We start from the raw sequence: 109,989 nt of genomic DNA on the forward strand, positions 1-109,989 counted from the left end.
GTGCCCTGCGAGCCACGATGTGCAAGGGCTCCCGGGCACTTTCAAGCTAATCACGTATAGTTTTTAAAAGCCTGGAGTCCTTTCATACCGTTTGAAGGACAAATAGAGCTTATTCATTGTTAAAAAAAATTGGTTGTGGTTTGACCAATGGCCATCTCGAGTAGCGTAGTGTTGCTTCCGCAACAAAAAAACTACTATAGTCGGTGTGCGGTGTGCCTTGTCCACACGGAGATTTCTGGACCTTTCTTTAATCATCCCGAAATTTTAAACGCGTTTTCTTTACACTATTTCAGCAAAACCTCGATAATTCATTATTAAAAGAGTCGCCAGGACGGACCGTTATCGTAACGCGTGAAAACGGAATGCTTCGTCCTGTAGTTAGTTCTGGCCACGTCTAATTTGCTGCCCAGATATGCTACGCGTGGAGGAGTGCCACCGACCTGAATGTGGGCGTGGCCGCCTGCGGCGCAAACTACGACGGAATGGACATCCAATGCGACTCAGCCTGGATCGGGGGAAGACGGTCTCGGCTGCGGTACGTGCGGAGGCTGAACGCTTTCATCACGCACAACTATACACGAAGTCCGAGGACCAGAGCAGATGCCGACGAGTCACTTGATCTCCACCTGGACCTGAATTGTTTTATAAGCTTATAAACGACAGCGCACTTCCCTACGACTGATTGCAAGTGCAGAAAAGAAATAAATTAACCGTTAGCGCAAAAGTTTATTGCCTGTTTATTCCCCTGCCCTCAGTTTCTAGTAGAAACATTTCAAGCGTTACAATGCCACCGCATTTCTTCGCTTTTTGAAATTATTCCGATAGAAGTGAAGGAAGGTTTATTGAGACCTGGGAAGCGCAGGCGACGAATATTCTCGCACAATTGTTCGATCAAGCAGCGGTGCGAGAGGCGAGGTCACAAGGTGCAGTTCTTCAGCAGGAGCGTCAGCCTGCCGCCTCAAGAGCTTCGTCGCCGTTGAGGTCGGCGCATCAGATTCTTCTTCTTCTTCCTCCTCTTTGTAATGGCACATTCCCACGTGGGGGGATTGGCCAAGGTATAGTGGTATAAATAAGGAAATTTACATAGGATTACGACAAAATATTGGAGCCAAACGTGAATTTTGAAAAATCTATTCATGAAAAACGGCAGGAGAATATTTGATTATTCATTCCGGTAGTATTAGTTGTTGAAGACGACGATCTGGAATGTACAACGCGAGAGTGTGTTCTAATTTAACACGAGACGTGCTTTGCTGCGGCTTTAGCATAGTGCTCTCGTGCAGTGCCCACTGAGGTTGATAATTTCGCGCCGCCGTGGCTTCGTGGGTAGAGCACCTGCCTCGGTTTCGGGAGGTCGTGAGTTCGACTCCTGCTTTCGGCCGGGAACCCATCGGTTTTCTCAAAATGGGTTCAGCTATGCCCCGGCCTCCTGCTCGGCTTCCTAGGGTTGCATTGTTTGGGAAAGGAGCCCGCGCCTTCAAATCCCGTCACTGTGGACTCGAAGAGACGAATGGGCCGCCGCATTGGCTCAGTGGCTATGGTGCTCGGCTGCTGACCCGAAAGACGCGGGTTCGATCCCGGCCGCGGCGGCTGGAATTTCTTTGGAGGAGAAATTCTAGAGGCCCGTGTACTGTGCGATGTCAGTGCACGTTAAAGAACCCCAGGTGGTCGAAATTTCCGGAGCCCTTCACTTCGGCGTCTCTCATAGCCTCAGTCGCTTTGAGACGTTAAACCCCATAAAACCATAAAACCAAACCAAGAGACGAATCGAAAAATGAGCCGGAAGTGGGCTTTTACCGCACAAGGCGGATTTAGGGTTGGTTTGACAGCGAAACGAATCACTGGCCCGTCAACGTAGCGGTGTGGTCGAAGACCCTTTTTTCAAGTTTTTCACCCCAGAAAAGCCATGCACGTGGCCGGGGGAAATCATGTACCCATTAGAAAGCCGCTGGGTACCCGGCGGCACTGGGGATCGAACCCAGCACATCCCGAATGCGAGGCGGATGCTCTACCACAAGTAGTAGTAGTGAAAACATTTATTTTTTTTTTCAAAAGGAAGAGTTAGGGTGTAGGGGGATGGGGATAGATAGATGTGGAGCTTCAGTGGTCGGTCTTCCCTAGTCCAGGATCCCGTTGGCCTCCGCCGCTGCCTTGGCCCTCGTCACCAGCATAAGCTGTGTGCTCGGGTCGGAGTCAGCCAGGAGGGCCTCCCACTGCTCTAGACTAGGGCTATTTACCTTTGGTAGTAAAGGGCTTTTTCGCAGCCCCAGGTGGCGTGGTACGTTGTGGCATAGCCCCCACACCACACGTACTCTTTCGCGTATCTGTTCGGCCACATTTTGTGATACATGGCTCTGCTTGGGTGGGTGTCTGTTTGTAGTCGTCTGAGCGTGGTGGCCTGCTCTCTGTCGAGGATATCCGCCGGAGCCGAGTACTTCTTGCGCGCTCCCAACAACGCCTTCATTGCCTCCCCGTAAGATTCTGGCGTGCTGAAGGGTTCGACCGGCAAACCCGCCCTCCGGTTCGTGAACCCTCGGACAACGGTGTCTGCCATGAGATTTCCCTCAACCCCAGTGTCAGGGACCCAAATGATGGTGTGTTGAATGCTTGTGTTGTTTGATCCATGTCTGTGTTGTTCTTGTTCGAAGAGGATACTCGCGGCTTTTCGGCCGATCCTTCCATCTCTGTATGCCCTTGCTGCAGCCTGAGAATCCGTCGCTATCCAGTAACTCAGTCTCTGCCGATTGGCTTCAGTCAGGGCTAGAGCTATGGCGATCTCTTCCGCTGCTTGTGTTGTCCTTGTGCGCACTGATGCACCAGTAACTATATTCCCATTGGCGTTCACTACTGCTACCGCCCTAGCGTTTTCCTTCGTTCTGTACTTGGACGCGTCAACATACAGAACCATCTGTTTCTTCTTTAGGAACCTGTCCAACTCCAATGATCTCGCCGCCCGTCTTCCTTCGTGGTTCTTGGGGTCCATGTTTCTGGGCACTGGTTTAACCAAGAAAGTGCTCCTAATTTGGCTGTCAATATCTGTCTTGTCTTCGCCCTCGTCTTCTGCCGGGTATCCTAGCTTGACCAGTAGTGCGCGGCCAGCGGCTGTTCTTTTAAGTCTTTCCATTTGAAATCTGAGCATGGTTTCGCTGTGCTCCTCATAGGTGCCGTACACCCCCATGTTCATCAGCTTCTCTGTCGAGGCGCAGGTCATGACGCCTAAAGCTTGCTTATACGCCCTTCTGATGCATGTTTCCATTTTGTTCTTTTCCCCTTTGTTAGGTTGTAGGTACGGAAGCGCGTACGTCATCCTCGGTATGATGAGCGCAGAAGTGATCCGTAACGCATCTCGCTCCTTCACCCCTTTTCTCTTGTTCGTAATCCGGCTTAACATCCTGCATATCTGTTTCGTGGAGTGTTCCAAGAGCTGGATGGTATGGTCCCGTTTGCCTTTCTCTTGCAGCCACATTCCCAAGATGCGAAGCTTATTTGTCCTCCTTACGGGTTGCCCATCTATCTCTAATTCTATCGTTCCCCTGTCCTCTTTATTTTTGTGAAGTCTAATAAACTCTGATTTTTCTGGGGAGCACTGCATCCCGCTAAATAAAGCAAATTGACCGATCTCATCCGCCGCTCTTTGCAATATTTCTTGCTTGTTTCCCGTCGATCCTTTTGTCGTCCACACTGTGATGTCGTCCGCATAAATTGAATGTTCTACATCTTTGATGTTTTTCAGTCTCCTAGTTAATCCAATCATTGCTATGTTAAAGAGCAAAGGTGAGATGATGGATCCTTGTGGCGTCCCTCTGTTTGGCGTCGTCTTCTTTTCTGACCTAATGTTGTTGATGCCGATCGTTGCTGTTCTGTTAGACAGGAAGGCCTTTACGTATGCGAAGATCCTCTCCCCACAGTTTGTTGCCGAGAGTTCTGTGAGAATGGCATTGTGGCCGATGTTGTCGAAGGCCCCCTTGAGGTCTACGGCCAAGATTACGCCTTCTCGAGTGCCCGATATTTGTTTTAGTACCGTGTCTCTTAACTGGAGCATCACGTCTTGCGTGGAGAGCCCCGTTCTGAACCCGAACATGGTATCCGGAAACAGACCGTTGTCCTCCATGTAAATGCTCAGTCTAGTCTTGACCACTTTCTCGTATAGTTTACCGAGGCATGAAGTTAGTGAAATGGGCCTAAGGTTCTCTAAACTGGGTGTTTTCCCTGGTTTAGGTATCACGATAATCTCAGCGTGTTTCCACTCCGCCGGGACCGTGCACCTTTCCCAGTGCTCATTGATTAGTCCAGTCAGGCTTTCGATTCGGTCATCACTGAGGTTTCTGATCATTGCATTTGTTACTTGGTCTTTTCCCGGCGTTGTGTTCCTTGTGAATGACCTGGCAGCCGCGTATACCTCGTAGTCTTTTATCGGTTCATCCAGCTTCGAGTTCCTTGTCCCTGAATATACCATGGTGCAGGGTGGCACCTGCGTGCTTCCGACGTACCTGGACCAAAGAAAATCTGTAATCTGGGCGTCCGTTCCCTGAAAATTGTGCGTGATACGTTCTATCGTTTTGCTGTTTTCTCTTTTCGATTTTGTCGGGTCTATGAGGTGCCTGAGCAGCGCCCATGTTTTAGCGCTACCCAAGTTGCCGTTTAGTTCATTGCAAATTTGGTGCCAATTATCTCTAAGTAAGTTTGCAGTGTGGTCTTCTATCTCCTTATTGATTTGAGCTATTCTGAGTCTCAATTTCCTGTTATGTTTTTGTTTCTTCCATCTTTTCGTCAGCCCCCTACGAGCCTCCCAAAGATGTAGCAATCGTTTATCCGCACGTGGAAATTCATCGGTGACCTCTAGCTCCGTAGTATTGTCTCTGTGGACCTCCCGTAGTCGTTTGGTCCACTTTTCGATGTCCGTTATCGCAGTTCTTCCGGCTTCATTCTCCAACTGTTCACGGAATTTTTTCCAATCTGGGATTTTTGTCTTTCTCTGATTGTGCTGAACCTTGTAAGTTTAATTTGCGTTTGAATTACGTAGTGGTCACTTCCGAACTGCTCCCCGGTGTTAGACCATTCGTAGTCTAGGATATTTCCTATGATGGTCAAATCAGGGCTAGTGTCTCTTGAAACGCTGTTTCCGACCCTAGTAGGGTATCTGCTATCGGTAACGATTTCCAGCCCGTGCGTGTCCACTCCATCTAGGATGGTTTTTCCTTTCTTTGTATTTATCTTGTAGCCCCACTCTTTGTGCGGAGCATTGAAATCTCCTACAATCACAAGGTGGTTTTGTTTTACCAGGCCGATCACCGCTCTAATGATTTCTCTGAAGTCATGTCCACCGCTTCATGCTGCTGGCCTTGTGGTATACTATACCCTCTCAGCTGAATAAAAAAGGCTGCGCCAAAGATGGGGACAACTGTACCCCTCCCTCGTGTACACTGGGCGAGGGGTCACCTTCCCGACAGTCCTCATGCTGTACATGTACACAGTGGCGTGTAAGCTCCACGAGATGCGCTGGGAAATACGCGGCCCATTGTCGTATTCATGTGAACGCGGCTTATGCGATCTTAATCATCTGCAGTTGAATCGCGCGCCTCTACATCATCAGGCAAGACAGTAAAGCGTGGTCGGGGACGGCAGGCCACCCCCGATAAGTACGAGACCGTCGCAACGCAGCGAAACGTGCGAAGAAAGCTGCTGCATCGAAAAAACGTCCACACACTGAGTCCACGATAACAACCCAGCGACACATTCAGCGAAAGGTACAAATGTTCTTGGGTTTACACTTGAAAATGGCTTAGGGGCCTCATAATTTTCTATTTTCTTATATATGGTTTGCCCAAGGTCAACCCTAAGGTCAAACTATGCAAAAGCTCGTTGAGCCGGTTTCACCTCGTGAAGAGGTGCTTCAGCCATAAAAATTCAAAATGGCGATTACCACTGTTAAACAAGAGATTTGGTTGGTTGGTTGGTTTATGGGGTTTAACGTCCCAAAGCGACTGAGGCTATGAGAGACGCCGTAGTGGAGGGCTCCGGAAATTTCGACCACCAAGAGATTTGGCGACACACACTAAGTCACAGACCGAAATGTGACCTCCCGCAGAAAGGAAGCTGAATATTTAGAAAAAGAGCGGCTCCAAAGTAGATATCAATGCTATGATTACTATCCGAAACTGCATTTTAACTTGAGCACAAACGATGGCAAAGTGCAATGAAATTATGATGAAAACACTAAATAACTTCAGCCCGCCTAACTTTCTGCTGCCCTCTGCTACGCTTTCATTCTCCTGGAATCCACCGAATTACCCTTAAAGAGCAGCGGTTATCTTGCCCTCGCATTACACGCCGTGTCCAAGCCTATTTCTTCCTCAATTTCGACTAGGATGTTAACACGCGTTGATTCAATCACTCCCTCTGCCCTCTTTTGGTGTTATACATTACGGCTATCGTTTTTCTTTCGATAACTCGCGGTTTCACTCGTTTACGGACCCTCTTTCGCTTTTACAGCGACATCGCCTATTCCAAGCATTTCAGCCCAGAAGATCCCAGCACCAGGCCGAGGGAATTGTACTTCTTATGAAAATGTTTATTGCTTGACGAAGCTCTGCAGCATTTTAGTAGCTTTGGCGGTCTGAGATGCAGCTAGCGGTCTGCACACGCCTTATTCCAAAAAAAAAAAACGCCAAATGTAGGCCCCGTATATGGGCACCACCCGTACTCCTGCCTGCACCGAGCCACACGCTAGAAATGTGGTTTAGGATTTCCACAACAACAAACCACTGCTGAGTCAGTATCGCGTGGCATGTGGCCACCTTACGTGTATTCAAGTACAGCTGACTTTCAAAACCTGCATATAAACACCGATGAGCACCTTTATGTGCAAGCTTGCTTTATGCAACCGCAAATAATCTCGATACAGTCAATATGATTGGCGCTCCGTAAAGAGCATTTGCATGCGTAGCATATTTGCACTGCTTTGCGCACAGACGCCAATTTGCGTGATATGCATGTTTAGAACAGACTAAAGCCACACTCAAGCAGTGCGACTTTCCTTGCCGCCAGGTTTTAATTTCTCTGTCGGGAACTCTGCAGCACCTTGTACTAATCTCAGGCCGTTCAGCAGCTCATCACACGAACAACAGAACAATGCAGAGTTCTCCACTAGAGTACAATTCTCAAGCTTCAGGCTATCAGCATTAAACGCCACGTTGGACTGCAACTCCCGCAGGCCACGTCATATGTAGACCGCGTTCTCGGCATTGGACGCTTTTCAAATGGTCATGTTTCCGCACGATTACGTTCCTGTCGTCCGTCCTTGTCCTTTTCGTCATCGGCGGGATTCCTCGATTCCCGAGCAGTGTTCCCAACACCGTCTGTATCCGCACGTTTGCAGTGCTTAGAGCGCGTCGATACAGCCGTCGATGACTGTGGACGCGTTTCTCTGGGCGCTCCTCCGGGCGCTTCTGTGCCGGAAGCGTGAGAGGCCAACTCTGCTTGGCTTCCGGAAGGCTTCTTATTTCTAGAACTGTCCGGAATAGGAGGCACTGAAGGTTTCTTCTGGTTCTGATGTTCCTGGACTGACCCGACGGCCGAGACCTTCCATTTAGAATCGCCAGCCTTCAACTTCGTTCTTGCTTGTCGTCTGGCGTGTTGCGAGGGTGCATTATCCTTGGCCTGAGGCTCAGCGACCGTCGCTTTCTCGGTATGCAGCGATGCATTGCTGCACCTCATCACTCCAGAAACGCCACTGCCTCCGGAAGTAGCACCCTCTCGTTCAGGAATGCAGAGTCCCTGCCCAGGTCTCGTCTTGACAGCCGTTGTCTCTTGAGGACCGACCCCGGTTGAGGGCGCTGTCCGTCGGCTGTCGAGCGAAAACCAGGGTGAGGACGCTAAGATGCGCCCCTTCGGTGCAGGTTCGCTGGAGGTAACCTTTCCGGTCCGCTGCAACACATTGGCGCGCTCCTCCGGTCTCAAGAGTAGGTTCCGCAGAACAGAGCGGAACGCCGTAGACTTGTCGATGGTGGACACCGAAGGAGCGCGTACGATGACCGTGTGACGGGCTGAGTCGCTCTCCGGGCTGCCTACGGCCGGTACTCTGGCGTCGTCTTGTGATTCAGCGCGGACAGCATGTGGAGCTGAGGCCGCCTTCCTGTGCTTCCGGCGCTTCCGCCGTAGTACGACTCCTTCCTGCACAGGGTACCACGAGGATAGCATTAGCAGCAAACTTTTGTTTGGACAGCATGCCCTGACACATGTTCATTGATTATAAGGACAGCCTTGCGCGGTTTGTACGGCGACAAAAGTTGTAGAAGTAGGTTGTCCAACAGAATCCACGAGAAGACCCACATTGTCTTCAGATCTCAGCATATATAATTAACCCAGTTTCGAGCTACAGAAGTTTGTCTCGGAACAAAATTGTTTTGGCGCAGGGAAAAGATTGTGTTCTGATCGGTCGGCAGTTTTCTATATTCAAGATAAATTACATGAGGACTGCTCACAAAACCTGAATGGACTAAAGTAAAAAACGAAAGAAACACATCTAACATCAGATTACATCCTAAAGAATGAAAAGAAGAAAGTTTACCTTCAGCCGTTTTAACGCTTCCTTGGGCTCCTCCTGTAAACAGCCCGCAGTCTTCCCTGCGTCGGACTTGGGAGCAAGATCTGCTTCAGCGGCAATCCCGTGTTCCACCGGACGCAGTTCCTGCGCACCTGCCACGTTTTTCACAGAAGCGCCGCTGCCTTGTGACACAGTTCCCGGCTTCTGTTCGGGCTTAACTGCAGCATACTCGGCCACGCTAGACTTATTCGACAGCTTACTCTTAGAAGCAGTTTTCTGGACCCGACTCTGCTGAGATTCGCGTTCAGCCTGTTCATCCTGCAATACGACGGCAGCATCTTGCATTTTTCCTGATAGCTTTTCCTCTTGAAGCTTGTAAGCAATGTCTGGAGCAACTGGTGCCAGTTGAGGACCTGGCTCTTGTAAGGTTGCGATGCCCACCTGGTTGTCGGCTTGACCCGGCACTTCGGGTGTGTACGGGACCTCTACTAGCGATGTTCCCCGGTCTGAGCCTGTCTTGTGAGGCTGATGGTCGGGAGGTTCGTTGCCCGATGTTTCCACGGAGGCTGCCACGGGTCGGGAGCTCTTCGTTACCTCCGACGAGACGTCTTCCGCGATGGGCTGCTTGGGGCGCAACATGGATCGCCTGATGGAGCTCAGCCGTCGAGACACGTGGACAGTGCCAGAGTCGGGGACTCCGCTGGGGCCGGCATTGCCCGCCTGAATGCGTGGTGAGCCGAGGCTGCCCGAATCGGGGCTCGGAATCGTGTGGATGGCCACGAACAGATCAGGGTTGCCGAGAACTTCGGTACTCGACGAGGAACTCTCGCTCTTCTTCACTGCCACCCGACGGAGTACCTGCAAGGCATTCTTATGTGATGACCAAACCTCAGTTCAGATGGGTCCAAACAATTTTTGCTTTTCATCACTTAGCGAAACACCCTAAAAGCCATGTTTTAGGCTCTGGAAAAGCGATGTACGAAAAAAAGCCTTGCCAACCTGGACAAACACTTCGTTTGCACGGCTGCCCCCATGTGCCTAGTGGCTGTGAGCGTTGAAAATAAACGCGGTAATTTTGTAATTTTTCGAACGTGCCATTGATATCATATGGCCGTCGGAAATCGTTAATACAAACGCAGGAAGCAATTTAAAGCTCAGAGTTTGCAGCGGAGATGAAGAATTGACCTATGATATTCGCCATGTTCGCGTTGAGTCTCTCGGGATCTCTAGTTTTCTCCAAATTAAAAGTTTAAAATATCCCTGTTGAGTTAAGCGGTGTTCACTGTATGCACATAATAGATGGCGCTAGTTTGTAAGGTCTAGGAAAGCTGGGCAGTGGCTTTTTAGGGTGTTAGCACGAGTTGTTCAGTTGAGATGGAAAGGACACTGAAGACCAACTCAAATCGATCTGCGTCAATAGTCCAGGATTTTTATCCAGGAATGTTTAACATAGAAGAGCTAAACATTGAAACGCGAAGCACCTTCGCCTTCGGCCGTTGTCCATCTGGGGGCTTCTGGCGGGCCTCGGTGTCCATTCCTTCCAGGACCATGAGCTGCCTGTACACCATGACCTGGTCCCAGGCGGCTGGAACCCAGGCGGGCAGAGGGACCAGGCAGTCCCTCATATTCTGTCGACGGGAGAGGGAAGGCACTGTTTATCGCGATTGCTACCGTGGAGCTATTGCTAGCAAAATATTGAGCTGCGATCCCTCCGTACAGAGGAGGTAGTGGGCACTACCCTTTTCCCACCGGATTCATCTTCACTGTTTCTGGATCCTCACTACAAGAAAGCGCCCGGATACGATCCTAAACTTGTTAATGCGCGAGAAAACATGAAACTTTCTTATTGTTTTGCACCTATAGATTGTATTCACTTCTTGACATAAAACTAATACACAATTTATGCAGTCACTTGTACAATCGCAGGAGAAATGGGCCTAGGCGCGTCTGTGTTTCGCGCTTAAGCGTGGCACTTTTTTTTTCGATGAGATAAATATCGCCGCTAGCTGATCGTTGCGGCATTCGGCCACACTGTGTCAACCATGGTTGCAGAAAAGTGATGAGAAAAAGTGTGGAAGACGACAGCAACATGAAAGAGTGACGGTAAGTTCGCAGTTTTCATCGAGAGTAGTTTAGCGGTCTGCTGATGTATGGCCCGTAAAGTCAGCGCCAGGTTTGTGTACAAGTCTTGAGTGGCTGAAATCTGCAAACAAGACATGCTGGTAATACCTACAGAAGCAGCCATGCTGACCAAAAAATTCCAGCTAAGCACTAGCAGCTTTCCTGACAGCCACCCGCTGCTGCCTGTGTTCACTCCTTCTAGACTGCCGTGCATGGATTCAGTATGCTATCCACGAGCATGACGACTGTTGTCGATAGGACGGCCTTGGGGTAGAACGCCTTATAGTGCTCAAAAGTTACCGGTTTCAAATATCTCCAGCGTTTTTTAGGAGCACTTATCACCTCCGGGCAAATGTTGGTCTTTATCAGGTGTGAAATGCTTGAAACTGGGTGCATTAAGAGAGAGCTGGACGTGAGAAAATGCCTCGGCAAAGTTTGTAGCGTGTATTGTTCAGAAATTTAATATGGCTCATTTTTATCTATTTTGCGCGGCAACAATTCTTCACAGCAGTTTGTTATGATGTACGAGGTCTGTTAGAAAAGTATCCGACTTTATTTTTTTTTCGAACACCTGATGGATATGAAACAAGCGCGCTTGCATCACGTGACCTTGAACCTTCGTGCGCATGCACGAATTTTCTCCCGCCTGCCGATAGCGTCAGTCGCTGGGACGCAGCATTTGAGTGAGGCGGTGCGCAGTGCTCTCGTCGGTTTTTTATTGCAAGGAAAATGGCGGAGTGACAGGAGCAGCGCTACTGCATCAAATTTTGCCATAAACTGGGCGACAGCCAAGTGGAAACCATTCGGAATATTCAGACGGCTTTCGCTGACGATGCTATGAGCAGCACACAGATTAAGCAGTGGTACAATTGATTTAAAGATGGCCGCACATCTGTGGAGAGCGAGCCACGCTCCAATCGGTCATCAACATGCCGAAATGACCAGGCAATTGCCGAACTGAACACTGTGGTGATGCGGGACCGTCGCGTGACTATCCGAGAAATTGAGGAAGAGGTGGACATGAGCAATTTTTCCGCACATTCCATTATCACCGAAGATTTGGCCATGGAGAGAGTTGCGGCGAAATTCGTGCCGAAGCTGCTCACGGTGGAGCAAAAGCAGCTTCGTGTTGAAGTCTCACAGGGCATGCTGGATTCCCCAAACAGTGACCCCGACTTTATCAACATCATAATAACTGGTGACGAGTCTTGGGTGTACAGGTACGACCCGGAAACCAGATCCCAGTCGTCACAGTGGAACCATTCCACGTCACCAAGACTTCAGAAGGCCCGCCAAGTGCGCAGCAATGTGAAAGTGATGCTGACTGCTTTCTTTGACACCCTCTGTGTGGCAGACCACGAGTACGCACTCCACAGGGTCAAACAATGACCAAAGAGTGCTACAGGGATGTCCTTTGTTGCCTACGTGATGCTGTGCGGCGCAAGAACCCGGAGTTGAGGTCAACAGGAATGTGGCGCATCCATCACAATGCTCCTGCACATGCCTCGCACTTGATTCAGACTTTTTTGGCAAAAAACCAGACTCCTGTAGTTCAACAGACTCCTTACTCTCCTGATATGGCCCCTGCGATTGCTGGCTGCTTCCCGAAATCAAAAGGCCATTGAAAGGAGCGCGATTTCAGACAAGGAAGAACATTATGGCTGCAACGACAGCTGAGCTAAACTCCATTCCGAAAGGGGCCTTTTCGGAATACTTCCCAAAATGGCAGCACCGCTGGGAGGAGTGTGTGGAGTCCCAAGTATACTTTGAAGGTGACTAGGTTTGGAACGCTCCAGTTATGCAAGTTTTTTTTCTACGGCCAAAGGTCGGATACTTTTCTAACAGACCTCAGTAAATTTCAGGTTGTTGTTGTTCTTCTTTGCACCAGAGGTGCCCCGCCAGAGACGGGTGGTTTCAACTTGAAGACTTGAAGACACAGGGATAACAAAAAGGAATACTTGAAGTTTTATATACAAATATTTACAGCGTATAGAAGTTTAGACACTCGAGACAAATTAACGGCACAAGGACAAACAACAAAAAGGGCGGAACTGGCTAATACTAGGGGAGGCCCCTACCCGGCGTGGCCGAAGATGCGTAGCATCTCACCTTAGCGCAGAACCCCGCTTCCGGCTCAGGGGCCCAGTTTTAAAGACTTAAAGGCCCGGCCCACATTTGGTGGCTTCCAATCATGTTACGATGTTCACATGATTGGTTTATCGAGAGCCTGGCCAGCCCTCCAGCTTCCGTAGGGCAAAACGCCCTTTCCACAAACCCAAAAGCACGGTCGTGTCAAATGAAAATAAACACAAATATACATTCGTGCTCGGTACCGCGTGTCGGGTGCACACCCGTACTTCCCGGCGCGTTCGCGAGCGTCCGCGTTCCAAGAAAGGAGACGCTCCGCTTTGAGTGCCCCCAGCCGCGTTCCGATGACCCCCGCGAACGCTACCGATACCTTACACGCCCTTCCCAAGATTCTACAAAGGGCTCAAATGGCACTTTTAGAATTACAAACAAAAGGGATCGGTGTCTGACACGAAACTACCCTTCGGGTGACATAACATAAACAAAACGTACACATTCAAATGCGCGTTTCACACCTGTAAAACCAGCGCATTCACCGAAGTCCAAGCTGTCGCGCTGCGACCAGTTGCACCAACAAAACCAAAAACAACAAAATGCACACGGGCACCAACACAACATCACGCAAAATGCACACTTAAATACACACAGTGGCATGCCTGCCGTGCGCCGTAACACAGCGTCCAAGTTGGTGCGTTGCACCCAGTTCACCAGCATGCACACCCGCGTCCTGCTCGACACACACACCGACACTCGCAACTAGAGCGTTCAGTAGCACTCGCACGACGTCCGTAAGTGGCCACGTGAGCCTCCTTAGTCGCACCGAGCGTCCTTGTGTGCGTTCCAGCCACTACGCGTCTCAACACAATTAACGCCTAACTGCCACTCGGCTCATTAGGCTGGTGCCACAGCGGGGCAAGAATTCAAAAATGCTGCCCTCCAGGATCGAAAACAACGTCCTGATCCTCGATAAGTCCAAATCTTTGACCATGCGACGCCCCTAAGGGAACGCTCTCTCCGGCGCACCAGTACGACCAGCGTACTGCGTAAGGAACATTAGCCTTGTCCAGTCTAACTATAACAGTGCGGCCGGCTTTGCTACATCTAATTTGACATACCGCAGCCCGGAGCGTACTGTTCCTCGAACTGACTTTCAATTTGAAAGCCACGCCCCTGCCTCCTGTTGCTTCGCCTCGCTTGGAGCTATTTGCCCCGTTCCTGCACGGGCATGCAATGAAATTTACGCTCCCTGTATTATAGGCGCTTGCCGATTTCGTGGCATCAAATAACTCTGAGGCTACCTGCGCTCTTTCGCAGCCACTTAATCCTAATTTGCCTTGTGGCAAGTCGCCACGAATTTCCCTGTCCTCAAATGAAAGGACTTTGCCATCAATAGTGCTACGTGGCGCTTCATGCCACATGCCTGGCACAGTGTGCCGTTGCGGCAACGTTTGACCTCCTCCTATGCCTAGCTCGCCAGTCTGACGTCTGTCGTCGCTGGTCGTTTCACGCTGAACCGACTGCTCTTTTTCGCAGCCCGCTTGAAACCGCGTTTTGGGAATTAGAGTGATTTCCAACAATCCTGAACTCGCGTCCGCGTCCCTGGTGTCATTTGGGGTAGAGCTAACTTGCGCAGCTGGATCGTCGGAGTGCGCGTTCACCGCCTCTAACACCGCGACGCTGCGTTCCGTCAGGATACTTTCTTCACGAGAGATTCCAGTTTCGCGGAAAGCTGGCTCTCTTTTTACTTCTCTCTGGCTGTTTTCTTTTCCTGTGCTTGACAGGCATATGCCTTTGCCTTCCAGCACTGGCGACCTCTCTGCTCGGGACTCGGAGCAGTTCTCCCTGGCTAGTTGGCTAGCTCTCCTAGACTCCTTGATCTTAGAAATCTCGAGCTCTACCTGCTGGCGTCTGGCTTCGATTACCTTCAAGACATACTTAACCTCCTGAGGTTCTTCCTCACGAAGCAGCGCCTTTCCGCCATTCACTTTCGCGAGTTGAGCCTGAAGGTCCGCTAAGCGCGCCTTCGCTAACTCAACCTGGTACCTCACATCGAGTGAGGGCCGGAATGGATAGCCCTCCATACCGCCGTCTGTACTTCTCAACTGTCCTACCGGCTCGAACACATGCACAGGGACGCTAACAATGCGACGAAGGAAACTCACAGTTTCGATGCGTCGATCCGCATTGCCAGCTGCTTGGCGTCGGAGTCCACCGCCACTTTCCCCGGGCGCTGCGATGAGCTGTCGCACGCCGCTGGTCCGCCGCCGGTGACCGTCAAGTTATCGACGCGCTGCTTTTCTGGACCGTATGCAGTCCCGCGTCGCTGGACTACTGCCGTGGTCCTTGCATCCTTGCCGCCGTCTCTCCGCAGGTCCTTTCTCGAGCGCTGCTGTACCGTCGCCTTTCTCCCTGCGTTCAATCTTCTTCCTGCGTCGTCTTCCGACGGCCGCAGGATCCTGTCGGCTGCGCCAGTAAATTTCAGGTTCTTCTACTCTCCTTGCACCAGGGGTGCCCCGTCGGAGACGGTTGGTTCCAACTGGAAGACTGAAGCTCTTCGCACCAGGGGTGCCCCGTCAGAGACGGTCTTGTGTTCAGTTGAGACGCAGGGGTAAGGCGAACACTTCAAATTTTATGTACAGTATTTACAATAGATACAAGTTAAGGCACTAGAGACATATTAAACGGGAAAAAGAGACAAAACATCAAAAAGGCGGAACTGGCTAGTAAATTTCAGGTTCTTCTACTCTTCCTCGCACCAGAGGTGCCCCGCCAGAGACGGGTTGGTTTCAACTCGAAGACTGAAGCTCTTCGCACCAGGGGTGCCCGTCAGAGACGGTCTTGTGTTCAGTTGAGACGCGGGGGTAAGGCGAATACTTAAAGTTTATGTACAGTATTTACAATAGATACAAGTTTAGACACTCGAGACAAATTAAACGGCAAAAGGACAAACAACAAAAAGGGTGGAACTGGCTAATACTAGGGGAGGCCCCTACTCGGCGTTGCCGAAGATGCGTAGCATCTCACCTTAGCGCAGAACCCCGCTTCCAGCTACGGGGCCCGGTTTTAAAGCCCTAAAGGCCCGGCCCACATTTCGTGGCTTCCAATCATGTTACAATGTTCACATGATTGGTTTAGGGAGAGCCTGACCAGCCCTCCAGCTCCCGTAAGGTGAAGAACCCTCTCCACCACCAAATAAAAACAAGCACAAATGCACATTCGTGCCAGCACGTGCGCAAATCGGTACCGCGGGGCGGGGGGACACCCGAATCTCCCGGCGCGTTCGCAAGCGGCCGCGTTCCGAGAAAGGAGACGCTCCGCTTTGAGCGCCCCCAGCCGCGTTCCAATGATCCCCGGGAACGCTACCGATACCTTACACGCCCTTCCCAAGATTCTACAAAGGGCTCAAATGGCACTTTTAGAATTACAAACAACAGGGATCGGTGTCTGACACGAAACTACCCTTCGGGTGACATAACATAAACAAAACGTACACATTCAAATGCGCGTTTCACACCTGTAAAACCAGCACATTCACCGAAGTCCAAGCTGTCGCGCTGCGACCAGTTGCACCAACAAAACCAAAAACAACAAAATGCACACGGGCATCAACACAACATCACGCAAAATGCACACTTAAATACACACAGTGGCATGCCTGCCGTGCGCCGTAACACAGCGTCCAAGTTGGTGCGTTGCACCCAGTTCACCAGCATGCACACCCGCGTCCTGCTCGACACACACACCGACACTCGCAACTAGAGCGTTCAGTAGCACTGATACGGGCCACGTAGCCTCCTTGGTCGCACCGAGCGTCCCTGTGTGCGTTCGAGCCACCACGCGTCTCAACACTAATAACGCCTAAACGGTAACTCACTCATTAGGCTGGCGCCACAACGGGGCGTGAATTGAAAAGATGGTGCCCTCCAGGATCAAAAACGTCCTGGACATCGATAGGTGAAAATCTCTGACCATGCGACGCACTTGAGAGCACTCTCTCTCCGGCGCACCAGTACGACACGCGTGGTGCGTAAAGAGCATGGCCCCTGGCCCGTCCAAATATAGCAGTACAGTCAGTCTTGCTACACTTGATATGCCGACCTCTAGCACGGAACATACTGTTCCTCGCGTCGACTTTCAGCGTGAAAGCCACGCACCTGCCTCATGCCACTCCACCTCGCCCGGGGCCATCTGCACCTTTACTGCACGAGCAAACTTTGAAACCGCCGCTCCGTGCTTGATCAGCGCCCGCTGGCCCCGTGGCATAGTCTGCCTCCGAGGCTCCATGAGCTCCCTGACATTCACTTGACCCGGGCTTGCCTTGCGGCAAGTCGCCACTCATTTCTGAGTCCTCAACTGACCTGGTCGGGCACACACCGGGTACGTTCAACAACTGCGCGGCGTTCTGCCCGGTCGGCCCAACAGGCCCACCTCCGCTCTTTGCCTCGGATGAAGGGCTCTTGCCACCAGAAACGCTACGGGGCACTTCATGCTCCATACCCGACACAGTGTGCGGTTGCGGCAACGCCAGATTTTCACTGGCTGTTACTAGCTCCGCGTCAGAGGTCACTCTTAGTCATAGAGCCTACAGGAATTCCACCGCTGTCCTGTTTGTTATCGGACACCTTGGTCACGATTGGCCCTAGATCACTAGAATTGGGCTGCTCCTGTTCTTTGCTAGCCGCCCGCGGTGGAGGAAAAGCTGTGGTATTTCCGCGTATTTCAGGAATCCTGTTTTCACTTCCTGAACCTTTCGCGGCGTTTCCTAAGAAAGATGCGTTCCCGCATACCGGCTGATTGCTTTCAGCGTCCTCACTCCTTTTTCCCTGACCTGTGCATGACAAGCATAATCCTTTGTCTTCCAGCACAGGCTGCCTCACCTCTCGGGACTCGGAGCAGTTCTCCCTGGTTAGTTCACTAGCTTTCCTAGACGCCTTGAGCTCAGCGAGCTCCAGCGCTAGCTGCTGGCGCTTTGCTTCTAATTCATCCAAGACGCACTTAACATCCTGAGGTTTCTCCTCGCACAGCGGCGCCTTTCCTCTATTCACTTTCGCAAGTTCAGCCTGAAAGTACGCTAAGCGCGCCTTCGCTAATTCCACTTGGTACCTCACATCGAGTGAGGGCCGGCATGGATAGCTTTCCATACCGCCTTCCGTACCCCTCAGCTGTCCTACCGGCTCGAACACAGGGACGTGAACAATGCGACCAAGGAAACTCACGGTTTCGATGCGTCGATCCGCATTGCCCGCTCCTTGGCGTCGGAGTCCACCGCCACTTTCCCCGGACGCTGCGATGAGCTGTCGCACGCCGCTGGTCCGCCGCCGGTGACCGTCAAGTTATCGACGCGCTGCTTTTCTGGACCGTATGCAGTCCCGCGTCGCTGGACTACTGCCGTGGTCCTTGCATCCTTGCCGCCGTCTCTCCGCAGGTCCTTTCTCGAACGCTGCTGTTGCCTGATCGTCGCCTTTCTCCCTGCCGTCAGCCTTCTTCCTGCGCCGTCTTCCGATGGCCGCAGGATCCTATCGACTGCGCCAGTAAATTTCAGGTTCTTCTACTCTTCCTCGCACCAGAGGTGCCCCGCCAGAGACGGGTTGGTTTCAACTCGAAGACTGAAGCTCTTCGCACCAGGGGTACCCGTCAGAGACGGTTTTGTGTTCAGTTGAGACGCAGGGGTAAGGCGAACACTTCAAATTTTATGTACAGCAATTTATAATAGATACAAGTTCAGGCACTGGAGACAAATTAAACGGCACAAAGATACAAAACAACAAAAAGGTGGAACTGGCTAATACTAGGGGAGGCCCCTACTCGGCGTTGCCGCAGATGCGTAGCATCTCACCTTAGCGCAGAACCCCGCTTCCAGCTACGGGGCCCGGTTTTAAAGCCCTAAAGGCCCAGCCCACATTTCGTGGCTTCCAATCATGTTACAATGTTCACATGATTGGTTTAGGGAGAGCCTGACCAGCCCTCCAGCTCCCGTAAGGTGAAGAACCCTCTCCACCACCAAATAAAAACAAACACAAATACACATTCCTGCCAGCACGTGCGCGAATCGGTACCGCGGGGCGGGGGGACACCCGAATCTCCCGGCGCGTTCGCAAGCGGCCGCGTTCCGAGAAAGGAGACGCTCCGCTTTGAGCGCCCCCAGCCGCGTTCCAATGACCCCCGCGAACGCTACCGATACCTTACATGGCTAATATTAGGGGAGGCCTCTACCCGGCGTGGCCGAAGATGCGTAGCATCTCACCTTAGTGCAGAACCCCGCTTCCGGCTCCGGGGCCCAGTTTTAAAGACTTAAAGGCCCGGCCCACATTTGGTGGCTTCCAATCATGTTACGATGTTCACATGATTGGTTTATCGAGAGCCTGGCCAGCCCTCCAGCTTCCGTAGGGCAAAACGCCCTTTCCACAAACCCAAACGCACGGTCGTGTCAAATGAAAATAAACACAAATATACATTCGTGCTCGGTACCGCGTGTCGGGTGGACACCCGTACTTCCCGGCGCGTTCGCGAGCGGCCGCGTTCCAAGAAAGGAGACGCTCCGCTTTGAGTGCCCCCAGCCGCGTTCCGATGACCCCCGCGAACGCTACCGATACCTTACAACCTCGTATATACATTCTTGTATGTCCTAGTCAAGCGGATAGAAAGGTTCAGTTGAGAAGAGAGAGAGAGAGAGAAAACTTTTATTGCTCTTTCAAGAGATTCGCGGAGATGAAGACTTCTTGGTCGTCCTGCTTGGGCGCTGGCGACTTGAGTCTTCGAGCAAGGGTGGGCCCTCAGTCCAGGGCTCCACTGAGTCGTGCCGCTTCAACAGCGTGCTGTACCAAGGCCCTCTGGACCTCGAGCTCGCTGCTGGAGAGACAGCTCTCCCATTGCTCCTCACTCGGTGGTTGATAATTGTGGAATGCTATGTTTCTTTCGCACTCCCAGGTAATGTGATAGAGTGTAGGTTTACCGCCGCACCAGGGACAGTCTGATCTGAATTGCGTTGGTGACATTTTGCTGTATATGTACAGGTTACGAAAAGTGTTCGTCTGTAGCCTACGCCATCCTACAGCCTCTTCCCTAGTCAGTGCTCTGTGTGGTGGTAGATACCTCAATCTAGTTCCCCTATAAAGTTGTAGGGTCTCTGCGTAGCCTCCCTCGCACGTGAGTAGCCGTAACTCCGGGGCGTCCGATAAGCCTGCTCGGTAAGTGAGCCCTCGAGCCAGGCTGTCCGCCCTTTCGTTTCCTGCTACGCCTGCGTGAGCTGGCACCCTGATATGCTGTATAGGCGTTTTTCCAGCGGAAGCTGCCGCCTCGCCGATGATCCTAAGGGCGATGCCGCTAATGTTGCCCTTCGTATAACTCTTGCATGTTTCTTTCGAGTCCGTTAGAATGTTCAGGGAGCGGCCTCTTCTATAGCCTTCGGCTACCGCCAGCGCGACGGCAATCTCTTCGGCCTCCGCTATCCCCGACACTCCCACTGAAGCGCAGGAGGTCATTTCCCCTGTACCATTGACTACCACTACAGCGGCTGTGCGCTTCTCTACGCTTGCGTACATAGAAGCGTCCGTATATAGTGTGTTTTCGGATCGGCCTAGCCTTTTGTCCATCTGCTCGGCCCTAGCCCTCCGCCTCTCCTCGTGTAAGTTGGGATCCATGTTTTTAGGCAATGGCCCTACATTGAAAGTCCTTCTGAGGTCGTCTGGTACTTCTGTGTATCTGTCAGCCAGACCACCGGTGTTCCGACCCAACCTCTTCAGGAGCGCCCTTCCTGTGGGGGAGCCTCTGAGTCTAACCAGTTGTGCACCCGTTTGAGCCTCTGCGAGCTCGTCGAAGGTGTTGCTGACTCCGAGCTGGAGCAGTTTTTCGTTTGATGCGTTCCTGGGTAGGTGCAAAGCGATCTTGTAGGCCTTCCTGAGGACACAGTCGGCCTGCTCCCTCTCCGTTATGATGCATTAAAGAACTCCATTATGATGCATTAAAGAACAAAATCAACAAGTGTCAGGGGGAGCTTTACTTTTCGGCAACAGGAGTTATCGCTGTCTAGGCAAGTGCGGTCATTATAGCGCAGTATGTATTTCGAGCACGAAACGTGTTTTCTCCACTTCCTCTGAGTTAACTTTGTATATCTTCCATTAAATTTGATTTGTTCAGCTCATGAAAATTAGGTACGATAGCTTCCTTGAATTTTAGGTCCTAAATGAAAGTCGCAATAGACCCGAGAAAAAAAAATAGATGGGAGGCGACAAGACCGCATTGCTGTGATCCACTCCATCGTCCTGTGCTCTTTTTGTTTTTTTTTCAGGTATGTTATGCGTTAAGGAGGGCCTACAGCCATGTTCTCCTAAGAGCGTAATGTTTGACTCCTTTCATTACCAGAAAAGAACAAGTGCTCCACTTGATTCGAGAGAGAAGCTGGTGATAAGCAGTGGTCAGGTTTACATAGCTTCAAGCTACTCAAGCACTCAACTCAGTGGCAGATGGCGTTCAAAGGACTCCCTCTAACCAATGACGCCAACAAGTGCCATGACGTCGACAGGTTAATCGCAACCAGTCGGAGGGTACGACTGGTTGAAGAAACTCTTTTAAAGTGCATTTACCGCCTCATTCTTGAATTGTAAACGTCAGTGAAAAGCACAGACACAGCATGTAGGGCTTATTAAAGTGCATTCAGAATTACTCTCTAAAAGCGCCCAATTGCATACATTAGTACGAAATTTGACTTTCTACTTCGGGAGTTTTCTCAGCTAATCGCTTCGTCATTGACTCAGTTACTTCACTCACCAGACCAGTTTCGTTCATGAAGACAATGGCAAACACTGGGATGCAACTGAGCTGCACGAGATACAGCCACGCCGTGACGGCGTAGGTCCACGTGGGGTACTGGAAGCCGGCTCCCTTGTACCCAAAGGTTGCCTCCACGAAAAAGATGCACTGCAAAGGAAGAACAATAACCCTTAAGGAGATGCCAAATTTGACGCAGTAGTAAGCGCTCGGGCCTTAACCCTTGCTGACAACGACCAATTTTTCCTCTAATATTGCAGTCAAAACTGTGATGCTCCACACCATATTCGAATCTTCTATTTGACCCAAGAAGTCCCTATGTCTGTCCTTTTTCCTTACAGTAGCTTTTGAAAATAAAGCAATAAAAAAGGAAGAAAATTTTGAGTCCTAAAATTTTCCGGGAACCCGTGATTTTTCGCCAAATTTCGCTGCTAAACTTCCCTGAAAAAGGGCACAACCTCCGAAGGGAACATCATTGCTATAAATGGCACGCTGCGCCACCGGCCGGGAGTGCAGATTAAACACGAATACGCCTAAATGAGAATAATAATGGAGTAAACTGCCTTCCAGCGCAGGTCACTTGTATAAACCGGAATGCACTAGAAGACAGTTTACTACCTTGTGACTCCTTTCTGCTTGGAGTGTATTATCAGTTGAGTTGCGAATGCGTCCCCAGCACGCACGCCTCTTGAGCATCCAGTGGGTGAAAATGGCTGCTAATGGCAGAAAAACTGGCTTCACGGCCACTCACAATTACGGTGATGGGAATGACCGACGTCCAGCACACCTTCACGAAGAAGCTGCATTCGCGGCCGGTCATCATCTCGGAGATAATATTGAGCCTGTGTAGACCTGCGAGGCAAGAACACAATTCATTGGAGAAGGAAAGGTCTTCGACCATCAATCGCGTGGCATGTGTAGTCGAGAAAAAAATGAATGAAAAGAATAGACCCTTCACTTCTATAATACGCGTCACTTTCTTACAGCCTCAGCATGGCGGGATTTTTATCGATTGAACCTAGTTTATAACATTGTTGCTCGACGAACTGAATAAAGTGGTAAAAGGGGTCGCTTCGTCCGCCTGCAATTCTATGTTAGGAAGGAAATCTTTATATTCAAGACCGACCGGAACGAATGTGTACAGTGCTTTACCCTATAAACCCATCACCTTTCTGCCATGCTTGCCTCCAGCAAACTAGAATACCATAATCGGCGGTCGTTGCTTTCAACTGTGAACGACTTATTTCCTTTTGAGATAAGTTGCCTAAAGTAAGAAAAATTACGCTCGTTGAAATGTCAGTATACGTATGCAAGGCGCCACGTTAAGAACCTGCCCTTCACAAGCCCTTCGTTAAACGTGTGCTCTTTCCATGTTAATAACAGGAAATATATAGGCTGTTCCTAGACAGCAGCAACGCACCGCAGAACTGAAGCACCACGACCGACTCCAGGAGCAGCACCAAGAAGCGCAGGCCCCGGTCCTGGTTGTGGACGAAAATGGACGCCATTGTGGCGCCACCCTGGGCCCGATGCAGGAACAGAAAGGAAACAAGTTACAGGGTATCGCCTACTAGCGTAGACGAAATATGCTGAAAGTGTGCCTGTATAACGTCATGACGCGTGCGACGGCTTCCACGAACAACAATCACCAGCCCCTTCAAGGAACAACGAAGAAAACTTCATCAAAGTGTCGTTCTTAGTAAAAACGCTTCTATAGGTATTTTCGAGTTTATATTTTTCTGACACAAAACGACGAATTCGTTGCGAAGATAATTGCATTTAAGAATTTTCCCGCCACTCGTTTCAAATTCGTGACGTTACAACCGAAAAGGACTCCCCGCCTTCAGGGATCTGTGCTATGTGTAGATGAACCGTAGTTTACTTCCGAAACCAGTCGGGCGTGACGACAGGTGTATTTCAGTTTTTGACCTTAGCTAGGTTATAAAAGCTCAGTTTTCAATAGAAGTACAGCCTTACTTCATTTTTAAGTCCAAAATTTGTTCAAACGATCTTGTCAGGACACCCGGGCATTCAGCATTTCATGGCAGCGCCTGTGGTGTGTTCACTCACGGGGCTGCAGACCACGGTGGTGGCGGTGACGAGCAGGGCGCAGAGGAAGAAGTGCACCAGGGTCCGGTTGGCCAACACCAGAGGGTGCGAGGCGGCCAGCAGCTCCAATAGGATGTCCGGCACCACCAGCTATGTACAATGCGGGGAGACGAAAAAAAAGATTCAAATCGCCCTGGAATGCTAATTTCGATGGAACACATGATAGTTTCGGGCGCATCACGAGGGACCAGAAAAATGGTTTGTACAGTTCTATTAACCTAATCAAGGCTATAAACCTAATAAACCTAATCAAGGCTTTGATCACTGCATTTCGATGTAGGAGAAATCTAATAACGCTTTTCCACGTCAGTGCACGTTAAGGGACCCTAGCTGGCCGAAAGTAATCAAATGCTCTCCACAACACAGTCCATGATAGCCCGCGTACAGCTTTGCGTCTTTAAACCCCACATTCCAAACAAGCTACTTCTACGCCATGGCAACAAAGCAACACGGTCAAAGGAAGCGCGCACTCACAAACTTGGGGAGAACCGTGGAGACGATCCACAGGGAGTGGACGTGTCCCCAAAACTGCTGCCACGGCACCGCACTCATGGCCTGGGGCACGATGCTCGCCGAGGGGTCGTACTCTGCATCGGTGGGTAGGGCGGAATGATCGTTGCAGATTCACATTTTATAGCAGCGTGAGTAGAAGGGCGTTGGGGATCAGCAAGCAAAGCAGGTGTATCTTATTATAAACATTTATTCTGGACGGTATCCATTGAACGCTACGCGGTAAGCTTCCATCCAGCGACGACAAAGCGGATGACAGGTCAATGGACGGGCTTTGTTCTGCTGTGTAGGCTGTACTTTCAAGACATCATTAAGTGCACTGAGGCGCGATGCACATGCTTTGATTAAATCATTACCGGACCAAATGGGCCTTCCGTATTATATCGCACAAAACAGAAGGTAAGAACCACAATTCTTCATTGTCGTTGCCAACGGCCGCTTTTTTATTTTCTGGGAGCTTGAGGGGCTTCTGAGAACCCAAGACTATCGGCAAAAGCCCGAAGGTTGTCTATATAGTAATCTCTAAGCATCACGGTTTAGCAGTAGAAGAAGTGGCTTATTGAACCGCCAGTGAATTGTTTTAGCGCTTCCTAGTACGACGTCTTCCGAGATTACGAAGCCAGGTTGTAAAATACCCTATATACACCGTTATATACGTTAGTGTTTTAGCGACAACACGCATCTGGTGTAGAAAAAGATGCAGACACTTTACCCTACATAAGGCATAAGACACGCATTGTATTATTCTATTTGGACAGACTTGGGTACTTTACTTTCAGTGCAGTATGTACAGAGGACAAAACACATGTCTAGAAAGACCGAATTGAGTTTTCCGCAGCTCCTCAAGCCGCAGCGACAAGGAAGGCAAGAAATGACAATGATCTCCTATGAGGTTTACTGCACATGCTTACTCCAGACTATTTTTAACAAAATGTTATTGCTAGATATCGGGTGCTCACTTCAAAACACGCCCAGAACGTGTTCTAGACAAGCATTTTGCCCTCTGTACTGTGACTCGAAGTACCGCATTATTCATACCTTAGTTTATTATACACATTAAAATTTAACTTCTAGTATATAGCTACGGACTGTATTACAGATAATATGCCGAAAACGCGCACCCGAGTCGACGAGCATGCGGATGTCGACGCCGATGCTGTCGGAGAGGTGCCCCAGGAACATCAAGGTGATCACCGTGCGCAGACCCTTGGTCGCTGTGTCGGCCGCCAGCACGAAGATGACATCCCTGAAAAGGGCGAAATCGACAGGAAGTTGAAGCACTGTTAACCGTGGAACAATAGTCGAGCAACGATTTTGGTTCGCTTATTTTCGGCCATTGTCAAAGGCCGATCTTCCGACTGGCCGATGGCGCCGTTAAGGATCGAATGGACGTGTTCAAGCCGCTGATGAGCAGCAGTAACTGGTGAGTATGCTTTGTTCGTAAATGTTACATCATCCACTCTCGGTCTACCTAGAACCGCTTTACTGAGAACAGTAATCAACGGCCAATTTTTTGTTCACTTGCATATGGGCACGGGAACATCCGGCGAAGGCTGTCCTCATTTCGAGTGCGTTACACATGCAACGTGGTAAGAATCAAATTGTGTTAAATGTCGCCCTTTGCAATGTTCAGCAATCATTAACGCTCAAATCGGCTTCACTCTTTGTACCCGAATCGTTCACATATCGCGCACATTCTATGTATTTAAGGTAAACGAAATAAATGACATAAAATTAGAACAATTTATGAATAATTCGACGAGAAACAGTTATTGTGGTCAAGGTCCAGCTGCTTACAGCGAGATTCCAGAGAAGTGTGGGTAACATAAAACCATACGAAAGCTCCTTACTCGTGGTAGTCGTTCTTGAAGTGGTTGAGCCTCGCGACGCCAAGGTAGACGGATCCGGTGACGCCCACACTCTCAAGGCACACGTACAGGGCGTTGGACCACATCTGACAGGTAGGGAGAGCGATCGTTGTGGCACACAAATGTCACTGCAGTGATTATCGACCGGTACAAATTCGCTCACTTGCGACCAATACCTAGGAAAAAGCAAGCTGGGGTCACAACAAGGAAGATGCTGTCTAAGCTTCTTTCATAAAGCTTTGGGAGTTTGAAGGGTGGAGAAAATTTATGGTTGCAGCTCCCTGTCGAGAAGTTACAGCCTTTCTCATTGAGCATCCTGTCGCATTCAGTTGTTACTGAGCGCAAATCGCACCACAGTCGCCTCCAGTGCGTTGTATAATGTATATGGGTACACGACCGACGACAAAAGTCTCCATGACGCCCGAAAAGTGCTTTTGGGTCGTAGGTGCCATGTATTTCAGGGACAAGCTCATTTAAGTGCCAAACTTCCCAGCCCGCATATCCGACCTTTATCTCCAGAAGTGTGTTCTGCATCTATTGACTAATCATGGGTATCAGTTTCTGGTGAGGCTCATGTGTTAGAGACCGTCGTCTCCGACAGTACGGTGTTATCGTGGTTCAGGTACACGTAATACGAAAACTGGGTAAGAACGTATCGAAGTTGGTAAGGGAACAAACGCGGGTTCATGACATCCTAGTCGAAATCAAGAGGAAGAAATGGGCTTGGGCGGGGCTTTTAATTCGGAGGCAAGATAACCACGGGTTCTTACGGGTAACGGAGTGGATTCGAAGAGAAGGCAAGCGTAGCAGGGGGCGGCAGAAAGTAAGGAGGGCGGATGAGATTAAGAAGTTTGCGCGGACACGGTGGCCGCAGCTGGCACAAGAAAGGGTTATTTGGAGAGACTTGGGAGAAGCCTTTGCCTGCAGTGGGCGTGGTCAGGCTGATGTTGATGATGATGATGATAGTGATGATTATCGCACTGTTGTAAGCTGCTATACTAAAAACAAGAGCCCAAACAGCTGGGCTGCAGAACCGAAGGCCACTAGCAGTGGACCTCGTACGCTGTTCCAGTACTGACCTCTACGTTGACCACGCTGCCCCAGTCGGCGTAGAACAGCATGCCGAGACCACCCAGGCCACCGGGCAGGGCAGCTCCGCGCACCAGGAGCAGTGCGGTTGTCACCAGGTGCAGGAGGACCATAGCGTAGAAGAACTGCGGAAAAGGGGCCATGCCAGGTGTGAGGCATTTCAGAAAGTGCAGTCGTCCACACACCTATTCAGAAGTTTCGAACGGCGCATCGGGGAGCACACTGCCGTCATTTACGAGCGACCTAAAGCTCGACGCAAGACCTTATCGGGCATAGAATACCATAGATTGTGTTTTAACTTCTGCTAAAAGTATTTGGACAACTGTTGATCATCTGCATATAGCTGGTGCGCTAATAATTCGGCCATATTTAATGCATTTAGTATATGGTCTGTTGCTTTCCCTGTGTCTGTATATTTTGTCTATTCCTCTGTGGACGGGCACTTAACCTGGATAACAACAAAGTCCCCAGAAACCTGGATAACTCATTTGGGTAACTTATAGGCACTCATGCGTATATACACGCTCAGATTGCTCATGGTCACTATCTTTTCCGTCTTTGCGAAATGTGTCCATGCTGCTTCCACCGCTCTACTTCTGTCAGGAGACTTTTTGATTTCGTGAAGGGGGATAGGAATGGTGCAGCATTTTTTTCACTCTGAAATGAGCGGTGAACCCCTCCACTCTCCCCTAAATCCCATCCAGTGCATCTAATAAAGCTCTTACTACCACCACGCAGTCTATTCTGGGAGCTAATAAGGCTTCTGCCCTACCGTAGTTCCAACAGGCAGTTTTTTTTTCCAAACATGGCACAGTAGATATGTGCATGGCCCCGTACGCAAAAGGATATGATGTTCACTCTCTCAAGGTGAATTTAGGGATAGCTTTAAAAGAGTATATGGGATTTTATAGCTGCTCCCGCAAGGGGAGTGCAAAAAAGAAGTGAAGGAAAGCCTCTTTTCTGACAACGTTCGCTGCGTAAGCATGGCAACACATATGCGCATGTGCAGACTGATTACTATTTAACGCAGTTCTTAGATGGAATAAATGCGAAAGAGAATAAAACAAAAACAAGGCAGCGCACGTTCAACGACCAAGTTGTGCCCTGACGGCGTTAGCTATTGGCGCGGCGAAGAAGAGAATTCAATACTTCGTGTACCCTTGTTGCTCCATCGCTATAAACAAACTTAGGAAAACACCCGTCAGGGTGTTGAATCCTGGCATCCCCGACATTTCCACTGTGTAACGCGAGAATGACCGACAGGTGTTACATAGCACAGACTAGTGTTTCAGTTTGTATTATACATGCTGTCTTGACTGGCACAGTGCACGTCACATCCCTAAGCTGTCACTCTCGTGGTGTCAGTGCGTACAGAGGACTCAGACGGATGCGTTGCAATGTTTCGTTTCAGTACAGCATGCACGACTTCACTGCATGTGGACCAGTCAGCACTGCATGTTGTTACGCCGATGCCAACGCCTAAAAGCTGTAACTGTAAAAGCCGGTACGCTGCGGTATGTCAGAGCTGTTTTAGGACAACTATTGGCCGAATTAGCCCGGCGCTAATTCGCATCACATTTCTCCTTCAGTCCTCCGCGGTGACTCAGTGGTTATGGTGCTCGGCTGCGGCTGCTGACCCGAGATACGCGAGTTAGATCCCAACCTCGGCGGTCCAATTTCGATGGAGGAGAAATGCTAGATGCCCGTGTACTGTGCGATGTCAGTGCACGTTAAAGAACCCCAGGTGGTCGAAATTCCCGGAGCCCTCCACTACGGCGTCCCTAACAGCCTTAGCTCCTATGGACGTTGAGCTCCCATGAACCACAAACCAAGCCACATCTCTCTGTCACCCCTCCCTGACACGGCTGCCGCGCCTTTCTTTTCCACAGCCCCCCTCCCCCCCCCTCAAGCCCGTCTTCCTCCTTACCCGCCTGGCGCTGGTGAGTCCGTGGCGAGCGAGGGCGAACACCAGCACCCAGACGGCGGCCAGCGAGAGCAGTGGCTGCGCCCGGATCTCGTCCAAGGAGCCGCCGTCCCAGGGGACTCCGGCACGGCGCCTGCGGGGGTCCACGAAGGGGTCACCTCTCTCTCATAAGCGTGGTTAACGAACGCTCATGCAAAAGGTGTAATAAACATAAACAGGCCCCCTATGTTGCAGCAAAAGCACAAGACTCGTCCTATCGTCTCATCGTATCTATTCTGTCACGATGACATGCGTTGCATAGTGCACCGATGGTGGAACACCGAACCCTCGCAATGACAATACTCCAGAATTTCGGAAATGTGGTCACTATCAACTTCAGCCTACACAACCTCTACTGCAGGGCAAAGCCCTTTAGCACTGACCCTCAATAAATCCTATCCTGCGCCAGCCGCAGGCACCTTATCCCTGCAGACTTATCAACTGCAACTGGCCACCTGCCGCTCTGGCCGAGTTGCTGCACTCCGTTTCCCTTGAAATCCCCCGATACCCAAGAGACCTTCGGTTGCCTGTTATTCAGGTTACATACCGAGCTTATGTTCATCTCCTCTTGTTGATTTCAGCTATAATTATCACTTGAACACAGCGTCTTCCAATTGCATTGCTTACTAAGAGCACTTGCAGCCCACGAAGTATAACTTATTGCACAACTCTCCTAGTGTGGGTCATTGCCCAGCGTACGTGATAAGCAAATCTACTGTGTTCAGTGACGGAAAGCGGCGTAGTGAAAGAGTGCAAGCGTTGAATGAAGATGGCGGATATATTCCACTCACGACTGCGGCTGGTGTACAGGGTTATAGACTCCAGGTATGCAGCCTGCAGCTTCGTGGTGGTAGTCTCTGGCGGGCACCGCGACCACCAGACCACCATCGTCTCCACCGGATGTGGGCAGCCCCTGGTCGAGCTGTTCCCGACGGAACGACTCCGCCAGCCGCGAGCGCACGTTGCTGCACAGCGGCTGCGATGCGGTGGGGGCGCAAGAAAGCAGAGTTGAGTCCCAGCCTAACAAGGACACTATATAGAGGCAGTAGTGGTCCGCATGTACGCGGCCTGTCCCGTGGCACCTTCGTTCTTTCATTTGCTACACTCTGCCTCTGTTACTCTCTTGCACGCTGACAGAGGAAACAAGAACAGTTAACAGTACTCCGGTCCGGATCCCGCGATGAGGCGGCTTATGCAGTTAGCAATTTATGGTAGCAAGAAGCACTAGCAAACCCAGTAGTAATTATAGTAGCAGTTGTTATGTTGGGAGCGGTTGTAGTAGCAGCAAGGGGTCTTGACTGTGTGCATGAGGAGAGGTTCAGTATTGTGCCTGAAATACCTAATAGCACCCTCCCTGGTAAAGGAAATGTAGTTTTCGAAGGGAAGGGGGTAATAAGTAGGAGAAGGAGCCGACTGCACCAACCGAGGACTGCTGTCGCACCCGGGCGTTAAGTGGATCGGGAACTTTCGACAAAGACTGTCACGTCGTCGTTACTCAACGAAGAGCAGGGTGACGCGTGCACAAAGGAGGCTCACCGCCGGCGCGACGTAGCATGCCCGGTCGCTGGCCACCAGTTCCCCGGGGGGGCAGCCACCGCTCCACGAGAGGAGGTTGCGCAGCGAGGACACCAGGTGGAGCAGGTGCTGGGACAGCGTCACCGAGTCGCCCAAGATGTGCACCACCGCGCACAGGCTCATGGTGTAGCCCAGGCCTGTAAGCGGGCGTCCAAATCATTATATTAATATTGTTTTTAGAATGTTGATTTCGCATTATCTTAGCTGCAGTGAAATTACAATCAAGCGTTAGCCCATTTAGGAGGCTCTCTTTCTATTTATTTATGCTATTTTCCAAGGACCTCCTACACAAAAGGGAGAATATTGCATTCCTCATCAATTGCTTTAGTGTGGCAGTTTTAACTGCGCCATGCGAGCAATGCAAAAACTTTGCTACACATCGGAAGAATGGACCATTACCTTGAATATTTTCAAACGAGTACTTTACAATTTTCCAATATTCAAAATTTTTGTCCCAGAATGTTAGACATGAAAGAGTCGGTGCGCTCAAGAATTTTAAGTTGTTTGTCACCACCAGGAGCTCATTGCAGAGGATAAACTGGATGAAACTGTGCGCATTCTAAAAAAAATATTACTTAAACAATGAAGTTCTTTAGGCTGATAATACGGGTACGAAGTTGAAATGCCTTATACTGAATGCAGATAAGCTACTTCGCGCAAGTACATGCATCGATGCATTTGTCATAGGCACGCCATCAGCTGATGTAGGTTCTTGACCAGCCAATACTCCGAAAAGTGGCGCAAGTATTCAAAGAAAAAATCACTGACGACCAACAGCGGCGCTCTGTTGTATGAGCTTTTATTTTTGTTAAGCACTTTGTGCCGCTGTTCTGAACATTAATAAATTAGGAGCAACCAACTATTCGACGCCGGAGAACTGATAGTGCCCGCCGTTAGCGACGACGCACCTATGAAGAGTGGAACTGCGCCGAAGATGCCGCGGTTTCCGTCTTCGGAGAACTGGGCCAGGCTGCTCTCGAGGTGCATGACGGGCATCGCCACGCCGACCAGCAGCGCCAGGTAGGCCAGCATGAACGGAACTGCAAGAGCGCCATACATATATACACGTCTCTTAACGGTTGAAAAGCTAGGAAATAAAGAATACGTACGCCTCAAGGACAGGGGTAGAGGTGAGAAGAAGTGGGTTCTCACAAGGCACGACTTATACCGAAGAGACGGCAACGGTCCTGAGATCAGTATTTACAGCATCTAAAGCTTTCATTGGGCTATGATTATTCTCGGTTCAAAGTGCGAGCCCCTTTTTGGTGTTTCGTACTCACGAGATCCCTTTAATTACCAAAGCATGAAGTCATGCCAACATACCCAGTAGCATGGCAGTCGCAAATTATTCACAGCCGGGGCCTAGTATGAAATCTTTCTTCTTAAGGTTGAGGTTCGAGGCGAGAGAATGAAGGTGGCTCTTTAGTGGTCGTACCACAATCCCGGTTTTGGAAGAGAACACCCTCGTCAGTGCGAACATCTTTCTAACTCCATAGCAATAGACAAAGCTGTATTGCAGCTATCAAAGAGTTATCAGAGCGAACGCGCTAATCTTACTACCGAAAAGAACCGTGTTGATATACCATACTCAGAAATTCGGGACAAGCGTATGGTTCAGCGGGAAGTGGTTCGTGAACGCTATTTTTTTTATATCTCGTTATATTCCACAGTAACAATCAATATCTCCGCAGATCTCCCCCTCAGCAAGCTTGCATTTGTTTGCTATTAACGTTTTTGCTATCGTCAAAAACGTTCCCATTGGTTTTCTAGGGCAGTCTTAATTACTCGATGTAAGCGATGGGATAACTATAACAAGATTTTCATATGAATCGAAAAAAAATGGCACTTTACGTTGAATATTTCCGTAACAACTTTACAACATTCCACATGTCCCACAACTATAACTGATGCCGAAAAATCCTGGACATGAGGCCACAATGCTCAAAAGGTCCTGCATCTCACAGGCCCCTTCTATGGTCACTGAACGCATCCCTAACGGCCTTTGGCGAAAAAAAATACACGAGGTCCCACCTCCTCCGTGGGCGATGGACATCTCGGGAAAGCGGGTGACGTTGGCGCTGCCGGCCGTCATGATGAACAGCGTGGCCAGCTTGTGCGCCCGGCTCTGGAAGCCCGCCTGCGTGGTCATCTCCTGCGCACACAAGGGATGCGTGCACCCTTGTAGCCTACATGTCACGCAGTGTTCCACACAGAACGGCCATTGCATGGCCATACATCTCGAGCGCTGTTGCACAGTGGGCACTAGGTTGTACGAGTGTTCGAGGGCGAGGGGTGTACAGGACTACCTTGCATTTCTATTGGATAGATACAAGCAACTATTTTAAGCGGCGGCGGAGGCTAAAAAAGAGGGTTCAGCTTAATTTAAGGACAACGCAGCGAGCTATGGAAAGAAAAATGATAGGTGTAACGTTGAGAGATCGGAAGCGGGCGGAGTGGGTCAGGGAACAGGCGCAGTTTAATGACATCCTAGTCGAAATCAAGAGGAAGAAGTGGGCTTGGGCAGGGCATGTAATGCGAAGACAAGATAACCGCTGGTCCTTAAGGGTGAGTGGATTCCAAGAGAAGGTAAGCGCAGCAGGGGGCGGGACAAAGTTAGGTGGGCGAATGAGATTGAGGTTTGCAGGAATACGGTGGCCGCGACTGGCGAGGGGCAGGGTTAATTAGACAGACATGGGAGACGCCTTTGCCCTGCAGTGGGCGTAGTCAGGCTGATTGTGATCATGACTGATCGGTTTCTCAGCGATCGTACTCTTTCGTACGCAGCGATCGTTGTCGGCTGGAACCTGAGCCGCGGGGACAGATTTCGCTCCCCGTCGAAATCCGTAAGAACCGCAAAAGTGCCAGCATAGTTTGCAGATACTCAGGTTCTCCCGCGTAGGTTAGGCCTACCTCGCTTGACGTGCTTCCCTCCTCGCTTTCCGTCATGGTGACAGCAGGCCAGGTAGGACCAGGAAAAGGCGGGACACTCCGGGGCCTGGAGATCCAGACTTGAGTTGTCCGATGAAAATAGCCAGCAATACGGGCAAATGCTGCGAAGGCCTGTGCAGCGGGAGATCGGTGAACGGCGCGTGCAACGTGGCCCGTGACTCTTCTTCTTCTGACTCGTTTTCTGCTGCACACGCTATTCTTCGTTTACGTTTTCTATAGCGCGTGCACGGCGGTGGTGGTATAAACGTACAGGCCGGATCAGCCTACAGAGGTCTTTACGGGAACTGATTTACCTCCGTCACTGATTTGAACGATTGCCTCTCTACCACTGCTCTATGAAACCAGTGTACTCCGGAATCTACAGCCGTGATTTTGACACTGATCGCCACGCAGTTCGGGAGCCTTCAGGGGACATGATGTTAGAGACGTCGTTCAAAAGAAACGTTAAATCTCCTCAAGGTGCCCATTGATGCTTCACGCTCGTCACAAAAACGCGGGGGCGCTAAAAGAAAACAGTTTGCATTACCCATAAAAGCGCAAGCGACGCACATAGGTGGCAGGGTGGATCTTGTGCATCCGTACCAACGTATAGGAGGAGTTCGTGCTCATGCGATACGGGAGTAGCTCTGTCTTGTGATGAGCCTCGTGTAACGCAAAGGAAGGGCACATGCAGCGAAGTGCAGAAAAGTGATGCACCACTTCCATGTCCTTAGGGGAAGTTGGTGTGACCGGGCTTCACGGACATGCTCAGTAGCTCAGCTAGCATATTTACGCAGGAAACTGCTCGCTGGTTCTTCATTTCAAGGCTACGGTGCCTCCTCGCAGAATCCCGCTATTGACAGACTTAAGTTGGTATATTGGTTTTTGAGGAAAGGAAATGGCGCAGTGTCTGTCTCACATATCTCGGTGGACATCTGAACCGCGCCGTAAGGAAAAGGAGGAAGGTGAGAATGAATGAAGATAAAAAAAAGATGCTGAAGGGGGGTCTCCAGCATAACTTTGCTTCATAAACTATCTAATTTACAACCTCCTTTGTACCTCTTCGCGTGGATAAGAGAGTTCTTAAGGAATAGAGCATTCTTTTGCTCTAAGGGTACGTTACCTCCGTTCTTTCGACGTTATTGTTTAACACACTAATGCGTGATATCCCCATTAACCCAGCCGTCAAAGTTTATGTGTATGCGGATGATATTGCTTTTTTCGCTTCTGCCAAAAACATTCATATCCTGTATCAATTACTGCAAGAGTATTTAAATGCTCTGGAAGTTTGGCTACACAGCCTGAAGTTAACTTTAAACGTCAACAAGTGTGCCGTCCTTGTTTTCCTACAGGCATCCCCTCTTTACATCTCTCTTTCGTATCACTCTATCCTGATACCGCCAGTTGATTCTACAAAATACTTGGCTACAATATATGACCCGCATTTAGACTGGCGGCCTCACATTACAAGCATTGTGCTTAAGGGTGAGCGTGCCCTTGGCCGGTTGGTGAGGATCAGCAACAAAAAATTCGGTATGCGACGGGATACTCTACTCCTTCTTTATAAGATCTATGTACGGCCAATACTTTAATTCGGCTCCATTATCTTTTCTGGGTGCCCAAGGTACAAGCGTGAAGCCTTGTTATGGAGCGACGCGCTCTGCGCCTTTGCTTAGCTATGCCTAAAACAGTGGGAAATGTTGAACTCCCTGCTGTCAAATATTTCTGTATCAATAAGATAAATAAATATTTGTATCAATAAGATTTCTGTATCAATAAGATAATGCGTCGTGCATGTGTGCTTGTATTCTACTTTAATTAGATCATCCCGCGCGTCCGAATCATATGTCAATATTTAAATAATGTCTTGTATAGTGTACCCCCCCCCCCCCCCTATCCTTTCTGTCCCCCCACCACTTTCATTTCTACACGGTGCCTGTTATCCTTTATTTCTGCTGCCCCAGCTCAGGTGCTTCCCGCAGCAATGGCAGATGTCGGGGCCAGCGAAAATATTTTGCTTATTAAAATCACTAGTACTACTATTACTACTTTTGCGCTGAAGTCACTGCGCTGAACAGCTTCACGCAGGTGGATGGATGGATGGGATGGGGAAACTGTATATAGCAAGAGAATTCAAGGCCCGCAGGCCTCCTGGGCCTCCGCATGACCCTACTCACGGTCTAAACGTTCATGTTGTTTTGGTCCATGACGTATGCGGCCCGGCTGATGGCGATATTCTGCCTGGCAAGGTCCGCTGACCGCAGTGAGGTCTCCCAGTCCTGGCAGGTTCGGACGGGCACCGGCCCGGCGGGGGGAGGGAGCTCCGGACATAGGAGGATGCGGGTAAGGGTGGCCTTGGGGGTGGGACCACAAGATGCAGGCGACGTCAGATTGACACTCTGGTAGTGAGGGATGGGTGGGGTGGCGGCTGGCTCAGCTAATCCGAACGGACTTAGCTGGAGTTCCGCTTAGTTGGCACTTCCAGAGTAATCGGCCAGGTTCAATTCCTATAGTCACGCTGTTTTTCCGCACGTACCCAGCAGCCAGAACTACTGCGATTTGCAAACCTTACCAGGGAGCGGGGCGCACAATAATTTGCGGCTGGTATGAGCGCTTCATACCACTCCTTAAAGCAAAGTAGCTTGCTAAGTAGATGCACGAGAACATTCGGCAGCAGTACTGCTTCAGCAGCTTTCTGGAGCGAAAGCTCTACTCCTCCCGTACAAAGTTGAAGGTCATGTGGCTATGAAATTTGACCTTCAAACCAGGAGGAGCGGAGGCTTGGCTCTGACGTGGTTCACGTAGCTCGCCACAGCTGCGCGCATTGAGCCGACGGCACACTTGAAACCGCCGGAAATCGCGCGACCGTCCGCAGTATTAAAGCGCGTGGTGTGCGCTTACGTTTGCGGTCTTTCCTTAAGAGAGCTTTCGCTCGTCTTAGTGAGTTCATTCAGGTTGAACCACAGCTGATTTTTGGGTGTGGATGATCCGAGCTCCAGATGTTTTCCAGACAACGCTAGGCGAACTTACGCCGGTGCGGACACTAAAACACGTCGGAAACATTCTTCCAAGGGAAGAGAGGAGAAATGTACATTTATTCGTTTTGTGTCACGGTGCCTCAGGTAGGCAGGAGAGGTGGAACACGCCAGCGCTGTTGCAGCTTAAGGCTGGCCGCGAAGGTTGCCAGTGGTTTGCAGGGTCTAGCACGTGGCGTAACCGCTGCGCTTTCTTTCCAATCCACTGCCCATGCTGTTGTGCTCTGCCAGGTCATCCCTCAGGGAAGTCCACGTCGCCGTGGTACTCACTCCTGTCATGATGAGAAGCACCAGTTCGCTTTTACTGCAGGAAATGCAAAACACGACTCACGAACGCTCCTGAATTGTGCTGCGCGGAGCAAAAGGAGAGGAACTGACAACGTACACTAAATCCGCGACAAGGTGCTCTGTCTGCATGGCTAGTAGGTCTGTGCGGCTGTATTTGAGAGCGGTCAATAGCACTATCCCTGAAAAGTCGCCGTTGTGTTGTGCTGTGCGCTGTGCTGTGCGATGTCAGTGCACGTTGAATAACCCCAGGTGGTCCAAATTTCTGGTACTCTTCACTACGGCGTCCCTCATAGCCTGAGTCACTTTGGGATTATCGGTGTTAGTTATACTCTATTATCGTTTACGCTGTCTGGATTGTGTGAAAGGAATTGTAACCTGCAACCACAGGAGATTTTGCGTTTCGCTTTTAGTCTTTCGCCCTTACTTTTTTTGCTCCAATACAATCATTTGCCTCGTGGTCACAAAGTGTGCAGAAGCCTATGCCAATGACGTGAAGTCTAAATCGAGAGGAATAAAACGGCAGTAAGATGTCGTCTAGCGCACAGCCTCAGCTGACTCCCTTTTTACTCCCATATAAAAGTATTCGTGTTTACAGTGCAGGCTTTTATCTTTTATAATGTATATGATTTTAAATTGCGCTGGCGCAGATGGCGCAGGATGGTGAGAGGGAAATGGCGGATGGGTGGCGCTTTTTGGGATAAGGGTGGGGAGAAGGGTGGATGTGTGTGGGTAAGCCTTTCCTCACACGTGCCCATGCCGACATTTTGCGGAACGGCACTGCTACTACCATCGCAGTAAAATTGTGTGCTGAAAATCGGCGCTCCCTTTGTATCGCTCAAACGAATTGCTTTGAGCTCTTGTTCTCAAATAATCCTCTTCAACTCGACGGAGTTTTCTGAAACAATGTGGCCAGAGTTTAGCACATTTAATTACGCTATGCTCGACTGGAGGGACAGTAGTGGGCCGGGACGAATAATGGAAATGAAAGCTGGGCTGCTAGCGCACCCTGACGCATGCAATTTATTGGTTTCTTATATTTGCCGCCATCCCTACCGCACTCGCTTATCACGCTTTCTAGCATCGGGATACAAGCGCCTTGGCAGATCGAAAAATTCCTCGCAAAAAACGAAGTTCCTCTCGTGTTTCCTCTCGCCCCTACGGAGCTGCCCTGGCAGGTTTCAAATCCTCGAAATTCGCCGTCAGTGTCCTCCGGAGGCACGCCATTCGTGCACGCATGACAACGAACCCCCTAACGATCCCGCAGTGTTCACTGAGCATGCCCACTATTTCTAGGGCGGCCTGGCTAATCGCTGTGCATAGGCATGCCAACACACTGGGACGAATGTCGGAACATGATAGCTTCTAACGTAGTGTTTTTCCTACTATAATGGTTCGTCGGGCATAATGCTTCAGTTTTTCGAATTAGCTCCCTGAGAAATGAAAGAACCAAGTCGCCTGGCATTGTTTTACCGCGCCTAATTGACAGCGCTAGCTCTCATCAAGTTTTTTAGCTCTGAAACGTTTCAGGGAAATGAAGTTTCACTGAAAACATTTCCGTACTTTAAAAACATGCCGTCGGAATTTGTTAGAAAGATAACCTCCTTGCGATCTGCGTACAAATCCACAGTTTGCAATCGGCGGGCGCTGAGAACAATAACTGCGGGCATTCTCTGCGAGAACTTCGGCGCACTCACAATCATTCTGGAATCGCTAAAGTCCCCTAGTCGCTCTGCATTTAATCTGCGCCCACCACCGTACTCACGCGGAAGCCATCGAAGAATCTGGAGCACTAATGGGGGCCTCAGCACCGACGCTGTCGATCACGTGACGGCCTCTTTGCGGACATCCCTGGAAGCACGGCTACAGGAGCCCTGGGGATAAAGGAATGATGGACCTCAGAGAACGAGACGTGACCATATGCTAGTTGAAACAAAACCCACGAAGTCGATAAGGACACAGCAGTCAATGCTGCAATGGTCCGTAATGGTCTCCCGCAGCTTACTGCATACCGCATTGCAAGGCAGATGTATGCAGATACTGGAAGGAGGCGGAAGCATCGCAGGAGCTGAGAAATTGTCTGATATACACTCTTAGAAAAAAGGTAGTAGTACTTACTAGCGTTGGGGTAGTAACTGGTTGTCACATATGTTACTACACTGTTAGTAACTGCAGTTAGTAACGGGAAGGATAGTAACTGTTACTAACCTTGCAGTGAGTTATGAAGTTGAGATTGTAGAAACAGCTCAGTCTATTAACCCCATTCCCCTGCAGAAATGTGTATTACAAGACCAATTTATTGGCACGGCAGTCTGTGCCAGTCATATTATTTGACTTCATTTTAGGATTAAAGGAACGGCTACTAACTAGGCGGTAACTAGCGACCATAGTTAGTGAAAAGGTAGCAAGGGCAACTTTTACTAACTATACCTTATACCTTGTAGAGGGTAGTACATAGCTGATAAGAAATACTAAAACGAAGTCAGAGTTAGTAACAGCCGCACTTATTACCTTTTAACTACCTTTATACTAACTTTTTTCAAGAGTGTAGGTTTATACTTTTAGGGGACGTACAGCATTCGCGGCTGTCTCAACACTTGGCTCGCACGCGAATTCTAATGACCACTCCGATTAAAATGATGCGCCCATAATAAGGCACGGGCTCCGCACCGAAAGAGTCGCACCGGGCATTTAATTCACACATCCTGCATACTTCGGCCAGTGCACACCGCGATAGAACTATTTCTTTTTCACTTATCGTGACGCATAGACTCAAGTGAGAGCTGGCAGTAGAAGGGTCAAGAGAGGATAGACGAAGTGAAAGATGGCTATGCGGAAAAGAGATTGGTTTAAGAGATCTGCTCTGATGCGTGACAGGGCACATTACAGCCTCTGAATAATTTTGGAGCGTTAATTTCCGACCAAGAGCCACGAAATATGTTCCAGGTACTCTCCACTGATTCCTGCTACCGACTTCTTGACGCCTGCTGCAACTCTTGCCACGTGTTGGATCAGCGAAACGACGGTGACTATCGGAATGCCATACTTACGCATTTGTCGACACGCGTCCATTGGTGGCCGCTTCCAGCGTTCCCCGCACACCAGAGAGCACCGCTGGCATCGGACACAAGGCGGCTGCAGGGCTCTCCAATCCTTGAGCCGACCGACAGCCTGTGGAAAGGGCATTAACATGAAGGCATAGATTTCACATCGGCCGCGAACTTGCGATTTCGCTGTGGCGGTGCTCCGAGGAGGCACAGAGACCAACCTTGAGCGGTTGCCTAGCAACTGCCGCAGCTGGCCGGCTGCCGCGCGCTCGAGGCGCCATCTGGCATGACGTCACACCGCGCGCCTTGCCGTGGTGCCGCCGCCACCGTTTGCTATGACGTCATACCGCTTGCCTCGTCGTTGCGCTCGCTTTTGCTAGGTGTAACCTGACATAGCCGAGCTAAGCCACAGCCATTTTTTTTTGTGTCTTCTTTGCCTTTAATTCTTGCTCGCGTCTGCGCCATAACGCATCGAGAAAAAAAACAGTTTTGCTGAGATATTTAGGGGGATCAAAGGGGATGTTTAGGGCACTGCAAGGAGGCGTGCAGCAAATAGGTACACGCGTTTTAATCCATGGGACAAAGGAGTATGACAGAATGGTTTATGTAGCGGATGGTGTCGTCGAAAGAGGGACTACTTGAATCTGGTTCAGTACAGCCAGTTATTGTCCAGTAATGCTGGTACAGCCAGTTATTGTCCAGTAATGCTGGCATGAGGACTGTCAGAGTATCTTTTCTCGCTTCGGCGAGCGCGGCTTCAGCCGCTTATCTTTTTGAGCAGCGTCCGCTCCGGCGGACGCAGTTGTTGCTGCGACGCGCGTCTTTCCTTTCCTCTCTCTCCTTCCTCTGATCTTTTAACTCTCCTCTATCTGCACGTGGCAGCGGTGGTGGCTTGGCTCGAGCCAGTAGCAGGCCCGTGCAATTTCCTCTTCATCCTTCTCTCTGTCACAACAACAACAATGCTGGCATGCATTTTTGTATGGCTGGATCTTATTTCAATTATTGGCAGTTGAAGCTTGTTTTTTATGACATGTTATGGGCAGTAGAAGTACTCCTTTTTGCGTGACTTACCTTACTGCAATTATTGGTAGTAGAAGTTTTTTCTCTTTTTGTGCGACTGATGTCATTGGAATTACTGATGGCAGATGTTTCAGTTTTTGTGCGACTGATGTTGTTGGAATCATTGCTGGTAAGTTTTTATTTATGTATGACTGATCTTACTGGAATTATTGGCAGTACAAATTCTTATTTTTGTGTCACTGCTCTAACTGGAATTATTAGTGCAGAAGTTTTCTCGCGGTGCTCGGGTAAAAGGCAATGGTGAAAAACATCTAAAGCGAAGAAATCGGGTAACACACACTTGCATCCTACCAAGTATAGAAGAAAGCACCGTTTTTCAATGAGACCGAACACGCATTTGAGCACTAATTATGCCCAAGAAAAAAAAAACGCAGAAACACGTGAAAAGCGTTGGTACACCTTCATGTTACACACTGGATGAAGATACAGCCTCACTGACGTTAATATGTGGAGCTAAATATGCACAAAGCGTGCAGTAACAAGTTCACGAAAATGAATTAATTAATGATTTTAAGAGTCTAAAGACGACAACGGTGAAATAAAAAATAAAAGTAGAGAAAAAATCCCTATATTAAAAGTAAACAGGACTCAAGGAGGCCGACATTTCCGCCATTTTCTTCGCACGCTACACGAGGCAGTACTTCTTACGCGAGGCAAATTTCATATTAACCAGGTAGTCAATTAGCCCCACTAAAAATATTTAGTCCAATAGGTACAAGTCCTTTTGGGCAAGTAAAGTCCAGCGTGGAGGTACGCCCAGTGTCGATGGAACTCGCTGAATCATTTCATAATACTCCAAACATTCTGCTCCAATTAGGTGGTCTAAAATCTGTACCAATGCTAGCACACAATGGTTTCACTTGAGTGACCGTGTTTCATATTAATCCGTCCTTGAGTAACGCGACTGTTCGAGCAAATGCTCTAAAAGTGGTATTTGCCTCCGGCCTCTTCTTCATTTCGCTGCCACATTTGCCCCTATAATATGTCGAAGCAGTGACATCAATACGATGTAGCTTTCCTCCTACAATTCTTCGCGTCTCCACGAAAAAAAAATTCTCTGTGGCTTAGCTTGGTTAAGCCCGGTAATTGCGAAGGCAATATGAGTACCTACGCCATGGTACAGCTGGTAGTGTAGCTGGTGGTGGTGCTTGTGGTTAGACTTGTGGTGATGCATCGGTTATGCAATCCAATCCAATCCACTCCAATCCTATCCAATATAATCTAATCTAATGAAATGTAATCTAATCTAATCTAATTCAGTCCAGTCCAGTCCAATCCAATCTAATCTAATACAATGTCATCCAATCTAATCCAATCTAATGCAAGCAAGGTCAAATGAAGGTCAATGGTGGTCACCGCCGCGGCACGGCAAAGGCGTGAAAGTGCAAGTAGTATTGCTTTCGCAATAACAGTTGGCCGCAAGCAGAATACTCACGCGCGCCACCCTGCGGCGCATGTATTAGTCACGAGCAGCACCGTCTCCTCACCTCCTGCACCGCAGCTGTCTGGAGCTGGCGGAGGATGCGCTGCTTGAGGTCGCATCCGCCGAAGTGACGCAGCGGTGGCGCTGCTCTGCCGTGTCGATGTTGGTGTAGGCTGTTGGGAGTGTAATGCTACGCAGAGGTATTGGGGCCACCATTGGCTTCCAAGGAAGACACCCAGACTGGAGGAGACAAAGACCAGATTTCGGAAGGCAGCGGTTAGAGACTGCCATTTGCCTACGTACAACATAATGAGAGATATCGACGGGACTGCAGGCTCTACAGTCTGGTGTGCAGAGGTTCGAAGTGCTCGCGAAGCATGAACGATTGAAAAGGGAAACCCTTCCCAAAAAAGCAGCATAGTCAACTCGCTGTGTGGAAGCTCCAATGGACACCCTGCAAAGCTGCAGCGCAAAGAAGATACAGAAGAAACAAGGAGCGAAACCCAACCGCTTCGTTTTAGGAAAGGCCACCTAACTATAAGGTTGAAATACCTGAGGGCAGAAAATAAGAGTGCCCACGAAGTAACGATGACAACATACAAGCCTAGATATTTTATTGAATCAAAGGAGTAGGCATTCTTTATAAAAACATAAATAAGTAAAATAATTATGAGCACTATTTTATTGGCGCAAAGGCACCGTCGGTCCATAGAGTACCATGTTTTAACTAACGTTGTTTGCCGGACGTGGGTGTAAAACACTCCTTTTCCAAAGCACATGCCCAGTTTTCCCGGAGACTGAGTAAGGAGCGTCGTCTGCTGTACGCGAGGAGATACTGAGTCCCGAACATTGCGGTCACCATTCCTTCTTTCTTCTAGCTGCAAAATATGACCTACAAAATGGGCGGTGAGCTCGATATTTCGAATGCTACGGGGAAGCAATGCGATGTACAGAGGTTTTGAAATTCCGCCGTGATTTTCACCGTTCTGCACCACGCGTCGTGTGGTGGCCGCAGTGCAAACTAAAAGCGCTTGTACAGATTTCCTGGGCTTGTTCGACCCCAGAAAAAGCTGAACGTTTGGTCTGGGTGAACCCTTCTAAACCTTTGGAAAGCCGGTGGGCACAAGGCGGGCACCCGGAGGCAATGGTTAACGAAACACCACACTTAACGCAAACGATGTGGATTCTGTAAGCACTAGGTCGCGGCGGAGACGTTTTCTAAGAAAGAAATTAATCTTTACGCCATCTGTAACAAGTATTTTCGCCGCGTAAAAAGATTCTAGTTATATCTCAGGAGAAATAAAGAGAACAGATTACATTTCTAATAGGAGTGAGTGTGCCAAAAACCTAAAAAAAAAAAGATTTTTTTCCGGCCACCAAAAAGTCAAAAAAAAGGGGCGGCGGTTTCGAAGTGCCATTGACTGACTGAAAACATGTTTATTTGCTTGCTCAATATTCTTAAATCATGTGGGTGGGCCTCCTAGTCTGGCAGTCCACTGGCTGTTGCTGCTGCGCTGGCCCTCGGCACCAGCCAGAGCTGACGGTCAGGATCATCGCTGATCAGAATAGCCTCCCACTGCTCCTCTTACGGGTTTTCAACGGGGTCAACTAAGGCATTAAATTGGCATGCCCACACCATGTGATAGATGCTAGCTACCTCTCCGCAGTTTGGGCACTGCGGATAGTATAGTGTAGGGTGCCACTGGTGTAACTTAGCTGGCGTTGGGAAGTATGTGTTGGTTTGTAATCTCCTGAGGGTGTTCTCCTCTAACTTATTGAGGGGTTTATGTGGTGTCGGGCACTCTTTCCTGGCGCGAGATTGTCACCATACTCTGCTAAACCTATTAGGTCGCGGCACCCTTCACGGTCATCAGGGGGAGACGCCCGGCATAGAAGAGCTCTCGGGTTTTCTTTCGATGGCGCCAGCTGCCAACGAACTGCGACAGGGCGAACAGCTGAACGTGCTCACCGTACGCCTCCTCTGCCGGTGGCCCTTCCCCGACCTCTCTTATCGGCGGAGGGAGCCTGTTCAGCGGAGTTCGCTCCACGGGCAATCCGAGGAACCCGGCCCCTGGTTGGTTGGTCGCCTGTGGTTGGTGGAGGCCTGCATGGTAGGGGCGCAAGCAATTATGTGCCGCATACTGGGAGCTGCCCTCGCCCCTTTACAGCTTAGCGGCGTTGACCGCTGAGACCATGGCCGTGCTTATTCACTAAAGAGGCACGGTGCTTCAACAGAGACACGTCTATGAGGGCCAGTTTGCGAAAACTATACGGCAACATGGTTCCCCGGTGAGCGTGATGAATGCAGATCTGAATGCGATAAACGAGGGAGAAAGCTTGAGACATCCATGAATAAACTAGCCACACCTTCGTCGGCAGCCCGGTAGTACTGCCGCCGACTCAAAACACGAATGTGTGCGGAAGCGTTATATTTTCCATGTCATGCAGATCCTGTCCTGTACGCCGTACTGTTGTGCGATAAGAGTGCTTGTGCTCGCGCACATAGCGAATGAGTTTTCTTTTCTGTTCGTATATAAGCAGGTTTCTTTTTGTTCGTATATAAGCAATCACTTCGGTGTCTGCAGGTCACGTATTCACAATCCTTTCACGACTTGCTGGAAGTCCAAGGACAGAAACTGCGCTCAGTTCCGCCAATCATTTCTGTGGGCGTTTCCAGTTCCTCATCTGCCTTTAGATGCAGGCAGAGCGTGGCTGGCATTGCATGACATTACTTCCATTGCCGAGAGGCCGGGACTGATAGGTGTGTCAGAAGAACAAATCCTAAAATGATCGGAAACCGCGCCGTTTGTTTCTGTGGCGTCGTATCACCGCACAGCTCTTATGGAGATAGTTCGTCGTCGGTCCAAACTAAGTGAAGCAGCGTTGTGCTGCTGTCGAGAAAAGTACAGATTGAAAAATCTGCCCACATGAGCAAGGCCAGTTTCCAAGGAAAAAAAAATTATGAAGTCTAGTGTATTTCACCCACTGCTCACTACCTACCCTACGGTTTGGGGAAAGCGCACACTCGAAATTTCGATGCAGGGCATCACAGGTTGGCGACACTACACCTGGAACCTCCAGCTGCAGAATAGCAGGACTGGCTCGTTCTCTTGACAATCCGGTTTACGACAGCACAAGTGATGAGCAACCTAGCACAGTCCTTCCTTGCGACCAGCATTGAGCAATCGAACCCTGCTTTGCAGGAGCCATCTGTATCCTGAATTCAGTGCAAGCGAATAGCTAAAGGGCGAAGGGGTTGATGGCAGGCACACCTAGCTCCAGCTTCTCCTTGTTTGTTGCATGCGCCTTCGGCCGCGGACATGGCCCGGGTCTTCGACCGCAGGCGGGTCGCCGGGCCACCTTCGTCCTCCTGGTCTTGGCTGGAGACTTGCTCCCTGCAGAGGACGGAGACAAGGAATGCCGTGGCACGTGATTTATCCCAACTGGTGCACGACGACCCTCGGCAGTTTAGCAGAGATTTGCCACAGGGCTCATTTTCTAAAGAGGTCCATTTTATTGCGAAAGCAATACTAGTTGCACTTTAAGCCCATCGCGTAGCGAGGCCGGTAGCTACCAAATTAGCATACTGGATTGGATTGAATTGGATCAATCCAATCAATCAGGACGGGGTCGGCCGTACCCCATACTAGATAAATATAGCTGACACAACAAGCACTGAACCCGGCACCAGCAGCACAGACCAACTGCAGAGGCAACGCGAAGGTGACACGTGAGCGCCCTCGCACCAGGAAGGAAAAAGCTCTGCCGTCACCATAGCGCAGAGTTTTACTCCCTCGATTAGCGCAAACTACTGCCGCCAGAATTCGAGAGCGAAAAGGCGGGCACCCTTTTTGGCATGCCGCGCCCGCTCCCGTAATCGGCGATTGTGTTCGTCGTGTGGATCGCCTTCACCGATGCCATGAGGGACGAAACACGATTAGGGTTTGTCGCTGGTGCTACGATTAACGTGACTCGCCAGTCACATGCAGTTTCCTATGTTGCCAAAGTCCACCGTCGGGTCCCACACATTCAGACACTCCTTCATCATCATCATCATCATCATCATCATCATCAGCGTGATTACACCCACTGCAGGGCAAAGACCTCTCCCATGTCTCTCCAATTAACTCGGTCCTTTGCCAGTTGCGGCCACTGTATCCCCGCAAACTTCTTAATCTCATCCGCCCACCTAACAACTTTCTGCGGTCCCCTGCTACGTTTGCTTTCTCTTAGAATCCACTCCGTTAACCTTAAATACCAGCGGTTATCTTGCCTTCACATTACATGCCCTGCCCAGGCCCATTTCTTCCTCTTGATTTCAACTAAGATGTCATTAACCCGCGTTTGTTCCCTCACCCACTCCGCCCTCTTCCGATCTCTTAGCGTTACACCTATCATTTTCCTTTCCATAGCTCGCTGCGTTCTTAAGCTGAACCCTCCTTGTTAGCCTCCACGTTTCTGCCCCATAGGCGAGTACCGGTAGGATACAGCTGTTGTATACTTGTCTCTTCAGGGATATTGGTAAGCTACCATTCATGATCTGAGAGAACCTGCCATATGCGCTCCACCCCTTTCTCATTCTTCTAGTTATTTCCCTCTCATGATCCGGATCCGGACACTCCTTCATCGATGTCCAACTGTTGCTCCCTCTTCCAGCCGCCCAGAAGTCTCGGAAGGCGAAGGATTGCAATACGCCTGGAGAACGGCTGAACTGTGTCGACTGCTTTGCCTTTAGCGCGGCGAATGAGGTCTCATCATGCACCCTTTCTCGGAAAAGAAGATGGTTCTCTGACGATTTTCCGTGCACGCTTCGGGATCGCAGTCCAGCCAGAGAACACGGGAAACTGAGGTTACGCACTTCCTCCTGAGGCTGGCAAGCACACAAGCACGAAGGCACAATAAAGCTGCCACACTAAAGTCTTTAGTCGCGAAATTTGCGTAATTGGAAGAAACTTAGCCGGCTTCCAGAAACGTAGAAACTCGGAAGAGACGATTTACGAAAATGGATGACGTAATGCATGAGGAGTTTGGTAATGGCTTCTGTGATGGCACGGTCATCGTTAAGTGTCCAATGATTAGAATGCGCATTATTCTATTTTGAAACAGCGTTTGTTGGCTAACTGCAGCTTCACTTTCTTGCATCTTGAATTTGACTTCTTTACCATTATGGAAATAGATGTGAATGACCGTAATTTCTCTACGCGCTACTGCCGACTTAGCTCCAGACGGACGCACCTGTTTGGTGGTCTCGACTACGTTGGAATGGTTCGAAGAGTGAAGTATCCCGATGAGACGTTTATCGTCGTTTGTTTCTGCTTGCCGAGGTGCACGGCAAAGTGCTATCAAAACCAGACCAACAGATGACCAATGTCGAGCGAGGCGCGTGGCGTGGGCAGCGTGGTGGTTAATGACTGCGGGCGGTTTGTGTGTGAGTTCGTGCGTGCGTGCGTGTGTGTGTGTGAGTGCGTGCGTGCGTGCGGGGGCGTTCTGTGCGTGCGCTTGCGCTGTCTGGCTGGCTGTAGCTTCATTGTAGTGCGAAAGCACTCATACCATTGTCATAGCCGGGCAAATATCTTACTTGCGCATCGTCCTTGTGCACCGCTCTTTGCCATAGCAACTCTGACGACAATGTTGAGCACAGACCTTTCTTGTGCATCGCACGCTGCCGCAGCAACCGTTAAGCCAATTTTAAGCCTACGTATACTAGGTGTATCTTTCACGTGCATCGCTAGTTGCCTCAGAAACTGTGACGCAAATCGGCAAGAATTTGGCCACGCCCACCCGGGAAATTTGACCTTGGCTGATTTAGACCTAAGTTGATCCCCAACCATAATTGACCGTGGCCGACAGGATGGCGACCTCCAAATTTAGCTCGGGTCATTTCCAAGAATTTGCCCAGGGACACCCCCGAAAAAGTGGTTCCCGGCTCTGAGATTTGGCCATACGTTGCTATGGCGTCGCTTGAGGCGTCACCATTTACGTCACTGCGCTCTCGCACGTCACATATCGGTTAAAGCGGAGTTAAACCGCGGCTAATTTTATTGCGAAAGCAATACTACTTGCACTTTGAAGGGTGACCACCATCGTGCCGCGGCGGTGACCACCATTGACCTTCATTTGACCTTGATTGCATTAGTTTGATTAGATTGGATTACATTACATTGGATTGGACTGAGCTGGACTGGATCAGATTAGATTAGATTAGATTAGAGTAGATTACAATGGATTGGATTCGATTGGATTAGATTCGATTGGAATGGAATGGAATGGATTGGATGGGATTGGATTGGTTTGGATTGGATCGTATAACCGATGCATCACCACAAGTCTAACCACAAGCACCACCACCAGCTACACTACCAGCTGTACCATGGCGTAGGTACGGATATTGCTTTCGCAATTACCGGCTTAACCACGCTAAGCCACAGCGAATTTTTTAATTCTAGGGCACAGGTCTGTGAGGTAACTTTGCAGGCAACCAAAAGAAAGACCATGACCGCATCTAAAAAACCGCTGTTTTTAGCAGTGCAAGCAAACATTCGAAATTGGCCACCTGGGTTTTCATCAGGGGCGGTGGTTATCGGAAAAAAGCCATACCGGCCACGTATCTGAGCGATGTCGGAGAAGGGGCACTGCTTACGCGGTCCCCTGGTTGCCTTTGTGACGCTGCACGGGCACTTGCCAGGACTAGCTGTTGTAGAGCCAGATGGCCCTCGCTTGGACACGGAAAGGTCGCCGCGCGAACTGCACTGGGCCAACACACGCTGCTCAGAAGCGAGGGTAGCAAAGCAATACGTGTTGCTTTCATCGAAAATGGAGTGTTATTGCTGTCCTCACTTTTAAAACGTAAAGAGAAGCAATCTAGAGTGATAGAGGAAACTACTGGCCGCAGTGTTAGCGAGTGTGCTCCGGTAGAGGATGCTAAGAATGCCTTGTGACCTCTTCAGCGACTTGCACATGCTTTCGGTTGGAGTGGCAAACACTGCACGCCACTGTGAAACGTTTTCACGATTTTAAGCCCATCATTCTAAAAGTATCGTTACAAGTTTATGGCAGTATTATAGGCCCAGCCTACCCGCTGCTCTGGATCACTAACAATGATATATCGGCTGCTGAGTCCAACGTCTCCAGATCCAATCCCGTTTGTTGCGATGGCATTTCGATGTACGTGAACTGCTAAACGCCGGTGTGCTGCACAATGTCAGCGCACTTTAATGAGACCCACGGGCTCGAAATTACTTTGGACAATGCAATACGGCCGACTGTAATAGTCCATGTGTAATTTTGTAACGTTAAAACCGACACGTCATATACTACGTAGGCACAGTTCAGGAGCTTTATTATAGCAAATGTGTCGCAAATTTCGTCTATGCGGATTGCGCGTATCGCAATATTTCTTGTATGTCGTGTCCCCGCACTGTTTGTTCGATATAGTCTCACACTCACTGGCACTACTGCGAACTATCTTCACTTGTCCTGCTGAAGGACGACCTTATGCGGACGAAGTTTACGTGCGGACGCTTAACAAAACAAAGACAAAAACGACACAATGAAACCTAGGGGTCCAAGTGTTGTGCTCAATTTTTTTTGTTATAAATTTATGGACCAAATCCTGAGCCTAAATAGCGACTAGACCAGAGGCAGCTGGCACGGCATTTGAATAATTATTCGTTCCGTGACGAATTTGTGTCTGCCGGCGGCACTAATTGACTTCCAGAAAGCCTAAAAGCGGCTACTGGCATTTTTCATTCCACAGCAAAAAGGATCATGAATCACATCCGCGCATTCGAGAGAGCATGGTTTATGTCCTACCAATAAAACAACTAAATTTGGAGCTGCAGTTCGAAAGCCGCACCCAAGGCCTCCTTTTCAGCTGTCCACAATGCAGGGCCGTGATGGTGCGCTGGCCGTACAGGACCAGAAGGGACAAAAACTACTTAGACGTCATCGCTGCTTATTTGTTAGGCACCGAAAAAAACACATGACATTGACACCTCGCTAATCCATGGAGTCGCAGTGAAGTGGATTTCGACACATGGGCCGGCCGTAGCTGGTGCGAAAAAGAGGAATCGTGTCCTCTTAATTTTGCAATCTTTCAAACCTGTCAGGACTCCTTAATGAACGCCTTAGCCTCAATTGCTTCCATTTATCTAAAATGTAGCTTATTTTACAATGTCGCGAAGAGGTCATTTTACCAATAAAAATGAAAAATGCTTTCACCAGGAAGGATTATTACTCATAAAGATGAAACGCATTTTGGAAGCCACAAACGGTTCGAGCCAATTCGGTTTAAATGTAGGCAACTTCAAAACTGCAATTGAGAGAGTCTTGTTCATATTGAATATTGATTGCGATATCTTTAGAACCCCCTGTCGAAAAATACTGCCCGTAGTCAGGAAATTCTCTCGATCCTCCGTGAACCGCCTGCCACGGTGGGTCGGTGCCAGAATGGAAGAAGGGAAATCCCATTCTCCTCTACAAGGAGAGGAGCCTGTTATGCATAGCGGTAGAGAAAGGGGCATATTAGTTTTCATTTCTTGCCTTCCATCGTCTCTGAGTCTTTTCGACTGAGAACGTTCCCCTAGACATTTATGCCTTTATTTTCTAATTTTGCGGGTGCATTGTTTCAGAGTTATTTTGTTGAATTTCCAGGGCAAGAACGAGAGGAAGGCTTCCCCTCTACAGTCTTCCTCAAAAGTAGTAAAAATTCCTTTGTACTTCAATTTTATTTCCGAAACCCCCTTTATTGCACATGCGTCGCTCGCGGAGTAACGGTTGCGCAAAGTACATTATTTTCTCATGTTTGAACAATTACAGCTGCTTTTATAAAAAACATTGCTCAGTACAGCTAATATAAGTCTGGAGCCTAATTGACTTCGAATCTTTTTGATTGATTACTTGATGCAGCTAACCTAATCCTATTTGTCCAAGCAAGATGATCACAACTACCAAGAAAAAAATTACAGGCAGGAGCCATGTTTTCTCATACAAAGGCTGAAATTGACTTTGAAAGAAATGTACTCGAAACAAGTAGAAATTTCTAAGCGGCTGAGCCTTGTTTTATCACACAAAAGTACAAACATGATTTTAAAACAAACCTACTAGAAACAACGCCAGACACCAACGCTTAGAAACCGTGTGCATGAATGCTTTTCGCCTTTAATTACGAAAGCCGCCATAAACCAAATCCCCCTTTGACATTAGTCGTGAAAAAGGCATTGATAGAGATTTAAAAAAAGTGCGGCAGCAAGATTTTTTTTTATGGTTTTCGTGGTGGCGCAGTTTTCGGGAATCGAAATTCACTCTCCGTCCTCTTCGCAGCTTTTTTTCCCCTGTTGTGGTTCCTAGAACGCTCAAAGCTCGGTGCCTCTCTTCCAGCCGCAATCTGCAAACCGTCGTGGTCAACGTCATCATACTGCCTTTTTTTACATATTTTGACTTTATTCCTCAAGGCATCTCCATCGAGCCAATTAGCACGTAATTGGCCGGGCTTCCAGCCTTATGCAGTGGCGTTTGGTACGCTAATTATTTTATAGTTCTTTTCGCTGCAGCTCCTGCGTGATGTGCTTGTGAATTCTGAGAGTATGCGACTAAAAGCTTCTGCATGTACTCCAGACTGATTGTCCGCCTTCAAGCCGCTAGACGCGCACGCGTAAATATTGGATGATTTCGATGCGAGGCTGCAAAATGGTGAGGAAGTAATTTTCGCTGCGGTAATTTATTTGCACTAGCGTGGCCCACGTTTTCAACAACGCGTGCTAAAGCGGCAGCGCTGCTTCCCGCGCGACAGGGTGCTGCCGTTGACATTGCGTCTAAGATTGCATGCCCGCCGCCGCTGTCTCGCGCGTGCTCGTGGCGCTCGCCTTAATTGTAACAAGAAAAGCGTTAAAGATAGAGTTTTAAAGCGAAAGCTTTACTACGTGCACTTTCAAGCCTTTGCCGTGCGATGGCGGTGCACATGAAATGACCTTTCGCATGACCTCTGTGTGACGTCACGCCGAAAAGCTGGGCGACCATCTCACGTCGTCTGCGAGTAGTGGCGGTGCACCACCGGCGGCCTTAGATTAGATTGGATTAGATTGCATCAGATTAGATTGGATTAGATTGGACTAAATTGGATTGGATTTGATTGGATTCGATTGGATTGAATTGGATTGGATTACAGTAGATTAAATTAGATTACATTAGATTACATTAGATGAGATTAGATTACATTACATTGGATTCGATTGGATTGTATAACCGATACATGACCACAAGTCTAACCACAAGCACCACCACCAGCTACACAACCAGCTGAACCATGGTGTAGGTACGGATATTGCTTTCGCAATTACCGGGCTTAACCAAGCTAAGCCACAGCGAATTTTTTTTAAACAAGCTAAACATATTTAGCAATCTTAACAACTTCGATGAGCAAGTGCTAATTTGTGCGCCAGTTTTTTTTTTTCTACGCGAACGCCAACAAACCTGTCTACCATAAGCAAGCTACACCAATCTTTTTTTAGTCCCCGTCTTAGGTCAGTTGAGTAGCCCCTATACGTGTGAGTGAAAATCTTTAATGGCCCGAAGGTGGTGTGCTTACCTATTGCCTTGGACAGGTGAGCATGTTGCCCTGAACCTCTTCGCAATCGTCAGCGTTCCAAAAAATTCGCTCAGGTCGAGCGCTGTAAAGGCAGTTAAACATAAGGCAGTGCTATTAGTTCTCACCTTGGCACCCGCAATACGGATTGATTTCAGTGCAAGAAATTACTACCGTAGCTACTCCACACAGCTGCTTGTAGTCATAGACGATGCACGTATATCATCGCGTACGTGGAGACAATCTTAACAGGTAATCTTTATTCAAGTTACTAAAGTGATCCTGCAAAAACAAAAAATGCGTTTTTGCCAAATCAATTGAAAAAGACGATTTGTTAGTGGTTTGCTTTGGAGAATTATATTCAAATGCAATATCATTCATGGCAATCGATCTTTAATTGTTCATTAATTTGAAGGGACACTCAGCACAAAAAGAAGTTGGCTGTGTCGATAGATACCAGCACTCTAATGAAAGTCAGGCTACTTTCACTAAATACATACTTAACTCAAAACGGTAAAACAAAATGAAATAGGTGTGGTTATCGTGGTCCTATTTTGCGCGTAAAATGCGGTGCGCCTAAACAGTTTTTTGGTCGCAGATCCCAGGGGCAAAGCCGCGCCGGCATTCGCGTCTAAAAAGAGGTGACTGGGTTCCCTTTCGTGCAGAGCGATAAGTTTTATTCGAATGGCAAAAAAATGTTTATGAACACTTTTCTTAGCAATAAATGCGTCCATTGCTGCCGCAAAAACAATGACATCGCGAGAAAGGGTCATAGAATTGGTGTTTACTGCGGGCAGACATTTTTTGAAGTGGTCCTTACTCTCCCATCAAATCTTTACCATTGCTGGCTATTGCATAATCACCTAATGGTACTTTTTCTTGGTGCGTATATCACACCCTTGCGACGCATACATCGGGAGTACTCACCTCTGTACATCTCCTGAGAACTTTCGGCCACAGTAAATGCAACGAGCTGCGACGCCCTCTGTCTCTGCTCCTCGAAGCCGTAAGGCTAACAATGACCAGATTCGGCTAGAGATAATCAAAGCTTTTTGTTGGAAATTGGGGACTGTGAGCTATTTGGAGACTATGACTATGAAGTGACTATGCGCCGCGGGGTAATTTCCCTTAATCGTTCGTAATTCTCTCCGCCTGCTTTAAATGGCCGCGATTCTAGTCACAAATGCGCGATCTTGGAGCTGCGCTATTTTCCATCTTGCTTCCGAAAGTCATGCGTAATGATCCCGCGATCAATCCCGTAATTATTAACGTGGTGCCGTGCAACTCGACGGCACGACAAATACGACTGCTGAAGCTCCACGGCACTCACGTCTGGCAGGCTCACTGGGCTGCCTCCTCTCCACCTTCTTCTCCGTGTTTCCCTTCGCAGCGTGGTTCCTGCGTGAAACCGCTCGAGTAAGGGGACTGTTACTCCGAAAGCATTTGAATTTTTCATCTGATTGGGACGCTAGAGCGAGTTGGTTTACATATTTTTTTGTTATGAAAAGCACTGTGGGTACAATAATTATACAATACAGAGGCTGTGCCGACTTCATCAAACAGACGATCACACATGCGTGAGAAGTACCGCACATATCAAAAAGGATGCTCTTAATTCATCACTCGAAAGCCAGAGATGTGGTACAACCGTTATCTTTATTACCTTTTTCTTCGGAACTTTTCTAAGCGTCACAACGGGCGCAGCTTTTGATCTCTCGTAACAGGTTTTCTGCTACAGTAGCCACTAAATATCGCGGATAATCAAGCGCATAACGGCACTCTGCTTGCTTGTGAAAGCTATTGTGAAGGCTTCATGACTCCATGACATTTCCGAAGGATTTCAAAAGCACAACTTGGCGGTGCCTTAATTAACAATCTCGGAATAAGCTTATGAAAACTGGGCCCAGTCTTTTCGCAAGAAACTAGCCAAGGCACACAGAAACACTGCCTTTGGATAGCTTGTTCTAAACAGCATTATTTAGGTCCCATAGAACGACTAGCTCACCCTGCTGCAACCGCCGCGGTGGCTGAGTGGTTACGGCGCTCGGCTACTGTCCCGAAAGACGCGGGTTCGATCGCGGCTGCGGCGACCGAATTTCGATAAAGGCGAAATTCCAGAGGCCCGTGTACTGTGCGATGTCAGTGCACGTTAAGGAACCCCAGGTGGTCGACATTTCCGGAGCTCTTCACTACGGTGTCCCTCATAGCCTCAGTTGCTTCGGGACGTTAAACCCCAATAAACCAACCAACCAACCATCACCCTGCTGCATAAGGGCAAAAGTGTGATTCTCTTGTCTTGCCCGAGCATACTTACTCGTTTTCAAAAACAGTCGGCTACTCGTACGCACGGCGGCGCTGCTAGCGATGGCGCATGGTCATTGTGAGCATACGTCGAACGACGACGAGATTTGCCTCTTCGCAAGTGCAACGTGTTTTAGGGGGCGCCACTAAGTAACTAGTATGGCTGCTCGAGAGATGATCAGGCAGCCGCGCAAGCCTAGTGCTATGCTGCGCTATCTGAGTCTGCATTGAAATGTCCGCGCAATCAACTTCTTTTCCAGCACTGGGAAGCATCATGTCCCACGTTGGTGCAACTGAGACTGTGCTGCTTTGCAACGGTGAAGAACCTCTCAGTGCGGGCCATGCTGTTCGCTGCGGCGTTAAAACAGGCATGATATCTGCCACGCCAGAAGCCTTCAGTGCACACATACATCATAGGTGGAGCGGAAACCACACGACGCGGGTGTGACTGGTATTGTGCGCACACAACATCAGACTCTGACGATTCGCGGCAGTTGGTGTGACATATTCCGGGGCGTCTCTAATCGCGAAATAGAAATGGCGGGGGAAAACGCACGACACCTGCGCGAGGCAAATACAACGGCCAAAATCACGGCAGCCGGGCGAAGTGCCTTGACGAGCTAGCGTCAAGAAATTTCTTGTGGCGATCTTTCGAACAGCAGCAAAGAAAGAAACGCTTCCCAAAACTGGTCGAAGCGGTTACAGTAAAGCTGTAGAAAAGCGAGCACTCTCAGAACTGTTTTCTTTCCGCGACTAAGTTGAACACAGCTCCATATAGTTAATTTTTTTTTCACATCGTGTCTCCGAAGAAAAAACAGGGATGGTCAAAAATTTTTAACGCTTCTCCAATCCTAGGGTGCTCTCGGAGTACAATTTTAAGGTGTCACAGTGTGGAAATTAGCGCAGTTAGTACGTGTATACGTTGACGTCGCAGCCACTGGCCACGTTTTCCCCCTTACTCCAGCACACACTCCGTCTGATCTGGCAAGAATAGTGGTCTTAGCACAACGACAAAGCTCAAATACAGAGTAGCAAAGGTGTTTGCTAAGCGAATTTCGGCCCCATGATTTTTTCCGGGGCTGCACCTGCAGGCAGAGCTTCTCACTAAACACCTTTTAGCATTGAGTGTTTGAAAATCGGAGCAGCTGCGGCCCGCACCTAATAAAACTTCGGTGCTACAAATACTGACAGCTTCCCGTAGCGTCTGCACAGATATGTCTCCGCTAAATTTTGTTCGCAATTCGTGTTTACGGCGGAACCGGCACCTACTAAGTGCGGGCCCTTCACAGAATGATTCGCTGAGAAAAAAAAAATAACACATGTAGGGTCAAGTTGTCGCCGCTGGAAAAGATTTCCGTGAAGGCTTGAACACGATTTACGTCAGAGAAAATCAGTGCTCACGGGAGGGGGGAGTGCTTTAGAAGAAATCGCCGAGGCTCAAATGAGCACTGCAAACCGCCGTGGCCTAGCTCACTTACTTTCCACTGCGAGGCTTGAATATGCAATACGGTTGCTGACCATGAATCCAATGCGGTTACTGAGCATGAATGCGCAGATATATTTAACAATGCATTTGCATCTGTTTTCACGAGTGAATTTGACACGCCTTCACAGTTACCACCGCTCAACACAAAAACCATCATGACAGCTATCACATTCTTCGCAGATGGTATCGCTTCCATAGTTAATAACATGAATCTCTCATCATCAGCTGGTATGGACATGATTAATACAAAACTGCTGAAAAATGTCATGTTTGTTTGCTTTACTCCCCAAGATCCCAGAAACAGGTTTTGCACTATTCTTGCGGACATTCAAAAAATGTAAAAAATGGAATGGCTGTGTCTTCCCTCCGCTCCAGCTTACAGAATTCTTGTTTTCACCGAATCGAAGAGAGTGTATTGTTACAGGTCAGCAGGCTGAAAACCGCAGGGTACTCTGATTCGGTTATTTCGGCAACGCGCGAAAAGTTGGTGCGGCTGGTGAGGACGGATTTCGTCAAGTAAAAGAGGGACAAGACATGCAAGAAAAGGGCAGTCATCCCCTACATTCACAAAGTAGCCCATAATGTAAAAAATGTTGCTGGTAGGTTTGAAGTCGAAGTTGTTTTTCGGCACCTTGTAAGTTGAGCGGGCTTTGCCGGGTCATCAGAAACCGTAGAGAAAATGTATTAGGAGTTAGTCCATTCAAATGCCGTGTTACTCACAGGTCACCGTTGGTGGAATGCGCATGCTCTGTAGTCTACGAGCTTCCACTCTCGTGCAAAAAAATCTACATTTGTCAGACAGGCCGATGTATTAATGTTCGCCTGAGGCAACATCTTAATTCACTATCAGACACCAGATACTCTCATCTGAAAGATCATTGCCGCGAATGTGGAAAGGAAAATGATAAAAAAGAGACAATATGCCGCCCTTTGGTCACAAAAACTAAAATTTTGTTTAGACACCGGGATAAATTGACAAGGGAGATTATGGAAGCTTATTTCATACGGAAGAAATAATCAAAGTGCATCAACCAGCCTTCTTTGGCATTAGTTGACAAAGAAGTATCGTTTTTAGATAATTCGTGACTTGCAGAGGTTGCCTTTGTTCGGAGCTCACCACGTGGCATATTGTGCGTTTGATGGTCTTGATTCCACTAGACCAATGCTCGTTGCTCTGTTTGTTCACGTGATTGTGATGTATATATGTTTTCGTTTTTCAATAAAAAATTCAGTTTCGAGTCAGCGCTCGTCTTTGTGTCCTATTGCTTCGTCTGTCGTTTTGTTCGCGCTGTTCCCTCCCACGAGACACGCAATCCGGGATCAAGCCACTTCACCTGTGCTGTATGCAATCGTTTCCTACAACAGATAGTGCCGAGTTATATAAGCTTTCCTTTTGTGACGGGGCCTACAGTCCTATGCTGCGCGCGATATTTTGGTTTATGGTTTATGAGGTTTAACGTCCCAAAGCGACATAGGCTATGAGAGACGCCGTAGTGAAGGGCTCCGGAAATTTCGACCACCTGGGGTTCTTTAACGTGCACTATGGTCTCTTCTGCTTGCGTGAATTGGAACCACATATAATGAGGGCCCTTGGATTACTTGCCTGGCTTCTTATTATTTTTTTCTATAGCAATGCTTTCGATTCTCATTTACTTGTTGTTGTTAAAATGATTAACTACATCGTCTATAGTGGAGCGCAATTATTTTAATATGCCATTTCTAAGCATGCCGTGCATACAGACGTAATAAAGTCACGGATCGCAACCTTTTTGCTGGAAATGCCGCCAAGCATCTAGAAGGACCTAAGCACGGCTGAATTAGTTGATCAGTATTTGAATAATGTGTCTAGAGCTGTTATTTTTACAATATTTTTCTGTTAACGAGTCGGCTTTCCGCTTTTCTCAGTTGCACACAATAGGATGAAGTGGTTTCATGAAAATGTTTATTTTTGCTTGTTTATATTGGTAATTCCACTGAAAGAATTCTGAATCATATTGTTTACAAAATGCGCAATATTGCAGTAAGCAACAAGAAATAAGTTTTGGTGAAGCTCATGCACTATGTTCCAAACAAAATAAAAAATTGCGCTTATGCGCTGCGTGTTTTTCTTCTAAAAGATCACCCGTGAAAACAACACTAAAGGAGTCGTAACAGCTCGACATCAGTAAAAGGGAAAATAAGGTACTTATGGCCTGCGCGCAATTCCTATAGATCAGCCTTCCGCCTTAAGTAAAATGCTGTTCAGAAATCCAAACACACAATACTGGGCATACACCCACTGGTACAACCGAAGCTCTCTAGGCGGCGCAGCAGTCGCTAGCCGGAGCCCCGGAACCAGCGCGACTGCTCTGCCGCTTTACGGGTTCTTCTACCAGCTTCTGTCGTCCCGCCAGCTGCCCATCGTGAGCTGCTGCCACACTTGCGGAGTGTTCGAAGTGTAGTTCGCCGTGTCATCTCGTTCACCGTGTGATCATCGGTGCTGTATCATCTCCTGTGCTGCTAGTGTCATCTCTTGACCGAACTCAGATATGGCCACGTTTCCAACCACAGAACAAGACACCATTGTGCGGTGCCCGCTCAACCCTAGACACCAGTGCAGACTGAGCAGGTTGTGCATCCATCTGTCCAAGTTTAGAAAGAACAAACCTGCTAATGACATCCAAGCGTCCCATGTCGTGTCTTCGGAGTTGCAGGGCCGCATGCTCAAACGTCCAGAAAGTCCTGGACCCATGGTCTCAACAGGCCCTGCGCACAATGATCCGCCGCCACCACCGCCACCACCGCGCAGCAGGCCTGCGGAACCGACCACTCTTTGCGGCCTACAGAAGAATTCGGGGCACACCCCAGGGTCCCCGCACGACGCCACTGCATCTCGGCCAGTTTTCTGGGCTGCGGCGGCCCGCAGACGCCCTCCTGAGCCTTGCGCAGAGGATCGCCATGCTGGGTCGGGGTAGAGCGACGCCGTAAACTGAAAACGTCGCGGGGAACTGCTTCATTAAAAACAATTTCTTTCTGGGCTACAATCATTTATTAAACAGATTCGACGACGCACAATGTCTTCATTCCTGTACACTTAGCTTCTTGCACGCAGACTCCGCTGTGCGTGCCACGTACAATTCTGAGGATGCTTCCGTTATGTGTTAGACAACTTCCACGCATGACAACATTGGATGCTACGGAAGGCGCGCGCTGCCATCCACTTTTACTTTTATTGCGAAAGCAATACTACGCGCATGAACGGTCTTGCGCGTAGCGGCGGCCGGTAGCCAGGTTTGACCTTTATAATTAACTCTGACGTCATACCAGGGTAGGAGATGAGCTACCAACTCGAGTCGTCGCGCAGCGGCGCCCAGTAGCCACGCGTGACATTAAGAATGACCTCTGACGTCATGCCATGCCTAGCGACGTCACATCGTGACGTCATATCAGGGGGAGAGATATGCTACCAAGTCGAGTCGTCGCGAAGCGGCGGCCGAAAGAAAAATTCGTCCTGGTCCGGGGTACGAACCCGGGACCACCGCTTCACCGGAGCAGTCGCTCTACCAACTGAGCTAACCGGAACGGCAAGCTTATGGTAGGGCGAGAGCGAATTGATCAATAAATCGAAGTGGGAACAGTGTTGGTCAAATGTTTAGGGGAATCCCCCAAGGTGGAGTAAATTTGTAATAAGGGAGTAATTACTCATTGGCATCCACCCAAGCGCAGCCATAGGGCTACACAGGAAAGCTATACAGCTTTCTCAGAAACTTCGTAGTTAAAGAAAAATTCGTCCTAGTCCGGGGTTCGAACCCGGGACCACCTCTTCACCGGAGCAGTCGCTCTACCAACTGAGCTAACCGGGTCAGCAAGCTTATGGTAGGGCGAGAGCGAATTGATCAATAACTCGAAGTGGGACAGTGTTCGTTAAATGTTTAGGGGAATCCCCCAAGGTGGAGTAAATTTGTAATAAGGGAGACCAGGACTAATTTTTCTTTAACTACGAAGTTTCTGAGAAAGCTGTATAGCTTTCTTTGTAGCCGTATGGCTGCGCTTGGGTGGATGCCAATGAGTAATTACTCCCTTATTACAAATTTACTACACCTTGGGGGATTCCCCTAAACATTTGACCAGGGGTATTAGTATTTCTCTTGGCGATGTTCAATAACTCATCAGCAGCCTGACTACGCCCACTGCAGGGCAAAGGCCTCTCCTATGTCTCTCCAATTAACCCTGTCTTTTGCCAGCAGCGGCCACCCTATCCCCGCAGAGTTCTTAATCTAATTCGCCCACCTAACTTCCTGCCGCCCCCTGCCACGCTTGCCTTCTCTTAGAATTCACTCCGCTCTCCATGAGGACCAGCGGTTATTTTGCCTTCGCACTGCATGTCCTGCCCAAGCCACTTTCTTCCTCGTTATTTCGACTTTGATGTCATTAACCCGCGTTTGTTCTATCGTCCTCTATGCCCACCTGCCTCTTAACGTTACACCTATCATTTTTCTTTCCAGAGCTAAAAATTCGAAGCAACTGCTCTGAATTCAGTAATTGGTTCGCTCGGCTTCAGCGACTGTTGTAAGTGGGACACAGCATCAATCCCTGCAATTCAGGGTCAGCAACCGGAAGGCTAGAAGCTGCCACGCCTCATGACAGACTTGCGTCGTCTTCGAACGTCCCACGCTCACTTGAGGAACGCACGGGGCTGCCCGCATAACGTGCATTCACAAATGCAGACGAGACAGAATTCTCTCTATCTCGTGGTGTGTTAGCGACACGAGGACGACCCCTCGATCCTCACCCTCTGTGTCCCAGCAGTCTTGTTCCGGTGCGCACGTCAGTTCGACCGGCGACTGCTGGACGGTGCGGAGGCGATCTGGCCACGCTTTGGCTTCCGAGAAGGGCACCCAGTCTGGGTGAGAGAAGAGAAGCGAAAGATAATGAGCGCAGGAAAAGATGTACATGAAACAGAGATATAGCTCCACTTATTAATCGGCTCATACAAGGACGCAAAAGTGCAGTTGAGGGAGCCGTGCGCTTCACAGCAGGTCGAGATAACCAGTGGAATGTCTAGTCCGAATATCGCGCTGGTGCTTTTCTTGCTTGAATGGACGCGCCGTTTCGTCCGAACGCAATAACTGCCTGGTGAATCCGGTGCTTTATTTAAAACCTGTGTTGGTTTGCCACGAAGAGAACCATTTAAGCTGCTTTGAGACAAGCCAACTAAGCGCTGTACATACAAATATAAATCGTATACTTTAGGAGTCTATACCTTTTTGTAGTCCAAAAATTTAAATTATCGTCCTTATGTTACCCGTCTGTATGTTTGCTATGTTACTGCTGAACTCTGGATGTAGACTGCCTTATTAAAAGCGTTTCATGCAAAGCACTATGTGACTCCGGGTACAGAATGATTGTTTTGTGAAGGATTACCCGTGCACTGTATTCGTCGCCTCAGACGCAGGGAGATGCGGGTGAGCTAAATTGGTGCGCCTGAGCCGGCAGCACAGTAGCTGTCCAGGAAAGCGAAAATGGGTGCGTTCTGCGACGTTGTAGCTCACAGATTTTTCAGCCAAACTAGCCCAGATGTCGCCATGTTGAGTGCGTAGACTAGAGCAGAGAAAAGATCAGGCAGCACCCCTTAAAAACATTTTCGCCATGATTACAATTTGTAAAAGTGTGATTGCGACATGTAGTGTGTGATAAAACATTGCCATGGAAAGAATTTGGTTTCTGAGGTGCAATTAGTTATTTAAAAGCAAGAATATACACTGAGACGTCAAAATAGCTATGGACACCGATATAGTGCATGGTCGCCAGAAGAGCCACGGACGTCTATCTAGTATATGGACGTTTTGCTCTGGCGCTGCTCGAATGCGGGTCACTGCAGTGATTTCAGTTTTTTCCGAACAAATTCCGTGCTCACCTGCCAAACGCGTTTCGGCCTGATCTTTTCTCAGCTTTCTTGCTATAATGGTGAAGACCTGCAGTAACTTCGTGCCCTTATACACCTGTTCCCTTCCAACCTCGGTGCAGTCGTAAAGTGCACTTTGCTCAGTCTTGTTAAGCATTTAAAGCACAGGCTCCGTAGCATACGCTTTGACGCTACAATTATTGATGAAATGGGAAATGCACTGAATTGAAACCTTTGGTTACTCACGAGGGAGACATCGCAGAATCTGCAGCACAAATGGGGGCCTCAGCCCCGACGCGGGCCATCACGTGACGGCCTCTTTGCTGACATCCCTGGAAGCACGGCTACAGGAACCCTGGGGATAAAGGAATGATGTTCCTCAGTGGCGTTTCTCACCTGTATGCGTACCCCCAGCATTCAGAACAGGCTAGCGTAGATTAGATAACGAAACCTCATCATATGCTGGTTGAAACAAAACCAACGAAGTTGATAAGGACACATGAGGCAATGCTGTAATTGTCCGTAATTGTGTACCGCGGCATACTGCATACCGTATTGCGAGACAGATGCACGCAGATACCGGATGCGGCCGGAAGCATCGGAAAAGGTGAGAAATGGTCTGATATAGGTTCATACTTTTAGGGGCCTTACAGCATTTGCGGAAGTATCAACACTTGGCTCGCACGCGAATTCTATAGACGGAAATGATGCGCCCGTTATAAACCACGGGCTCCGCACCGAAACCGTCGCAAATGGTATTTAATTCGCAAATGCTGCAGAGTTCGCCATGCGCACATTGCGACAGAGCTAATATTTTTTTCCCACCTATCGTGACGCTTAGACTAAAGAAAAACCTTTCAGTAGAAGGGTTAAGGGAAGATAGATGGAGAGAAAGATGGCTATGCCGAAGAGAGATTGGTTTCAGAGAGCGGTTTTGACAATTATGGCATGTTAATTTCCGACCAATAGCTAGGAAATACGTTCCAGGTACTCTCCACTGATTCCTCCTACCGACTTCTTGACGCATGATGCAACTCTTGCCACGTGTTGGATCAGCAGAACGATGGTGACTATCACAATGCCATACGTACGCATTTGTCGACACGCGTCCACTGGTGGCCGCTTCGAGCGTGCCACACACCAGAGAGCACCACTGGCATTGGACACAAGGCGGCTGCAGGGCTCTCCGACCGACGACAGCCTGTGAAAAGGGGATGGCCTTCTATAGTTGAACGTGTGAGGCATAGAAGGTGTAGCTTTTTCATGAATCTTTCACGCATTTCTATATGGATTCGCCTGAGAAAAGCCATATTTTTTTGTATTCTTTGTCTTTAATTCTTGCTAATACCTGCACCGAAACGCATCGCAAAAAAATCGTTTTTGTATATGGCTTATGGGTGTTTAACGTCCCAAGCCGACTCAGGCTATGAGGGACGCCGGTGGAGGGCTCCGGAAATTTAGACCATCGGGTGTTCTTTAACGTGCACTGACATCTCACAGTACACGGGGCTCCTGAATATCGCCTCTAGGGGAATTCGACAGCCGCGGCCGTAATCGAACCCGCGTCTTTCCGGTCAGCAGCCGAGCGCAATACCTGAGCCACTGCGGCGGCTGGGGATCCCTAGAAGAGAGAATAGTCTACTGCCGAACATGTGAGTACAACATGATATATGGGGGAGTATAGGGTATGGGAATCACTAGGTCTGAGTACTCTCGAACTGTAGTTGGTACGATTAACAGATCTATGACTACTTAGTGCATGAATGCTTTGTTCTTACGCGAAGTAAACAGTAGTTCATGTGAACTGACACTCCGATAACAACGTATAGCGCATACTTCGAATTAGTCGCGTGCAGAAAGCCGTTAAATGCGCTTCTTTTATCACACTGCCAGTTCTAATACAAAGGCATTATATTGCTCATCAAGCAGAAAATATGGAATTGTCATTGTCTACGTCCGACGGTGCGAATACACACGTGACCTCATAGCATCATCTGCAGTGCCTACATCATTAGGGAAATAAAGAAAAAGAAATCTTCGTAAGTGGGCCTCGGATCCAATCCAGCGCTGGCCACTTCATCAGAGCACTGCGTATTCAATGCAGCACAGCACCCCGCTCTATTAAACTATCATTCTGGTTGGTTTGGGTTATCGGGTTTAACACCCCAAAGCGACTCAGGCTATGAGAGACGCCGTAGTGGAGGGCTCCGGAAATTTCGGCCACCTGGGGTTCTTTAACGTCCACTGACATCGCACAGTACACGGGCGTCTAGAATTTCTCCTCCAAATTCGACCACCGCGGCCGGCATCGAACCCGCGTCTTTCGGGTCAGCAGCCGAGCACCATAACCACTAAGCCACGGCGGCGGCGGCTTAAACTGTCATTCTCTCGCGCTAAGTAACGCCGAGGAATTACAAGGCACACACCCGTACAATCCGGAATTTCGACACTCAAAGTTACCTCGAAGAGGCTTCTAAGTATGTCCGAGATGTCTTCCACTACTTTGTGCTGCTGACTACATGACGCGTGCTGTAACTATCGCTGTGTGTTGCGTCATCTAAGCGTTGCTGAATTTCGGAACGCGATACGAACCTCCTCCCGACGTGGCCGTGCAGAGGAGAAGCCGGTGCTGCGCCCCTAATCGCCGTTGGTCATCGTTCTTCGAAGCGTCGCTCACACCTCTGGTGCACCGGAGAGCACTGCTGTTGTTTTACACGGGGTCCATGGCTGTGGCAGTCCATTCCCCATCCCAGTGCCCACCAGGCCAGAGCCTGCGAGAAGTGAGTGCCCTTCTTATATTAGTGCGCGACGAAAAAAGCCTGGCATGAAGGCATTGAGGAAATCAGCGGAAGATAGTTGCAGCAGCTGAAAGCATTATCTGCCGAAGCCTCGCTTACGCAACTATCCCCAGCAGCAGCACAGGCAATCGGCCCAATATTGGGAACGTATTAGCAAATGCCGGTCCTGCAAAGGACTAGCGTGAAACCGTCCATTTACAATATTGGGCCAATTGCCTGTCAGTCTCCGGTCGGGTCAGAAAAATCGGTAGTTAGCTCGTGTCTACGTCTGCTTCATTTTGCCTTCAAATTTGCCCCTATAATGCGCCGCAAGAGTGACGTCAACACGACATGGTTTTCTTCGTAGGAGTCTTGTCTCCACGAGAAACAGCTGCCGCAAGGATGCATAGATGAATGACAGGAGCGTCCTCTTTTAAACGGGGTGGTGGTAATTGGCACCATGCCCGGCTTTTTTTTCTTATTTTTGTTTAAGTCTGTTGAAATTTGCCACTCTCTTTCAAAACGGCTCCCTGCAGTTCTAACCTTATGTCACCTGTCTGCGTTTGAGCCGCCTATCTGCCAATCGCTTTTCGCTAACTTCCACCGCAGATTTATTTACGTGGCCATTGTTCTCTCTAAACCCTAGGGCCTCAGGAAAAGTGACAGTGCCTGCATCGACATCCGGATGGATACCATCACATTTGTTTGTGAGGTGTTCAATTGGTTCTACATACATGTATTTACCCCGCACAGCACATGTGTTATCTTCGTTAATTTTTTTTGTAGCTTCGCGTTCTAAGACACGCTGACCTAGCTTCAAAGAGTAGGGCACTGCCGCTTGAGTTATCACTGCCTATTCCTTCCAGGCAGAACACTCACGCGCGGCATCCTGCGGCGAAGGTATTAGTCACGAGCAGCATCCTCTCCTCACCTCGTGCACCGCAGCTCTCTGGAAGTTGCCGGGGATGCGCTGGTTGAGGTCGCATCCGTGGCGCTGCGCTGCTGCGACGCTGCCGTGACGAAGCCAGAGTGGGATGCTCCGATAAGATTCAGTGCGCACCAGACGCTGTGGCCACCATTGGCTTCAAAATACCCACTGGCTTCCAAGGAAGACACCGAGACTGGAGGAGACAAAGAAAGACGAGATCCCAGAATGCTGTGGTTAGACACTCACTTCGCCATGTATAACATAATATTGCAGGCTCTGCAGTCTGATGTGCAGATGTTCGAAGAGTGCGCGAAGCATGAGCCATTTAAAACCCGTTCAGAGCAAGCAGCATAGTCATTCTCTCTGCGAACTCGCTGGGTAGAAGCTCAAATTGACATCCTGGAAAGCTGCACCGCATAGAAGACACAACGAAACAAGGAAAACCCAACCGTCTCGCGATCGAAAAGCCCACGTAAGTGGACTCTGAAGAATAAGCTTGGAATATCTCTTTTGCGGGCAGAAAATCAGAGTGCCCACGAAGTAAAAGTCTTTGTCAAAAGTAATAAGGCTGCACATCTTTCTTCTCAGTCGTTTTTTGAAGCTATTATGCAAACCCTCAAGCTCTAAATCTCTGTATGGTAAGGAGAACCACTCTTCTCACCTTCAAAGAACTTTTTTGATCCTTAGGGAAGCCGTGCGGGCTCTGTTATACGAATGAGAAGCAAACCATGGAGCCTAGTTACTTTTGACAAAGACTGCACGTCTATAAGCCACCTCAAAACACAAACCTAGTTGATTTATTGAATCGTATGAGTAGGTGTTCTTTCCAAAAACATAAAAAGATAAAATATTTCTGAGCATCATTTTAGTGGCGCAAGGGCACCGCCGTCCCAAACGATGACTTTTTTAACTAGTAGTTCGGTATGGCGGAAGCGGGTGGCGGAAGTGGAAGGGGTCAGAGACCCCTTTCACGAAGCATATGCCCAGCTTTCCTGGACGGTCAGCAAGGAGCGCCACCTGTTGTTCGCTAGGACATACTTTAAGCCTGTCGCTTAGAAAAAAATTGGTGGGGGCTTAGCTTTGCTTAAGCCTGGTAGGCTGCCAAAGCAGGTGTTTTATACTGCATATGCAGCGTCTCTAATGGGAAGAGTGCGGCGCGCCGTGGCAAGCGGCCGCCGTTACCCGACGAGCCGAATTCGTAGCCCGTCTCTCGCTCCTGGTATGACGTCACGCTAAACGTCACTAGGCATGGTATGACGTCAGGGGTCATTCTAAAGGTCAAACGTGGCAAGTAGCCGCCGCTACGCGAAAGGCCGTTCTTGGGAGTAGTATTGCTTTCGCAATAAAAATTGGCAGTGTCTTAGCTCTCCTATGCCAGGATATACATAGCCGAGCAGGAGGCGAGAGCGAGGTATGCACATCTCGGTGGACACCTGAACCAGAGGGAAGGCGAATACCGCGCTTTAAGCTAAATGGCGATAGCGACAGGTGTGCGCTGCATGCGTTGGCATTGGCAACGTTGTGCCAGAAACACGGTGCTCAAGCCATAGGACGTCGGTGTTCTTTGTGTTCATTGGCGTTGGCGTTGTCAAAGTTTTACACTCCGATCATTTTAAGGAAAGGCAGGCGAGCGCGCGCGGCGAGGCACGCCAGCAGTGCGTAGTGACGTCACCAACTCCTCGCGCATGCGGAGCACGGCTCCCCAAGAGCCGTGCGGAACTGCTCAACCTCGGCCAGTGCAGCTCACGCTACAAAACCAGTGTGCTGAACATGGTGATCATGATTGTGGAGTTTTCCTTCCAGCTGGAAACTCTGACTTTCAAAATGGGTGGTGCACTCAAAGCAATTATTTTAAGGATACGGGAAAGCAATGCGATGTTGGTTGCTTGGCTTATGGGGTTTAACGTCCCAAAGCGACTAAGGCTATGAGAGACGCCGTAGTGGAGGGCTCCGGAAATTTCGACCACCTGGGGTTCTTTAACGTGCACTGACATCGCACAGTACACGGGCCTCTAGAATTTCTCCTCCAAAGAAATTCAACCGCCGCGGCCGGGATCGAACCCACGTCTTTCGGGTCAGCAGCCGAGCACCATAACCATTGAGCCACCGCGGCGGCGCAATGCGATGTATAAGTTCCAAATTCCCGCCGTGCTTTTCGCCGTTCAGTGCCACGCGGCATGTGGTGCCAGCCGTGCAATCTTAATGCTTGTCCAGATTTCATGGGCTTGCTATACGCGAGAGAAAGCCGAGAGCTAGGTCAGCCTTTATAACCATTGTAACGGCCTAAAGCGACTCAGGCTATGAGGGACGCCGTGGTGAAAGGCTCCGCAAACTTCGACGACCTGAGATTCTTTAACGAACACCGACATCCCACAGTACACGGACTCGAGCTGAAGCTCAAGCCACGAACTTCCTGACTACCAGATATCCCATGAAAGCTTTGTCCTTCCCCATTCCTGGAACCAGCTCTAACCCTCACGCACATTCCCCCGTTTCGAGTAGTTCAAGAACAAAAATGCAGCTTGCGATACCAGGACAACCCTTTTGACAGGAACCTTTTGAAGACGGGGAGTGTGTTGTTGGCATAACATACTGATTCAATGAATTAAATAATCCTGTAAAGTTAATTCGTATATTGTGTGTTGTGAGGTTTTCGAATGCTTCTTTTATTTCACTGAAAAAATGATTCTCAGCAGTGTAGCTGTAGCGTGCTCTCTCCCATCCAAAAGAACAGCGGTTCGATTCCGCTTGACCTCAGTTTCCTTTTCAGCGAAACTGCTTCGCTACTTCACTATACCCTCTCGACCAAACAGGATTTCCAGTCACGACGACGCCGGTTTTAAAGCCGAATGGGACCTTCGAATCTATCAGGTTAAAAACTGATCCGCTGAAGAAGGCCCTTATATCCTCATTCCACTCGCCCCCCGTTGCACACGAAATGCACATGAGCGCAGCTATCGTTGCCTCAGCACGAAGAAGTTGAGCGAGCGAGATTCCCGTGAAAAAGGCGCGGATTTCGTTGCACCAGTTCTCTTACAGTCTTAACTTCACATAGGTCCCTTCCCGCTATCCCTAAGATGAGGTACCCCCCTTAGTCGTGGTGTTCAACAGTAAGATTTAATAGATTTTCAAAATTAGGCACCGAGTAGTTCGTGAAAACCACTCCTGCCGTATGTCATGCGGCCAGAAGTCCACAGCGTAGGATGATACTTCTCTCCTCCAGGCCCCTAATTAAATGGAATATGTTAATGAACTTCCTAACCACTGCGGCTACCATCAATTTTTATATCGAAAAAAATGGTGGCCGCATTTCTAGACTACTCCATCTGAAAGAATACTAGGCCACGTGTGCTCCGAGATTATCATCATCATCAGCTTGACTTCGCCTACTGCAGGAAAAAGGTCCCTCCCAGATCTTTCGAATTATCCCTGCTCTGCCAGTTGCGGCCACCCCCTATCCCCGCAGAGTTCTTAATATAATCCGCCCACCTAACTTTCTGCCGCCCCCTGCTACGCTTGCCTTCTCTTGGTGTCGACCCCGTTACCCTCAAGGGCCGGCGGTTAACTTTTCGCATTACATGCCCTGCCAGAGCCCATTTCTTCCTCTTGATTTTGACTAGGATTCGGACTAGGGTTTCAAGTAGGATAGGGCGCCGAGATATTCACACCCAAAGTCGCCACTCATTTCAGATAATTACGCATTCAAGGCGGCGGCATTCGGTGTGAAACTCTTCCAGTGTATGACGCAGCTGTTTCGCCGGACGTTTCGCCCAAAAAGTTAACAATCACAAACGTTTCCGTACCGGCGGTTTCGGTCTCAGTCTGCGCCAGCTCTGGAGTGTGCCTTGACGCCACGGTCGGCTGGCCAGCCTAGACTGCCCACACTCCTGGTAGCAGCGTCAGCGGCAGTGATTAGCTTTTCCTGTAAAGAACAAGTGGTTTCGGGCACCTCACAATTACTGGCGCTGGTGCATTTCGACGGCACTCAGTGGAGGTGGAAATGCCGAGCGTGTTCTTGAACAAGATTTAAAATCATATTAAACCATGTTACACTGAATGCCTGGGAATGACACTTCATTTGATGCTTGTGTCTGTACCCCTTTGACACCCACCGAAACAAGGCTCATCAATCGTCTGCAGACGTACTCCTATCCTAGAGCTCAAAAAGATACAAGCTAAAAGCTAAGAACTAACAAAGGCTTATCGCATGCCAGTAGACGTACTGAAAATGGAATCCGTAAAGATGGTTTATTTGGCTGCTTTATGGGGATGGAGCGTCCCAAAACGACTAGGGCTATGAGGGACGTCGCAGTGGGGGGCTCCAGAAATTCGACCATCTGGGGTTCTTTAAGCACTGACATCCCACAGTACATGGGCCTCAAGAGTTTCGCCTCCATCTAAATTCGTCAGTAGCGGCCGGAATCGAACCCGCGTATTTCGCGTCAGCAGCCGAGCACCGTGACCACTGACCCACCTCGGCGGCGAAGTAGTCGCGTGCAGGAAGCCGTTAAATGTGCTCCTTTTATCACAGTGCCAGTTTTAATACAACGGAATTATAGGGCTCATGAAGAGGAAAATGTGGCATTGCCATTGCCAAAGTCCGATGGTGCGTAACCCCATGTGACCTCATGATGCCATCGCAATGCCTATATCGTCAGCAAACAAAGAAAAAGGGTCAATTTCTCTCGAAGTGGGCCACGAACCCAAGCCAGCGCTGGCCACTTCATCAGAGCACTGCGCTGTCCCTGCAGCACAGCACCCCGCGCGCTAAACTGTCATTCTCTTACGGCAGGGAATGCTAAGGAATTACAGGGGCACACATCCGTCCAGCCCGGAATTTGGGCACTCAAAGTTGCCTCTAAGAGGCTTCTAAGTATGTCCAAGATGTCCTCCGCTGCTCTCAGCTACCGACTACCTGATGCGTCTACCTGATGCGTACTCTAACTTTCGAAACGCCATACTCACCTCTCCTCACGACGTGGCCCTGCAGAGGAGCTGCTGGCTTCTCCAGTGGTCACGCTTTGAAGCGTCGCGCAGACCACGTCCACACCAGAGAGCACAGCTGGCATTTTTCACAGGGAGGCTGTGGCAGTCCATTCCCTTTCCCAAGGTCCATCAGCCCACAGCCTGCGAAAAGTGAATACCCTTCTTAGTTTAATGCGTGATATAAAAGGCCTAGCGTGAAGTAATTGCGGAAACCAGCTTTAAAATTGGTGCCATACCCTAAGAGTTCACTAAGGAAGCCTCGCTTACGTAAGGCGTTCACGCAACTCAGTCTGGAGTTGGGTTAGAAAGCAGAGCAAAACGCTGAGGCAGCGTAAGGCTATCGAGCGTTAGCAATACATGAAAGGAATATTGCGTCATTAGCCATCTTCGCTATATTCGGTACCGATTATTGTTATGGCCGGATATCTACTTTTTTGATGCCAACGTATACAGCGCAAGAGAAATTGTTAGACGCCACTTCGAATGTCCTAGCTTTGAAGTTTTCAAGTCACGGTTTAGAGAACCAAAGGCCCTTGCTGCGAATCCCTAAGAAATCCCACGCTTTGATCCGATTAATAATCTTATGCTTCGTAACGCGCTGAATCATTTGATACCACCCCAAGCATTCTACTCCAATTAGGTTGTCCAGAATCTCTGTACCAAACGGTAGCATCCGCCGGTTTCAATTGAATGACCTTGTGTTTCATACTAACGCCACCTTGAGCAATGCGGACTGCTCGACCAAACGCTCTAAAAGCGCTATTTGCCTCTTGTATATGTCTTCTTCATTTCTATGGAATATTTGTGTTATAATGCGTCGAAGCAGTGACGTGAACACGATATAGTTTTCCCCCTAGCAATCTTCGCGTCTGCACGAAATACAGGGCGCCGCAAACAAAACACTCACGCGCGCCACCATGCGGCGCATGTGTTAGTCACGAGCAGCACCGTCTCCTCACCTCCTGCACCGCAGCTGTCCGGAGCTGGCGGCGGATGCGCTGCTTGACCTCACATCCGCCGAAGTGATGCGCTGCTCTGCCGTGACGAAGTCGGTGTGGGCTGATGGGAGTCTAGTGCTCCACAGGGGCACTGGGGCCACCATTGGCTTCCAAGGAAGACACCCAGACTGGAGGAGACAAAGACGAGATTTCAGAAGGCAGCGGTTATAGTCTGTCATTTGCCTATGTATAACAAGATGAGAGATATCGACGGGACTGCAGGCTCTACAGTCTGGTGTGCAGAGGTTCGAAGTGTTCGCGAAGCATGAGCGATTCCAAAGCGAGCAGCATAGTCATTCTCTTTGCGAACTCGCTGAGTGTAAGCTCAAAGTGACACCCTGCAAGGCTGCAGCGCATAGGAGATACAGACGAGACAATGAGCGAAACCCAATTGTCTCGCTATAGGAAAGACCACTTAAGTGCAAGGTTTGAAAATCTCTTTGAGGGCAGAAAATCAGACAGCCCACGTAACTATGACAAAGTAAGAAGAACGCCTATATGTCTCCTCACAATGCAAGCCTAGTTTATTTATTGAATCACATGAACAGGCGTTCTTTCCAAATACATAAAAACGCGAAATAATTATGAGCATAGATTGCACTTAAAAGTCTGCTTAAGATCAGAAAGGCGGAAGCCTTTCCCTATCGTTCTCTTCTCCCTCCAATTTTGTATTTTTTGGTAATTTCTTTGTTTCTACTATTTTCATTTCTTTATTTTTTATTTTTACCACTGTTAGCCTTGTTTTCTATTTTGGTTTATATTCGCGCTTTTTATTATTTTTTGCGGACGCTACTCACGAGCCATGAAAGGACTATTTAGCCAGTTGGATTGTTATGTGGCTAGTGCTGGATTGGCTATGGATCTGCCTTGTCGGTCAAACGCCCCTCATGAGCCAAGAAAGGCTTTCGGCTTAAAGTCTTGCAGCCAACAAGTCCGTTTAGGCAGTTTTCTCTAGGAGCGAAGCACATCGGTCCAATGGAACAAGCGGAGGGTGGTGGCAGTGTGGCCTACTCGAAAAGGCGATAGGTGGGGAGACGGCAGAGAGCATCCGAATTGAGTCGAAACACGGCACGAGAAGAGTGCGAACCCGAATAGGGTCACAAGTCAAACAGTAAGGCTCATTGGAGGATTTCGTTTTCCCAAGGTAGCAGAAAGGTCCCAAGGAATCAGTTAAAACGGATTTGGCACTGACTCGTGCAGCGATCTCTTCGACGCTTGCCTTATCGCTGTGAAGTGCTATGCCACTGAAATGCACCTGGAGAGCAGTAGCATCGTGGGTATCAGCTTACCGACGGGGTGGGCACCTGAGCCTCCGACGAAACCAGAGAGCACCGCTGGCGGCCACCACAAGTTCATCATGGAGAGCCGTTGCCAGGCAGTCTGCGGCAAAAGAATGCTTTGTTCAGTTCAGCCGACACGGAAGACGCCAGGGGCCATGGAACTCAATGAATGCATGTAGCAGTCTTAGTATCTTTTTTGGCGATGTTCAATATCAGCCTGACTACGTCCACTGCAGGGCAAAGGCCTCTCCCATGTGTCTCCAATTAACACTGTCCTTTGCCAGCTGTGCACGCCATGTCCCCGCAAACATCTTAATCTCATCGGCCCAGCTAACTTTCTGCCGTCCCCTGCTACGCTTGCCTTCTCTTAGAATCCACTCCGTTACCCTTCAGGACTTGCGGTTGTCTTGCCTTCCCATTACATGCCCTGCCCAAGCCCCTTTTTTTTCCCTTTATTCCGACTATGATGACATTAACCCGCGTTTGTTCCCTCACCCACTCCGACCGTTAACGTTGCACCTATCATTTTTCTTTCCATAGCTCAAAATTCGAAACAGCTGCTCAGAATCCAGTAACTCCTTCGCTTGGCTTCAGCTACTGTTGGAAGTGGTACACAACATGGATCCCTGCAATTAAAGCTGGAAGCTGACATGCCTCATTATAAACTTGCGTTGTCATCGCACTTCACACGCTCATTTGAGGAATCCATGACCTCACACGCATAAGGTGTGTTCATAAAGGCGGACGGACAGAATTTGAGCTATCTGGCGGTGTGTTGGTGACATGAACGCCACCCCTCGTATCCTTACCTTCTGTGCCTGGGCAGCCTTCTTCCGTTGCGCAGGTGACTTCTCCAGGCGGCTGCTGGACGGTGCGGAGGCGATCTGGCCACGCTGTGGCTTCCGAGAAGGGCACCCAGTCTGGGTGAAAGAAGGCAAGCGAAAGGTAATAAACGCACAAAAAAAGGTGGGCATGAAACAGAGATATAGCTCCACTTATTAATCGGCTCATACAAGGATGGAAAAGTGGAGTTGAGGGAGCCGTGCGCTGCATAGCAGATATCGAGATAACCCAGCCCGAATATCGCGCAGGTGCTTTTCTTGCCTGAATGGCCGCGCTGTTTCGTCCGAAGGCAACAGCTGCCTGGTGAATCCGGTACCTTATTTAGAAGCTCAGTTGGTTTACTACGAAGAGAATCGCCGGAGCTGCTTTTAGACAACCCAATTCAGGTCCGCACATACCAACATAGATTGTATACTTTAAGAGTGTTTACCATTTTTTGAATCTTAAAAATTGGAAGCGACGTTGGTATGCGCTACCCGTTGATGCTTGCAGTGTTAGTGCTGAACTTATGGAGCAGACTGCTTCATTGATAGCGTTTCGAGCAAACAGTATGTGACTCCGGGGACATTGAACGATTCTGCCTAGTTTGCGCAGCATTACCAGAGTACTGCATTCGTCGCCGCAGATGCAGGGAGATGCGGTAGAGCTAAATTGGTGCTCCTCAGCCGGAAGCACAAAAACTGCCAAGTGAAGTGAAAAATGGGTGCGTCTTGCGAGGCTGTACTTGACAGATTTTCAACTAAACTCGCTATGATGTCGCCATGTTGAGTGCATGGACTCGAGCAGAGAAAAGATAGGGCAGCCTTCCTCAAGAACATTTTCGCTATGACAGCAGTCTTTGTGATTGTCACAGATAATGTGTGATAAAATGTTCCCATGGAAAAAATTTCATGAGATGCAATTAGTTATCTAAAAGCGAAAAAAAACGCACTTAGACGTCAAAATACCTATGGACTTCGGTATAGTACATGGACGTCAGAACACCCACGGATGTCGATCTAGTGTGGACGTTTCGCTTTCCAATTGCTCCAATACGGGTCGCCGCTGTGATTTAGAAGTTTTCTGGGAACAAATTCCGTGAGTACCAGCCAAACGCACTTCAGCCTGATCTTTTCTCAGCTTCCTTGCAACAATGGTGAATATATGCAGTAGCTTCTTGCCCTTAGACACCTGTTCCCTTCCCATGTAAAGTGTTGCCCCCTTTGATTAATGTTATTAAGCACTTAAAGAACAAGCTGTGTAAAATGAGCTTTGACGCTAATATTATTAATGAAATGGGAAATGCATTCTCAGCAGAGATGTAGTCAAAAGGAAAGGGGGGTCACTAGTCTTGACGTAGCCGTGCCCGCGAAACTCACCAACGGAATGGCGCAATCTCAATTGCAACGTTTGGAGGTTTAACGTCCCAAACCGACAGGCTATGAGAGACTCAGATAAAGGCTCCGGAAATTCTGACCACCTAGGGTCGCGCATGGTGTCCTGAACGTGCACCTGGGGTTCTTTAACGTGCACTGACATCGCACAGTACACGGCCCTCTAGAATTTCGTCTTTATCGAAATTCCACCGCCGCGGCGGGATAGAACCCGCGTCGTTTGGATCAGCAGCCGAGTGCCATAAGCACTGAGCCAGTTCCAGGCTTTAAAAGCATGTCGTCGGTGTTTGTTAGACAGATCAGCTCTTTGAGGTCTGCGTTAAAATCCAAAATTTGTATTCAGCGTGCGCTAAGAACTACACCTGCGGGCATTCTCTGCGAAAACTTCGGAGCCTCACAGTCATGGTGGAATCGCTGCTGTGGCCCAGCCGCTCTGCATTTAATCTGCGCCCACTGGCGTACTCACGAGGAAGACATCGCAGAATCTGGAGCTCAGATGGGGGCCTCAGCACCGACGCGGTCCATCACGTGACGGCCTCTTTGCAGACATCCTGGGAACCACGGCTACAGGAACCCTGGGGATAAACAAGGAAGGATGGACCTCAGTCACGGTTCTCAACTGCAGGCGAACCCGCAGCATTAAGAACAGGCTACCATAGATTACATAACGAAACCTGATCATATGCTGGCTGAAACAAAACCCACTTAGTTCATAAGGACACAGCAGGCAATGCTGTAATGGTCCGTAATTGTCTACCGCAGCATACTGCATACCGCATTGCAGGATAGATGCACGCAGGTACGTGAAAGGAGCATCGGAAAATGTGAGAAAAAATCTGATATAGGTTAATATGTTTAGGGGACGTAAAGCATTGGCCGCTGTATTAATACTAGGCTCGCCTGCGAATTCTATACACTACTCCAATGGAAATGATACGCCCGCTATAAGCCACGGGCTCCGCACCGAAACTGTCGCCAGGGGGCATTTAATTTCGCACATGCTGCAGACTTCGGCACGCGCACATTGAGATAGACCTAATATTTTTTTTCTCTTATCGTGACGGTTAGACTCAAGAAAAAGTTGGCAGTAGATGGTTTAAGGGATGATAGACAGAAAGATGGCTATGCCGAAAATATAATAGTTTCAGAGAGCTGCTCTGACAGTTATGACACGTTAATTTCCGACCATGAGCCAGGAAATATGTCCCAGGTACTCTGTACTGATTCCTGCTACCGACTCCTTGACGCACGCTGCAAGTATTGCCAAGTGTTGGATCACCAAAACGTTGCTGAATATTGGAATGCCATACGTACGCATTTGTCGATGGCCTTTGACGACACACGTCCATTGCAGGCCGTCAGAGGTACCGCAGACCAGAGAGCACCGCTTGCATTGGACACAAGGCAGCTGCAGGATTCTCCCCGCCTTGAGCCGACCGACAGCCTGTGGAAAGTGGATGCCCTGCTCTAGTTGAAATAGAAGGCCTGGCTTTTTCACGCATCTTTCATGCATTGCTATATGCAGTCACCTGAAAAAAACCTTTTTTTTTGTCTTCTTTGCCTTTAATTCTTGCTAATGTCGGCACCAAAACCCATAGCAAATTTTTTTTTTGCTATATAGTTTGGAGGAGTTTAAAGTCCCAAAGCGACTCATGATATGAGGGACGCAGTACTGGAGTGCTCCGGGAATCTCGACCATATGGGGTTCTTTAGCGTACACTGATATCTCACAGTACACGGGGCTCTAGAATAGAATATCGCCTCTAGGGGAATTCGACAGCCGCGGCCGGAATCGAACCCACGTCTTTCCGGTCAGCAGCCGAGCGCAATAACTGAGCCACTGCGATGGCTGGGGATCCCTAGAAGAGAGAATAGTCTATTGCCCAACATGTGAGTACAGCATGGTATATGGGGGAGTGTAGGGAATGGGAATCATTAGGTCGGAGTATTCTTGGACTCTAGTTGGTACGATTGACACAGCTATGAGTACTTGCTACATCAATGCTTTGTTCGTACGCGAAGTAAACAGCCGTTCAGCTGAACTGACACTACGATTACAAAGTATGGCGCATACACCGAATTATAGGCACGCAGCAAGCCGTTCAATGCTCTCCTTTTATCGCACTGCCAGTTTTATTACAAAGGCATTATATTGCTCATGAAGCAGAAAATATGGCATTGTCATTGTCCATGTCTGACATTGCGAAACCCCATGTGACCTCATGATGTCATCGGCAGTGCCTACATAATGAGGACAATAAAGAAAACGAAATCCCCCGGAAGTGGGCCTCGAACCCAAGCAAGCGCTGGCCACTTCATTATAGCACTGCGTATTCAATGCAGCACAGAACCCCGCGCGATTAAACTGTCATTCTGTACGCTGAAGAACGCTGAGGAATTACAGGGCACACACGTCCAGTTCGGAACTTCGACACTCAGTGTTGCCTCTAAGAGGCTTCTAAGTATGTCCTATACTGCGTTTCATACATCAGGTGCAACGCTGTCAAAGCTAGCGCTCTTTGTTGCGCAGCCTGCATCCGTGACAGAAAATAGTGCGTTGCTTGTGGTGAGCGAAAAATAACAAATGCATTGCCGACAGGCTTCGTGGGTAATACATTTGTCATCAGCGTGACAAAAAGCGATGATATTGCGAGCGAATCGGTCGAGATCTGTGATTTTGTATTTTGCGTGTGTCGTCTTTTTCCATTTCACGTTTTCGCTGTCCCCGCTGGGCGCCGTGTTTACTCTTTCTGTCCGCCTCCCTTTTTCTTTTGAGAAAATGGCGTCCAGCTCAGCGGCGTGACGACAATTTGGACCAATCTGAAACGCGGACAAATACGCCTTGCTCGTCGGTAAATTGGTTTTCGAGGAAAGGAAATGTATCTGTCATATCTCGGTGGACACCTAAACCTCGCCGTAACGGGAAGGGAGGAAGATGGAGCGACGCGTTAGACCTCACGGTCACAAAACAGCGCGGAGGGATACACCTCTCTATTTTTTTCTGCAGACTACTTCCGTAGCCTTCACCGCGTTGCACATGATGTATGAAACGGAGTATAGATGTCCTCCGTTACTTTCTGCTACCGACCACCTGACGCGTGCTCTAACTATCCGTGTGTGTAGCGTCATCTAAGCTTTGCTGAATTTCGGAACGCCATACGAACCTCCACTCACCACTTGTCACTCTTTGAAGCGTCGCGCACACCTCGACACCAGAGAGCACCGCTAGCGGTTTTTTGATGTTGGCAGTAGCAGTCCCGTCGCCATCCCACGGCCCACCAGCCTGCGAGAAGTGAATGCGCTGCTTAGTTTAGAGCGCGACGTAAAAGGCCTAGCGCGAAGTCATTGGGGAAAACAGCTTTGAAAACGGTTGCAGCAGCTGAGAGAGTTCTCTGCTGAAGACGTGCTTACGCAAGTCTCTCCAGCAGCACAGGCAATCGGCCCAGCATTGGGAACGTATAGGCAAATGCCGGTTCTGCAAAGGACCAGTGTGAAACTGTCCATCTGCAATATTGGGCCGCTTAACTGTCCTGTTCGGGAGCTTTCACGCCTGTCTCCGGTCGTGTCAGAAAAAGCGGTATTTGCCTTGCGTCTACGTCTGCTTCCTTTTGCCTTCATATTCGAACCTTTAATGCGCCGCAAGAGTGACATCAACACGACATAGCTTTCCTCCTAGCAGTCTTCTCGTCTCCACGAGAAACAGCGGCCGCAAGGATGCGTGGATGGAAGACAGGAGTGTGCCCTTTGAAAAGAGGTTGTGGCAATTGCCACCATGCTCGGCTTTTTTTCCTTACTTCTCTTGAACTCTGTCGAAATTTGAAATTCTCTTTCAATACGGTTCCCTGCAATTGTAACCTATGTCTCCTTTCTGTTTTTGAGCCACCAATCTGCCAATCGCTTTTCGCTAACTTCCACCACAGATTTATTTACATGACCATTGTTATCTCTAAACCCTAGAGCCTCAGGAAGAGTGACTGTACCTGCATCGACATCCGGATGGGTGCCACCACGTTTGAGTATGAACTGTTCAATTGCTTCTAGAGATCTACCACACACAGCATGCGTCATCTTCGTTAAATTTTTTTTTTGTAGCTCCGCGTTCTAAGGCACCCTGACATATCTTCATAGACTAGGGCACTGCGTCATGAGTTATAGAACAATTCTTTACAGGCAGAGAACTCATGCGCGCCACTCTGCGGCGCATGTATTAGTCAGGAGCAGCACCCTCCCCTCACCTCGTGCACCGCAGCTCTCTGGAAGTTGCCGCGGATGCGCTGGTTGAGGTCGCATCCGTGGCGCTGCGGTGCTGCGACGCTGCCGTGACGAAGCCAGAGTGGGGTCCTCCAATAAGATTTGGAGCGCATCAGACGCTGGGGCTACCACTGGCTGCCAAGGAAGACACCGAGACTGGAGTAGACCAAGAAAGAGGAGATTTTGGAAGGTAGAGGTTAGAGACTGTCATTTCGCTATGTATATAACTTATTACAAGAGATATCAACGGGATTGCAGGCTTAGCAGTCTAGTGTGCAGTGGTTCGAAGTGTGCGCGAAGCATGAACGATTACAAAGGGAAACCCTTTCAAAACAAGCAGCATAGTCAATCTCTTTGTGAACTGCTATGTGGAAGCTCAGATGGACATCCTGCAAAGCTGCAGAGCCCAGAAGATACAGATGAAACAAGGAGCAAAACACAACAGTTTGTTTAAGGAAAGGCCACTTAAGTTTAAGGTTGGAGTATGTCTTTGAGGGCACAAGTGCCCCTGCATTGATAGGGCTACAAACGAATGCCCGCGAACGCAAATACTATGTGCTTCATGCTATCTTACTTAGTCCTGCCTATACCAACGGAAGATTACGCTGTAAATACAACTTTTTCTAAAATCCGCTTTCCTGCTGGAAACTCCAGAGACGATACGGGCTCTCCGATTCATTTTCATCAAACCAGGCAGATACCATCATAATGCCAAGTGAAAGAGATCGCCGTATGCGAGAGGATGATGGGTGTCTGCTGTAGTTTCGGAACGCTCATTTATTATTTATATCCGCGAAAATTTTTTTGAAACGCTCTCCTCAATAAAACAAAATTCACAGACAAACAGTGTGATTCATGAGGCAGAATATTAAGGGTTTTCGTTTGGCAGGTCTTGTAAACACGATATCCAAAGAACACTCGTAATTGGCGGTAGTGGTCACACTAAGCCTCTCCATCCCCCGCCATTTTTTCCCATTACACTCATACTGCGCTGGCCTCACTTCCATTACTGCGCCCCCTCTGTTTTTCTGACAGGTTGCGGCTACACCTCCTCTCCACCTCCTATGCACATCCCATAAAGCGGCATCACACAACACCAGACAAACAGATTTTGCGCAAACGGCAGCAGTAATGTCAACGCGCTAAAATTAGGCAGTTTCCATCTATGCCGAGGTTGCACTGGGGCTACGACCCTTCCCACAAGTTGCTCGCAGTTGAAGGGAAGTACACGAACGCGAGTTCTGATTTGCAGAGTGGGCTCTCGAACTCGTGCGAACAGCAAGATTTGTGGAAGGAGTCTTCTAGCAGCCGATGCTTTCACTCCACTGAGAACAAGTGGCGCGATTAAGCATATTTATTTTACTTATTTATTTATTCAAATACCCTAAGGGCCCACTGGGGCATTACATATCTTGGCATTACATATGATGCGCAAAACTAGTTAGGACGTTGTAGAGTGGTCGGTTCACCTTGGGTGCTGCTGGCCACGTGGCTCAGACGACGCCCAAAAATATGGCATCCACTGGTCGACCGAGAGCCCACAGCAAAAAAAAACAACAAAAAAAACTGGACCTGTCTTAGAAGTTGATTGTTCAGGTATGTAACAATATTATGTTCCTGAGGCAAAAATATATTTTTCGGTTTGTTTTTGCCCATTAGTCGCTTTTTATTTGCACTTTCTCTTTGGCTTAAGATCCATCTTGTCTGGTAGTCCCACTATGGTGCACCTTTCACGGCTTTTTTTTTTAATCTGGATTGAGAGAACACATGCCATTAGGCAACAATAATTAGTGCCATTGGAAGCTATCTTTCCTGAACGTGAAGCATTTTGGTAGAAACACTGGCGCGTTCTCTCCTTGGTCACGTGATTGAAGCAAGGAAAGGAATTGTGCAAGTCAAGGTGGTTTTCGTGGTGAACCTCACCAAGCGCCCTCGCTTTCCCCGCTTCCTTCGACGTGGTAAAGAGGAAGCGGGCCGCTGCTTCTGGCGACACCCACGGGATGGCAGCACTTCACTGGCATCTGCTGACTCGGCACCCAAGGTGTGGACCACAAGGTCTCTCTCTGCGGGTTGAAGACAGAGAGAGAGCGTTACTATCGCGGTTGCAGCTGCCAGCCCGCCTCGGAGATCGCAAGAAAAAGCTTTGGAACCCGAGAACGCCGCAGACAATTCCTCGCTAACGTCAGAAGCCGGGCAGGACACTGCGCTGAGCTTTGCGGTTTGCAGGTGGCCAATGAAAATGGGCATACGTCTTCTGCTCCTGTGTGGAAGGTTATACCGCTCAATTAAGGCCTTCCGTGCTTTCATTACCTTAACTTTATTTTTTTAGGGGGGGGGGAAGGGAGTGTAGGGAAGGGAGCTGTGCAATCCGAGCCACACCAGGCCAAGGTAGTGCGATTATTTCCGTCCGTTACCGCGTTCTGTGGGCCCAGTCCAGTGTCGAGCCTCGCGCTACATCAGCTGAGCGTAATATGATCGGAGGTCACTAGTTTTAACGCGTAAGAGAATTTCTTGTTAGGCTAGTTGTTAATTCATTGTAACTTAAAGGCGCCAAAAACCAGACACACACACGCAGAAGACAAGAGAACGGGACAGAGCGACACAACGCGATAGCGTTAGGGAGTTCGCGTCGCAGAAAATCCGTCGTTGTTGTCGGCGTCGTTGACCATGGCAAAAAATTCCCGAAAAATCCCCAGAGTAGCAGCCTAGGAGGTAGGTGTGCCACATAGGTCACGTGACCTTGTGACGTCATCATAATCTGCCCACCGCAGTAGGCGGCTTATGAATCGTCCCGCGAAGTTGCTGGGAAGAGCAACCTTTATCGCACATATGAACCTCCCATAGAACCTCCCATCGCAGGGCAGTGGCGCATCGCTTAACCGCTGCACAACTGCGCCAGGAGTGATTGTCTTTTAGGGGATTTTGTCCATTGTAAGCTGCTCATCTGAATCTATTAGAGGAAGAACGCAGCACCAAAACATCCAGCATCCTGTTGCTGTTGCATCGGATACGCAAACTTGGTTTCGCAACAATTACTTGCATTCATTGAATGTTGCAGAGTTTGGTATGATATGTGGTAGCTTAAGGTCCCAAATCGGCGTCAGGGACGCCGTATTAGATGGTGCCTGATCAACGCAGCCCGCCGGAGGTTCCCTGCACCGACATCACACAGCTCGTTGGCATTGTTGCATTATGGCACCATCGAAATGCGGAGTAAGCAAGCCAACTTACGCAGTTCGGGACGGCCAAGCCGACTCAAGTATTGAGGCCCGCTTCATACAGGGGGCACATCCAAAACGCCGGTGCGTACTGCGAAAAACATCCATGTACACACTTATTTATTTATTTATTTATTCAAAATACCTTACAGGGCCCAGAAGGGCATTGAGTAAGGGGGGCAAAAACAATGGATTAAGCAAGTAGTAAGAATAAGTTAAAAACAACGCGTGATACAATGCAAAAATTAAACACAATTATAAATATAAAGGGCAAAACGTACTAAAAGACATACATCACCGCGAGCAACAAAAATTAAATTAGTAGCAAGAATGCATCGCATGTGCCCAATACACATCAAAAGAAAAAGCAGTAGCCATAAAAAAAAAACATACAAATGGTTGAAATTGCACAAGAAACCAAAACTTTGTAAAATACCAACGAGAAGAAAAGGGAACCAAGGACACAGAACAACCTGAAACAAGACACTATGTCGTTAAGGAAAATGTTTGTGCAGTTGGTCTTGAAATGATTGGTGGTTGCCGATAGATGCGATACAGTTGGGAAGATCATTCCAAAGAATAATGGCACGTGGAAGTGCAGATGAATTGAATGCTAAGGTTCTTCCGTAAATGCGTTTAATGCTATACTGATTATGTAGGCGGCGTGAAATGCGTGAAGGCTCTTCGAGGGGCAAGGGAGATGGCCTGGTGCTATGACGATATTTATGAAGTAAGCATAAAAGAGCGATGGAGCGACGAATATGTAATGGAATGAATATTTGTCGCTGTTTACTTCACTTCACTTCACTTTATTTCCTTAAAGACCCCACTTTGGGGGTATTACATAAGGGGTGGGAGTACAAATATAGGTTGAATATGATTGCTTACATGATATTTATGAAATGCATATTTAAATTGTTCACAAAACTTGATTGGCAGGTGATGGCATCAACGTCGTGGGGAAGGCCATTCCAGTCTTTAGCAGTGCGAAGAAAAAAGAATGCGGAAAAAGTGACGGTGCGGGCGCGTTGGCATGACACTTGCAGTGGATGGCCGGTGCGATGAGATATGCGAGCGGGCGGTGTGATATAGGGTTTTTGTCCGAGGGAACTGTAAAAAAACTTATGAAACAGACTAAGAGAAGCAATGCGACGACGATGGGCAAGAGTTGATAAACCTGATTGTCGTTTAAGTGACGATACACTGATGTCGTATGAATAGGCAAAATGAATGAACCTCGTGGCGCGATTTTGGACGGATTCTAGTGAACTGATGAGATATGCTTGTTGCGGGCTCCAGATAGCAGATGCGTATTCTAGTTTTGGTCGAATGAGTGATTGGTAGGCGAGAAGTTTAATACTTTGAGGGGCGTGCCGTAGATGACGTTTCAAAAAACCCAATGACCGGTTAGCTGATGCGATGATGTTCGTTACATGAGAACGCCAGGAGAGATCCTGGCACAAGGCGACACCTAGGTACTTGTATGAGTATACAGATTCTAGTGGAACGTTAGCAACTGAGTAAGGGAAAATATGGGGGTTACGCCGGCGGTGAAAAGATACGAGTTTACATTTGTTAGGATTAAGCGACATTAGCCAGTCATCACACCAGGCATGCACTGTGTCAATGTCGTTTTGGAGCTGTGATTGGTCAAAGGTGTTAGAAATCGTGTGGTAAATAACGCAGTCTTCTGCAAACAGACGAACATTGCAAAACAGGTTTGAGGGTAAGTCGTTAATATAGATTAAGAATAGGAGGGGAGCAAGTACAGAACCTTGGAGTACGCCTGATGTTACTGGAAGAGGGTTGGAACTCTGGCTGTTAACGAGAACAAACTGGGAGCGGTTAGAAAGGAATTCTTCGATCCACAATAAGACGTTAGGATGCAGTTTTAGCATGGTTAGTTTTAGCAGTAAACGCCTATGGGGAACTTTATCAAATGCTTTAGCAAAGTCTAGAAAAATAGCGTCAGTTTGTAAATTTAGGTCGAGGTTAGAGTGAACATCATGAAGAAAGACGGCCAGTTGAGTTTCACATGACAAACCCTTGCGAAATCCGTGTTGTGAGGGATGAAAGAAGTTGTTAGCGTCAAGAAAGTCCATGATTTGAGAATAGATGACGTGTTCCATGATTTTGCAAGGTATGCTGGTTAATGATATCGGACGGTAATTTAAAGGAGAATCTTTGTTACCGGACTTAAAGACGGGAATGACCTTTCCCACTTTCCAGTCATCCGGAACGGAACCTGCAGAAAGCGACTGTGAAAATAATAACAATATGTACATTGCAGAAATATTCTTAGTGTTGCGCAGTATTTTGGAGTTAATTTCGTCGACGCCGGCCGTTGATGAAGTTTTAAGGTGTTCAATGAGCGAGGAAATGCCGGCTTCAGAAAACGCGATAGCAGGCATGCTGGACTCTATATTGACGGCGAAAGTTGCAGTTGGTGGGTGAATTTCATTAGTGAACACAGATGAAAAGGCGTTATTAAAAATGTCAGCACACTCAATGTCATCAGCTTCCTCTCCTGACTCTTTAGTTAGAGTGATGGTATGTGCCGGGTGTTCACTTATGACCTGCCAAAACTTTCTGGGATTGGAAGTCAACAATAAGGAAAGAGTATTTTGCGTTGCGAATTGCTGATAGGTAGGTGTGTTCGGCTGTATAGTATTTTTCCCATGCGCACTCGTCGTATTGCTTTAATTTTGCCGCACGGAAAAGGCGCTTCTTTTTATTGTCGAGTCTTTTTATCGTTTTGGTATACCATGGTTTCTGGCGGTCCGAGTGGAAACTTATTTTGGGGATGTATCTATCGGTTAGTTCGCTAACCTTTTTCTTAAAACGGGACCAATTATCATTTACTGAATGATCGTGAAAAGATGCTTCAAATGTGTTGAGATATTGGTTTAATTCAAGACTAAAGGCTTCATAGTTTCCTTTGTCGTATAGGCGAATAGTTTGTCGTATAGGCGAATAGATGCATTATTTAGGAGAAAATTCGTGAGTCTCCAACATCGTACCGTTCTCTTGTTAACTGATTAGTACCACGACAGTACCCAGATCGGGAACAGACACTGCCTCAGGCATGCACGTATAAAGGATGGGTCAAAAGTTTTCGAGGCTAGCGGTCTGCTTTTCAGGTGTGCAGGGACCCTTTTCTTCTTCCCCGAAGTTCTGTATCTAATGGAGATTAAAATCCCCCCCCTCCCCATTATTCTTTCCCTAACTTCATACAGTGGTTATACAGATATGAGCATATTTGTCTCGAACGCCGGAGTGAGGGGCTTTGACACAAATGAAGTGAATACATGGCGAAACTGCAACGATAAGGGGACTGTGCTTGCGCCTCTCAGTGGCTGCGAAGCTTCATCCGAATCCAAACAAGTGTCCGTGAAATCCAGTACCTTATTTAATTATCCTATCTGTTTGCTCCAGAGAGGACTACAGGAGATGTTCTAGACAAGCCTGATCACGGATGTGCGCACAAAATATTAACATCTATCACCAAAGACAAACTTCTATTCGTCCTCAGTGTCCCTTTAATCACTTGCGAATGTTTGAAAGTTCTGGCCAAGGAATAAAGTCTGATTCCGTTGACGCAAGCCCTCTTGCCCTAATTTATCGTTCTCACCTAAGGCACAGCACACCTTTAAATATTAAAAATAAGTCAAGAAATGTCGGAGTGCGGCAGGCGACGTCCGACATTATGCCCAAGAAGTCGGGCACGCCTGCGCCACAAGTGCCGCCAAGTGCACCCCTCGCGAAAGACCGGCACCCAACCATGGCCTCTGAGATCACCCTCGGGCTCTCGTGCAGGCTCTCGTGCAGCCCAGTGCCAGCAAATGCCCGTCAAACCCCGCAGGAGAGGCCCCTGAAGCGAGCCATTCTGCCAAGGCTTCTTATTGCCGTTCCCCCGAACAATGAAGTTCACCACTCTCACCGACTTTATGTTGGGGTGGAGGTTGATGGAGCTGGCAATGAGCGTTACGATCTCCGCACTTCCGTACTTGGCCGCCCAGTGGAGAGCCGTGTACCCTGACGTAAAGTCCTTGAAGTTTGGACGAACTTCTACAGCATCGCGACCTTCAAGCCTACGTAAAAAAAAAAGAAAAAAGAAAAAAAAGCGCCCCTAAGCACACCTGGTGCGCCATCCTGCGGCCAGTGTGGGAGTTAAGATCGGCGCAATTCTTTTCACTTCGTGCACGCGAGCTGCCTTGGGCTCGCAGCAGATTCTCCGCCAGGAGTCGCCTCCACTGGCGTGACGAAGTCAGCGTAGGCCTCAGAAGCTCATCCTTCAAAGCGAAGCGGAGAGTGGTGCGGACGATGGGGCTCAGAATTGGCTTCCAAAGAAAACAGCGAGACTGGAGCACAGAAAAATAAAGAAAAGGTTGCAAAAAGCAGTGTGGAGAGGCTTAGCAAGAGAGATGCCAAAAAGGTGGCACACGTATACAGAGGAGAGATCTGAGATTGTCTACTGATTTCAATAAGCGAGTGGGCACGATTAGAGGAATCAATTGAAATAGTGGCACGCATGGTGCAAAGGTCTAAGGCTAGTAGAAAATACTAATTGATAGGGCGGGAAAAGAGAGACCATGGATGCTGTACAAAAACAGCCTGGCATGTGGTTAGGTAAGACTGCACATTTAGAACGTGCACTATAGTGACTAACTACGCGGTTTTAATAGCCTGAAAACTCGCATTCATGCACCTGGCTTCAAACACATCTGCACACATCCTCGTACACAGCGCTCACTACAGGTATGCAAAAAATGTCTGGAGAAGGTGTCTCTTTGTTCGAACACCTTTCTATAATCAGGCCGTTTAAGAGCCCACTGACTAAATACAGGCGATTTGTCGATTCCCCACCTCATTCACACTCCCCGTACTGACTCAACGCTGGCCCTCGTGAACATTGCCATCTCCTGGAATTCCTTCAGTTACCCTGAGGGACATCGATGATCTCTCCTACTCACTACATGCGGCGCACGTGTCATTAACATCAGTTTGCTCCCTCACCCACTGTGCTATTCCCTCCGTCTCCTGCTCTACCCACCACTATTCAAAGCTGGCCATTTCAGTCGTGACGTAGACTGTTACTGCCTTTAAGAAAATGTCCCTGATGCCGAATTTCATTTTCGCTCAGTCTAAAAGCCGATTGAACTCCTTTTATTAATGGGAGAGCTTATATGGGTTCATCGCGCCAGCAAAAAGTGTCTGCAGCGATGTAATCCATCTGTGAAAGAGTGATTGTGACAGGGTGTGATAAAATGTTGGCCAGTGCAAGATTTAGTTCATTAAACGAGAAAAAACGCTTAGACGTCGAAATTGCCATGGAGATCGATGGATACATGGATACCAGAACAGCCACGGACGTCGATCTCAAAGTTTTTCACACAGCGCAATAAGCAAAGCAGACTGCTCACTCACCGAGGTAGCTTCGTTGCGATGCTCTCCGAAGCCATCAGGAAAGCGCCGCGACATCCAGAGCCACCTGGAATGCAGGCACACAGATTGTTGTGACAACGAAGGAATAATTTGCGTAAGAACATTGATATTTGCCCTCATCTGAGGTGAATAAGCCACAGCTACATCTGAAGCACCAATTTTCACCATTTGGACAATGAATCGCGAAATGCAATGCCTCATCGGACCTGGTACACGGAAATCTTACAATCGTGGCGCAACCTTCCATGGTCTGCCACCGTGGCCCATCCGAACAAATTACAGCTTTGCACTAAGTCTGCTTGAGAGCGGAAATTAGAAAGCCTTTCCCTGTCCTCTCTTTCTCCCTCTCACGTGTGCTGTGCGATGTCAGCGAACCTGAAAGAACCCCAGGTAGACGAAATTTCCGGAGCCCTTCACTACGGAGTCGCTTTGGGACTTTCAGCACTTATAGCTTCAGCCGCTTTGGGACGTTAAGCGCCCTCAAACCATAAACCATCTTTTTCTCCCTCCATTTTTTCGGTCGCTTTTTATTTTAATTAGTATTTTGTACTATTTTGGTTTTAATTTTTTACTCACTGGTTTTTTTATTTGTTTTCCTTTTGCGGACGCCACTGATGAACCAAGAAAGGACAGTTTAGCCAGTTGGATTGCTATGTGGCTAGTGTTGGATTGGCTACGGATCTGTCTTGCCGGACGAATGCCACTCATAAGCCAAGAAAGGCTCTAACCTTAGAATTATTTCAGCGAATGATTCCGTTCACACTATTTTTCTCTGGGCGCGGGCAGCAAATCGGACCACTGGAACCAGTGGAGGGAGGCGCTAAAAGACGGTGGTGAACTATGGTCTCTCCAGTAGCCGGGGAAACTTATTAGCGCGTACCGCAATGAACATTAACTCAAAAGTGGAAAAGAATAGTCGCCCGGTTTTAAACTTCACCGACATATTGGCCAACTCGAAAAAGGCTATAGGCGGCGAGACGGCAGATAGCTTCCAAACTGAGTCGAAACACGTCGCGATAGTTCGAACAAGAACAGGGACACTAGTCAGCCAGTCAGGTTCTCTAGAGGATTTCCTTTCACCACGGTAGAAGAAAGGGCACAACGAATCAGTTAAAACAAATTCGGCACTCACGTGTGTTGCAAAGTCATTCGCGCCCGCTTGCCTTATCGCTGTCCAAGTGCTGTGCCACTGAAATGCACCTGGAAAGTAGTGACATCGTGGGTACGAGCTTACAGAGGGCTTTGACGGGTAAGCCCTCGCCGAAACCCGAGAGCACCGCTGGCGCTCACCACAAGCAGGTCGCGCATAGCCGCCAACAAGCAGTCTGCGGTGAAAGAATGCCCTGTTCAGTTCAGCCGACACGGTTTGGTTTGGTTTTATGGGGTTTAACGTCCCAAAGCGACTGAGGCTATGAGAGACGCCGTAGTGAAGGGCTCCGGAAATTTCGACCACCTGGGGTTCTTTAACGTGCACTGACATCGCACAGTACACGGGCCTCTAGAATTTCTCCTCCAAAGAAATTCCAGCCGCCGCGGCCGGGATCGAACCCGCGTCTTTCGGGTCAGCAGCCGAGCACCATAGCCACTGAGCCACCGCGGCGGCTCAGCCGACACGGAAGAAGACAGCACCATGAAACCGAATCTATGCATGTAGCCATCGTAGTGTCTCTCTCGGTGATGTTCAATAACTCATCAGTAGCCTGGCTACACCCACTTAAGGGCAAAGGCCTCTCCTATGTCTCTCCAATTAATCCTGGACTTTTCCAGCCGCGCCCGCCATATCTCCTCAAACTTCTTATCTCATCTGCCCAGCTAACTTTCTACCGCCCCCTACAACGTTTGCCTTCTCTTGCAATCCATTCCGTTACTCTCAAGGACTTGCGGTTGTCTTGCATTCGCACTACATGCGCTGCCCAAGCCCATTTTTTCCTCTTTATTTCAGCCATGATGTCATTAACTCGAGTTTCTCTTATCCCAAACTCCGCCCGCTTGCGGTCTGTTACGTTACATCTATCATTTTTTTCCCATAGCTAAAAATTCGAAGCAATTAACTGCTCTGAATTCAGCAACTGCTTGCCTTGGCTTCAGTGACTGTTGGAAGTGCGACACAGCATCAATCTCTGCAATTCAGTATTCGCAACCAGAAGGCTAGAAGAAACGACGCCTCATAAACTTACGTCGTCGTCGCACTTCGCACGCTCATTTGAGGAATCCGTGACTTCGCTCGTATAAAGAGTATTTACAAATGCGGACAGGCAGAATTCGCGACAACTCATAGTGTGTTGGTGACACGAAAGCGACCCCTCGGATCCTCACCTTTTCTAGGCTTTGCTTCTCTGCGCGCACGTGGCTTCTCAAGGCGGCTCCTTCGAGGTGCGGCGGCGATCTGGCCACGCTTTGGCTTCCGAGAAGGGCACCCAGTCTGGGTGAGAGAAGACAAGCGAAAGATAATAAACGCAGGAAAATGCAGGCACGAAACAGGGACAGAACTGCACCTAATAATCGGCTGATATACGGATGCAAAAGTGCAGTCGAGGGACCCGTGCGCTTGATAGCAGACCACGATAACCAGTGGGGCAGCACTTTTCTCGCTTGAATCTAAACGTAGTTTCGTACGAACGCAATCGCTGCCTGATGAAGCCGGTACCTTTTTTGAAAGCGCAGTTGGTTTGCTACCAAGAGAAATGCTTGATCTGCTTTTAGACAAGCCAGTTCAGGGCGGTACATACAAATATAAATTGCATACGTTTGGATTGTATACCTTTTTTTTTAGTTTAAAAATTCACAGTGACGTTCGCATGTGCTACCAGTCTGTATGCTTGCCCTTGCGAACTTAATGCCCAACTCAGGGAGCAAACTACTTTTTTGAAAGCGTTTCGCGCAAGCAGTATGCGACTCCGGAGACAGAACGATTCTCCCTATTTTGTGCAGGAATACCCGAGCACTGTATTCGTCGCCGCACATGCAGGGAGATGCGGGAGAGCTAAATTGGTGCGCCTCAGCAAGTGGTACATTAGCTGCCCAGGGAAGCGAAAATGGGTGCGTTTTGCTAGGTTGTAGCTCCTAGATTTTTCGCAGTGGCGAACGGCGGCGGCTAAACGTTTCGGCTTGGTCGCGGGGGAGAAATGGCGCCAGGAGCGCGTGCAGCTAGGCGGAGCTGGTTACGAGGGACAACGGCGACGCCCCGAAACCCAGGAACTCGCGTCAAACAGCTGCGCTCTAAAACATTGCGGCAACCTTCGCTACCAGTACTACGGCAGCAGGAACATGGTCAAGTGCCTCTAGCTGGTCACGTGATGACACGTGACCGCGAGTTAATGGCGTCACGTGACCTTATATTGGCTTTCCCTCCCACGGAATTGTCTTTTTAGTAGTTCTTGCTGTGAACAAAATTCCCAACACGGTATGTGAAGACAAGAGCTGCATGCTACCAAGAGTCTTAAAGGGGAAATTTTTCTTCGTTATCCTCACCGTGCCGGGGAGACCAGCAGGCCGCTTGGTGTAGCACCCACGTGACGACCGCACAGCCGAAGCGTACACCCTCTTCTTCTGTACCCAGGGTCAGGCCGATACGGGCTCTTGCTGCTGCTAACGTACAAAATGAAAACGTCAGTAGTCCGGTTATTCGGTACCAAGTTTCTAAAGGCAATATAGCTGTCAGGCGGCTTCAGAAGTTCTAGGAACATGGAAAGAATAAAAAGAGCTGAATTTCCTAGCTACCGCTAGGTAGCGGAAATTAGAGGAAGGGAGTGTTGGTTGGTTGGTTTGGCTGGTTCAGGGGGTTTAAGGTCCCAAAGCGACTCAGGTTATGAGGGACGCCGTAGTGAAGGGCTCCGGAAATTTCAACCACCTTGGGTTCTTAAACGTGCACTGACATCGCACAGTACACAGCCCGCTAGAATTTCACCTCCATAGAAATTCGACCACCGTTGCTGGGATCGATCCCGAGCCTTTTCGGTCAGGAGCAGAGCGTCAAACCGCTGAGCCACCGCGGCGGACTCGTAATGATTTGAGTCAGTCTGGAAGGAACATTTCTAAGGTATTATTTCTGTTGCTGGCATTCAGCATACAAACGTTTTCATGTTCCCCCTTCGACTACCGGTAGTGATGATTCCCAAAAGAAAATACCGGTTCTGATGATTCCCAAAAGAAAGCGACCACAATACACGACGAACAAGGTATTCAGCCCTTGCACCTCTGAGCAGCATTGAAAACACCAATGTAACCTTGTAAAGTCAGCGGTGCTGAATGTATAAAATGGCGGAAGTTCTGACAGCTAGAATCCGCCTTTTTAACAAAATGTGGCGAGGCGCCCCCTGGGGAGCGGCAAAAATTAGTCGGCCACTGGTTGAAAACAAACGCATGTGGGACACGCAGAGAAATGGCAAGTGTGGATGGATGGATGGAAGATAGGAGCGTCCCCTTTGAAACGGGGTGGTGGTAATTGCCACCATGCTCGGCTTTTACGCGGAGTTAATACAGGGCTCTGTAACACGGGGCACCTGTCGTGGTACAATAACCGCGAAGCGTTCTAAGTGTCCCTTCGTCGTATCGTGCGCGATAAAAAAAATTACTGAAGACACTTTGGAAATTCCAAAGTGCGCTTGGCGAAAGCCTTGTCGTCAACCCATTGCCGCTTCGCCGAACCTCTGGGCGCGGAATCACTGGGCCGCTTCGGAGCCATGCGTCGCACGCACTCGACTGCAACGAGACGTCTGGCGAAGGAGCGGCGGTGCAGCTGCCACCGCCGACGCGCACGCGCTCATTCTACTACTACTGTGTGACTTCACGGTTGCTATACACAGCTGTGCCCCCTACCGGCGCGCCGGTTGCTAAGGTGGGGTGGAGGTTGCGCCACTGCGCGGAGGAGAGGCCACAGTTGCCACGATTCCAGCGCGCGGACGGACACCGCCAGCATGAGCCATGAAATGCTTTCGCCTTAAAAATTCTATTTGGCGCCGGACAGGCATCGGTTCCAACAGGGACCAGTAGCACGGGGCATCCGTCGTGGCACAATCAGGGAGACGCGTCCGAAGTGCTACTTCGTCAAAACCGACATGACAAAAATTCAATTCTGTACTACAATTCTGTACAAGGCACCGAGTTAATACAGGGCTCTGTAAAACGGGGCACCTGTCGTGGCACTAGAACCGAGAAGTGTTCTGAGTGACCGTTTGTCATACCGAACACGACCAAGGGCGTCCGCAGAATTTTTGCAGGGGGGGTCCCATTGGTTGTTGGCGCCGGAGGAGGGGGGGGGGGTATATTCGTAGATAAAAGACACTATTTGTGGAGTAAATTTATTTTTTTTAGATATAAATAAAAAAGAAGTAAAATACACACATGAAAGAAAAATTACAAACAGCAAATTAAAGCGCGCCTAGGAGAGATATATTAAATTTTATCATCGAAGAAGCAATTAAAATTAATAAAAAATGCAGAAAGATGCTATCACTTCGTGGAGAAGAGTGCTCAGTCATACGGGTTCTCGACTCACCCGGATTGATGACCAGCACAAAGCACAATATGTTCACAAACACACAACTACAGTCACTCAGTCAGTCTTCCTTGAACAGCAACTGTAGGCGCCTGGAATTTTTCTGGGCGAATTGCGTAATTACACAGGTGATAAATTCATTCCTGTGCTTCATTACACGCTCTCGGTACACACTCATCATGCACATTGAATGGAAAAACGGTTGAACGCGTACGTTGAAAACAAAAGATGACTATATATACAACGAAAACTTATTTACAGGATAAATGCACGCTCGCAGCTTCATACACCTCACTCCATCTTGCTCGCGCATCCGCACAGTCGAGCAACCGCACACACACTGCTCGCCGCTCGTCGTTTTCTCGTCCGCTGTCTTGGTTGTTCTCACCTTCGTTGACAACCGGCCACTAAAAACACCGAAGCACAAACACAGAGGCGCGCACACGTGCAAGGGCTTACTTTGGGGGTGAAAGGAACGCCGCGCGACTTCCAAGGGGAAGGGACACTCGCCACACCGGTCGGAAAATTTGTTTTGTGTGTTTTTATGGGGTTCAGAGCCCCAAAACGACTCAGGCTATAAGGGACGGAGTAGTGCAGAGTTCCGGATAATGTCGACCGCCTGGGTCTCTACCATGCACTGACACGCACAGTACATGGGCGCTGTTTTGATTTAACTCAGCCAGAGGTGACAGGCGAGCCAGGCAGGCGCCATCGGGCTGCGTTGACCAAAGGCGCAGGTTTTCGGAGAAGACGCAAGGAACGCTGGTGTGGGGGCGCCTCTGGAGACTGCGTCGCCGTGAACAAAAGCAGCTAATCCCCTTTGCCGAAGATTCTGAAAGCGGCACTTCTACCGAACTGCGCTCTCCCGTGGATTGGAGGAGACAGCGAGCGGCGGCGGCGGCGCCGACCCATCGCCCGCTTCCCCTGAGCAGCCCGACAAAGCGGGGGTGGACACAGCTGATTTGTCCTTCCCTCCTGAAGAATTCATTGGTGGCCGGCGCACGAACGTATCCTCCTCATAGCGAGCGACGAAGGCGAAAACAAGATGCCCTGTGCACTGTCTGCCTCCGTGTCGCTATCTCTCTAGAGATAAAAGAAACAGACACCCATCTCAAGACGGCTCGAAACACGTGATCGCCGGTGCCGCTGTATGTCTGCAACAGGTCGCCCTTCAGCAGAGCTGACGGTGGCGTGGTTTCAAAATGGCGCAACGACGAGCGACCGGACGCGGCATTTCGCCGATGTGACCCAAAGCGTGGAAGCGGGGCTGCTTTCACCCTTTTGGCTGAGCGCACCACCGCCCCTGGCGAGCGTCCATCACTCACGGTTCGAGTGAGTGATTTTCCAGGGGTGTGGAGCCGCCCTCCCTTGCCCCCCCCCCTCCCCTTCGGACGGCCATGGACACGACTGAAAAAAAAAATTCAGAGGGCACTTCGACTGTCTAAAGTGAGTAGAGGCGAAAGCGTTTTCCGCACCACTTTGCCTACGTGACACTTGTGACGTCACCACTGGATGACGTCACACATAATTGACGAAATAATGACAAGTTACTAATTAGTTACTAATTACGGATTAATCACTCAGCACTAATTGACTGCTAATTAACGGCGCTTAAGCTTCGCCTTTAGGAGTGGAACGTTGCAGCTTGTAGCGCTGCCAAGGAGTCCACGGAACACCACCATCCGTTCGGCGCGATGCGTTGCCCTTTGAATGCAACGCGTTTTTCAGGGAAGGAATTGGCGCCGCAATTCTCAGTCATCTCAGTGAACACCCGAGCCGCACCGTACAGGAAGGGAGGAAGTGGCAGCGAAAGAAGAAAGGGAGGCCGTAATGAAGAAACTGAAAATTTGAAAATTGTATTTGAGGACAGGAAATTACGCAGTAACTGTCTCACATATCTCGGTGGACACCCGTCAAAACGTGGACACATCTGTCGACACGGCTGCCGACACGGATTGCTAACGACAGCATGAGACAATCAAGGCTTTCGCCTTAATAATGCGGCGCCCGACAGACAACAGTTGCGTCGTTCGGCGATGGTCGTGGAAAACATTTATTTACAGATAAACTTCGGGAGGTGAGGTATGAGCTGACCCAAAGGGGGCCAGCCCTCACAAGTACTAGGTGGAGGTCCCTAGTTCGGGACCCCAGTGGCGTCGGCCGCTGCCCGGGCTCGCGCGACCAGGGCCCGTTGGGCCTGCAGGTCAGAGCAGCCGAGCAGGGTCGCCTCCCAGTCCTCCCGGGTTGGGTTGGGGTGAGGGGGGATAGCAGGGTTGGAGGGGCAGGCCCACACCATGTGGTAGATGTCCGAAGACTTCTCCGCACAGTGCGGACAGCTGCCAGAGAAAGAAGGGTCAAAGTGTTTTAGAGCTGCCGGGCACAGCAAAGTATTTGTATATAGGCGAAGCAGAAGCCGCTCCTCCGCCTTTGAGAGACCTTTACACGGGCGGGGATAAAGACTATGGCCAGATTGGTAAAATAAAGAAATGTCTTTAAACGAGTAAGCTGGAGAGAATTCGAGTTCCTGATCGTCGGGGTCGGAGGGGAATGTCCGGTGAGAGAGCGCGCGGGCGGCGGCGTCAGCTGCCTCATTTCCCTCAAGGCCCATGTGAGCAGGAGCCCAAAGGATACGCCGGTGAGCGGGGTCCCCGGTATAGACGCTGTTTTGGAGAATGCGGTAGGCTAGATACGGTACCCAGCCCTGCTCGACGTTCCGACATGCCCCTCGCGAGTCGGAAATAATTGTTTTTGAATTGGAATGAGATGCAGCCAAAGCAATGGCGACCTCCTCCGCGTGTGTTATGTCACGGGCTCGGAAAGTAAGGCCGTTCACTGTTTTGGATTCGTGGACGACTGCGGCCGTGAACCATCCCCCATGGTGGGGGCCGGAGGCATCCACGTAGAATACGCCGGGTTTCGATCCATAGTGGCGGGCCAGGGTTTCCGCCCCCGCCAGGCGCCGGCCATTATGGTACTCACGGTTCATGTTCGCGGGAAGAGGGCGCACGTGGAGGGCGCATCTCCACTGGGATGGAATACGTACGCGCTCTTCCATGAGAGTGGTGTGTTGGATGTGTAGTCGGGCAAGAAGGCGGCGACCCGACGATGTCTTCGAGAGACGTGTGTATTGGTTGGTCAAGTGAGCTTCCCGGAGCTCCCGAAATGTGTTCACCATGCCCAGCCCCAGGAGGCGTTTGTTGGAGGTGGTCACGGGGAGGTCCAGAGCCCGCTTAATAATTTTGCGGAGGATGACTTCGAGTGAATCCTCGTCTTGCTTCCGCAGGTGGAGGTATGGAGTCGAATATAGAATTCGACTGGTTACAAATGCATGCGCCAGCCGCAAGGCGTCCTTGCATCGTAACCCCCCGCGCTTGTTAGAAACCCGGCGGACTAAGCGGCCCACCTGGTCCCCCACCTGACGGAGTTTGGCTAATGTTGTTTCTGACCGTCTGTCGATGTATAAAGAGCCCCAGTACCCGGACTTCGATTTTTTCAGGGATTGGACCTGTCTCAAGAGACAATGAAATTTTGGCTGTGCACTTTGGTGAGGGGCGTATGTGCACAAATTCAGACTTTTGGGTGGAGCATTGGAGGCCGCAGCGGCGAGCATAACGGTCCACTATGGTCGCCGCCTCCTGCAGGTTGGCCTCAATGTCTCCAAGGCAACCCTGTGTGGCCCACAGGGTGATGTCATCGGCGTACAGCGCATGCTGTACACCGGTGACAGCGCCCAGCTGGGCCGGTAGGCGCATCATAGCCAGATTGAATAAAAGGGGAGAGAGCACCGCGCCCTGTGGTGTACCCCTGGTTCCTAAATGAAAAGGGCCATGTTCCTTATCCTGGATTCGAATGTAAGATTGTCTGTCTGTCAAAAATTGCCGAATGTATTGAAAGGCGTTTCTGCCGCAGTTAGTTTGAGAAAGGTGGGTGAGAATGATCTCGTGGGGAACGTTGTCGAATGCTCCCTTCAAATCCAAGGCGAGTACGACCTTGTCATTGTGAGCGCATTCGACGGGGTCAAGGACAGCCCGATTGAGTTGTAGCAGGACATCCTGTGCAGATCTCTGTGGGCGAAACCCGAACATGGTGTCCGCGAAAAGATGTTTGGATTCCATGAACTCGGACAGCCTGTCGCGTACCATCGTCTCCATGAGTTTGCCCACACAAGAAGTCAGAGAGATGGGGCGGAGGTTGTCCGTGTTGATGGCCTTTCCAGGTTTAGGAATGAAGGTGACCAGGGCGGTCTTCCAGTCGAGCGCGTCTTTGACGGCGCCGCGTTGGATGCCTCGTTCAGCGAGGCATCCAGCGCGGCGCCGTCAGAGACGCGCTCTAAGTCGAGCTTCGTTGCGTTATTCACGAGAACAATCTATACGGCTCGAGAGACGCCAGAGCTGATAAGGCTGGGTACCAAGTGCGCCCGGCGCGGAAAATTCACGGTAATGCGAAATTCAACGCAGCGCAAGAGACGCCCAGTACGGAAAGTCCCGGGAGATAGGCCCGACGCGGCCCAGCCAAGGAGACGCGCTCTATGTCCGACTTCGCCTCCTCGAACATATCACAGTCTAAGCGACGCCAGACGCGGCCTGATTAAGACTCAAGAAAGTGCGTCTGGATGAGGCGGAACCACGGCCTAAGGCTCGCTTCGTCGTCACGAACACATTTTGAGACGCCACACACGCGTCTGCTTCGTACGACTGGATAATCCGAGGCGTTCGGGTGTGGCAGAACCACGGACGCGCATTACAAATCTTGTTTCGGTGTGTCGAACGCGATGAAAGTCTATGCGACGCCACGGCATATGGGCACGTAACTACGTAAGGGCCTGCCCTGCCTGGCACAGCCACGGAGACGCGCCGTGTCTCGTCCTCGTGTTCAACACTGCCAATAAATGCGCAGCACGCGCTTTGTTCACGAGGGCTCATATCACTGGGAAGTGATGCAGCTCCTTGAGACATCGAATGCACACCTATAGCTCCATCACATCGAATAGTCCTCAGGCCGACAAATAGCCTCATCTGAAAATCTGCGCCTGACCTAGGGAAGGGGAGCGAAAAATGAGTTGTAGAGTTGTGATAGGCTTTTTGTGACGTTGTAGAGTTGTGACGTTTTTTAGAGCGCTCCCCATCACAAATGTGCGATGCACTCACCACTGAACGCTGACCGCGAAGACCGCATTTCTTGGAGCCTGGCACAGGATTTCAGGCGACGCTGGGTGGCGGCCGGCGTTCACGAATGCCCGGAACAGTCATCCAGTCCAACGCTCTATGCTGACGATGATGATGTCCTCAGGCTGAATGCTCTATGCTGACGACTCCTTCCTCTCGCGTTCTTCTTCCATTTATAGCTTCTGAGTTCGATGATGACGATGTCGCTATGCCTCGTCGTCGTCCTTGGTGAGCACCTATCGGCCAAGGGGAGAACAGTGAACACATCTTACCTCATTTAGTGTCTAACACAGTGATGCCATTCATACTGATGGCGTACATCATCAATTTCCGTCAGTGCGCCTTAATATTTATCAAGCAGTGCCATGTCTCTGCTCCGCCACCGCAGGTGTCTATTTTCCTTCCGCTCCCACTTTTGCACTGTCACGGACTCGCCAGCACGTATTACAACAGACGCTCGCCTCAGCGCTGTAAGGCTCAAAGGGCAGCGGTGTTGGTTTAGTGCATTGTGTTGCTTACGTTTTGTCTTAGCTTGATTTAATGAGCATTTAAAAAATTCAGGGGCCACTTTGACGATCTAAAGTGCGCGAGGCGAAAGCCTTTCCTCGCAGCTTTGTCCGCACGGCCGTTGGCACACACGAGGCGGCTATGGGACGACTTGGTTTGGCTAGCCATGACTAAATGGGTGATTGATTAATCACTAACCAGTCATGACTAGTTACTTGATTGCTGGTTAATGACTAGCTAGTCATGAATAATTAGTTGGTGACTAACTAGTCATGATTGGTTAATGACGAACAAGTCATGTCTGGTTAATGACTAGCTAGTCATGACTAACCAGTCATTAACCGGAGATAACTAGTGATTACTGGTTAATGACTAACTAGTCATGAGTGATTAATGACTAACCAGTCATGACTGGTTAGCCATCACTGGTTAGTCATTAACCAACCATGACTAACTAGTCATGAGTGGTTAATGACTAGTTGAAATGCCAAATGAGTAGTTAATGACGTCAAATGCCAAATGAGTAGTAAATGACGTCAAATGCCAAAGGCCCTGCTTCGATTCTCAGCCTCGACGGCGGCTGAATTTCGATGGAGGCGAAATTCCAGAGGCCCGTGTAAGTATAGTGTGATTTCAGTGCACGTTAAGAACCCAGGTGGCCGAAATTTCCGGAGCCCTTCACTACGGCGCCCCTCATAGTCTGAGTCACTTTGGGACGTTAAACCCTAATAAATCAAATCAGTTTTTATTGCGAAAGCAATACTAGTTGCACTTTCAGCCCGTCGTGTAGCGAGGCCGGTAGCTACCAATGACCTTTAGCATGACCCCCTGCTGTGACGTCATGCCATCTGCCGCAAAAACCACTGGCCCAACCAGCGCGCCGTCGCGTAGCGAGGCCGCAGCTACCAAGAGCGGCCTAACTCCCGCTCCTGCCGCGCGCGGCGCGCTTAGCGGTCGGTTCGGGTGTCCACCGAGATGACAGAGAATTACTGCGCCATTTTCTTTCCTCAAAAAGCGGCGCGTTCAAAGGGCAAGGCATGGCGCAGTAATTCTCTGTCATCTCGGTGGACCCCCGAACCACAGGAAGGGAGGAACGCCACCACCCGTTTGGAGGGATGCCTTGCCCTGTACGCAACGCTTTTTGAGGAAAGAAAATTATCTGTCATCTCGGCGGACCCCCGAACCGCACCGTACAGGAAGGGAGGAAGTGGGAGCGAAAGAAGAGGGAAGCTTCTAGACAATCATCCGTTAGCGTCAGCCGCTAGTTTTGGCGACCGAGGCACGCATAAATCTCCCACCACGTGGGGGCCCTTGTGTGGTGAGTATAATGCCATGTAAAATAAATGGGCAAAGATTTCATAAACATAAGCTTTACTAAGAGCACTACCAAGACACACCACCAGCCAATTCAGGCGCAGCCAGGGCTATTGCTTTCGCAACTTACCGGACTTAACCAAGCTAAGCCTCTGCCAATTTTTTTAAGTAGTGACGCCTAAACGCGGACACATCTGCCGACACGGCTGCCGACACAGCTGCTAATGACAGCATCAGGCATTAAAGGCTTTCGCCTTAAAAACGTTTGCATTATTCTCGGTAGAGTGCAATGTCGGTGCACGTTGAAGAACCCCAGGTGGTCGAAATTAGCGGAGCCCTTCACGACGGCGTCCCTCATAGCCTGAGTCGCTTTGGGACGATGAACCCCCATAAACCAAACGAAACCTTATTCTGGACATCATATATACTACCTCCGAACCAATACGAAAAGGAATGTCCTGCATTATTTGTTGAACGGAAACAATAAATGCGAAGACGGTCTTCAGCGGGAGCGCGTCCCTCGCGTCCGCCGGACGCGCAGGAACAAGATCGCGGTTCATCTTACCGCGGTTCGTTCAACTTCTCTGCGATGACAGGGCCTCCTAAATCTTAAGAGCCGCATAACGTGGGTGAAACTCGGCGAAGGCATATTCTGGCATTAAATTTTCGAATTGCCGCAGACGCAAGGTCTTGGCGAAGCCGAGCAGGGGCAGTGCCTGGCCGGAGCTGCAATCAAAACTTGCGGCTGCCACCTCAGAAAGCAGTTTGCGTGATGGGGTTCGAAGTTGGCGTCACATGTTCTCTGCAGCCTACGCATGAGGTGCCGTGTTGCTTGTGCTTCGCCGGCGGTTTGGTGACATTGTTTATTGGGGTTTAACGTCCCGGAGTGGCTAAGGCTATGGGGACGCAGCAGTGAAGGGCTCCGGAAACTTCGACCACCTGGGGTTGTTTAACGTGCACTGACAGCGCACAGTACACGGGCGTCTAGAATTTCGCCTCCATCGAAGTTCGACTGCCGACGCCGGCATCGAAGCCTCGTTTTTTGGGTCAGCAGCCGAGCGCCATAACCACTCAGCCACTGCGGCGGCTGTTACATGTCGTCCTGCAGAGCCAGAGGTAGCTCAATATCGGTTACGGCAACTCCCTTTTGGTTCAGCCGAATGGATAAACACCTTTCTGCTGACATTTAGATGAGTGTTCGAGTATGCCAGGTGTTCTAAACCGAATTTCAGAGAGCTGTGCTACGGCGCCTGCCCCAACTGACAAACTTTGGACGCATAAAAGAGGAAGATATATGACAGCTGTGCTCCATCCGAACCTTTGCCCGTAGGAGTGGATTCATCGAGTCCCATATGGACCACAAGACCAAAGTTGGTAGTCAACAGTGCCGAGTAGAAATTTCATGTTTCATTATGCCACATTTCACCTTAAGAATTGATTGCAGAGGAACGCTCCAGTAGTCTCCTGCTTTAAACTTCAGAAAGTCGATAAAATTCAGGGGGCACTTTGACTGTCTAAAGTGTGTAGATCACAAAATGAAAGAGGGAGGGGAAAACCTCAGGCTGCAAGAGCCAACGTTTCGACAAGGGGACTTGTCAAGGGGAGACAAGACCCCTTGTCGAAACGTTGGCTCTTGCAACCTGAGGTTTTCCCCTTCCTTGTTCATTTTGTGATCGCCAAGGACCATCTACCGCACCCTCTCTCTACCATGGACTAAAGTGTGTAGAGGCGAAAGCGTTTTCCGCACCACTTTCGCTGCTTTTGTGGCACTGGTGGCGTCACATATAATCGAGTACTAATTACTAAGTGATGACAAACCACTAATTAATGCTTAATTACTGATTAATGCCTGAATAATAATTCACTGCTAATTAATGGCGTTTAAGTTTCGCCTTTACGAGCGGAACGCGACAGCGTGTTGTAGCGCTGCCAGGGAGTCCACGGAACGCCACCACCCGTTCGGCGCGATGCCTTGCCCTTTGAACGCAACGCTTTTCAGGAAAGGAAATGGCGCAGTAATTCTCTGTCATCTCGGTGGACACCTGAATCGCACCGTAGAGGAAGTGGGAGTGAAAGAATAAAGACAAAGATTGCCCGTAATGAAGAAAATGAAAATTGTATTTGAGGAAAGGAAATTACGCAGTAACTGTCTCGCATATCTCGATGGAAAGCCGTCAAAATTCAGGGGGGTACTTTTTGACCTAAATTGTAGTCACTGTTGTGCGGTTAAGATGTTAAGTTTCGCCTCTAAGAGTGGAACGCGACAGCGTCTTGCAACGCTGCCAGGGAGTCCATAGAACGCCATCGCCCATTTGGTTCTACGCCTCGCTCGTCGGTAGATTGGTTTTTGAGGAAAGGAAATGTATCTGTCTCTCATACCTCGGTGGACACCTAAACCTCTCCAGGAGGAAAGAGAGGAGGATGGGAGTCAGCGAAGACACCGTATTCACTAGACGCGCCTTTGTTCGTTCTAAACCATCGAGCTGACATGGCGGAGTGGGTAGCATGCTCGTCTCGCACGCCGAAGACCGGGGTTCGATTCCCGAGCTCGACCAATTTCCTACTCTGTTTTATTTATTTATATGGCCTGACTAGAAAATCTAATTAGGCTAATTGGGTAATTAAGCAATTAACTAAGCTCAGTCCCACTTGGAGCATCACTATACGTTCCCTTCAATTGGTTGCATGGGTACTAGCCAAAGTATAATTGGCCCCGTTTGAAATTCGCGCACTTTGACGTCATGACCGTTTCGACCAACTGAAAAGCGTGACATTTCTGTCGACAACTGCTGCTTACAACGATGAGACATTAAAGGCTTTCGCCTTAATAGTTATAGCCGGAAAACAAAAGCAAGCATGTTCAGGGGATGTATTGCACGCGTAGACAGCGCGTTCAACGTGGCCCGTGATTCTTCTTCTTCTGAATAGTTTTCTGCTGTACGCGCCGTTCTTCGTTTACGCTTTCTTCGTTCTTCGTTGACGCATGCATGGCGGCGGTGGTGGTGAAGCGCGGCTTCGGCCGCTTACTATTTTTTCAGCAGGGTCCGCTCCGGCGGACGCAGTTGTTACTGCGACGCGCGTCTTTTCTTTCCTTTTTCTCTTTCCTCTGATCGTTTAACTCTCCTCTATCTGCACGTGGCAGCGGTGGTGGCTCGGCTGGAGCCAGTGGTGGTGGTGGAAAACATTTATGTACAGGTATAATACAGGACGTTATGCATGAGCTGACCCAGAGGGGGCCAGCCCTTACAAATACTAGGTGGAGGTCCCTAGTTCGGGACCCCAGTGGCATCGGCCGCCGCCCAGGCTCGCGCGACCAAGGCCCGTTGGGCCTGCAGGTCAGAGCAGCCGAGCAGGGTCGCCTCCCAGTCCTCCGGGTTGGGTTGGGGTGAGGGGGGATAGCAGGGTTGGAGGGGCAGGCCCACACCATGTGGTAGATGTCCGAAGACTTCTCTGCACAGTGCGGACAGCTGCCTGAGAAAGAAGGGTCGAAGTGTTTCAGAGCTGCCGGGCACAGCAAGGTATTAGTATACAGGCGGAGCAGAAGCCGCTCCTCCGCCTTTGACAGACCTTTACACGGCGGGGATAAAGACCATGGCCAGTAGGCAGGCCCGTGCAATTTCCTTTTCATCCTTCTCTCAGTCACAACATCAACAACATCCTACAGAGGTCTGTCGGCAACTGCTCTACCTCTGTCACTGATTTGAATGATTGCCTCTCTACCACTGTTCCACGAGACCAGTGCCCTCCGGAACCAACAACAGTGATTTTAAGGCGAAAGCCTTTAATGTCTCATACTGTTGTGACCAAGGAATGTTAGCAAATGTGTCCGCGTTTCGGCGTCACTACTTAAAGAAGAACGCCAGGGCCTTTGGCATTGGAAGTGGAGACGTTACCACAACGGCACAAATAAAGGCGCATCTAGTGAATGCATGGGTTTTATAAAAAATAAAAGAAAAAGGTGAAAATAGAAAAGGAAGAAAAATAAAAAACACGACAAACAAAAATAAAAAATAACAAATGAAATATGAGAAAGAAAGCAGTGCGCCAGGAAACGCGTTCGCTTTGCAACGCTGTACAGAGGTGCCCCCGAAATTTTTGACACTGATCGCCGCGCAGTTCGGGAGACTTCAGGGGACATGATGTGAGAGACGTCGTTCAGAGGAAACGTTAAATCTCCTCAAACTGCCCGGTGATTTTTAACGCTCGTCACAAAAACGCGGGGACGCTAAAAAATAGCTCGCATTACCCATGAGCGCTAGCGAAGCACATATGTGAGGTGGCGCGGTGGATCGCTCTTGTGCATCCGTACCAACGTATAGGAGGAGTTCGTGCTCAGGCGATACGGGAGCACCTCTGTCACGTGATGAGCCTCGTGTAACGGAAGGGAAGGGCACATGCAGCGATGTGCATAAAAGTTGCGCACCACTTGCGCAGTTCTTGTCTTTAGGGGAAGTTGGTGGGACCGAGCTTTCCAGGACATGCTCAGTTGCTCAGCTAGCATATTTACTCAGGAAACTGGTCGCCGGTTCATTTCAAGCCTACAGTGCCTCGTCGCAGAATCCCGCTATTGACAGACTTAAGTTCGTATACTGGTTTTTGAGGAAAGGAACTGCAGCATCATCTGTCTCACATATCTCGGTGGACATCTGAACCGCGCCGTAAGGGAAGGAGGAAGGTGGGAGTGAAAGAGCAAAGAGAGAAAGAGGTGCCGTAGTGGAGGTTTCCGGAATAATTTCGAGCACCTGGGGATCCTTAACGTGCGCTGACATCGCACAACACGCGGGCGCCTTTTGCGTTTCGTTTCCATCGAAACGCGGCCGCCGCTGTCGGGTTGGGACCCGGGTACTCCTGCTCGGTAGACTAGCGCCTTAACCACTGAGCCATCGCGGCGGGCGTCCCCCAAGAGCTTGCGGCTGTTTTACTCTGACGTATGTGCATTCCTAGAACAGACGGGCTTGACGTCCCCTCTGTTCTCCGCCAGGTATAGTGACGCGCAGTGACCGAACGCTTCGCGTGCGCTACCTTTGACGACGATCAGCTGGACACCTCACGCCAGCTCTACTGTAAATTGTGTCGTATGCGTGTGCTTGTATTCTACTTTAATTAAATCATCACATGCGTCCGACCTGTATATATGCTAATATGCCATTATGTAAATAGATTTCGTGTATAGTGTACCCTCCCCCCTATCCTTTATAACTGTCCCCTCCACTCCTTCGGTGCTCGGCTGCTGACCCGAAAGACGCGGGTTCGATCCCGGCCGCGGTGGTGGAATTTCTTTGGAGGAGAAATTCGAGAAGCCCGTGTACTGTGCGATGTCAGTGCACGTTAAAGAACCCCAGGTGGTCGAAATTTCCGGAGCCCTCCACTACGGCGTCTCTCATAGCCTTAGTCGCTTTGGGAAGTTAAACCCCATAAACCGACCGACCGACCGACCGACCGACCGACCGACCCTCAACCCTCATTCCTTTCATTTCATTTCTCCAGTCTACCTGATATCCCTTTATTTTATCTCCGCTGCCCCAGCTCATGGGCTTCCCGCAGCTATGGTAGATGCCGGGGCTAGCATAAATCTTTTTACTATTAAAGCCTCAACGCGATGATTCGAGCGGCGGTTTAAAAGGCGCTAGGACTCCCTGCCAAAGCGTCCACTGAGCGCCTGCTCCAACTTGGTGCCACAACTCGGTGGAGGAGCTGATTGAGGCCCACAGAACAAGCGAAATTGCCAGGCTGTCGTTGTCCAGCGCCGGCAGAAAAGTCCTTCGGGACCTAAGTCTCGCGCTCTTCCCCAGCACCGAACGCAGCGTCGACATCCCGGAGGCATGGAAAAATACTTTATCTGTTAAGCCGCCCCTCAGAAATATGAATTGGGAGCATAATCAGGGGAGGCGTGAAGCCAGGGCAAAATTTATTCAAAATTATTACGAGAATAAAACAGGCATATACTACGGGGATGCAGCGGGTCCAACCGAGGACGGCATATGAACCATTGCGGTGGTTCACGACGGAAAGCAGGTGAGCGGACTCTCGGTAAAAAGTGGAGGAAGTGGCGATTGCACTGGCCACCACCCACTCCAACGCAGCGTACATAATGTCGGACTCGCAGCAGGTCTGCCGAAATTACGTATGGGGTAGGATAGCGCCACTCGACCGCAGATTACTATTGGCATTTGAGAGCAATTCGAATTCGGCTATGAGTAAAAAAAATTACCGACGATTACGTTACTTCCTAATGCGAAATTTGAGCGCAGCAAATAAGCTGTTTCACCTTTTCGATAGTGAGTCAACCCCAGCTGCGGAGTTGGTTTCAGGGACAACGCCGCCGATGCCGACACAACCAATATGATACCCTCGCTTCCGCAGCGCTAAGAACCAGGTCTAGCCGTGGGAAGGTGGTCACGTATTCGTCGACGTGCCGGGGCCTACGTGAAATAACCGGCGCGTCGGCAACTGAAGAGCACCCTATCCGCCACACAAGAACAGGGGGGGGGGACCCTTTCCTCCTCTTTCTGCATGGCGGCGACGGTGTTCTATGCAGTCACGTTATCTTGACTCTCTAGCGGCGTCAGCGGCATCCAGCGTTATCAGTCGGTCGTTATCAGTCGGTCGCTGCTAGCGCTGGGGGGATGAAAGGGGGGCGGAGCTGGTTACGAGGCCGACGACGACGAGAAACCCAGGAACGGACGCCAAAGAGCTGCGCTCTAAAATATGATACCCTCGCTTCCGCAGCGCTAAGAACCAGGTCTAGCCATGGGAAGGTGGTCACGTATTCGTCGACGTGCCGGGGCCTACGTAAAATAACCGGCGCGTCGGCAACTGAAGAGCACCCTATCCGCCACACAAGAACAGGGGGGGGGGGACCCTTTCCTCCTCTTTCTGCATGGCGGCGACGGTGTTCTATGCAGTCACGTTATCTTAACTCTCTAGCGGCGTCAGCGGCATCCAGCGGTATCAGTCGGTCGTTATCAGTCGGTCGCTGCTAGCGCTGGGGGGATGAAAGGGGGCGGAGCTGGTTACGAGGCCGACGTCGACGCGAAACCCAGGAACGGACGCCAAAGAGCTGCGCTCTAAAAACAGATAGTATGGGTGCCCGGCCACCAGGGAGTTGAGGGAAACGAGGCCGCTCACGCGGCTGCGTGAGAGGTCCTTCCCCGGGTTCCCTAAATCCCCCGGTTCTGCCGCGGCACTCATACCGATTCCGTTAATCTCTTACGCGGATAATACAAACCATTTACGCCTCTGCAGGAGGGTACTCCCGGGATCCGCCAAGGGTCTCTACAGAACCGAGGAGTGCCACCTTAGACGGCCCCAAACCGGGTCTTAAATCCCGCCGCACTAAAACACGTGGACCCGTCATTCACGGGCAGGTGCAAATTGTGCGGGCAGTATGCTGACCTATACAACATGGTGTGGGCTTGCCAGTACAATGCACATATACCCGTTATAAGTCAGCCAAGTAGGGAGGGCTAGCAGGCGGCCCTGTCCAGCTCGGACCTGGAGGCTCAGCGGGCCCTGGTCCAGAGGGCACGGGCAGCTGCAGCGGCCAATGGCGTCCCGGAATAGGGACTGCCACCCAGGTCGACGAACATTCACACCTGCCTTTCCCAATTGAGTACAGTGTTGCAAAAATTCAGGGGGCACTCTGTCTCTGTAAAGTGCTACAAGGCGAAAGCGTTTCCTGGCCACAGTTTGTTTTTATTTACTTTTTTATTTTTCATAATGTTATTAATTTATTTTCTTGCCTCTTACCTTAATTTTATTATTTTTTATTTTTATTTCCACATCATTTTTATTTTGCTTTTATTTTTGTTTATGTTCTTATTTTTATTTTTTATTTTCCTTTTCTTGACTTTACTCTTTATTTTATTTATGAAACCCATGCATTCACTACATGCGCCTTTATTCATGCTGGAACCTTCAGCCTTTTAAGCAGTGACGCCGAAAGGCGGACGAATCTGCCGGTGCGTCTGTCGACACGGCTGCCGGCGCGTCTGTCGACACGGCTGCCGACGCATCTGTCGACACTTCTGCCGACGCGTCTGTCGACACGGCTGCCGACGCGTCTGTCGACACTTCTGCCGACGCGTCTGTCGACACGGCTGCCGACGCGTCTGTCGACACTCCTGCGGACGCGTCTGTCGACACGGCTGCCGACGCGTCTGCTAACTACAGTATGAGGCATTAAAGGCTTTCGCCTTAATAAATGTTTTGTCCTCCTCCTTATTACAACCACTACTACTACTACTATTACTACTTTTGCGCTGAAATCACTGCGCAGAACAGCTTCACGAAGGTGGATGGGTGGATGGGATGGGGAAACTATATTTAGCGAGAGAATTCGAGGCCCGCAGGCCTCGTGGGTCTCCGCATGACCCCACTAATGGCCTAAACGTTCATGTTGCGTTGGCCCATGACGAGTGCGGCCCGGCTGGCGGCGATCTTCTGCCCGACCAGGTCCGCTGACCGCAGTGAGGTTTCCCGGCCCTCCAAGGTTCGGGTGGGCACCGGCCCGGCGGGGGGAAGGGGGCGCCGGACATGATAGGAGGATGTGGGTATGGGTGGACTTGGCGCATACCCCCACCCCAAAAATCGTTAACAAAAGCGCAGGAAGTTACCTGGCGCCGACTGCAAACACGCTGCCTTCTGAATCCGGCAGTGCTTGCCCTCATGTGCCCTGGCCAGTACGACCCTAACTACCATAAATGTGGCGAAAGGGCCACAT

At 49.5% G+C, this 109,989-nt stretch overlaps 2 protein-coding genes and 1 long non-coding RNA gene across 6 annotated transcripts; all 3 read right to left on the reverse strand.

Moving 5' to 3' along the window:
* Nucleotides 1-6,903: 6,903 nt before the first annotated feature.
* Nucleotides 6,904-33,654, reverse strand: LOC149348508 (uncharacterized). Its single transcript, XM_089588137.1, has 17 exons — nt 33,545-33,654; nt 32,666-32,786; nt 31,543-31,674; nt 30,596-30,771; nt 29,851-30,035; nt 29,024-29,153; nt 27,087-27,221; nt 25,990-26,093; nt 25,261-25,385; nt 24,104-24,216; nt 23,591-23,719; nt 22,941-23,040; nt 22,272-22,372; nt 21,521-21,670; nt 10,027-10,173; nt 8,570-9,403; nt 6,904-8,172 (listed from the first exon to the last, which is right to left on the reverse strand). Exons 1-17 carry the CDS (start codon nt 33,578-33,580, stop codon nt 7,264-7,266), a joined length of 3,627 nt encoding a protein of 1,208 aa, XP_089444263.1. The 5' UTR covers nt 33,581-33,654; the 3' UTR covers nt 6,904-7,263.
* Nucleotides 33,655-36,630: 2,976 nt separating this feature from the next.
* Nucleotides 36,631-99,857, reverse strand: LOC149348509 (uncharacterized). Of its 4 annotated transcripts, none has more exons than XM_089588144.1 (13): nt 99,766-99,839; nt 99,429-99,682; nt 92,256-92,369; nt 74,464-74,574; nt 73,664-73,754; nt 54,345-54,412; nt 53,018-53,099; nt 45,705-45,827; nt 44,402-44,536; nt 42,497-42,672; nt 39,933-40,053; nt 38,648-38,756; nt 36,631-36,869 (listed from the first exon to the last, which is right to left on the reverse strand). In XM_089588144.1, exons 2-12 carry the CDS (start codon nt 99,454-99,456, stop codon nt 38,687-38,689), a joined length of 1,119 nt encoding a protein of 372 aa, XP_089444270.1. In that variant the 5' UTR covers nt 99,457-99,682; nt 99,766-99,839; the 3' UTR covers nt 36,631-36,869; nt 38,648-38,686. The 4 variants fall into 4 exon arrangements, with proteins under 4 accessions (XP_089444270.1, XP_089444269.1, XP_089444271.1 ...); XM_089588143.1 differs by having other exon boundaries at nt 92,256-92,372; nt 99,766-99,837; XM_089588145.1 differs by lacking the exon at nt 38,648-38,756 and having other exon boundaries at nt 92,256-92,372; nt 99,766-99,837.
* LOC149348510 (uncharacterized) lies at nt 59,530-71,373 on the reverse strand. The gene is made up of 8 exons (XR_016292769.1): nt 71,356-71,373; nt 70,194-70,312; nt 66,394-66,583; nt 65,278-65,456; nt 63,777-63,886; nt 62,932-63,040; nt 61,573-61,683; nt 59,530-59,741 (listed from the first exon to the last, which is right to left on the reverse strand). It is a non-coding gene; the product is annotated as an uncharacterized LOC149348510 (long non-coding RNA).
* Nucleotides 99,858-109,989: the final 10,132 nt, after the last annotated feature.

The sequence above is a fragment of the Amblyomma mixtum genome, chromosome 4 (assembly GCF_055824585.1).
Source record: "Amblyomma mixtum isolate Tamu chromosome 4, ASM5582458v1, whole genome shotgun sequence".
Classification (NCBI taxonomy): Eukaryota; Metazoa; Arthropoda; class Arachnida; order Ixodida; family Ixodidae; genus Amblyomma; species Amblyomma mixtum.

Excerpts from the sequence above, each read along its gene's own strand:
- LOC149348508 (XM_089588137.1), bottom strand. The coding sequence starts at position 33,580 with ATGACGGAAAGCGAGGAGGGAAGCACGTCAAGCGAG. Across the intron at positions 26,094-27,086 it reads GCAGCGTGGTCAACGTAGAG|ATGTGGTCCAACGCCCTGTA; the intron begins GTCAGTACTGGA and ends CCTACCTGTCAG. Across the intron at positions 25,386-25,989 it reads TTCAAGAACGACTACCACGA|GGATGTCATCTTCGTGCTGG; the intron begins GTAAGGAGCTTT and ends CGCCCTTTTCAG.
- LOC149348509 (XM_089588143.1), bottom strand. The coding sequence starts at position 99,456 with ATGCGGTCTTCGCGGTCAGCGTTCAGTG. Across the intron at positions 45,828-53,017 it reads TCACCTGTCCAAGGCAATAG|GGAGCAAGTCTCCAGCCAAG; the intron begins GTAAGCACACCA and ends CGTCCTCTGCAG. Across the intron at positions 40,054-42,496 it reads AGACAGCTGCGGTGCAGGAG|GCTGTCGGTCGGCTCAAGGA; the intron begins GTGAGGAGACGG and ends CCCTTTCCACAG.